Raw genomic sequence first — 142514 nt, 5'->3', positions numbered from 1 at the left:
TATTGTTCTTGGGAGTCCTGCATGCCCCGTGAGGGCTCTGAGGAGGGAACGAAGGCACAGAGGTGTGAAGTTTTTGTATACTACTGAGGTTCAGTTTCAATATGTGGAAATTCAATAACATGCTCTTACATAACCAATAGGTCAAAGGAGAAGTCACAGGGGAAATCACAGGGGAAAGGAGAAGATATTTGACATGAATGAACACAAAAACACAACATGCCAAAATTCATAGAATGCAAAAAAAAAAAAAGACAAAAAAAAAACAAACAGTGCTTATTTAAAAATAAGAAAGATCTGGGGCCCTGGGTGGCTCAGTCGTTAGGCGGCTGCCTTCGGTTCAGGTCATGATCCCAGGGTTCTGGGATCGAGCCCCGCATATGGCTCCCTGCTCAGCGGGAAGCCTGCTTCTCCCTCTCCCACTCCCCCTGCTTGTGTTCCCTCTCTCATGTCTCTCTCTGTCAAATAAATAAATAAAATCTTTAAAATAAATAAATAAATAAATAAATAAATAAATAAATAAAAATAAAAATAAGAAAGATCTCAAATCATCTCATTCACCTTAAGAAACTAGAAGCACTTGATTGAACCAGCTCAACTGTGGTAATCATTTTACAATGTATGCATATTATCAGAACATCGCATGGTACCCTTTAAACCTATACAATGTTTGTCAGTCACACTTCCATAAAGCTGAGAGAAAAGAAGTATTAGAGTTTTTAGTAAATGCATGTGGTCATATATTCTTTATTCTCTTAATGCATCTTTTAGTTCACTTATCCAGTTCACCAAAATTGTCAAAATTATTATAATAAAATTATTAAGACTATATCTTTACTGTGTGTTTTGATTTTTGCAGATTTAAGGGGACTAGCCTTGAAGAGAGAATCAAAGGGGACTTTTTCTTATCTGTATTGGTTCAATGTTTATAATAACTGTATTAATGGTCATTTGTATAACTAGAGAAAAATAAAGGGAAGTTATGAATGGCAGTAAAAGCACCTTCGGGTTTTCTGGTGTAATTGGGCCATCACTGTCAGCTTCCAGGCTCCTAATAGCGCTGATACTTGGTCACTGACTTACGCGTCAAGGCTAGCTCAAGGCGGAGAAAAACTTCTCAGGCAGCATCCACCAGCTGAATCTGGATCCCGCCTTGGGACTGCGCATGTGGCTTCCCAAGTGTCATCCCCAGCCCCAGGCTTTGAGCTACTGAGAATTCCCCGCCAGCTCTGCATTAGCTTGACGCTTCCCAGGAGGATACAAGAACTGTCAGTTATACAGAGCTACACTTTTCTCAGCTCAATTAAGCCAGAAGTAAACGTCTTGATCACTCTTCTTCCTCCCCCCACCCCTGCTGTGAGTCTCCAAGTTTGTTCCCCAGTTACTGGGAGCCACTCCTGGGTCCCTTTACCCCAAGAGGTCCTGGCTGGCTATGGCCCAACTAAGCCACAGCGGAGTTGCTCTGAAGTGAGAAGTCCTGGGGGGGCTTGTTAAATTCCGTGTCTAAGAATATGGAAGGAGCATCATTAAGAACTTCAGCTTGTTAGACAGCTGGGCAAACGGCAGCAGCTACTCAGGAAGATCACAAGTGACCCAGTGTCCCTCAGGGGCCTCAGAAGACACTTGCTTTCTTTTACCCGGCTTTACCCCAAGTGTGTACACCAGCATGTGCTTGCACCTTCACCTTCACCACCACCATCACCTGTCACGTCCATCAGACTTTACATCACCACAGCCACATCACCCTGCTGGTGTTCACCTTGCATTTATTTGCCATCGCTCCCAAATTATCACCCTTTCCCTAGTGCATTACTGCCCTCAGTATTATCACCCAACTCAGCATCTCTCCACCACCAACATCGGTATCATCATCATCCCGTTATCACGCTCCACCCTCACTAGCTCCACCAGTCCGTCAGTCCGTCAACGCCATGAGTTCCATGAGTTCCATGAGTTCTTGACGCTTTATGCTTCCCAGGAGGCCAGCGCTGTGATAGGGTATCTGCAGCTCGTGAGAAGAGAGCAGCATCCTGGAACTTCGGAGAATACACCTTTATTTGAAAAAAGAAGAAAAGAGAAATATTTTAAAATAGCTGTTCTGTGATTTCAGTCAAGTACAAGAGGACGAAGCAGGCCACGTGAAGATAACAGACTGAGATAAGAAGGCATTAAGTCCAATAAAATGAATTGAACACAGTAGTTAAATATAGTCTGAACTGGAAACAGTAAATGGAACGATGGACCTTGCACAAAAATGTAAATATTCACAGAATACAGGGGGAAAGAAACAAAATTACGATGATTACCGAATGAAGGTGAGTTGCAAAGATCCACTGCAAGTATTAAAGAATTTCTAAAGAAGAAAACACTAAATGGATCAGAGGCAATATCCGAAAGTATAATATCAGAAACCTTTCTGAATCTCAAAAGAAATACTCTGAAGATCAAAATGTCCCACTATATTCCAGGGAAAATTAATGAAAGAGGTCTACACCTGCACATATTCACCTGATGTTTTGTTCTCCACACTGTAGCCAGAATGATCCATTCAAAATATGAGTCTTGGGGGGGAAATCGGAGGGGTAGACGAACCATGAGAGACGATGGACTCTGAAAAACAAACAGGGTTCTAGAGGGGAGGGGGGTGGGAGGATGGGTTAGCCTGGTGGTGGGTATTGAGGAGGGCACATTCTGCATGGAGCACTGGGTGTTGTGCACAAACAATGAATCATGGAACACTTCATCTAAAACTAATGATGTAATGTATGGGGATTAACATAAGAATAAAAAAAAAAGACAAAAAAAAATATGAGTCTTGGAAGATCGTCGCCAGCTGTAAATAGTTTAATAGCTTTCCAGGGCTCTTAAGATAAAGAACGAATTCCAAGGCCCACGGTTTGTTTCTGCACCTCTCCACATGCTCCCCCTCACTTTCTGCCCAACTGGCCTTCCTTCTGTTGCTTGCACGCACCATGCTCCTGCTGCTGTTAGGAAGTTGGTGTATGTTGTTCTCTCCCCCTGGAAATGCCCTCAATCCTCCCCCTAAAGTTCCTCTAGTTAACTCCTACTTTGGGATCTCATACATCAATTCCTTGAGGAAACTTTCCCAGACCTCTCTAACTAGACTAATGTCCCTGTTAAGTGTTCTTGTAACACAATGTACCTTCCACGTTAGGACTTCTAACAACTAGATTTATATTTATGTGTATGATTCTTTGATTACTATCTGCTTGTCCCTCAGAGTATAACATCCACAAAGGCAGAGACCAAGGAGCAAGGTCAAGTTTTATAGCATTACCTCAACTGGCAGGATGTACATGCAGCATCCAACTGGCCCGTGGTAAACACACACATCCTTGCAACCCCAAATGGCAGTGCAGGCATTACTGCTGCCAGCTCCTCTTCCTGCCTTTAGGGGCCTCTCTGGTCTGCCTCTTGCCTTAAATACTCCCCAGGTGGGAAGTTGGCACCAGTCTCATTCATCCTCCAAACTCCAGGGACCCATGTCAATCTCCCAGTCGCTCATGGTGCACCTGTCCGACTGCAGTCTGGGGCCAGGGTAGGGAGGAGGCCTAGAGTTGCTACAGCTCAGCATAGATCTCTCTCTGTGGCCCCTCTGACCATTCTCTTAGAGCTTTCCCCACATGATCCGTGAGGGGCCAGGGAGTACCCACTCCCCTCGTACATTATTCTCCTCTAGCACAAAGCCTACATGTACTCTCCTATGTAATGAATCTCCCTTTCATGTTTCAAGTCTTTCCATATAGTCTACCGGTGCATGATGATGGGTGATGGTCACAGGACTGCTTTATGTCTAGCAACTCATTGAGGCTCTTTGAGAAAGTGGAACTTTAGCCAAACTTTTGATGTAACAGGAAAAGCCCCAGTCAACATCATGTTATGACTGCATTGCTGAAAGTTGGGAAGATAAAGAATAGGAATCAACCATAATCCCACTTCTCTAAAATCAATGGCATTTTCTTTTTCATGGTTTTCTTTTTTCCATTATCTTACCAAGTACAGGTTTTTTTTTTAATAAATCTGTATTCATTGTATGCTGGTCCTTTTGTAAATTGCTTCTTTTCCCACTTCATGTTATATCCCATGCATTGCTCTGAGTTGTGCCACATCCAACATATCTCAGGTGAATGCATGATAACATACACAGTTTGACAAAACTTTCTTTTATAAACAATACTGAAATGAACATCTTTACACATGCAGAATTCTTCATTCTTGGACTGATTCCTTAGGAGTGATTGCTAAAATTGGTGTCACTGAGTATGCTGGTCATCTGATTTTTCTGGCCAGTATCCGTTCTCGTTGCTTCTACTGATAGTGCCCTGAAAATTTTCTCCATAAAAGAGAAAATGTTGGTGTGTTGTGTTTTTATTTTCATCCAGTTCAAAATACTTTTAATTTTCCTTGTTTATTTCTTCTCCGGTCCATGGGTTATTTAGAAGTCTGTTATTTAGTTTCCAGATATTTGTAGATTCTCTAGAAATCTTTGTTACTGATTCCTAATTTAATTTCACTGTGGCCAGAGGACACACTCTCTATGACTTGAATACTTTTCAGTTTACTGAGACTTGTTTACTAGCCCAGAATATACACTGTATTGGTCAAATATCCCCTATGTGCTTGAAAGAAATATTTATTCTGCTGTTGTTGGATGGAGTGTTTTATAAATGTCAATTAGCTCAAATTGTTTGCTAATGTTGTTGAAGTCTGCTATATATCTGGATTTTGCATCTATTTGTCTTTCTGATGATTGAGAAAAGAATATTGAGATTTCAAAAAATGATTGTGGATTTGTCCATTTCTCCTTGGAGATCTCTCTGGTTTTGCTTCACTTGTGGTGAAGGTCCTGTTACCAGGATGGCTTTCTTGGGCCCCTCCCAGAACATCCTCACCACCAAAATCAACGGCTTTGAGGGAGAGCCAGGGTGCAGCAGACCCTAAGCGTGTACAGTTAGGAGCACCCCTAGACCAGCCTGCCACAATTCCTCTGCATCTCCCAAATTTGTTTCTTCTATTCTTATTAGTCACATGGTGCTTGTTTAGATTTGCCTATGTTTACCAGTTTCTTTGTTCCTTCATTGCCATGCCAGTTACCAGTGTATTGCCTGTTGGCTCAAACTCATTCCGCATTGTGTGCTCCTGGACCTGGACCCTGAGACATTTCTCCTTTACCTGCTGACAGGTTGTAATGTTAAACAGTGTCAGTAGATGACACCAAGAGGTTCACCCAGGAGGAAGGGGCTTTCCTTTCTGTTTCTAGTGTGCTTCTGTTCTTCTAACTCCTACATCCAGGGGGACTGCCAGCAATCTGCAAGCACGCTGCAACAAGTTTTGCAGTCACTAGTGGAAGGCTTCCTACTTACCAATCCTAGTTCATGGTCCCCTGCGCTAGCCTTACTTCTTGCATTTCCTACTTCCTGGGATCAAAATTTCTTATCCTTTGTTTTTTTTTTTTTTTCTTAAATAAGAGTTTATTTGTGGTAAATTCTCTTTATTCAGCACTTGGTGTTAAATGATGGACCTGTCTTTATTTAGCACTCAGTCTTGAATGATAATTTGGCTGGGTATAAAAGTCTAGATTAATAGTTATTTCCTCTTGGCACTTAGAAAATAACATTGCACTGTCTTCTGTTTTTCATTGTTTAAGATTTCTGCTTTGAGTTTAATTCCTTTATGGATAACCTGTCTATTCTCTCTTACTGCTTTTAAGATCTCTTTATCTTTAATGTTCACAGTTTCACTCAATGACTATATTTTTTCATTCTGGGGTTGGTTCTATTATTTGTTTGTTTTGCCATCTGTTCTTTAGTATCTTGCATTTTATTTTAGAAGATCAAGTCCTTATTTTATGCCTTTAATTACATGAAATTATTGGTGAAGTGTTTGTGTAACTATGCCCTTTGTTATTTCTGCTGACCATTCCTCATGTGAACTGTTTGCTCATGTGTTTTGTAATTTTGGATTGTGAACTCATCTTCAGTGGGACTTTCCTTGTGGCTTGGGCTATGGCAGTGTTCCTACAAAGTGATAAATTTTGTATCTAACACCTCAGAGGTAAGATTGACCTGAAACCAGTTTAATTTGTGGCTTTGGGTTTCTACATAGTTCACATTTTGGACTCAAAACCAGGGCAAGAGGTAGGAACCGGATTTCAATATCTCAAGAGAAATTTTTTTTTTTAATTCGGGTCCCAATCAAAGACCTTGCCATTTCTTTGTGATGATAGATAGTTGTTTTAGTTCCATCTAGATAAGCAGCAAAACCCAAGCCCCTTGCAGTTAACAAATTCAATAATCCACACCCCACACCATCCTGGACTGCCATTAGCATCACCTCAAGTACTTACCTCTCTTTATTTTTTACATCTGGACATTTCCTTTTCATATTCTATGGTGTGGCTGCACCATAATTTACCTAAGCCCTTATTTATAAGCATTGAAGTTGTTTCCATTTTTCTTTTACTCTAATAAACAATATCACCATGAATATTCTCATAGGTATTGAATATTATGGGTATTATTTAGTATCAATCTTCCAGGTTATATGAAAATTTTTTTCCAGCAGCATTCAACAACACAAGGAAGCCAAACTGTTGGAATTATCCAGATTGGGCTTTTTCCCCCCAGGAAAGCACAATAAAAAGATATGGCAAGAGAGTTTAGAACTATGGTAAGAAAATCATTGAAATTATGAATCATAGATTCTGAAGTGTGTAAGGAGAGAAATAAAGATAACAGGGAAATCAGAATTAATAAGAAGCAAGTAAGAGTCAGTGGTTATAGGCCCCAGTGAAGTGGAAACAAATGAATGATTACACTGTAAGTTCAGGAAGTAGTGGTCAGAAAATGGAATGTCTGAATACATGATTTCAGAAGTAGGATAATTCTTGGGTAATGGAAAAGACAAGGTAAGGCCATAAGCAACTGAAGTAGAATGTAGGTGGTGGACATTATTGGTAAAGAAATCAAAGAAAGGAGAAGCCAGATCATTGAATGGGATCATCTAGTTGGACACTGAGGTCACTCAAGATGATGGACTCAAGGGGCACCTGGGTGGCTCAGTTGGTTGAACATCTGCCTTCTGCTCAGGTCATGATCCCAGCGTTCTGGAATCGAGCACCACGTCAGACTCCACGCTGAGCAGGGAGTCTGCTTTTCCCTCTCCCTCTGCCCCTCCCCCCGCTTGTGTTCTCTCTTGCTCACTCTCTCTCTCAAATAAGTAAAATCTTAAAAAAAAAAAAAAAGACGATGGACTCAAGACTAAGACTTTGAGACAAGTGCAAAGTTTTCATAGAAAAAAAAAGAGTATCCAGGAGATCTGAAGGTGACAGTGCCCTGAAGTTGACAGTGCCAGGGAAATGGTGAGTAGCAAAACTTCTAAGGAGCAAGAGATTTTCTTATTTACTTATTTATTTATTTATTGAGATTTTCTAATTAGAAGAGAGAAATAATGGTTTGGAGGAGTCAGTTGTAAAAAATGTAATGTCCAGATGTAAAAAATAAGGAGAGGTAAGTACTTGAGGTGATGCTAATGGCACACCCTGAAGAACTGTAGAGTTTGGGAGGAACAGACCCTATCTGAGACATATGCAAGAGGAGCAATGTCTTCAAGGAGAATCCAGGTTACAGTTAAAGCCAGGAGATAAAAGGGACAGGAAATAGAGGAACAGTCTAAGGAAACAGGAAGTTTTCTGGTCATGTAGCTGGACTTCCAAAGAATACAACAGTTTTGTGAAGTACACAAGGATATGGGTGCTGGGCTAAGGAAGAAAAGTCAGAATATTATGGTGTTAAGAGCACAGGAGAGATTTGGGTGATGGTCAAAGAAACCAAGAATGATAAGCAGAGATAACTGCTACATCAGACAAGGGGAAGGGTACAGTAGTCTCCTGTATCACCTGACATGCAGATGGGCATCTCAGATAGTGAGCAAGGAAGTCCAAATCTAGTTACTTGGTACTCAGGACTGGCTTTGGTCCTATTTCTGCCTCCAGGTAAGGGTCAGGCAACAAACCAAGGGACCCCAGGGACCAAAGAAGAAAGCTACACTGTAAAGTCCTGTTCCTACCAGATCCTGTCCAGAAACATGGGAAAGGGTCATGCTGACAGTGCTCTGTGCCATCTTGTGCACCCTCCTGCATGCCCCCTAAGCCCTTATGTCACCCACTGCCTGTCTATCTAGTTCCCTGTCTGGCCTACAGTATCCTTATTGGTAAAATGGACGTACTATCTCTGATCACCTTATATTCATGGGGTTACATAAATGATGTAAAAGGCTTTGGAAAATGTAGTAAGTTAAATAGCTGGAGGCACGGACTTCTCCCCACTTTGCCCAAACCTGCTTCAGATCCATTCTCTTGGTCCAAAGCCTCTAACTGTATCACAGCCCTTTGATCAATCTTTGCCTAGTGAGGGGCAAAACTACATGTTATCCCAAGGAATAAGGATTAATATTACAGCCCCATTTCTTCTCTTTGCTATTTCCTGTGATCACTCTCCAACCTAGCACCTGGCGCCATTTCCCTGGCTGGCAGGCCGGCTGACTGCCCAGAATGGAAGGGCACACATATTTCATAATGGGCATTCAGCCATGGGATGATGCGAGGGCTGGTGTGGGAGATAAATGCTGGGGTAGGTCTGAGCTTATGTCCAGTTACTCCTTTTTGCCAAGATGAGTAACTAGAGAAATGCCATTTGGAAAAATGATAAGAAAGCTGCCCCAGACTTCCTCATCTCAGCCCCAGACTCCACCTGCCCACTCTGTCCCCTCATGCTCTCATTTTCCAACCCACCTTCCTCTCCTAACACTTGTGGCTCTCAGACTGCTCCCCAGCGCCGTCTACCTCTCTCAGCTTACTGCCCTACCTCTTTCCCTCCTCTGACTAGAGCTATCCCTTCTTGCCACCCTACCTTATGGGTTTCCCTGTCTAAATCTTCCTCTGTTCTTTCCAGACCATCCATTTGCCACTCTGTTCATCTCGCTTCTCTTTCCTATTGCTCCTTTGTCTTTGCTCCTACTCCCCCTTCCAGCCCTTCTTTCTAGATCTTTGGAGTCTGGTCCTCACCAACATTCCAGCCAACCCCAACCAGACCTCTGTGATTCACAAATCTTATCCTGGAGAGATTATTTCCCTCTGAGTGGGACAGTTCTGATGCCATCCAGAACTGCCAGAACTGTAGATCTCCAGGAGCCTGACCTGGGGAGCATTGGGAATTCAAAAGAATGCCAACCAACATTCAGGTTGGAAGGTAAGCTCTGTTACTTACAGGACCCCTTAACCATGATGGTGTTTTCAGCCATAACCTGGTTATCTATTATCTATATTTTGTCTTCATCCTTGTAAATCCACTTCAGATGCCAGAGACACCTTTAACAAGATCCTTTTTCTAGAGAATCTGTTTCTTTCCTCTCTTTCCCAATTAGCCAGCCTGAATGAGCTTCTACATTTATAACTGGCTTCTCCATGGAACTTGGTCTGTGACCACAGAGCAAACAGCAAGACCAGTGACACAAAGTAGAGAAGAGTGAGTGGAAAACATCTAATCTGATCTCTAGGCAAGTAAGTCCTATTGATCTTCCCTGGATTAAAGTGAGTGCAAGAATGGGTGACCCCTAAGAGCTCACACACAGAGCAGAAGGCCCCTATTATAGACATATGGGGATTCAAGATTTTTGGCCTGGTTCCTCCAAGACTCTATTTTTCTGCATCCTAGAATTGTAGAAACTTACCAGGGACTTTCTGCCTTTGAGAAATGCCTCTTGCAAGAAGATAGGGGGCTTTCCATTATGTTCTCATCAAAGCTCTGAAGGTTGAACTTCTGTACCCCAGAAAATGGCAGGTAGCTGAGCCTAGGAGGCAAGGACACATCCAGGTCCTACTCAGATGATAGCATCAGATGAACAGATGATATACTTTTTTTAAAAAACTGCTCTCCTCAAACCGATACATAGATTCAGTGGAATCGCAATCAAAATCCTAACAGAAATTTTTAGGAAACTTGACAAGCTCATTATAATTTGGGTGGACAGGCAAAAGGCCCAAGAATAGCCAAGACTCTCTTAAGAACTGGTGGGAACAATTTTCCTACCAGATAGCAGGACTTGTCACAAAAATTATAGTAATTAAGATAGTATAGCAGTAGTGCCAGCATAGACAAATAGACAAGTGGCATAGAAGGGTCCAGACACAGGTCCCCACATAGGTGGATACTTGACTTAAGACAAAAGTATCATAGCAGAACCATGGGGATGGGCTGTCTTTTCAATAAATTGGTTCTTGGTCCACTGGATACTCTGACGGAAAAAAATTAAGCTGGATTCCTAGCACATAACTACACTCAAAACTACATAACAATTCAAAACTCATAACTACACTCAGCTTCAAGTAAAACATACATCTGACTGTAAAGAGTAAAAACAAATCGTGTAGCATTGCTCTGGTCACGCATGGCTACTGAGCACTTGAGATGTGCTCTTCAGTATAAAATTTGCACTGGATTTTAAACACAGTATGAAAAAACAATGAAATATCTCAACAGCATTTATATTGAAATGTTGAAATGATAATTTAGACATATTGGATTAAATAAAACATCTTTTAAATTAACTGAATCTGTTTCTTTTTGCTCCTTTGATTAGATGCTAGAAAATTTTAAATTGTTTGTGTGGCTTGCTTCATATTTTTATTGGGCAGTACTGATTTGAAGGTAATACAGGAAAATATCGTCATGACATCAATTAGAAAAAATGTCTTCAGTGTCATTTAGAAAGCACTAATCATAAAGGGAAAAACTGATATATTTGACCACATTTAAATTTGAAGAAGATACTATAAAGTCTCTTTTAAGTTATCAAAACAATACCATTAATGGGCAAACCATACAGTGGGAAAATAAATTTGCAGGACATACAGCTCCCAAAGGGCTTATTATATCAATAATATATAAAGAGCTCCAACAAATTGATAAAGAGAAGACAAACAATACAAAAGAAAAATAGAAAAAGATTTGTAACAGGAACTTCACAAAAGAGGATATCCAAATGACCAATAAGCATACAAAAAAAGTTGGCCAACTTCATTAGTCAATAGAAAAATACAGATCAAAACCATAATGAGATGCACTCTCAAGCATATAGCCAACAAAATGTTTGTGCCTGGGCACCAAGAGACATCTACAAAAAATGTGCATACAGCATGATTTGTAATAGTCCATATTGAAACAGACCAGTGTCCATTAGTAGTAAAATGAATAAACAAAGTGTTATAGTCACAAAAGTGAACAGTACACAGGAATGAAACTACAACCACCCACAACAGCATAGATGAATTTCACAAACATAATGTTGAGCAAAAGAAGTCAAACACAAAAGCATGCATACTGTCTGATTCCATTTACATAAAGTGAAAAAAACGGGCAAAGTGATCTATGGTGTTAAGAGTCAGGATAGGGGTTACCTTTGAGGAGAAAGGGAAAGACAGGGTTTGGGTGGGGGTATGAGAGAGACCTCTTGGGGTGCTGTTAGTGTTCTAGTGTCTGCCTCTGTGATGGTTACACGTATGTTCTTGTGGTAAATCAGTATGAGCTACCCATTCTGCAGGAAAGCCCTTTTTTGTGTATGTGTGATGTTTTGCGATAAAAAGTTTCTGTTACGATTTTTAAACATGAGTGCTTATCAAGAATCCCTAACTTGTAACTGTGAGTTCTCACTGGTTATAGTGTCAGGCAGAGGGTGCAGGGGGCTCCCACAAAGGACCCAGCAGCTCTCCCCTTTTACCTTCCCTCCCCATCTACCAAACGTAGAGACGATCATATGGTCTTTCTCTTTATTTGTTAATATGGTGAATTGATATTTCCAAATACCAACCCAACCTTACATCTCTTGGACAAACCCCATTTGGCTATGGTATACTAATCTTTTTATATATTGCCAGATATAATTTTCTAATACTTAGTTAAGGATTTTTACATATATGTTCATGAGGGTTATTTATCTTTAGTTTTCTTTTTTGTAACCATTTGTCTGGTTTTAGAGTTGATGTAATGTTGACCTCAGAATGAGTTAGGAAATGGGGCACCTGGCTGGCTCAGTCAGCAGAGCATGTGACTCTTGATCTCAGGGTCATGAGTTCGAGCCCCCACATTGGTGGGTCTAGAGCTTACTTTTAAAAAACTTTTTTTTTAAATTAAAAAATAAAAATAACCAAAAAAAAAAATGAGTTGGGAAATGTTTCTTCCACTCCTGTTTTCTGAAAGAGTTTGGGTAGGAGCGGTATCTTCTTCATTATATGTTTGACAGATTGACCAGAGAAGCCATCTGGGCCTGGAGGGTATATTGTGGGAAGTTTTTCAATTACAAATTGAATTTTAAAAAATAGATATAAAGATATGCAGATTTTCTATTTCTTCTTCTTTTTTTTTCTTTTTTTGTCAGTTCTGGAAATCTATGCCTTCACAGAAGTTACCCATTTCATCTAAGTTTTCAAACTTCTTTTTTTTTTTTTAAAGATTTTATTTATTTATTTGACACAGAGAGAGAGATCATAAGTGGGGGGGAAGGGGGGCAGAAGGAGAGAGAGAAGCAGGCTCCTGGCCAAGCAGGGAGCCCGACCTGGGGCTCGATCCCAGGACCCTGGGATCATGACTTGAGCCGAAGGCAGACGCTTAACCGACTGAGCCACCCAGGCACCCCTAAGTTTTCAAACTTCTACATTGCTTTTTATCCTGGCAATGGGTCACATTTCCCTACTTCTCAAACTGTCTGCTTTTCTAATAGTTTTCAGTTGAGGCTGTCCTTTGTGAATGTTACATTGTTGAGTGCTGGATTTTGTTGTCTTTCTTTAAAAGGTGTTGGAAATTTTTCCGGGAGGCCGACTGGCCACTTGTGGATCCATCTGATACTTTCCGAGCCTTGTTTTGAAGCTTCATTAAGGAAAGGCTGGAGCAACCTTTTCTCTAAGGTTCGCTTAGTCCTATTACTAAGGTGTAAAATTTGGGGGCCTCAACCAAACTCCTTCAACGAGGACTCTCTATCTTGTCTGGTCAGAACTCACCTTTCTCTCAGCCCTGTATGAATTCTGGGTGTTGCTCAGCTCACAGCTTCCCAAGTCATTCCTTCACCGAGTTTTTCCCTTCATAGTATCAGGCAAGACTCGAGGGGTTTCCATGCACATTTCTGGTGCTCTCTCGCTCTCTCGCTCTCTCTCCCACCCCTCCCTCCAATTCTCGGGGCTCCACAAATTTTCAGCCGCCTCAACCAGGAGGTATCAGCTGCTTAGCTCGGGTTCCCCGTCCATGCATATTTCAGAAAGTGTCTCCAGGCAGAAATCCGGAACAACTGTAGGGCTCATCTCCTTCGTCCCCCTTCTCTCAAGGAATAACAGTCCAGCACTCTCGATACCCAGGCCCTGCAATGAAATGTCTGCAGCAGGAGGGCAAGCCCAGAAGGAAAAATCTTGTTTTATTTTTTTACTTTGTGTTTTGCCTCTCCAATCTCCTTACCCAAATAGACACTCACTCTGTACCATGCAGAATCGATCTTGAACCATATAGAGTTGGTCTGTTTGTAGTTTTAGGGAAGAGTATTATATTATAAACCTTAGACTTTTATAGTTTTTTCAATCACCACTGTTTTAAGACCCACCCTCACTGCTGTAGCGCATCTAGTTTGTGGCTCTAAGTTCTGCACAGCGGCTCACCAGCATACAATGCTGATCTCCTTATTAGTTAAGACCTTTTGTATGATATGGATAGTTTTAATTTTTTTCTCCATAAAATTTTCATGCATCCTTTGTTAGGTTAATTCTTAGATAAGTGTTTGTTGTTAACGTGAATGGTATTTTCTATTACATTTTTCTAGTTGATTTCCCTGTTAGCTGAGTCTCAGCAACTGCTCCAATTGAGAGGTAACGCAGATTTCAAGAAAAATCTGCAACCCCAGACACTGGCTGAGAAGCTGGAGGACCAGGCCATCATGTTTTTCAACTCTACGGTTTTTTCAGTACAGAGTCTCAGAGTTTAGAAGCATACTGATGACCTGGAATGTCCCCCAGGTAAGCAGAAGCTAGCCCCAGAGAGTCACTGGGTTGGCCTCTCCTGGGCTGGGCTGTGATGCTCAAAACCCATGTGAGGGCACCTGGGAAACATAATAATGTGGGGCTGGAGTGGAGAGAAGATGAAGCTGCAGTGACACCCACCTCCCTTCCTTCTGAGCCTCCTCCTAACCCTAGACCTGTATGGAGGGAGGGTTGCTGGACCACTGGGCCCAGGCTGAAGAAAGGTCAGTTAGGGGACCAACACAGCCTTTGCTAGTTGTCCCAGAGCTAACAAGGTGGCTCCTAAGCAGAATGATGGTTCATTTCTATTTAGGTTTAGGAAGATAGTGAAGACTTCAGAGGCTGTTTGAGCCTTGCTAGAGAAAGGGACCCAGGTATGGCTCACAATAAGTAACAAAGGTGCTTCTCTAGCTCAGTCCTGGCGTGATAAAATCTGTTTGCGTTTCTGAGTCATGTAAGGGTTTATGTAATGATGTAAGCAGGAGAAAATCACAGTACTAACTGAGCGGACATCCAATCAGCCAGCAAACATTTACCAAACACCCATATCTGTCCATACTATGCCAGGTACTGGTCATGCAGAGATGGACCCGATATATTTCTTGTTCTCAAGTAACTTACATATAAACAAAGAATTTTAGTAAAGTATTCCAGTAACTATAGATTTGGAGTAGAGCACGCCGCAGAGAAAAGTCAGACTAGAGGCTATAGAGTCCAGCAGCTTTTTGAAAGAAGCTCACGTGTACGTGAGCTCCTTATAAATGGGTGTTCCCCAGACAGACACAGGGAAAAGAGCCTTCCAGGCCAAGGAGAAGGAGCAGTAGGAGCTAAAACAAGGAAGCATTAAGTAGCTAGCTGGGTTCAGGCCTGTCCCAAACCTACCCACATCCTCGACTATGCTGTGTCCTGAATGAATGAACAGATAGGTGAATCAATGAAGTACTTAGTGGAAAAAAGCATGGGCTTTGGGGTCAAACTGTATTATATGAGGTATCCAGAGTGGTCAAATTCATAGAGAAGGTAAACCGGTAGTTGCCAGAGGCTATGGGGGAGGAGGGCCATGGGAAGTTGTTTAATGAATATCAAAAAATTCGGGAAATTGGTTTCACACAATGTGAATATACTGAACACTACTGAACTGTATCCTTAAAAATGCTTCTAATGGTAAATTTTATGCTGTGTGTATTTTACCAAAGTCCCCAAGTTACTTATATTAGGAAAGGGGTTCTTCTGTCTATATTATCCCACGGATGATAAGGGCCAGAATAACTTGTCAGATTTGAAACCTCCTCTGTTTTATGAGACGGACATTGAGAGTTTCGATTCTAGTCATCTGCTTTAAAATAGGAGAGGTTTCACTATCTCCAATGCTATTCAACATAGTACTAGAAGTCCCAGCCACAGCAATCAGACAACAAAAAGAAATGAAAGGCATCCAAATCGGCAAAGAAGAAGTCAAACTCTCACTCTTTGAAGATGATATGATACTTTATGTGGAAAACCCAAAAGACTCCACCCCTAAACTGCTAGAACTCATACAGGAATTCAGTCAAGTGGCAGGATATGAAATCAATGCACAGAATTCAGTGGCATTTCTATACACCAACAACAAGACAGAAGAAAGTGAAATTAAGGAGTCGATCCCATTTACAATTGCACCCAAAACCATAAGATACCTAGGAATAAATCTAACCAAAGAGGCAAAGAATCTATACTCAGAAAACTATAGAATACTCATGAAAGAAATTGAGAAAGACACAAAGAAATGGAAAAACGGTCCATGCTCATGGACTGGAAGAAAAAATACTGTGAAGATGTCAATGTTACCTAGAGCAATCTACACATTTAATGCAATCCCTATTAAAATACCATCCACTTTTTTCAAAGAAATGGAACAAATCATCCTAAAATTTGTATGGAACCAGAAAAGACCCCGAATAGCCAGAGGAATGTTGAAAAAGAAAAGCAAAGCTGGTGGCATCACAATTCCAGACTTCAAGTTCTATTACAAAGCTATAATCATCAAGACCGTATGGTACTGGCACAAAAACAGACACATAGATCAATGGAACAGAATAGAGAGCCCAGAAATGGACCCTCAACTCTATGGTCAACTAATCTTCGACAAAGCAGGAAAGAATGTCCAATGGAAAAAAGACAGTCTCTTCAACAAACGGTGTTGGGAAAATTGGACAGTCACATGCAGAAGAATGAAACTGGACCATTTCCTTACACCACCCACAAAAAGAGACTCAAAATGGATGAAAGACCTAAATGTGAGACAGGAGTTTCATCAAAATCCTAGAGGAGAACACAGGCAGCAACCTCTTCGACCTCAGCCGCAGCAACTTCTTCCTAGAAACATCGCCAAAGGCAAGGGAAGCAAGGGCAAAAATGAACTCTTGGGACCTCATCAAGATAAAAAGCTTTTGCACAGCAAAGGAAACAGTCAACAAAACCAAAAGACAACCGACAGAATGGGAGAAGATATTTGCAAATGACATATCAGATAAAGAGCTAGTATCCAAAATGTATAAAGAACTTATCAAACTCAACATCCAAAGAAAAATAATCCAATCAAGAAATGGGCAGAAGACATGAACAGATATTTTTCCAAAGAAGACCTCCAAATGGCCAACAGACACATGAAAAAGTGCTCAACATCCCTCTGCATCAGGAAAATCCAAATCAAAACCTTAATGAGATACCACCTCACACCAGTCAGAATGGCTAAAATTAACAAGTCAGGAAATGACAGATGTTGGTGAGGATGTGGAGAAAGGGGAACCCTCCTACACTGTTGGTGGGAATGCAAGCTGGTGCAGCCACTCTGGAAAACAGTATGGAGGTTCCTCAAAAAGTTGAAAATAGAGCTACTCTATGACCCAGCAATTGCACTAATGGATATTTACCCCAAAGATACAAATGTAGTGATCTGAAGGGGTAGGTGCACCCCAATGTTTATAGCAGCAATGTCCACAATAGCCAAACTATGGAAAGAGCCAAGATGTCCATCAACAGATGAATGGATAAAGAAGAGGTGGTATATATATACAATGGAATATTATGCAGCCATCAAAAAAACCCCAAATCTTGCCATTTGCAACAAAGTGGACAGAACTAGAGGGTATTATGCTAAGCGAAATAAGTCAATCAGAGAAAGACATGTATCATATGATCTCACTGATATGAGGAATTCTTAATCTCAGGAAAGAAACTGAGGGTTGCTGGAGTGGGAGCGGGTGGGAGGGATGGGGTGGCTGGGTGATAGACATTGGGGAGGGTATGTGCTATGGTGAATGCTGTGAATTGTGTAAGACCGATGAATCACAGACCTGTACCTCTGAAACAAATAATACATTATATGTTAAAAAAAAAAAAAAAAGTAAGAAGGGAAAAAATGAAGGAGGGGTGGAAAGTGGAGGGGGAGACAAACCATGAGAGACTATGGACTCTGAGAAACAAACTGAGGGTTCTAGAGGGGAGGGGGGTGGGGGGATGGGTTAGCCTGGTGATGGGTATTAAAGAGGGCACGTTCTGCATGGAGCACTGGGTGCTATACGCAAACAATGAATCATGGAACACTACATCAAAAGCTAATGATGTAATGTATGGTGGTTAACATAACATAATAAAATAAAATTAAAAAAAATAATAATTAAAAAAAAGATGAAATCAGAGGGAGAGATGAAAAATAAAATAAAATAAAATGGGAGAGGTTGCTGACTCCTTCCCAAATCTTTCTTAGGAAATGACTGTCCAAGGTGAGGTCCAATCCAGTCCATTACCTCCTGGGTCCGCTGCTGGACGTGTGCCCTCTCCTGGCCGTATGCAGGGGCCACCCCAGTAAGGAGGATCTTGAGGCTGGGGAAGGTGAGTCGTCGGGCTTCGGGCTTCGCGCTTCGGAAGGAAGCGGGGTAAGAACTAAGGTTCTGGAAGTGGGGGTGGGAGGGGCGGCGCGGAGGGAGTCGAAGGGAGGCTGTAATCCGGGACGCTGTTGCCGGGAGACAGCGTGGGACGCCGTTGCCTGGAGACGGCGCTCCGCCCTGTCCGCCCTGCCCCCAACCGGGCCGGCGTCCGGAGGGCAGTGAGAAGGAGCAGGACCGCACCGGGCACCGCCGAAGCCATGGCCGGACGCCAAAAGGAGAAGGTGATCCCGGATGAGGTCCATCAGAACCAGATCCTGCGGGAATTATACGTCAAAGAGCTTCGAACCCAGAAGCTCTACACACAGTATCACGTGAATCCCCTCCGCAAGGGTGAGGGGCGCCCCGGGGCGGAGGTAGGGGACAGGGTGGGCGCCCCCCGGGAAGGGGGGGCCGTGGGGGTGCGGGGCGGGGATGCGGGGCGGAGCACAGTAGGAGCCTTCTCTGACCTCGCCCCCCTCCCTAGGTTTTGGGACTCTGACTCGGCGGGCGGTGCGGAAGGTCTCGCTCCGCATCCCATCAAATACTTTAATATATTAAAATGCACACATATCGCGATTAAATAGTATTTTTGTCAAAAGTTTGAAAGGCTTTTTAAAATTCTGCTTTCGAAATAATTATATTTTGTAGGGTTTTGTGTTTCGTTTTGCTGTTTGTGTTTTGGTTTGTTGTTAATAAGCTAGTTGTGTTTGTTAATAAGCTAGTTGTTTGTTTGTTTTTCCAGGCTTCTCATATTGTCTTAGATGTTTGGGAAGTTCAGGGGTGGTGGACTCAGGGTTCATAGTGCCCCCCTGATAAAACGGCCCTGCCCCCACTCCTCACCTGGCACATTCCTTGGGCAGTTGCATCTGGTCCTGTAGCATGAGCTGCCCCTGAAGGCCACCGGGTCTCAAATCACCGGCCCCAGACCCACACCCCAACCACCACCCAGCTCTCTTCCCCTAGACAACACATGGATACCTTAAATTCACCAGTTGGAAAACTGGGGGCATCTTGCACCTCTCCCCCACCGGCTGCTATTCCAGAGTATCTTGTTTGAGCAGAAGGTACTGCAATTTTTTTCTCTCCCAAGTTAGAAGCCTAGAAGTCATCCTCAGTCTCTGCCTCATTGCACGTGTGGAAGTGGTCACAGTCCTGGTTATTCCTTAACATTTCTCTCACCTGACCCTTCCAGTGATGTGGCCTCAGTGAGAGGCTATGGTGCATGTGGAAGCATCTCCACCTCTCCTCACTTACTTCCCCCCCCACCCCAAATAGGGCCTGAGTCCACCTCTCTCTCCAGCATCCCTGCCAAGCCTCAGCAGGGCCCTCCTCACTTCAGTTTGCACTGATCTGATGGGCTCCTAACTACCCTCTTCCTCCAAGCCCACTCTCCCCTACACCACTGCTGGCTGGAGCTATGCTAAAAGTGAGTTCGATCTCCCCAGTCCCTCTGTAACCCTCGGTGGCCCACAGCTTCTGAACTGAGGTTTAACCTGCTCAGTGCATAAGACCCCCGTGGATCGGGCTCTGCCGCCCACCTGGCCTCATAGGGACTCCCCTCTCCAGCCACACACTGCTCCTTTAATAAATATTTTAGTGCCTACTCTGCGCCAGCCACGAGCTCCCTTCTCTCCCACCATGTCTAAATAAATGGATTTCCTAAATATATCGCACCTTTCCCCATCTTGTTACCTTCATAATCATTGTTTCTTCTTCCAGAACTTCTCTCCCAACTTCTGGGCCTAATTAACTATAGTCCACTGCAGCTCAGCTCTGTAGAGAAAATGTAATGTCCCTTTCTAGATAAAAATTGTATATATTTAAGATGTACAACATGATGTTTTGATATACATATACAGTGACATGCTTACAACAGTCAAGCTAAGTAGCATACCCATCTCACAGAATTACCCTGTGTGTATGTGTGTGTGCTTGTGTGTGTGGGGGGTGGGGGGTGGTGAGAGCACAGAAAATGTAATGTCTTCATTTTGCTCATAAGTAACCTGGTTTTCCTCTGGAGCTCCCAACCAATTTCAGGAAAACAAATTAAAGGTCAATTCTGTTTAAACTTGGTCCATTACCACAATTTAAATAATCCCTTCAGGCAACGTTCAGGCTTTCTAGGTCTCCCAGCTCATGTCCCTTGGGCACATGATTAGTGTGATCCATTGGGGTAAAGTGAGGAAGTATTAGAATTAGAACTCGTATTTCTGCTAGAATTTGAATTTATGTTTACTTTTAGGTATAAAGAAAGAAATTATACTACTCATAGTACATATAAATACACATGTACTAGGTGTGTGCTCAGTTTTTTACTGGTAGGAGTCTGAGGAAAAAAATCACTTTGGAGACCACTGGTTCCTTCTGGCCTCTGCTCATTTCCTACTAGCCTCCACCTAGCTCACTTCACGGAATTACTCTGGCCTTCTCGATGTTTCTCAAACCCACCAAGCTCATTCTTGGATTCCCTTACTTTATTTGGAGCTCTGCTCACACAGCACATTCCCTCACTTTATTTGGAACTCTGCTCTAATGCCCTTATAGGGACCTGTCACCCCCACTCCCACCCCACCATCAACTCTCTACCGATGTAACATGCTTTATTGTTCTACAGCTCACTTACTTTTGCCCAAGTATTTATTCGTTTATTGTCTGTCACCACAAATAGAAGCTCAGGGAGTACAGGAACCTCCTCTGTTTACAGCCCTGTCTCCTGGGCATCAGTAATTATGAGTTGAATGGATGTCTGTGGATTCTGCCCCTCTGTTATCACATAGCCTTCAGGGGATATATCACCATGTGTCTAACCTTGTTTGGCTGCCTGGTCTGTCTGCATCCTTGTAGACCAGCTGTTTGAGAGAACATTCTGCAACAATGAAATGTTTTGTATCTGTGCTGTCCAAAATGGGGGCCATTAGCCCCATGTGGCCACTGAGCACTTGAAATGTGGCTAGTGTGCCTATGGAATGGATTTCTAAGTGTATTTAATTTTAACTATTCAAATTCAAGTAGCCACATGTGGCTGGTGGTGACTGTCCTGGACAGTGCCACTCTGGATTGTGAGGTCCTTGAGAGCCTTATTCCCAACTGCCCAGCACAATACCTGACATGTGGCAGACACTCAGAAAATGCTCAGCAGGTGTCTGGCTAGGGTAAGTCTTCAAGAGGGTGGGGCGTTAATGTTTTAACGTGAACCTATGATGCTGTTTTTCTCTAGTTCACACAATCACCAGAAAGCCCATGTCTTGGCACGATAACCTAGAGGAACCCGCAGATGGTAAGTCCCAGGCTTTGTGAACACCACTGAGAGAGAGCACTGATAAGCAGGGGGCTGGAGAGAGCTGTCAGGGTAGTGTTACCTTGGGGCAACACTTTGATCATCTGAAAACTGGACTCACACTCGTGAAGCTCACAGGAGACTGACATATCCAACCATACGGCCAATTCATTGACTGTCAAGCCAAAAAAGGTACTCCTAATGGCCTTAACAGTGCATTCATATTCATTCATCAAACATTTTGCTGTTATAAGCAGAGGCTCTGAAGTCATTTTAATGGAGTTCAAATCCTGGTTCTACCACTCATTAACCGTGTGACTTCAGGCAAGTTTTAACCTCCCTGAGCCTATCTCTCACGTTGTTGTGAGGATTAAACAAAATAAAGCAGGTACTCAGAGTATAGAACAGTATCATACATGGTGAAATGCTATTACTTTCATTATTACATGAGACAGTCACTCTGATGGGGCGGGGAGGTGGGGGAGGTGCAGACCTCATACAGCAGTGAAGGAGACAGACGAGTAAATAGAGGGTAAAATTGGGATGGCAACAACAGAGAAAACAGGTGCCCTAGAGAGGCCGTGGAGTTCTGGGAAGTCTTCTTGGAGGAGGTGATAACAGGCTGAGGTGGAGTAGGTCAAGTACAGAAGACCAGAAGGACATTCTGAGTTATGTGGAAAGGCACAGAAATGAGAGACAGCAGTATGGCCCAGGAAGGCGGGTAGTGGGGATGGCTCTGGTATCCAAGTGGGTGAGCCACGCTCAGGACCGATGGAAGAGAGGTATTTGATGGAAGCCCTACCCTTCCTGGAAAGCTCGCCTCCCTCCCCCCTTTAGAGTAGAATTTGATGGAGGAAAGATGTAAGGTTTATATAGGACGACAGGGTAGGAAGGTGGGGTGGGCAGGAGGCGGGAGGATCTCAGAGCGTAGCGGAGACAGACAAGTGGATAGACTTATAGAGCATCGTCAGAGGAAGTAAGGATGTTATCTGTGGTGAGGCGACCAGCCCAGCTGGAGGAAAGGAGAGGAGCTGGGGCCTTGCAGTGATGAGGAGAGTAATAGGCAGCGAGGGACCTGAAAGCGAGCCAGGAGTGTATTGCTAACTGCTTATATTATAGATAAGCTCAGCCCGGGGCCAGGTCCTTCATTCTCAGTCATCTTGCTGAGGTGGATATGGTCACTTGGCAACTCTGGATATCTCCCCATTTTTCAGATGAGCAGAGTGAGGCCCAAAGAAGTTAAACTACCCGTCAGGCTAGTAGCAGAAGTGCCAGAAATGTCTGACTAGGAAGCCCAGGTTCTTCCCGTTGTCAAACTGCCTCTCTCACATTGAGACATGATAGGGTGGAAATTTAAAATGAAACCTTTGGAAGTCCTCGGACTATGCAGTTACAGAGAGGCGTGGGGTTGGCAGCCATACCTGTAGCAGTACGGAGGATCTGGCCTTCTGACAGCCCTCCTCCTCACTCCGCCGCAGCCACGCTGGCCCAGCTTGCTCGTGCCTCAGGGCCTTTGTTCTTGCTGCCTGTACTGTGCTTTTCCTCTGCCTCGGTCTCAGGGCTGGCTCCTGCTTGACATCCAGATCCTGGTCTCAGGTAGCCACCCCTGCCTCTTTGTGCCCCTTTGCGTCCTCCTCCTTCACAACTGGCATCGCTGTCGGATTTGTTTGTCCCCTTGGGTATGGTGCCCGCTGTCACCCCACCTAGACCACAAGCTCCAGGAGAGCAGGGACCATGTCCGTCACACGCTGTTCTACCTCTGGGGTCCGGAAGAACGCCTGGCACAGTTTGTGCTCAACCAGTATTTATTGAAAGATGAGGGTTGCAAGGCCTTGGCAGGCCCCCGAGGCCCAGGGCTGTGTCTCTGAGGCAGGCTGTGGCCTGAGTAAGGGGCACAGGAGCTGTTGGTCCAAGCCTGCCTCTTTCATAACTCATGCGTCATCTCCCAGCCAGGTTTCTAAATCTTATCCACCATGCTGCTCATGGGCCAAGGAAGAAATACACAGAGACACAGACTGAAAGCCAGGAAATCGGATGGGACTCAGAGCCCTTGGTAAGTGTGGCTCCTTTTACTTAGGAAGCACAGAGGAAACAGAGTGTGTGGTTAAGAGAACAGGGTATGAGGCCCGACTGCCTGGGTCTGAGCGCTGGCTGCCACTTATAAGCTGTGTGACCCTGGGTAAGTCACTGAGCTCTTCTGTGACTCTGTTTCCTCAGTGTAACATGGAGATAGTCCAGATATTACAGAATGAGGTGGTGTTTGTAAGGTGCTTCGAAGAGTGCCTAACACATAGCAGACGCTGTGTAGGTGTGGACCAAACAAAGCCCGCTGGTGACTGCCTGCCTGAGTTTGCTCTGCCAGTTACTAGGAGGGTGGTCTTGGGCACGTCACGTAGCCTCACAGAGTTCCATCCCCTTATCTGTAAAATGGGAACGCTGGTAACAACACGCCCCTCATTGGACTGGAAACGTACCAGTAGCTGCGAGGAGCCTGGGAAATGTGATCATCAGCACGTTATCACCCCCCAATGAGATAGGCTTCTGGTAGGAAGACAATTTGAAGGACTTCCTGCCACATTTGTCTTTTAACTTGCCCACGTCTTTTATCACATAGACTGTTTTAGTTTTTGAGTCAGATGTGCCAGCCTATTATATCACGGTTTCTGGGGTTTGTGCCTTGCTTAGGAAAACCTTCGATATCCAGAGTTGCCAAGTGACTAGCTTTCCTTTTAGATTTTTCTCCAAGTTGTCGTATCTTCTTAACACTTGGCTTTTAGTCCATCTGTGTATTTGGCACCTGATGTGAAGCTGGAGACGCTCTTCCTCAGCTATATCAGAACTTCCTGCATTCCCTCAAAGGCACCAAGGTCTTGCATGCCCTGTGTCCTTATGTAGACTTCTCCTGCAGCCTGCCTCCTGACCCTAGCCTATACTCCTTGGGGGGGGGGGGTCCTCCTCGTTCTTCAGGACTGCTCAGGAGTCACCTCTTTATAAAGCCCCAGGAAGGGACGTGCGCCCCGCACTCCCCACCAGGCAGAGCTGGGCACCTTCCCAGTGTGCTCCTGGAGCACCGCATGCCTCGGCTCCCGCACCATTCAGCTCAGTTCCGTGGATCAATGTCACGTGGTGGCTCTGGAGCCAGTCAGCCGAGTTCAAATCCCGGCTCCACCACCTTCTGGCTGTGGGACCTGAACCTGTCAACAATCATTTACCCACCTTAAAATGGGAACAATAATGCTGACACTTGAAGGTGTGTTGTGGGGATTAACTGAGACAATGTGTCTAAACTGCTTAGGGCAGTACCCAGCACATAGTAGGTGCTCAATAAATGCGGACTACTGTGATGTAAGTGAGGAGGAATAGGAAAGAGAGCTCGTAGCCCAACCAGGGAGCAAGCACCTGCTTCTCTTGGCCCCTTGTCTTGATCCCAGTTGTCCTTCTCTACTGAGCGTGCACCCTTCCCAAGAACTGCCCACATCCTGTAGTTCTTACCTTTCTACTGCGGGGCCTGGCCTTCTCACCCATTTATACAGCTCTAGGCTGGGGCATGGGGCTCTGCCGCAGGGCTACTGCAGGGAGATTGGAGTAAATAGCTCGTCATAAGGAGGGACGGAGGGAGGGAGGCTCAGAAAAAAGCTGCTCCTTTACAACAGCTCCTCTTCAGATGTGAGGCCTCACCCTGGAGAGCGGAGACTGGGAGACTGGGACACACGAAGTGGGTCCAGCGGGCGCACCCCACCCTCACAGGGTGACTGAGTCTAAAAAGAGCAATGCTCCAAGGGACAGAGGAGGAGGATGGGTGGGGGACTGACTTACAGTGAATAAGGGTGGGGCTGGAGGGTTGTGAAGGGAAAGATAAATTACCCGAATTAGATAATTAAGCAACTTCAAAAAATATTACAAAGCGCAAATAATTTAACTCACTATTCTTCATTTTCTTAAAGAGGAAAGGCCTGGCTCCCGTGGGTACAGAGTGTGCATGTGGAAATGCATCTGTGACCAGCATATCTCATGGCAGGCTCAGATGGCCATAACAGGAAGGGCCAGTGAGGGTGCCCTGGCCACCCTGCCCTGCTCCAACCCTCCTAGGCCTTGCAGATGAGGGACAGTGTGTGCCAGCGGATCAGCCATCGCTGTGGAGTTGCAAAGCGTCTACGAATACGCCAAGCCTGTTCATCGTCACAAATGTAGGGACAGTGCTGTCAGATGGCGCTGGTGGCAGAGTAAGAAAGTATACCCCCCAAAGTTAGATCCAGGTGTTATGCAACCATAACAGTTAATTAAGCCGGAGGTTCAGAGTGATATGATTGGGGGCAAAAGAGGCTTGATCAGCCCGAATTTAACTCAGGGCTCCCTGCCCCCTAGCAGAACCTCACCCTGGACAAGCAGACAACCCCAATCCCAATATTGGGACACGGGGGAAGCCGCATGCAAATACCTCTCAGCTTCTGCTCTCCTAGTAACATCTGCTGAAGATGTATCCTTTAATTGCATAAGTTCATCTTAGAGCTTCTATACAATTTATGTCAGAGTGCTTGCCCTTAGTTCTCTGTGTAACCACATCAACAGCATCCATTCTTTCATTCCACAAATGTGTCCTGAACCCCTAGGGTGTGCTGGATACTGTTCTAGGTGTTCGAGATAAGCAGCGACTGAAACACAGAACCGCCACCGTCCTGGAGCTTCCATTCCATGCGGACCAAGAGTCCAGAGGTGTGGCCTCCAAGGCAGGTGTGGGAAAGGGAAGTGCAGCAACTCTGCCTAGGTTACAACTGTTTTGATGTAAATGCTGTCATTTCCATTTCCCAAACGAGGTTGTGCAAGGAGACACACTGGAGGCCACACATTCGAGCCCAGGTCCATCCGATGTCGAACCCAGGTCGTCCCACCTCCGCTGAGGCTTCCTTCTGATGCCTGCGTTCTCCTCTCTAGGTCAACCCGGAACGTGATGACCGCAGGCTGAACCACTTCAGGGTCTACAATGATATCACGCTGTACAAGGCTAAAATGTGGAGCTTGGGAGAAGATGATCGCCACAAGTAGTCTTCTAGCGCGGATGGCGGCCCTGTCTTTAATACCCAACGTGTGTGCTGCTCGGATGAATAAAAATTACTTTCAAGCCTCGGTCTGACTCTTCCTAGCTGAGTCTCACATTTCTCCTTTCTGCCCACATCCACTGCTTCAAATCCTTGATCTTATAAACTAGTGGCAGAATTTCAGGTTAAGATGCATACAGTATTCCCTCTGCCTCCCCAGACCCCAATAAAGGACAATAAAGAGACAAAAACCTATGAGCGCACAACAGAGAGAATGGGAGAGGAACATCAGCATCCAAGAAGACTGAAGACATATTTCAAAGATGGAAAGTTGATGGAGGAAGGTGAGGAAACCACGGATAGGACACACTGAATGGGACACCTCGGAACACAGAGCCCTGGAGAGAGGTTCAGGACTTGGAGAGAGGGGGCTGTGAAGCAGGGAACCGAAAATGGACATTGGGAGGGAGATCCTCTCCCCACACACCAGCCAGGCATGGAGCATCTTCCACACTGGAGGTCTACTCTTAGAGAAACGGGGAAAGCCCAGGGCTCAGGGCCAGTGCATAAAACACAGGGTAGGAGTGAGGTGTGAGGCTACAAGCAATGAAAATCTGTCAAAGGAAGGCTGAACCCCTAGCCCACCCGTACATTGCGTTTCTACCCTGGGACCGAAGCTGGCAGGTTCCTCTCTGGAAAAATGAAATGGCTCTAAAGAAAAGGCCCCCACCTCCCCCAGCCCCGTGTAGTACCATTGGGAGGTCCCGTAGAGAAAGAGGCACGGAACTCAGGGCTGGTGAGCGCATAGAGGTGCTGGGGGGGGGGGGGAGCACCCCAGAGCACCCGGGAGCCCTGCGCCCACCCACACCTTGCTCCGTGTAGCTCTTGCATTGGGCTGTTGTGAGTTATGCCTGAGAGGGTGAAGTCATAGAGTGCTGTGATCACTCCTGCTTTTGGAACCTGACACGATCGAATGGAAGTCTGCAAATCTGAGTGACCTTGCCCCGGGAGACATTTTCATTCAATATGATGAATTATTAATCATTAATGACTACTTGGGCATCTAGAAATGTGCCCTTTTGCTATAAGGGATCTGTGGTCAAACGCCAGGAGGTGACTTGTGCTATCATAGATCTATGCCTTTGTCCCCCGTTCCTGACACAAAGCTCCTAAATCCCATGTCACTTCCTTAGAGGTGATAGGGGCACCTTTTATTCTAATGAGGCAACTCTTAGCAGCCTCTAGATAGCTTCAGAATGGGGGCTGCTCACCAGAAAGACCAAATCTTGATGAGAAACTTGGAAGTTTAGCCCCACCCCCCACCTCTGGGGAGGGAAGAGGGACAGAAGATGGACCATCAACAGTGGTCAGTGACTTAATCAATCATGCCTACATAGTGAAACCTCCATTAAGAACCCCTAAACGGGGTGCCTGGGTGGCTCAGTTGTTAAGCGCCTGCCTTCAGCCCAGGTCATGATCTCGGGGTCCTGGGATCGAGTCCTGCATCGGGCTTCCTACTCTGCGGGAAACCTGCTTCTCCCTCTCCCGCTCCTCCTGCTTGTGTTCCCTCTCTCGCTCTCTCTGTCAAATAAATAAATAAAATCTTTAAAAATAAATAAATAAATAAAACCCCCTAAACTCAGGGTTTGGAGAGTTTCTAGGCTAGTGAACACATCAAGGTGCTGGGAAGGTATCATACCCAAAAAAGGCATGGAAACTCTGAGCACCCTCTCTAGCCCCATACCTTTAAAACATTTTGTCAAAATTTATTAAGATCCCCTTGCATGATTTCAGCAAGCAGCTCATTTTTCTGGTCCTGAGCTACTGAGCAAAATGAGGACTGCCTTTGTACAGAGTAACACCTTACTCTCTCTCTTACGTTGAAGAAGTGAATGTGCTGTATTTAAAGGAACAGACCTAGCAGGGACGACTTTCAGAGCCAACAACTCTGTGATGAAAAAGAACCTGGGACCTGATCTATTTTATAATTTATACTAGAATCAGAATTAGACTCACATCTCTGCATATCAACTGTCTGCTTTCTATGCTCTCCTCGAAATACAGTATCCAAGATGATGAAGAGATTTTTTAAAGTTCATCAAAGTACTAAAAGCTCCTATTGTTAAATGCATCAAATGAAAAAAATAATAAAACTAGCATTTGGTAGACTAGAATTTAAAACATTAAACACATTGAGAATCAAGTGTTTTGCTTATAAAAAAACAGTGCTTGCCTTTTTCCTTGTGCAGGACATGGAGCAAGCTTCCTCTCTGCGTGTTGGCAAACTGTCTTCCTCCTAAGTTTGGATTCGCTTCCACCATTTTATCACCTGTACTTTCAACGTTACAAAATACCCCCGCAGGCCCCTTTAATGTGAACTTTCCTACCGGTGTCACCTCCTCAGGGACATCTTCAGCCTTTTTGTCATGTTCCTCATCACGTTGATAAGCTCGCTCTCACTCCCTTTGTGGCTGCGTATGGAGTCTCCAGAAAGCAAGTGTCGCCATTCCCTTGTCACCTCTTTTCTCCTCTGGCTCCACTTGTGTCCTATTCAAATTTTACTTCCAACCTTATCACCTGCATTTATTCGTCCTTTCATCTTTCTTGGTGGATTCTCTTTCAATTGTCTGCTTTTGTAAAATGTGGTTTATGGCTGGAAGACGAAGAGGCCACCCAAGGGCACTCTGCCATGTGCACGTGAACGGGGTAAGATGTGTAGTGACCCACCACCCACGCACCCGCAGTGATGGTTGCTCACTACTCATTACGCATGTTATTTAGGTAGAGATTTGTGGCCTGAAGAGCTAGCAGCAAAGTTTCTACTTTCTGCAATTACTCATGGTTAACAATACTTGGGTCACTGAAATGTGAAGTGTTGCCAAGAAACTGCTACCTTGAGAGCTGAAATCCACCCACAAGCAAGAACAGCCTGTATTTGGCGCTGGGACCTGCCCGGTCCCCACCTATGTCTCAATGCATGGGACTGCAATATAATGCAATGGGAGGGATAATTCTGCCTGCACCCTGGTGATACTTTGTGGGCTGATATGGTGACATAAAGGACTTCTCTGAAGTATATCTCTGAAATTGAGGAAAGTGAGTCCATTTGCTATCCAAGAAAAAAAAGAAAAGGAAGAAAGGTAGGTACAAGTTTTCAAATTCTTTAAAGGTACTAGCAGTAATGACTTACTTTTGGCCTTACCAGTGTGAACTGTTAACCTGTGTTCTCCTTTCTTAAAACTCTCAATATGTTCCACACATAATCCAAAGTCTTGAACTGATTCTGAGGCTCCTTATTTGAATTACTGTACATTACCCCATCCACTAATATTGTAGATTGTCAAAAATAGGTCAGGGTAAAACATTTTGGTCTTCTGAACACATGACCTGTTCACTCAGAATTTTGTTAACTGAAATTAGTTTACAAAAACTAAATTCATTCTTTTGGTACCAGAAAGAATTATATGGAACGAGAAATTTTATATACCAATGATGCTACAAGAAAGGAAACAATGTGAAAATAAATCATTTTTTCTGCTTAAAAATGTACAGTTCTAAGGTATTTCCAGCCTCCTTAAAGTATGGTTTCTAAACTGGTATGGTGAAAGGGAGGGAAAGAGTAAAACCCAACATGCAACGTGGCCTGCCCACCCATGTCCCACCTATGCCTAGCTTCCAGACAGCATTTGAGTACCTCTCAAATATGTACCACCAAGGCTCAGACATTATGAAAAGTCCCCAGGCAAAATAATTCCAAGCAGGTATAAGCTCTTACCATATGGCAGGCAATGTTCTAAGTATTTTACATATGTTAACTCACTTAACGCTGACAGAAACTGTATTTAGTAGACTCTGTATAGACTCATGTCTATACAGAGATGACATAGCACAAAAAAATTAACACAATGCCCAGGGTCAAACAGCAGGTAAGCAGTAGAAACAGGTGTTAAACCCAGCAGTCTGGCTCTTGACTTCCACACGGCTCAACATGAAAAAGGGGTATCATAGTGCACAGGGAGGGGCTGGGGGAAACCCAAGAAAACAGAATAAAAGGAACAGAAGAAAAGCTTTAAAAATCAAAATTATAATTCACATTCTAAGATAATAGAATAAAGAACTCTTAGGGGATAAAATGGAAGATGAAAACCAAAATAAGTATTCACTAGATGATTAGAAAAAAGAACAAAAGAAATCTTTTGCCTAAAGTGGAACTAAAATACAAACTTAGATCATCAGAAGGGATTCAAAATGTGACTAACAGAAACTCCAGAATTAGAACAAGGAAAATAGGGAGAAGCTATCCAATAAAATTTGCCAGAACTGAAGATCCAGCATCCTTCCAAATACCCTAACCAAAGAATAAAAACAGGCCCACACCAAGGCATGTCATCATGGAATTTCAGATTGCTGGAAGAAAAGCTTCCAGAGAGAAGAAAGAGAAGGAATGGCAGCAACTTCTCAGAGAGAAGGCAGTGCCTGCAACATTCTCAGGAAAACTCCCCCAGCCAAACTAAAGGCAATTGCAGAAATGTAGGAGTTCCCAAGTTCCCTTTCCTAGGAAGATACTAGAAGATGGTACACGGCAAAAGAAGGCATAAGCTAAGACGGGAATGGATTCCAGGAAATAGTGGGTCCAATCTAGATGGTCTAGAAGAGACAGGGTGAGAGCTGTATGACAGACCTAGGTTGGAGCAGGAAATTATAAGGTGGATAAAATGACATGTGTCTAAGGAAAAATAAGGATATAAAAGGAAAATTAGGCATACAGAAAAATACAAAGTAATAATTAACTCGAGGAAAACCCAAAACCTGTGCCACAAAGGAAATTTTATCATAGTACATCTAGCTGACAGTGATGGGTATTTAAACAATCATAATGATATAAACACTGACTCTTGAGTTATCTAAAATCGCAATACAATTACTTAGAAGGGTGAGGAAGGTGTAAGTTATATCTTCATCTATCATAGAGGAAAGGCAATTTGAATTCAAAGTCTAAGTTATCGTCAATAAATAGCAATCTTACTTAATACATAAAAGTAACTTCTCCATCTTTTATTCCTGAATTTTTAACCAAGATTATATGTTTCTTTGAAAATATTTTAGTTTATTAAAGAACTTTTTACAAAAAGAAATCAACAGAAGAAATCCAACCGGATGGTGAAATCCCAAGTCTACAACCCTTTTTCTCGGTACTTTGTATACAAAGATGCTGCTTAGTGTGTTCTGCTCTTCATTTTCTCTCTTGTCCGTTTTCCAGGTCTCTTCTACGGAAAAAGAAATACCACATGTGGTCACACAGCAGTTTGGCCTTCTGCCCCAAGGAAAAGAAGGGCATGGGTAGCTGTGGGATGGGACCCATGGCTCACTTACATTTGATCCTTTCTTTCCAGGCCTCTTGAGGCCCTTGCCATGAGCCGTCTTGGCCCGGAAGCTGGATACATCATCGTAGCTCTCACGCGTGTTCCACTTGGAGCCTTTCTTCTTTCCACCAAAACCAAACCTCTGGTTTTTATAGCGCCGCTTAGCATTGGGCCTGGAAAAAAAAGCAGGCTTACAGGTTACCCACAACACTACAAATCCTGATGGATCCCATGGCCCACCAATACCCTTAGTTTCCTGTCCTATAAGCAAAAGCTCTTAGATGTTACCGTTACCCATAATCTCATCCTTGGCCCTACATTCTTAACTCCAAAAACTCTCCAGGCAAGCTCATCTACTTATGGTTTTAACCACTAGAGCATGAAGACAAAGCAAGAACCAGGAAAGGATCCACATATATCTTGTGGCTCAACACTTATCCCTGGAAAGCTTCTTCTATTTTAACTAACTCTTGCTAGATCATCCTCAGTTGTTTCTATTCCTTTCAAAGACAGGACATGCAATTAACATTCAAATGTAATACATTTAAAAACTGGTCATCCCACAGGAATCTCAAATTCAGCATATCCAAAATCACATGCCATCTCCCTTCCTAGACTGGTTTCACCTCCTGTCTATGAACACTGACTCGAGGTTGGTAGTCCTACCATCTATTCCAGCCTCCTAGGCTAGAAACCTGGGCACCAGCCTTGATTCTTCCTTCTTTCACTCTCTATACCCAACACAATTACTGAGCGCTGCTAATTTAACTTCTTGATTATTTCTTCAACCCGTTTTCTCTTCTCTGCCTGTTACCACTTTCAGCTCATTATCATTGCTCTCTGGACTTAATCAGTTTCCCTGCCTCCCTCAGGTCCATCTTTTATACAAGTACCACTGTAATTTTTCAAACACATGACTATGACCTGGTCATTATTTTAAGCAGAGCCTATCAATGTCTCCCTCATTGCCTACTGGATAAAACCCAAGCTTCTTAACAAGGCAAACACTGCCTCTGTGACTCCGCCCAGGTGCCCCTCCAGCTACATCTCACCTCTCCTTGCCCCACACTGCACTCCCAGTGGTACCAAATGTTTGCTGTTCCTCATAGACAAACCTGCTGCTCTCATCTCTATGCTTTTGCTCATCTGTATTCTTCATTCTTGCTAAAATCTGTGTCTCTCCTATTCTCCTGGTTAATTCTTGTTCATCCTTCAGACTAAGCTCAGGTGGGACTCTCCTCCAGGGAGCCGTCCTCACACCCTGATCCCCAGACCGGGTCTGCTATTTCTAAAATATGCTTCCACACTACTTTGTAAATGCCTTTATCATGACATTAATACATTCTACAGAAATTATCATTTCCCCCAGGCCTGGTGTCCAGGGATACATAAAGGTAAACTAGGAAGAAAATAATAATATCCGCCATTAGCCCTTTTAAATCTGCATAATACTATGAGGGCACACAATTTTCTCATTTTCACAGATGAGGCAACTAATATTTAGAAAGGTCAAGTAACTTGCTCAAAGCTACCCAAAATGGCAGATTCTAGACCCGAACCCTAGGTCTGCACTCTTAACCATCATACTGTGAGATGAGGAAATCAACTTTTACTGAGTATTCACTTAAAATGTGCTAAATCCTTAAATCACCCTACTTTAGGTTTTTCTTTTTTTCACAAATTATTTTTTTTTAAGTAAGCTCTACATCCAACATGGGGCTTGAACTCATAACCCCAAGATCAAGAGTCAAATGCTCTACTGAGCCAGCCAAGTGCCCCCTAAATCACCCTACTTTAATCTTCCAAGACTGATAGGGCTAAAAGGACCCATCACATAGGCTTGTAAGCCTTGGTCACAGGCAGCACTGTGCCCTCTCAATTCTTAGGCCACTCCTGTGGAGGTCTTCATTGTGCTCATGGACTGCTTGCCCAGTACCCACCACAAAGCCAAAGCAAAACCCTTTATACCCCTTCTTCATCTGCTGGCCTTTTGCTCCTTCCTTCGTTCTCCGTGCAACAGGTTTCTGATCCCCCTCAAGGAAATCCAGTTTATCGGAAAAGCCTAGGAGTGAAGAGGTACTTTGATCAGCACCAACACATTTTAAGAAAAGCTGAAGTTTCAAAAAAAAGGTTGTTCCTTGCTAAATTAATTTTAAGAGGCACATCCTGCTCCCCACACTGTTCCCAAACCTTAGTTCCAATGCAATCAAGGCTCTAGAGCAGTAGGTGTTAAAATTAGCAGCTGCCCCTGCCCCCCTATATCCTACAAGGGAGATATACTGACCTTTCTGATATTTCTTAATGGCATTCATCATATGTGTTTTCTCTCGCTGCCTCTTCTGAAGAACCTCTGTTTGCACCTGGGACATAAACAAAGGGCTGTCACCCCCACTCCAGACCATCATCACTGCAAGTGTCTCCATCCTCTTGGTAAAAACGCTGTGCTACCACCACCACCGAACACTTACTATATGCCAGAACTATGCTAAGGCTCTAAGTATATTGTTAGTTTATCTTCTCAACTACCCTGTAAAGTAGAAATTCCTATCACCCCCTGAAACTGAAGCACAGAGAGGCTAAGTAACTTGCCTGAGTCACACAACGAGAAAGTGCACAGCTGAATTCACACCCCGGAGTCTGCACTCTTACCTCATTACACAATTGTGCCTACAAAACCATAGCAAATCATGCCTAGGTCTACATCCAATTCTCAGATTAAGTACCTAGCCCCTACCGTTAGTAGGCATGAAAAGTATCAACAGAAACAGTCTCCCAAAAAACCAAAAAGAAAAATAGCTGGAAGGACAAAAGCAGATGCTTACACTCAAAGGCAGGGTTTCTCAATCTCAATACTACTGATAGCTTGGACAGGATCACTCTTTATTGGGGCGTGGATGGCCTGTCCTGGGCATTGTAGGACATTCAACAGCCTCCCTGCCATCTACCCACTGATTCAAGTAGCACACTCCCCGTCGAGACGTGACACCAAAAATGTCTCCAGGCATTGCTGAATGTTCCCTGGTAAGCAAAATTCTCCCCAGTTGAGAACCACTGCCATGACATTTCCTCAAACCCAGGTCTTTGAGTTGACCTCAGCCATCAACCACCAGATCAACCCAATAAATGCACGGCTGCCCTCCCGCAGAGAACAGGATGCTGATCTACTCTTACTCCGCCGAGGACCCATCAGTGAAGTGACTCCAAATATGGACAGCAGCTCACCACCCCAGATCGTGAATGTTTATGTCCAAAATGTTGACAAAGTCTGAACACTCGTGCTGATCCTCCTCACGCTCACTTCTTCCCACAACCCTGACTTTAACTCCTGTCATCTTCTTTCCTAAATAACCATGAATTAAGAGGAAAAACCAAGAAGGGTTTCCCTAGATTTTACATTAGAACTCAGACAACCATAGTTCAAGCATACAGGTGCCATTTTTCCTCAGTTGGATGACAATCAACACTATGGTTCTTTCAAAGACTTTACAATCATCTAGGCCAGTGATTCTCCAGAGCAGGACGCATTTCAGAATCATGTGAAAAGTTTTTGGGGGAAGGGAAGATAATATACACAGATTCCCAGACATTCTGAAGCCTAGAAATCTGTTTTGAAAGATTTCCGTAGGTGATTTTGCTGTGAGGTCAGGTTTAGAGCCCACTGATCCAGACCCACCCCTTCACTGTCCAGATGTGCAAATGAAGTCCAGCAAAATGAATGACTCCTCGGCAGTTACCACGCCCCCCCCACTCCCCGCTCCGGTGAGACCCTGATGTCAAGGAAAGATGGTATTTATGGATCCGAGCACACATGCCCCTTCTGTGGGGAGATAATTAACACAAGACAGAACACACACAGGGTACGGAACCAGATCTGACCCCGGCACCCCAGGCTGACAAACACTCGGCCACATCCTATGCCCGCACACTTTCCTTCTCACCTTCTTCCCATATTTCCTAAGTGCTCGCAGTTGCTTCGCCTTTTCAGACTTCTCCATGGCCGCCTGTTTAGCCTGCAGCTTCTGTCGAATCTAAAACACAAAATGTGGTCAGCTTATGTGATTTCAATCTGGGCTGACCACTACTTAGGGTGCACTGGAACGGGAGCAGGTCTTCCCAGTTCTGCAAACTGGGGCTCAAAGAGAACTTGTACATCATGTTTTACACCTGAGGACAAGAGGCCCAAAGACTGAGCGCTCTGTCCAAGATACCAAAAGTATCAGGGACCTGAAAGGGCCTTCCCACTCCCAGTGTGCGGTTCCCTTATGCAGAATTGCCTGCTTGCCATTTTGCCCGGAGAAACGAACTTCTCCCCAACCCTACTGTCTGCAGACTGAGGTCAAACCACCTTGCAGCCTCAGTTCACTTCTCCAATATAGCACATACACGTTAAAAACTCCAACTGGTATCAGGTACCCAGCCTTTTCCATCAGACACACACGTTTCAGTCAAAGGGTAAGCACCTGTCAGGGTGAGTGTACAGAGATGGGCCGAGCTCATCTCTAGATTAGCTTTCCCAAGTACCACTGAGACAAGAACTCCCTAAAATCCAGCTTGAGACCCAACAGAACTACTGGAATAGATCTTAGATTAAATTTTGGCAATTCTCTTCCTCCCAAAGTTAAATGAGGACCAATTCTACCCAACTCTAAATTATACTACATCTGATATTAATTAGTCCCTCATCTTAAAGAAAACTAAGGCCCAGAAAAAAGGAATTGTTTACAAGTTATAGCCCCAGCCCTTGGCAATGGCAGGACAAGAAGTATGTTTCTTCTATACACCATGCCATGACCACACCAGCTAGGAAATGCAAAAGACCATCTTCATCTCTGGAACCACAGTTCTTACAGTACTTCTCCTCTCCTTAAATGTTTAAATTAGGAAAAAATCATCCTTATATTTATCTAATTGGTGGTGACTGGCAGCATGAGTCTGAAGTAGACAGTTAAGACAGTAATTGTCCTCTGACAACTACTTCCCTATTACTGGGCTTAGTCTTTTTAAAAATGTTATAGGAGATGGGGCGCCTAGGTGGCTCATCGGTTAAGCATCTGCCTTCAGCTCAGGTCATGATCCCGGGGTCCTGGGATTGAGCCCCGCACTGGGCTCCCTGCTCAGTGGGGAGTCTGCTTCTCCCTCTGCCTCTGCCTGCCGCTCCCCCTTCTTGTGCTCACTCTCTCTCTCCCTCTTTGTCAAATAAATAAATAAAATCTTAAAACATAAATTAAAAAATAAAAAAAATTAAAATGTTATAGGAGATAAGCCAGCTGACCACACTTGAGTGTAAAGCCTTCGCTTTCCAGAGAAAACCTTTATTTCTTACCTTCTGCATCTGCTGATCAGACTTGGCCATCTCAGCGAAATAGTCACTGGGCCTCTTGGTAGGGACTTTGAGCTGATGGAGGCGGGGTAATACTGCCAGCACCGCAGCCTGGGCCTGCCGGTAGCTGCGGATGGAGGACAGTGTGATGTGGGACACACTGGGAAATAAGCTAAGGGAGAGAGACCTTCTATTCCTTCTCACTTGCCTATCTGACAAGGACAACCTTGGAGTTATCTGTCCATGGTCAGAAAGACTCTCAACATCTGACCTCCACCAGCAAGAACACACACACAAATGAAAATGTAATAAAACCTCATTAACTTGGTATCTAGGAGAAATTTAGCCATACACTCTTTAAAGAGGAAGGGGAGTTCTGCTAAAAATAAGTTTAAGAGAGTGACCACACTAACAGTACCCATTAACTTACAAACTAATACATTATGAATTCTTACGTAGTCACTGGAAAAAGTTCATGTAAGAACCTTCCAGAAGCAAGTTTTTGTTTAAATAACTGAAAGTACAAAAAAACTTGAACACTGAATACTTCAAAATAAAATTTAAAAATAAACTGGACTTTGGATTATAACTGGTGGACCAAGGAGCTCTTCTCTCAAACAGGCACAATCTCCTTTAGCTCTTTTGAGTCTAAAGAAGCCCTCCTGGGTGCCTGGGTGGCTCAGTTGGTTGGGCGACTGCCTTCGGCTCAGGTCATGATCCTGGAGTCCCGGGATCGAGTCCCGCATCGGGCTCCCTGCTCGGCAGGGAGTCTGTTTCTCCCTCTGACCCTCCTCCCTCTCATGCTCTCTGTCTCTCATTCTCTCTCTCGCAAATAAATAAAATCTTAAAAAAAAAAAAGAAATTAAAGAAGCCCTCCTTCTTACTCTCAGGCTTATGACAACTTCTGAGGAGTACAGGCTCACTACTTCTCCCCCCCTTCCCACTGTCTAGCACAGGGACCCTTAACTCCCACACTTGAAAACAAACATACAAACTCATCTCGCGCTGGAAGTCATCTTCTGGATCAACAGTTTTCTGATCCTTGTTCTGAGGTGTTGACTGAGGTCCACTGACTTCCGGCACGGGACTCAGGGTCACATCAAGCCTTTCAACCCATTCAAGGTCCCGCTTGAATTCAGCCAAACACTGCTTCAGGCCACTCTAGGAAATTCAAACACTGAGCCAGCATGAAGGACACGGGTCAACGGACAAAAGCCCTAACCCCCAACAACCGGGTCGGTAATTGACCGTCCTAGCAATGAGCAGGCTGAGTCTTCCCCGGGACAAGAAGTCAGCACAACACACAAAATAACAAACAAAACAAAGCACAACAGTGTTTGTTGTGAGCATCTCGTGTCCTAGGACCCCCGGCCAGGCGCCTGAGCTCACCACGTCGTTCACAGCCTTCTTCGGCCCCTCTAGCACGACATTGAGGCCTGGCTTCAGGAGTCCTCGGGAAAACGCATCCTGCAACTGCAGGGCACAATCGGCAGTCAGCACCGGGGGAGTGTGGCCCCTCTCCCGCGCCCAGCCCCGCGAGCTCGGCTGACACTTACCTCTCGGTCTGTGACCAGAGAATCATCAGAATCCGAGTCCGAACCTGACAGCGGGGGAGTGTCCATGTCTCAGCGAGCGCGCGCGTCCACTCTAGTCGACAGAGCCGGGTGGCCAGGGGCCCGCGCGGCCGGAAAGGGGCGCCTCTCGTCGCGGCGGCCTGCCCCCAGCCCCTCGCTCTCACGCCGCGGCCCACGTGCACCCGAGCAGCACCAGCGCCCACTGCTCTGCGCCGCCGCTCAACTTTTCGACCGGGACTTCCGCTTCCGGCCGCAGAAGCACACTTCCGGTTTGCCGTTGCTATAGGAACCGCTCCGGCGTCGGAGAGAGTCAGGATTGCTTGGGACCCGTAGGAGTTCTACCGCTGGATACACGAGTAGTCTGGTATCCGGAGGGAAGAAGCGAAAGGTGGGAGCGCGTAGCTGGGGGTCGCCTGGAGAAACAGGCAGCCGTGAGGAGCGAAGGAGAGGGGAGAAGCAGGAGCCGCGGGCAAGAGGGGGTGAGGAGGGTGCTGGAGGGGCGGGGGGAGCGGAGGAGGGCTCCGGGGCGGGGTAGGGGCGGGGCCGGGCGGAGGGGCGGGGCGTGTCTCCAGCCTCACCAGCTGCGCTGGATGTTCTGCAGAGCTTTGTGGGGTACCATGTCGACCGTGGTGGCTCAGTCGCTGCATGTTTTTGGTCTTCGATCCCACGTGGCCAACAATATCTTCTTCTTCGATGAACAGATCATTATATTTCCTTCGGGAAATCACTGTGTGAAATACAATGTGGATCAGAAGTGGCAAAAATTCATTCCAGGTAAAAAGCCTTTCCATCCTGACACATAAATGAACCGTAGGTGCCAGATATAACCCCATAATCCCAGCAAGGTTACTGAAAGGAAAGTTTTTTTTTTTAAGATTTTATTTATTTGACAGAGAGAGAGACAGCCGGGGAGGGAACACAAGCAGGAGGAGTGGGCGAGGGAGAAGCAAGTTTCCCTCAGAGCAGGGAGCACGATGTGGGGCTTGATCCCAAGACCTGGGATCACGACCTGAGCCGAAGCCCGACGCCCAACGATTGAGCCACCCAGGCGCCCCTGAAAGGAAAGTTTTTTGGCCAAATTAAATATACGTGTTCCATCATATGAATCGAATGTCTCAAATATGTTTATCCATTGTAGTGTGGATGGACATTTGGGAAACAATAGTTTTTTTGCTATTACAAAGCATGCCACTATAAAGTTTCTTGCATTTGTGTATGCTCATCCACCTGTGCAGATTCTGCAGGGCACACAGCCAGGACTAAAATTACTGGGTAATATGGTAGTACCAATTTACACTTCCACCAGGATGCATGAGAGTTGCCGTCCCTTCCCAACCTCTCCAATCTTTGGCATTGTCCAACTTCCTAATTCTTTGCTAAGCTAGTGGTTGAGAAAGAGTATCTTGTTGTAGTTTTAGTGTGCATTTCTCTACTACTAATGAGGATGAATAGCTTTTCACATGTTTATGGGCTATTCCTATTTAGTCTTGTGTGAATGTCCTGTTCAAGTCTTTTACCCAATTTTTTTTCTTTCTTTCTTTGGTAATTTTCTTATTGATTTATGGGCACACTTTCTATATTCTCTGTAGAATTCCTCCCACTTTGCGGCTTGTGTTTTCTCCTTCTTTATAGTATCTTGATGAACAGAAATCCTTAGTCTTAATGAAGTAAAATTTATCAGCATTTTTCTTTTTGTGTCTTATTAAAGAACTCTTCCTACCTATTTCCTATTAATATATTCTCCTATATTGTCTCTTTTATACTTTATACTTTTGCCTTTCACCTTTTAGGCTCTGAGTTAGGAAGGTGCTTAGTGTGTTAGGGGAATAGCAAGGAGGCCAATGTGGCCAGACTGGAGTCAGTGGAGGAGTAGGGAGGGGGAGGCAAGATGGAGAAGTACCAGGGCTTTGTAGGTCAAAGACTCTTACTCTGATGAAGTAAGAAGCCATGGGGGCCTTCTGAGCAGAGTAACAGGATCTAACTTATGTTTCAGCAGGCTCTGTGGCTACTGTATAGAGATCAGATTTAAGGAGGGGCAAGGGAGGAAGCAGGAGACCAGGTGAGAGAAGACGCTGGCTTGGAGTGGAGTGGTGGCAGGCAGTAGGGATAGTGATAGAAAAGACTGAAGAAGGAGCAGGTTTTATGGAGAGTATGGGGAGGTTAGTTCTTGACATGGTAAGATTGGGATGCCCACTAGTGAGGCAATGGAGATCTTAAGTGAGCAGTTTGATTTTGGGTCTGGATACAAGGAAGAGAAGTCCAGGCTGGTGATAGAAATTTGAAGGTCATCCACACAGAGATGAAATATAAAGTCACTCAAATATCAGAGATTCTCTTAAGGAGTGAATGTATTTATAAAACAGTAGAACCCTAAAGAGTGCATTCTAGGACACTCCTACCTTTAGTGCTGGGGAACTGAGGAAGAGCCAGCAAAAGAGTCTTCGAAGGAGTAACCAAACAGATGGGAGGAGATCCATGCAAGAGGTGAAAATATTTCAAGGAGGAGTCCGTCATCAACTGGGTTAAAACAGTGTGAAAGCATTTTACAAGCTCTACAATCAGCCAACATATATTAAGCACCCATTTGGTGTCAGCACTGGCGATTGGATGGATGGATGGATGGATGGATGGATGGATGGATGGATGGATGGGTGACAGAAGGATGGATGGGCGGATGGATGAGCAAGAAAGCCATGGCCCCTGCCCTCTAGGAGCTCTCACTATTGTGGAGACATGTATGTATTCAAAGGAGCAGGACTTGAAGATGAGCAGGACATATGCTCTGCCAGGTACGGCCCTGGCGCGAAAGCACAAAAGGAAGGAGGGAGAAGTTTTCCTTTGCCTCCTCCAGGCAGTCTCATCTGTACTTACAGTTTCAGCTTCCCACTGTGACTCTTATCTCAAATCTGCCTTTACAGTCCCAACCAGTCCCTGAGCTTTAGAATCACATACAGCTAACACAGGGCCAGTGGCGCAATGGATAACGCGTCTGATTACGGATCAGAAGATTCTAGAATCACATACAGCTGTCGGCTAGACCTCTTTTCCTAAATATCCCGCAGTGTGTAGCTCCCACACCGACTATCCAGAACTGAATTTGTCCTTTCCTTTTTGCTCCCTCTCTTCCCTTAAGGCCCTCCTTTGCCAGATTGTCAAATACATGATAAAGCTATGATTACAAAAATAATGTAGTGCTGGTTTAAATATCCCAGAAACCCAGGTATATATATTTGTATATGTAAATGAATTTGATATATCATAAAGGTGGCATTGGGAATCTGTGCTGGGACAACTAGTGAGGTATTTGAGAAATGGGAATCACTTTAAATCCTCACTTCATGCCTTTTACCATCCCAAATCCAAGATGAAGTAAAGACTTTAGGGTTAAAAAAAAAAAAAAAGAAATCAGAAAAAAAAAAAAAACTAGAACCAAATAAACATAAATAAAAATAAAATCCTTGGATGGGCTGTTTTCAGCAAAAAACAGTGGACGTCATCTTCACCATGACCCCTAACTCCCCCCACCTATCTGTGTTCCTTCCCAGCTGTCACCCCTACTCCCCGTCACCAGATGTCAGTCATTGGCTCATTTCTCCCCTTCCCCCAGCCTCACCCAGGCAACTGGTTGGACTTAGCCTTTCTCTCATCTCCCATCCCAGCCTTGTCACTACCCTCCTATTTTTGAAATAATCTGCCCCCTGGTTTCCCTTCCTCCAGGACTATCTCCTGCACAGTTGCCAGAGGGATCTTTCTACGACACACATCTGACACTTCCAAAAATCTCTGTGGCATTTCATTTGCCTCCGTGGTAAAGTCCAAGCTCCGAGTGACCTAAAACCTGGGTTCTTTGCTGAGGCACAGTGACTTCCTGCAGCCCTTCCAGAGAGGTCCTGCTGCTGGCCAGACTTGCTACAGCTCCTTGTGAAGCACAGCACAGGGCACATGCGTCAGGGCTAGCGCATCTCCCCTGCCTCACTCACCCTCCCTGCCCTGGGCTTGAATCCGGGCCAGCTTATCCACACAGCACAGAAGGCACAGAGCCTTGGGCTGGTTCAGACACCCAAGAAAATGAACATAATAATAATAAATCCAGTCTGCATTACATTCTTCTTTATACCAATCCAGGCATAAAATATAATTTTTACCATTTTATTTTTTAAACCATTTTATTCATTTTTACCATTAATGGAAGAAGGGGTCCGTGAAAGTCATAACACGGGCCTGATTTCATCTCCCAAATAAAGTATTTGCCACTTGAATCTTGGCCTCAGCCTCTGCTTTCTAGACCACAACTTCTATTCTTGTGCCTGTTACCTCATGGTTGCAAGATGCCTGCGCTAGCTCCAGATATCACTGACATATTCCAGGAAAATTAGGGGTAGAATGCATCCATGTCTTGTTTCTGAGAAAGCATGAGCTTTACCATAAAGCCAGTCTAGCAGATTTCTGTGGCTGTCTCATGGCCAGAACATCACATAGATGACCAAACCGTGAAAGAGCCTGGGGACTCCAGCCTCAAAAGTAGAGGACTATCGAGTGCTGGTGGCTCCGAGCATAAAGGCCTACCCTATTCCACCCCTCCAGACCCACGTTTGGGTTCCCCTGGCTCGCATGCGATTCTCCAGCCATACCCCACTGTTTGTAGTTCTCCACCATGCTGTTCCCTTTCTCACATCCACACCTTTGCTCTTCCTGCCACCTGCTGCCACCTGGTCCTCCTGGCACTCTTCCCTGACTTCTCCTCCTACCTCAGCCTCAGTGAGGTACCCATCCTTGTCATTTTCCTAATACCCCAGACATAGTGGTACCAAGGGACTGCAGGGATTGACAATTACCATTTCTGTGCCTCTCTCCCATGTGTCAAACCTGCCACCACTGTGCCTGGTTCATGTTGAGTCATGGTGAAAGCACGATGGCCCTCATTATCCCCCTTTTCCTCTGTTCGCAGGCTCAGACAAGAGTCAGGGCATGCTGGCCTTGTCCATCAGTCCCAATCGGCGATACCTCGCTATCTCCGAGACTGTGCAAGAAAAACCCGTCATCACCATTTATGAACTGTCATCCATCCCTTGCCGGAAGCGCAAAATCCTTAATAATTTTGACTTTCCCGTTCAGAGATTTATTAGCATGGCTTTTTCTCCAGACTCCAAATACCTGTTGACTCAGACATCACCTCCAGAATCAAACCTTGTCTATTGGCTGTGGGAAAAACAGAAAATCATGGCTATTATTAGAACCGACTCTCAGAACAATGCTGTCTACCAGGTACCTCCCCGCATAACAAGTATTGTGCAAGTTACAAAAAATAGTAAGAGCTTGATGGAATGCTTTCTATGTGCCAGGAACAATGCTGATTTCATTTGCATTTTTAAATTTAGTCTCTCAACAACCACATGTGGTCTGCATAATTATTATCCTACTTTTATAGATGAGAGAACTGAGGCTTCTAGAGTTTAAGCCTCTCACCTAAGATCACATAGGTAGTGGGTGGCAGGGGCTGGATTCACTGTCTGCTGTGCCTGTCTTTCCTGTAGCCCAGAACTGCTTTCCCAGGTCGGCCCCCGAGATGGATTGAGAACTCACTTTGTCTTACGTCTGGCCTCTTCCTAGCAGCTTTGCTGGGCAGTGGAAAGATTTTAAGAATGTAATGTGAAGTGGTAGATCTTGAGGAACATGTCCATGAAATTGTAGTTACGTGGGGAGTGGAACTTGCCATCATGGTTTGAGGGCAAAACAAAGAGGACCCTTGGGAAGGCTGATTGACTGCTTAGGCAGTGGGTCCCAAAGAGGTTTTATCTTGGTGCAGTCACCCCAGGCTAGGATCTGGTACTCAGCTTTACAAGTTCAAGAACTCAGATCAGCTCATGTTCAGAGATATAGCCAGTCAGTGTCTCAGGAATGGACTCCATTTTTCTCACAAGATGCTGGTGGTTAACCCAGCATGTGACAACCAGAATGCTCCTGTCATTTACCTGGTGCAGTTCCTCCCTAACGATAGAGAACTCGGGAGGTGAAATTAGTTCTCAGAGGTTACTTGGTGACTACAGGATCAGACCAAAGACAGAGAGAGCCAGAAGATTATTTCATCTAGGTCTTGGTGAGGTCAGGTCCAGCATCCCTATTCAGAGTAGAGTACATCCTCCCCAGTAAACATTTATTAGATGCCCACTATGAACCCAGCATTGGGAATACAGAGATGAAGAAACTGTGGCCGGTCAGCTGCTCACCATCTAGTAGGGGTGTAGGTTGACTACTATTACTATATATCCCATTTGGTAGGAGACTGCATAGCTGTCGCTGACATGGTCCCTTTCCTCTTGGACAGGGCATGCAAACCAACCAGATCCCCCTTTTCCAGCTGAGCCTTTGTTCCATTTTGTCAAGACTTGCTTATCTTCTTTTTGGCCTTGGTAAAATGATTTCTGTAGGTTTCTTCGTTTAAGATGCATGGGCCCTACAAACATAATGAATCTGTGCTCTTATCAAATATGGTATCAAAATTTATCATGACTTCATGATGTTTAAAGGATACTCTGAGCTACCTGAGATAAATATTCATTCGTAAAATGAGAAGTAATTCCATCAAGATTAGTTTTATCCTTTCACATTTTACAGGTGAGCTTCAATCCTCAGGATAACACTCAGGTTTGTGTCACTGGAAATGGGATGTTTAAGCTCCTCCGTTTTGCTGAGGGAACCCTGAAGCAAACCAATTTTCAGAGGGGAGAACCCCAAAACTACCTAGCCCACACCTGGGTGTCTGATGACAAGATCATCGTTGGCACTGATACAGGCAGGCTCTTCCTCTTCGAATCCGGAGATCAACGCTGGGAGACAAGTATAATGGTCAAGGAGCCCACCAGTGAGACCAAGAACCTGGGCAAGATCCAGGAATCAGAGAGGTAATGGCACCCCTCTGGGTTGGTGCTCTTGTGAAAATATGCTCGTCATCCTAATAGCCTTATGCCAAAAATAGCCTTCTTTTAAAGTCACTCAGAACCCCCCCACCTTAAAATCGACTCTTTTCATCTTCCCTCTGCCTTTCTCATGTTTGTCTATATTCACGCACAAATTTGACAGTTATGACCACAGCCTAGATACAATTCTTTTTATTTTTTATACCTACTCTCATTTTATAAGCATTTCGACTAGTTTTCAAAACCACAGATTTTCAAACAGACATTTTCTAGTGGCTGCCTAATTTTCTGATTCAATTCAATAACTGGCCACCAAGCCCTTGCAGTGTGCAAGGCACCTTGCTAGGTGCTGGGGACATGGGTCCTCAAGGACCTCACAATTTGGAAGGAGCCAGCAGACCCACAAAGAAGTGCAGGGAAGTTGTTGGTAAATCTGACAAAAGCATATGGGGTAAAGTGGGGTCTCGGTCAAGTTTACCTCTACTACAGCCAATAATAATCATATCTCAAACATATTAGAATGTACCATTGTATGTACTAGACACTGTGTTAAGCACTTTATATGTATTCTCATTTGAGTCTTACCCTATATAGTGCAAATTATTATCATGCCCATTTTATAGACAGGACAATGAGGCTCAAACAGGTTAAGCGACTCACCCAAGATCATAACACTGTCTGCCTGGCTCTGGAGCCTGAGCCCTCCAACACATGGCATATGATAGATTCTTCTTCCTGGGTAACTTTCAGTCCACCATTTTTCACCATTCCCCACACACATGGGACCTCTCCTTTTTCCGTCATGATTTTATTAAGAGCTTCCTAATAAGTCCCTCTGTCCTCCAGTTTGCCATGTTCCTAATCCTGCAGTGGGTCTGGTGCTCTAAGAATAAAGCCCAGACTCCTGAACTTGGCCCACATGTCCCTGCTGCTCTGACCCATCTTTACATCTGGGGCATTAGCTCCTGCCTCTGTCCCCCCCACACATGTCTTGTGCACTCTTGCTTCTAGGCTCAGTCCAGTGTAGTTTCCCCTACACCACTCCTCGGGACATATTCACAGACTGACATAATCCTGTTCATTTGGCAGATCAGCTGGGAGTTCTCAGCCTCTGCTCATCTCAGATGTGTGTACCACTTCTGTAATTGTCCTCAGAAAACCCTTGTTCCCTGCTGACTGGCTGCTCCCATCCCAGCCATCAGCTCTCTAACAGTCCTTAGCACTTGTCCTCTAGACTCTAAGCTCCTGAGGGCAAGAACTATGTCAGTCTTACTGAGTTTCACAGAGTTGTTAACACAGTATAATTCCCATACATATTTGTTATGTGGAAGGAAGGAGGGAAAGAAGAACAGGAGGGAGGGAAGGAGGAAAGAGAGAGGGAGGGGGGAAGGGAGGAAGAAAATGGAACCCTGTATTCAAATCTCAGCCCTCCTATTTACTAATTGTGTATCTTGGAAAACTCTCTGAGCCACTTTTTCCTAAACGAAAGGAGGATAATAATGCACGCAACAACCCCAGTAATAATAGTGACCACACAGGGTGGTGAGGCTACCAAATAAATGTGTAACCTTCCAGTCTTTCTTTGGAGTTTGTGTAGCCGTCTGAGGCCAAAGGGTGGCATTTTGGCTATGGGGCTCACAATGGGTGATTTCTCCCACCCCCAAAGACAGCCCTTCCTTCTCATCCCTAGCTGAACTCACCTCGTGGGGACTGTCTCTGTAAACTTTACATGCTATTTTCTTTTTCTAGCCTGATCGAATTTCCAACCATCAGTTCCCCGGTCCCTTCCTATGAACAGGTCATGTTGGCCAGTAGCCACAGCCAGCTGGCCATGCCCCAGGTGTTCGCCCTTGCAGCCTATTCAAAGGGATTCGCCTGTTCTGCTGGGCCAGGCAGAGTTTTACTGTTTGAGAAGATGGAAGAGAAGGATTTTTACCGAGAGAGCAGGGAAATCCGGGTAAGGAGGGGAGGAAGAAGCAGAACTGGGGTTCTCCTGGCGCGTGTTCTCCATCAGCAGAGCACTGACAGGGAGTTTGCTGGGAGGAAAGGGCTGTAGGGTTGAGTGGAGATGGAGACTTGAGCCATTTGTCCCTGTGGGGAGTTTTCAGGATAGGGTGGACAGAGTGGGGCTTAAAATTGGGAGGATCTGGATTTGAATTCTGGAAGAGAACTTTGGCAAGTTATATTTTTTCTTTGAAGCTTAGTGTTCCAACAAAAATCATATTATGATATATACTGATACTTAACGTCTGGCACATAGGAAGCATTCGGTAAATGTTTGTGGAATAAGTGATACAGACCGCTATAGAGAGAGAACATCTGTGCTTGGGGAGGATCCAGGAAGGCTCTGGGTGTTTGTGGTCATCTCTGGGGAGGGTCCTAGAGGAAGGGTAACAATTGATGGGAGGGAACAGGTTAGGAATTGCAGGTGGAAGGAACAGGTGAGGCAGAGGCACCATGGACAGGGAGCAGGTGGTGTGTCTGGGAGATCTTCTGCTCCCCGGTGGAGAGGAACTGAAATCACTTGAAAGGCAAAGATGGGAGCTGAGCCTGGTGAAAGATCTCAAATGCCAGCCTGAGGAGTGTGCGTGAAATTCAGCAGACAGCCTGCTTTTGAGCGCAATCTGCCAATGGTGTATAGTTGGGGGGGATTTGGAGGCACTAGGTGTGGGGTGGCTACAAACGCACAGACTGAGCCAGACTTGACTCTGATGTTATCGGTGAAGTGACTCGAGACGAGTTGCTGAATCCAGCAAAACCTTGTTTCTTCCTGAGAAAGTAGCCCATCCCTGGTGGTTATCAAAAGGATGAGCCATCACCTGTGTAAATCATGTGTGCAGTGCTTGGTGCTCAACAAATGATAGCAATCACTATCGCCGTGCTTCGGAATCAGTTAAGAGGCTTTGTTACTTGAGCCAAGCAGTACTGAGGTCTAGTCACGGCAATGAATAGCAGGGAAAGTGGGAAGGAAAAGAGCCTTTGTGGAGGTTAAGCCTGCAGAACTTTCCCTGAGTAGACGTGGACAGCCAGAGATAAGGAGCTCCCAGAAATGATGCCTTGGCTTGGAGACTGGATGCCTGGGAAAAGATGCCAGTGGTAGGAAAATGGGAGTAGGAGCAAAGTGAGTGGGAACCATGGGGAATTATTAGGAGTTTACATTGCCTACTTCCAAAGCAATTCATTCTTGTTTGATTATTCACTTCACGAATATATGTTGAAGGTTTGCCATGTGCCAGGTTCTATGCTAGGGGCTGGGGTGCAGTAGGGAGAGCAAGCACACTAAGAGCCGGTCCAGAGAACACAGTCAACAGGCAACCAAACGAACATGAACTGATTGTCACATGCGGATCAACACTGTGAAGAAAATAAAGCCAGGAAAAGGACAGGGAGTGAGAAGGTTTCTGTTCTAGAGAGAGTAGCTTGGGGAGGCCTCGCTAAGGAAGCTGACATTTTACCAGGCCCCGGAATAAAGTGAGTCAGTTGGCAATGTGGGTTAGACTTGGGGAGTTAGATCAATATGTACACACAGACACACACACACACATAGACATACACACACACACAAACACACACAGCACAGAGTGCTTAGCTTGTGTCTGGTACAGAGCCAATGCTTTGTTTACTATTTTAAGGATTTATCATTGTGATTACTTTCACTACTGCTGCTTTCATTGAAACCCTCATATTAGGCAAAATCACTGACATAAAATATAGAGACGGAGAAGAAGAGGACTGAGGACAAAACTTAGCGTTTCCCAATTTAGAGCCTGAGACAGAATGAGAACCCCGCAGAGGACACTGAGAAGTAGTGGCCATTCACTCACTCATTGAACAGATGGCTGTGGCATACCCACCATGGCCCAGGCTCCGTGCCTGATGCCTGAGATAGATGCACCAGTCATGGCCGCTTCCCCCAAGGACCTCCCTGTCTCTAGAGGAGAGCAGCAAGGCAGCACCTACTCTTTCGTTGAGCACTGCTAGGCACTAGGTACAATGCTGGGCACTGGGACGCAGACAAGGTCCTCAGTCTGTGGGTTCCCATTCTGCTTTACACAGTGTGATAAATGCGGCAGCAGAGGACAGCTCCCTGGTGAGCACAGTGAGGTGAGACTAGGGCCCACCCAGCCCAAGGCAGGCAGGGCAGGATATTTCTCCCTCCCAGAGCCCTCACTGTGCTGGCAGAGCCGGGGGCATTGACTATGGGAAGAAGGAATAGGGGGTGTACAGGAGGACAGAACTCCAGGCAGGGGGAGGGAAACATGAGAGCCTGGTGTCCTGGCCCCCAGGGAGGCAGGTGCTGCCATCACTGCAACAGGATCTAGAAAAGTCAAGAAGATGAGGACGGAGCAGGAGTCTCTGGCTCTGGCAAGAAGGAAATTTCTAATATTGATGAGGACATTTCAATAAGTGATGCAGTGGGAGGAATTAAGAACTGAGTGTGTGGTAAGGATGTGGAGATGGTATATGCAGGCCAGCCTTTCAAGAAGTTTGATTGTTAGCAGACAAAAAGCAATGGCAGGGGGAAAGGAAATCTGAGATTATAATGTCTACTTGGGAACTCCAGGCCCTTTCAGGGATTGCTGGCTGGGCTGCTGTATGACCCCTTTTCTTTTCTCTGCCCTACATGGAAGAGGGGCTGTCACCTTCCCCTCTGCTGCCCCGAAGTACACATTGGTGTGCTTGACCACATGCACTGGGCTTCTGACAGATGGGCAAGAATGGGATTTAAACTAACCCTTGTTTTCAGAGGGGATCTCAAACTGAGATGTAGAGTGTGATCATTTTTATACATGCTACTGTCTCTTAAGTCAGCCACTCATCACGTTAGGGTGAATACAAAACCCACAGAAACAGAAGTGACTCAAACCCTCCCTTCTCCGCATCTGAGGAGGATCCTTGGAAGCATGCTGGTCCGGGAGTCTGTAAACTAAGAGTATCTGAGAGAACTCTGAAAGTCTAAGGACACACTTATTGATGATGTGGGAACATTACTAACAGTTATTTTGCATCTTGGGCAGATTCCTCTGGACCCACAGAGCAATGAGCCAAGTCAGTCTGACAAGCAGGACATCCTCTGCCTGTGCTTCAGTCCCTCAGAGGAAACCCTGGTTGCCAGCACCAGCAAGAACCAACTCTACAGCATCACCATGTCCCTGACAGAGATCAGCAAGGTGAGTCTTCCCCAGTAACACTTCCTTCCAGCCCAAGGACTGGTTACCATGTGGGCAGATTTTTAATCCAAATTTGCTGAGCATGGCTCATTCAGCCTCTTCATAAGAGCAAAAGAAACTCTAATCTTAAGATTTCACTGTAGACACACTCTGCTATCCTCAGTGGGATTGTGATTGCTGCAGGCTCCTTGGAGGACACATTGGAGTTGTCTGTTGCATTTAAATTGTACATCTCCTTTAACCCTGCAGTTGCACTTAAGAGAATTCAATGTACAACTATATCTGCTCATGTACACAAAGACATATGTATATAAAGAAGTTTATTTTTCCTTTTTTGTTTTTAAATAACAAAGAAAGCTAGCATAAATACACTGCAGACATTGCAACAAAAAAGCACTGTCAAAGATGAAAAGAATCACTTTGAACTTCCAAAAGGTTCACTTCATCAAGAAGATATTACAATTTTAAAACTGTATGCACCTGATAGCATGCACTCAAAATATATGAAGCCAAAATTGACAGAACAACAAGGAAAATAGACCATCTACAATCATAGTAGGAGATCTTAACATCTCTTTCTCAGTAATGGTGTTTTTTCTTAAATAATAGGTTTATTGAGTATTTATTGGTATTTATTCACATGCTATACAATTCACATATTTAAAGTATACAATTCAGTGGTCTTCAGTGTATTCAGAGAGTCATGCAACCATGACCACAGTCAATTTTAGAACATTTTCATTGCTTCTGGTTCTTTTTTGTTTGTCCCTGTGGATCTGAATTACCATCTGAAGTCACTTCCTTAGCATACAGATTTGCTCCCACCTACCATCTTTTTGCTGTTACTGGCAAATACATTTCCATGCACCCAACAATGCATAACATACATATTGTTTTATATAGTGGCTTTTGCAGTAAGGTTAAGGAAGAGTGGGGATAAAATATGTGTTTATGTTATCTTTTATAATGACATAATACCTTTACTGGTGTTCTTTGTGTTTTTTGGTGGATTCAAACTACTCTCTGGGGTCACTTGCTTTCAACCTGAAGAATCTCCTTTAGTATTTCATTTAAGGCAAGTCTGCAAGCAATAAACTCTTTTAGTTCGTGTTGGGAATGTTTTTATTTCACCTTCATTTTTAAGAGATAGCTTTGCTGGATATAGAATTCTTGATAGACAGTTTTTTCTTTGAATACTTTGAACATGTTATTCCACTCCCTTTTGGCTTCTATTATTTTTGCTGAGAAATCTGCTGTTATCTTGTTGGAGTTCCCTTGTAACTGATCAATCATTTTGCTCTTGGTGCTTTCAAGGTTTTTTTTTTTTCTTTTGTGTTTGGTTTTTGATATTTTTACTATCATATGTCTGTGGATCTCTTTGTGTTTATCTTTCTTGGAGTTCATTCAGCTTCCTAGATGTGTACATTAATATTTTACAATGAGTTTGGGAAGTTTTCAGCCATTATTTATCCAAATATTTTTCTGCTCCTTTCCTCTGGTACTCCCATTGTACATATGTTGGTGTGTTTAGTGGTGTTCCACATTTACCTGCAGTTCAGTTCATTTTTCTTCATTCTTTTTTCTGTTTTTCAGATTGTGTAATCTTTATTGATCTGTCTTTAACTTCACTAACTCTTTCTTCTGCTAGTTCAGATCTCTTTTGAGTCCCTCTAGTGGATTTTTCAGTCCTGTTATTGTACTTTTTACCTCCAGAATTTCTTGTTTTTGTTTCTGGGGGTTTTTTTTTGTTTTTTGTTTTTTTTTTTTTGAGAGAGAGAGCATATGCACAAGAGGGGGAGGGGCAGAGGGAGAGAATCTTAAGGAGGCTCCATGCCCAATGTGGAGCCTGACGCAGGGCTTGATCTCACAACCCTGAGATCATAACCTGAGCTGAAATCAAGAGTCAAATGCTTAACTGACTTGAGCCACCCAGGCGCCCCATGAATTTCTATTTTTTAAACAATTTTTATCCCTTTTTGATGTTCCCTATTTGATATGACATTGTTATCAGAAGTTTCTTTACTTCTTTAATCATGGTTTTCTTTAGTTCTCTGAACAGATCTATAATGGCCACTGTGAAATCTTCGTACCTTAAATCCAATATCTGGTCACTCTCACAAACAATTTCTGTTGCCTGTGTGCAGAAAAATGCAAATTAAAACAAGTCTGAGATCTTTTTTTTTTCCAGTGACACTTTTCCTTGCTTTAATATTATCTTTTTCTGTTTTTGAAATGAGCTTTCAATTACAAAATAGCAAACTACACTCAAAAATGCCAGCCATTGGCATGCTATGGAAAAGCTCACAAGTAAGGACAGATAACAGCGTCCCATGGGAGGAGGTGGGAAGTGATTGAAGCAGTGGTTACAAATGTTCACAGGAAGCTAAAACTATCCAAAAGGTTGTACCTTAATGTTAGCACAGGTTAGACTCATCACTACCTTGGGGGGTGGCCTCAGTGTGTTTGGGTTCAGATTCTACAGGGCAATGCAGTTTCTTCCAGTTAAGAGTTCTTGGCTTGCACCAATCACAGGGGAGCCAGATGGCACTGGACCAGTCTAGGCTATTAGCTTTTCAAAATGCTGTTGTAGATGTACGGAGAGACTTCAGGAGCTCTACACTTCAGTGACAGTGTGCAACTTGGGTTTCCTGGCTGGATACATAGCTCGGCCAAAATCCAAATGCCATCAGTGAGCTTTAGGGATTGGTACAGCATGTTCTGCCCTTCCACATTCCTCTTGGCAGTAGTATAAACGTTGTTTTGCAATTTGCTGGAAAATGTCAGCATTTAAATGACATTGTTTTCATTGGGAACATCCTTCCATGTTGCAAGGAAGACCTGGTGCTTCATTTTGCCATTTTCTACAGAAAGCACATTGAGTGGGATGAGGCAGCAGAAGTAGCCTCAGGGTGATATACTACACCTCTGGTTCCCTAGACAGCAAAGTGACAAGTGGAAGGGCCAACTTTTTCAGTAGCATATTATAGTAGTCAGAGTCCTTGGGTAACAACTCTAGAAACTTCATTAGCTAAAAGCACCAATGCTGAGTTGGCAGGAGATAGTCAGAGAATTACATGCTCACAGATGCTCTAACCTCCAAGGCATCTTTAGGATTGTAACTAGATAGTCCAAAATGAAAATCTGGCCCCATTCAGTGCACTCATTTGGGGGTGTCAGCAGCTTATTGATGTTCTGGGTTCAGATCGAGCAGGTTGCTGTTTAGGTGAGATTCACTGATTTCAGATAATGCTACTAGAGCATTAGCCACCACCACTGGATCTGAATCTGCTATCAGATCCCACACAAAATCCAGAAATCCCTAATCTTCCACCATCTGGGCATTGATATCATGGAATTTTGCCACACAAAACTGCTGCTGCTGTTTTCCAAACATAGGGATCTTCTTCCTTCAAGCACTTGCAGGGGGCACACAGTGATCTTGTGTAATCTTGTCCACCCAGATGCACCCCATAGTCCTGACTGCCAAGGCCCAAATTAGAGGATAGGGATCTTCACAATCCACATAGCTCTTGACAGCCATGATGGCCACATCTGGCTGACTCTTGGAGTAGTTCATCAAATAGAGGTACATGAGCTTCTTCAATTCCAGACTGTCGGTTTGCATACAGTTCACTACACCTGGAAAGAAAGAGCTGACATCCTTCCCTACAGTCATGGCAACAATCACTTTCTTCACAGCCTTCTTCCTCTTTTCTTTCTTTTCCTTATTGAGTTCAGCCTTCAACTCAAAGATTCTCCTTTTTTATTGATTGTGAAGTGCTTGGAGTCAGTCATGGTTTTGGATCTTTTTAATTTAAATTCAATTAATATATAGTGCATTATTAGTTTCAGAGGTAGAGTTCAGTGATTCATCAGTCTTATATAATACCCAGTGCTCATTACATCATGTGCTCTCCTTAATGTCCATCACCCAGTTACCCCATTCCCCCAACCCCCTCTCCTCCAGCAATCCTCAGTTTTTTTCCTGTGATTAAGAGTCTCTTATGGTTTGTCTCCCTCTCTGATTTCATCTTGTTTTATTTTTCCTTCCATTTCCCTATGATCCTCTGTTTTGTTTCTTAAATTCCACATGTGAGTGAGAGCATATGATAATGGTCTTTCTCTGACTGACTTATTTCGCTTAGAATGGTTTGGGATCTTTAATGTGTGCCAGAGGCAAGGGCAGGGGGTGGCCGCAGCAGCCAGAGAGCATGGCCTGAGTGGTGGGGTAATGGTTTCCTGCATGTCACAACTGAGAGGCTTCTTTATAAGAATTATTTTTATTATTTACCAAAAATTAGGAAGTCCAATCTCACCAGAGATTTCTGAGAATAAGGGAAAATGGGAATCCTTTTTTTTTTTTAAGATTTTATTTATTTATTAGGGAGGGAGAGAGAAACAGCATGAGAAGGGAGAGGGTCAGAGGGAGAAGCAGGCTCCCCGCTGAGCCAGGAGCCCGATGTGGGACTCGATCCCAGGACTCCGGGATCATGACCTGAGCTGAAGGCAGTTGCTTAACCAACTGAGCCACCCAGGCGCCCGAAAATGGGAATCCTAATGTGATGATGACACAGGTGTTCTAGAGAGCAGTCTGATAGTTCCTGGTCAAATAGAGAAGGCATACATCTTGTTACTCAGTGTTCTGCCCCTGGATGCCTACCAGGAACTATATCATGCTGGTCTGCTAAAGAACATGCCCAAAGGCATTCACCTTGATGTTCATAATAAGGAGAGTTGAAGACAACCCAGATGTCTATTCCTAGGAGTGATAGAGAAGTGAAGTGGCGGGATGCATACTACAGAATACCAAACCTAAGTTAGAAGCGATGATTATACATATGACAACATAGATGGTTGAGAGAAAAAAGTAAAACTACAGAATGCAATCTGAAGCACAATGCCATGTATGAAAATATCCAAGGACATAAATGAGACACATTAATTGGTGCCTTTGATAAGGGAGGAACAAGAGTGAAAATTAGAGAACAAAGGAATGAAATGAACACAAAATAAAAATTGACCATACATGAATTGATTATGACAGTCTACAGCTCTGTGCCGGAGATACAAAATAAAGAAAACAAAGATACAAAATCAAGGAAATAGGAGACAAGGTCATCAGATGAGCTTTGGGAATGGGGGAAAGACGAAGAGAGTTTGGAAGGCCTGGAAAGAGAATAAATGGCATGAAATCAGTATCTCTTGTAGATTCAGAAAGTGAACTTACTGAAAAACCTGGTGGAGTTACCGGGTCCATTGGAGGCTTGCAGTCATGAATTCTAAGTGAAACCAGTAAGCCTGCTTCCCTGATTCTCCATCATTGTACAGCTTCTCAGGCAGAGGTGCAGAAAAAAGACAAAAGAAAGAGAACTGCTGCTGTTTTTAAGAGAAGCGAGATTTGGGTGTGTTTAAAAGCTGATAGGAATGTACCAGTAGAGACAGGGAGGTTGAAGATATTGGAGAAAGAAGGGGTAAGACATGGAAAAGATTGGGAATAATTGTGCCTGCCCCCTGACCCCAGCACAGCACCTTTTCCTCCGAGGTAGTAGGGAAGGATGAGCGGATGGAGGTAAGCTGATAAGTGGGAAAGGGCCAGGATTTGAGGGAATCCCCACCCCAGCCTTCATCCTCCTTGTGAATGGACCTAAAATCCGTGCACCTCATTGAATTTCCCAGCCATCATTCCTCATTCGGGTGTCCCAGCGATAATGCCCCCAGTTACAGAACATGTGGAACCCACACAACCATTGTAGCAGAATACATTTTCATTTCAAATCATTCACCCAGCTCTCACTGCTGCCGGTGACAGAGCAACACCATCTCTCTGGAGAGAAATTTGGCATACCTATCAAGGTCTTTAGAATTTAGAAAGACCTTTCCCCCCAGTATTCTACTTGTAGAAATGTATCTGTTGTGTCAGTCCCAGCCTGCTGATAGTGATGCTATTGGCTAGGGATGCCGGAGGCACTTGCCCAGACCCATTCCACTCCTAGCAAACCCGCAGACGTTTCTCCCACCAGGGCCAGTGATGTGGCTGGACCGGACCTTTTGTTTCTTACTATGATACTTCGGCGAAAAACATCAGGGAACTTTGGGGGACATGATTTATTACTCACAGGCTCTGGAGGGTACACAGCGCACGTTAGGGCCACACTGTGAGGTCATGGCGGGGAGCATGGGGCGTTGCCTTTATGAGGCTGTCAGGGTGGATATCTAGGGTTTTGTGGGTTCACTCTTTATTGGCTAATTTAAAGCCTAAGAGTGGGATTGAGAGCACAGGAAGGGAGAAGTGGGAGCAATCAAGCAGTCATTATCTAAATTATCCAGGGCATTCTGAGAAAGGGACCTCCATGGGTGGGGGCAGTCTACTTCCTTACCTGGTGGTTTTGCCAGCAGCTGACAGTATGTTTATTCAAGATGGATGTCTTTTGAAATGGATGCCTACACATTCAAAAGCTTAGTGTTGTACACTCACACTGCAGGATCTAAGGAAGTAATCAGAGAGGTACACAGACGTACATGCAAGGATGTTTAGTCTAGTGTTACTCCTCAATAACAACAAAAAAATGGAGGGGCGCCTGGGTGGCTTGGTCATCGGCGTCTACCTTCGGCTCTGGTCGTGGTCCTAGGATCCTGGGATCGAGCCCCGCATCAGGCTTCCTGCTCGGCGGGAGGCCTGCTTCTCCCTCTCCTACTCCCCACTGCTTGTGTTCCCGCTCTCGCTGTGTCTTTCTCTGTCAAATAAACAAATAAAATCTTAAAAAAATAAATGGAATCCACTGAAATGTTCCCACAGTAGAAGAATGGTATATCTATATTAAATTCTGGTATATCTATAGAATAAAATATTTTATCGCCATTAAGATAATGTTTCAAAATAAGAGTAGCATTGGAAAACATGCATGATATTAAAGCAGTCTTCCTACATCCTGATTCCTGTGCACCCAGGCTAACTAATGTTCACGGTAGTACTGAGAGCTGAAGTACACAGCCAGCCTTCTGCTCACTCTGCCAGATCTCACTCTGTGATTTCTCCAGGGGGAGCCCGCTCACTTCGAGTATCTGATGTACCCCTTGCACTCGGCATCCATCACCGGTCTAGCTACGTGCATTCGTAAACCCCTCATTGCCACCTGTTCTCTGGATCGATCCATTCGCATCTGGAATTATGAATCAAAGTAAGGATGAAAGGCTTTGGTACTGTAGTATGCAAGATTTCGGTTGTTAAATTTGTTCATGTGAATTATTTTAATTAGAGAGTTTTAAAATGTACTTACTTAGAAGCTTTCAGTTGGAAAAGATTTTTTTTTAAGATTTTATTCATTTATTTGAGAGAGAGAGCACAAGTGGGAGGAGGGGCAGAGGCAGAGGGAGAAGCAGGCTCCACACTGAGCAGGGAGCCCAAAGCAGGGCTCAATCCCAGGACCCTGGGATCATGATTGGGGCTGAAAGCAGTTGCTCGACCAACTGAGCCATCTGGGCGCCCCGGAAAAGTGTTTTTTTTTTAAATCAAGCCAGGCAACTTACATGTTTCTCTTCTCTTTTTTGCTCATGCTTGGCCTAGAAAATTGCTTTGTGTTTCATTAAGTGCTTACCACATGCCAGACACCATGCTGGACTCTAGGGACATAAAGATAACACTGCAGTATCTCACCTTCTCATATAACCTCCTATGTTCTTCCAGTTTTCCCATCCCCTCACTCCCACTAGATGTGTTTTTCACCATACGGAGCTCTCCAGACCACTCATTCCATCTATTTCTCCTTCTCCCCAGCCACCCTTAACTCCCTAGTGAATTTATCCTCCTGGCATAGATTCCCTGAGAATCTCCAACCTAGTTTGGCCCCACACCGGAATATCTTTGGTCTTTGTATATAGCTGCTGGGCTGCTGAAAAGAAACTGTGTGATCCTTCTGATTTGGGGATTCTAAATGGAGCCGTGCCTTCAGCATCACTAGACAGCTCACTGATCACTTCCCCTATCTTCCATACTCATTGGTGGACACTCTCAAATAACCAAAGTCCAGAAAAAAAAGGAACCAATCATTTTAAGCAATAAAGTATCTCAAATGCTATGACAAAAGTATTTGCCAGATACAGTGGAGGGCTCAAGGGAATTAGCAGGCTGGACTTCTAATTCAGTAATCGATCTCTCTCACAGCACACTGGAGCTATTTAAGGAATACCAGGAAGAGGCATATACAATCAGCCTTCACCCGTCTGGACACTTCATTGTAGTAGGGTTTGCTGACAAACTACGCCTTATGAATCTACTCATTGATGACATACGTTCTTTCAAAGAATACTCTGTCAGAGGATGCAGGGAGGTAAGATGCTGGAGATAAAGGTCCAGTTTCTTAGAAAACCAGGGTTGAAATATCAAGAACTAACACACTCTGGCGAGGTGAGACCAAAGCCTATCTTAGAGAACTTCAGTGGCTTTAAAAGAAAAAGGAAGAAATCCAGGTCTTCTCTCACTTCTTGAGCATATGGCTCCATCTCATTTTTCTCATGCTCATCAAGATATTTCATTGAACCCCAAACCTTGTGAGATCCCAGGTGTGATTAATCCTCTCTGTGATTGCAGAGGAACAAAAAAGCATCAAAAAGGAAAGTTGTCTCAGACTCAGGGTCCCAGCTGGAAAGGTGAGGTTGGAGACTGAGAGGGGCCAAGGAATATGCACGTTAACAGGGAGAAGCAGGAAGCAGCCCATCACATTTCCCCCTGAGATGACTGCAGAAACCAAACAGTGACTGAAGGAATTGCTTCCCCACTCTGAAACCTCTACAGAGACGAGTGAGTGCTGTGCTCTACCATCTAAGCAGCTTCATGGTCAGTGCACCTGGCAGTGGCAGCATCTTGGCCAGTATGAGCTACAGGAATAGCGAAGATGTCAGCCAGTCCTCAGTCCTATCTGCGCCTTCCCCCAATTCCCACTTCCACACCTGTTTTAGCTGGAACTCTTTAGGAAAAGGAGCTCTTGACTGTAACCTCCAGACTGCTCATTTCTTTCTTTCATTCTTGCTGTCTTGTTTTGCTTCTTTATAGTGTTCCTTTAGCAATGGGGGTCACCTGTTTGCTGCAGTCAATGGAAATGTGATTCACATTTTTACCACCACAAGCCTGGAGAACATCTCAAACCTGAAAGGACACACAGGGAAGGTAAGTGAGTGAGCAGTGTCCAGGGAAATAAGGGCCACAGAGTCAAGCATTACACTCACCGAGTGAACAAAAGAGAAATGAGTCCTTTCTTCCTGGAGTTCACTGTTTACGTGGGGGAAAGAGACAATAAAACAAAAGCACAGACTAATTACTAATTGCAGTAAATGCAGTGAAAGAAAAACATGGGGTGTTAGAGTAAATAATGAAAGAGTTAGCATAATTTAGATTGGGGTGTTCACAAAGGCTGGGTCCTAAAGGAGTAGGAAGGAATTAACCAGACAGAGCTGGTGGAGATCATCATTGCAGATAAGAATCCCAAGACCCTGGGATGAGAGATTGCATGGCTGTCAGAGGAACTGAAAGTCTGTGGGACTGGAACATAGATACCAGGATGAAACTCAGGAGCGAGCTGAGATTGGTGAGGTTAGCAGGGGCCCAAGTGCATGGAAACTTGCAGGCCTTTTAAAGATAAAAAAGATAAAGATGGTCTTTCTCCTCCTTGTTTCTTGAAACCATTGAAGACTTTCAGGGCAGGAAATAATACGACCAGATTTGCATTTTAGATTACTTTGGCTGCAGAAAGAAGAATGTATTGAAAGGGACGGGATGGAAATGGTAAAGAGAATATTGTGGATATCTACACTATTTTGGACCACGATGGAGGTGGGACAGATGGGGAAAGGTAGGTGGATTCAAAAGATATTTAGGCAACAAAACCAATAGTTTTTAGACAGAGTGAAGGTGGGGCATGAAGCGAAGGGAGGGGCCAAAGGTTGAAAGACTGAGAAGAAGTCGGCAAAAGAATTTGGAGAGAAAAAGCACTTGAGAAAGAAAGGCATTTTAGGCAGAAGGACTTGTTAAAGATGATGGGAGTATAAAATAGGGTAGTGGTTTGGGATATACATGGCTGGAACATTGGGCACATTCCAGAAGTGGCAGAAGGAGCTGGTAAACAAAAAATAATGGAACTTCTCATTTTATTTATTAAAAATCTTATGCAAGATATTTAAGAAAACCTACAATAAACAGCCCACTTGATCATAAGATTATGAAAGCATTCCTTCTGAGATAGAGAATGAAACATGATGCCTTCTGTTAGCCTTATACTGAGTCCTAACCAATGCAATAAGGCAAGAAAAGGAAATACGTCTTAGTCCATGAGGCTCCTATAACAAAATAGCACAGACTGGGTAGCTCATAAACAGCAGAAATTTTCCCTCACAGTTTGGAGGGTGGGCAGCACAAGATCCAGGTGCCAGCATGGGTAGGTGAGGGCCTTCTTCCTGGTTGCAGATTTCTCATATCCTCACAGGGTGGAAGGGGTGACCTAGCTCTCTGGGGCCTCTTTCATAAGGGCACTAATCCCATTCATGAGGGCTCTACCCTCAATGATCTAATCACCTCCCAAAGGCCCTATACCTCCTAATACCATCATCTTCGGGGGTTAGGATTTCAACATATGAACCATAGGGGAGGTGGGATGGGAGGTAAAAGACATAAATATTCAGACCATAGCAAAATAAAAGGCATAAAGATTGGAAAGGAATAAATAAATCATCACAGATAACATGATTGAGTATGTAGGAAACTCAAAGAATTTTCAGATAAACTATTAAAAATAGTGAATCTAGGAATACTCCTGGAAATAATGTCACTATATTTTTTCACGTGTATTTTTACATAGTAAGAACAGACAATGCAATTTAAGTGGTGGAGAGGGAGCTGAGGAGGTGGGTAAGGATGTGCCTGACAGGGTTGGAGTCCTGGAAATACCAGAAGAGGTGGCCAGTGGGTCAAGAGGTTGGTTACTTATGAGGAGATTGAGAAAATAAGCAAATATACTAAAGATAATGGGAGGCAGGTCTCTCACTCCTGGAGAAGGGACTTACAAATATGACAAAGGGGAAAGCCTAGAAAGTTGTTTCTTTGTTTAGTGACCTGGCTGAACTAATTCTGAGAAGTCTTTCTTTCCCCTGCAGTGTGCAGCCTTGATGTCTCTGCTCAGATTTTTGCTCTTTTACTTTCCTTCTGGCTACCTGGGGGCTGCCCCTGGGTTGACCTGAGCCACTTATGAGTCACAGATTGTCCTTAGCCCCCCTGAGCCAGGTAGCCTTTCACCCTTTCCTGTTGGATTTGTGTGGCCGGGAGGCTGTTGTCACAGTGCATGGAGTTCACACTTTTTGTTCACTTGTTCAGCCAGAGATTGACTAGTAGTTTGGAGGTTCTCTCTCTGACTATACCCAAGAGAATGCAGCCTTAGTCATGCATACAGTCTTCCAGGCTGCCAGGAGTAAGTGTGATTTTTATCTCTAAACCTGGCTTCCTGGGAGATGCCCGTGCACCAGAGATTATTATTCTGTTAGCATTTGGTCAGATGTTATGTTTAAACCCCTTGTGCCAGTGAGGCTGTGTTAAGGGATCCCTGTGCAGCTTAGGAGATGTTTTCAGGTTCTCCCCATATCCTGCTGATTGCTCTTGAGTGGGTGTGGCTTAGCACATGCACACAGCCCTCCCGACCCCCAGAGTTGTCTCTGTGATTGTGGAAGGGCTCTTCCTGACCGTCTCTTTCCCTTGTTCTATAAAATTCTTACGCTCTTCTATTTTGCTTATATCGTGGACATACCAGCCTTCTCTTAATTGCTCTCCACCAATATCTCCATCATTTAGACAGTGCCCAGAGGATGGACTTCTTCATGCCGTGTTCCAAATAAAGTCAGTTTTGTGCTTGCTGAAGGGCATGCACCAGGAAAGGACATGCTGCCTCAGTCTAGTGGAACACGTGAGGAGTGCACCCTCCTTTCCCGAAGGAGGGGTGTGTGTGTGTGCGTGTGTGTGTGTGTGTGCACGTGCGCGTGCATGCATATTTTTACTGAGTATGTCTTCATCCCCTGTAGGTTCGTTCAGTTGTGTGGAATGCGGACGACAGCAAACTCATTTCTTGCGGCACAGATGGTGCCGTATATGAATGGAATCTGTCCTCTGGAAAGAGAGAGACAGAGTGCGTGCTGAAGTCCTGCAGCTACAACTGTGTTACTGTCTCCCCTGATGCCAAAATTATCTTTGCAGTTGGATCAGACCAGACCCTCAAGGAGATTGCAGACTCTTCGGTGAGTCGGCCGGGCCCCACCTCCCGGCTGCTGCCTGGGTCTGCAGAAGACAGCCTCCATGTGGGCCGCAGGAAGCGTGATGGGAAGAGGGCTCGTGAGAACAGGGCCCCTTCTTCTTGGGATAACATCCCGCCCCTCATGCCTTTTGGGTCAGCTCAGTCATTGTTACGCCTGGTATTTCCTGCCCAGCGTCCTACCTGACTGGTTTAAACTGTGGGGCCCCTTTCCACTTCCGTTTTGCTGGCGGGCCCTAAGGTCTCCTCCACCCTCCAGGCCCGTCGGTCAGCAGCATCTCTAAACTGCACGCTTACCCTGGGGTAGAAACAGAACTACAGTTCCTGCTATCATCTCGGCTTGCCACCATATTTGTTTGAAACCCTCAAACTCTGAAATTTAGGAACTACCTCATTTGGCTCCAAAGAGTTGAGGGAGGAGAGAAGAGATCAGCAAGGACACTTCTTCATACAAACGTGGCTGTGTCCTTCTCTGGGCACCCAGCGACAGCTGACCTACGTTGGCTTCTCCAGCTTCTCTTGGGTGCTTGTTACCATCCCGGCGCTGGTGCCTGGGAAAGGGCACAGATACCAAGGCAGCAAACTGACCTGAGACAGGTTTCCCCATGACTGGGACACAGTTGAGAGGAGGGCTTCTCTCCACTGTGCCCCTGAGTAGCTTAGTCCTAATTCTGTCGTGGCTTTTCCAGGGCTGGACCAGAACAAAGCTCCTTCAGGGCAGGCCTGCCGTTCAGCCTCTTGGTATCCCCACTAACTAGCCCGCAAACATTCAACAAGTGTTTAGTGGGAGGGGGGAGGTGCGGTTGGGTGGCTAGATGGGGAGGTGAGGGAGTTAGCAAGTGAAAAATCAAATGAGTTCCCTGCTGGTAAGGTTTTCTTTATGCAAGGGACACTGGTAACTGCCGAATAACTGTAGAACCCACATCCCCTTCTGAGTTTGAGATGCAAGGTGGCACAGCGGTCAAGAGCAGAGACACTGGGGCCTGACTGCCACGTACTCAGTGGGTGAGTTGAGGCAAATTACTCACTGTCCCTGGGGTTTGGGCAACAGTAACTACCTCAAAGGGTTTTTTGTGAGGATTGAATGAGTTACAACATGTGAAAGCCATAAAACGGTGCTACTTGAAGGCTTCCTTTTATTAGTGTTGCTCCTAACTCCTCGAGCTGTCTGTCCACCAATCAGGCAGCCACGAACGACTAATTCGTGTCTTTTCTGTGCTTGGCACTATGCCAGGTGCTGTAAGGAAGAGGAAAACATTTTTTTCAATAGAGAACTTGCCCCCATGTTGCTCTTAGAGGAGAGGAGGGAATGACGTGGGCACCCCGGGGGTACAGCTCAGCCCCTCAGCCTGAACAGAGCCGTCTGTGTCGCAGGTCCTTCGAGAGATTTCAGCATTTGATGTCATCTACACAGCCATTGTCATCTCGCATTCCGGGCGCATGATGTTTGTGGGTACCTCAGTGGGGACCATTCGCGCGATGAAGTACCCACTGCCTTTGCAGAAAGAATTCAATGAGTACCAGGCCCACGCAGGTCCTATCACCAAGGTAAGAAGGGACCCTCTGCTCGGGGGCCCATGCCCAGAACTAGCCTTTGCTGGGTCCATCTGATCTTGCCGTCCACATACCTTCTTCATCCCTTCAACCCCCCAGTGGCTTTTCTCCCCTTATTCCTCTCTCCCTCTTTATTCATCCAACCACCCATTCAATGACCATTGATTGGCTACTAATACTCTTTATTTAAACTGCTCCCAGGAATATATCCTCGGAGAGAATCAGAAATACACCTAAAGATTCTTGTACAAGGTTGCTCACCATAATATTATGCATGATAATGGGCCATTTAAGAGATGAGAGAGGCATCCCACCCAGATCTCCCATCCGCTGAGTGCTGTTCATGACACACAGGTCTCCTCCTCCAAGGAAGTGCCTTGGACTAAAAAGAGTCAAAGCCCAGGAGATGAGCCCCTGCCCCTCCCTGAAGGTACAAAAGGCCTTCCCTCACAGAATAGCATGAGTACACATTTGTAAATTGTCCCTCCAACAACTGCAACACCTAAGGCTTTGAAGGATGTTCCAAACTATACACTGGCTTGCCTGCAGACAATATCCTTATTAAGAAAGGATTTTTCATTACCAACTAGAACATTCCTGTACTGAGCTTGAGTCTTACACTCAAAGTAAATTTAAAAATCCCCCTCTTTTCTTCAAAGCTATGAAGTTTTATGGGTATGGTATTTATTTTTCTGATTACAAAAGCAATGCATGTCTATTTTAGAAATAAAAATCCTCGAGGTGCCTGTGTGGCTCAGGTGGTTGGGTGTCCGACTCTTGATGTCGGCTCAGGTCATGATGTCAGGGTCGTGAGGTCGAGCCCCGTGAGGGGCTCTGTGCTGGATGGGGAGCCTGCTTGAGATTCTTTCTCTCCCTCTGCCCATCCCCTACCCATTCTCACATGCCCATGCTCTCTTTCTCTCTCTCTAAAAAAAGAAAAAAATAAAAATCCTCTTAATAATATCATTAATATTTTGATGCATTTTTTCCTCTTTTGTGTACATTTTGTGTGCATTTTAAATAAATTGAGACTATACTCTATGTACTCTTTTGTAGTCTGCTTTTTTTTTACTTAATGCTATTATGAACTTTTTTTTTTTGTATAATTAAATATTCCTCAAAAACATGATGTTAGTAGCTACACAAATGTCCTATCAAATGATGGACCATAACTTATTTAATTCTTTTCTTACAACTGGGCATTTAATGATCTTCTGGATTCTAACCAGTATGCTGCTCTGCAGAGTCCCGTGGCCATCTCTGATCATCCCAAAGGCTGAGTTGCTAGACTGAGGTGAAATTCCTGCGTGGAAGAGCATTGCCATTTGTAAGGTTTTCGACACATATCGCTGATTATGAGAAGGCCTTTTTCATCATTGATTCTTTTGCCTTCACTTTTTATTTTGAGATAATTATGGAGTCACAGGAAACTCGAAGAGAGCACAGAGGTCCCGTGTGCCCTTCTCCCAGTTTCCCCCAGTAGGTACATCTGCTGATGTACCTATTGGTGCGATATTGTGGAATGGTATCATACCAGAAGAACTGATGTTGGTACAATATGTGTGTGTGTGTGTTTCCATGTCATTTTATCAGGTGCATAGATTCCTGTCACCAGCACTGCAGTCAGGATATATAAGTGCTCCATGGCCACAGAGAGCCCCCTCGTGCTGCCCTAGATAGTGACAGCCACCACCCTCCCCAGTCCTGCACAAACACTCATTGGTTCTCCATTTCCATATTTGTCATTTTGAGAATTTTATATAAATAGGATCATACACTATGTGACCTTTTGACAGTGGCTTTTCTCGCCCAGCACAATACCCCTGAGCTCCATCTGAGTTATTTCACGTATCAATATTTCATTTTTTCTTACTACTGAGTAGTATTCTATGGCATGGATGCACCATAATTTGTTTAACCATCTACCTGTTGTAGGATAGTTCATTTTTTCCCAGTTTTTGGCTATTACAAATAAAGCTGCTGTGACCCATCATCCACAGGCTTTCGTGTGGACCTTCATTTCTCCGTGACAAATGCCTAGAGGAATGATTGCTGGATCATAGGATAAGTTTATGTTTAGTTTTTTAAGAAACTGCTGAGCTGTTTTCCATTCCCACCAGCACTGCATGCAAGATCCAGTTGCCAGCATTTGGCATTGTCACTATTTTTTACTTTAGCTGTCCTAACAAGTATGTAGTAATATCTCCCCATAGTTTTTTCTTTTTTTTAAAGATTTTATTTATTTATTTTGAGAGAGAGAGAATGAGAGAGAACACATGAGAGGGGATAGGGTCAGAGGGCAAAGCAGACTCCCTGCCGAGCAGGGAGCCCGATGCGGGACTCGATCCCGGGACTCCAGGATCATGACCTGAGCCGAAGGCAGTCGCTTAACCAACTGAGCCACCCAGGCGCCCTCCCCATAGTTTTAATATGCATTTCCATAGTGGCTAATAATGTTGAACATCTTTTCATGTGCTTTTTGCCATCTGTATATCCCCTTTGGTAAAATGTCTCCATATTTTTTGCCCACCTTCTAGTTGGATTGTTTGGGTTTTTTACTGCTGAGTTTTGACAGTTCTTTTTATAATCCAGGTAATAGTTAACTCTTAAGATTCCAAATCCACAGAGGACATAAACACAGTCTTGCTTCCTCTATTCATTAACAGAAGCTTATGAGAGCTCCCTGTCTTAATCTTACCCAGGATCCAGTCTTCCTGCCTGTGAGGGTGTGCCCGCTCAGGGTTGCCTGAATGAAGACCTCGCACATAGCCAGATCAGTTCTGGTCATCCATGGCCTCTGAAAGCTTCCTCTCTAAGCTCTTTTTCTCCTCAGATGTTGCTCACCTTTGATGACCAATTCTTGCTGACCGTTGCCGAGGATGGCTGCCTGTTTACCTGGAAGGTCTTTGATAAGGATGGTCGGGGAATCAAGCGAGAGAGGGAAGTGGGCTTTGCCGAAGAGGTGCTTGTTACTAAAACAGACATGGAAGAGAAGGTAAGAATCAGATTGAATGAAGAGGGACGTGGAAGTCCCTTACCAGACTGTGTCCGAACCCTTGGGATTGGCATTCGAGGCCCTGTACGCCTGGCTGCACCCAGTGCCCCGCTCAGACTCCCATGCTCCCTACACATTTCCGGCCCACACCACCATGCCGCTCTCCTCCCTGTGGCTGGATCTCTTTCTACCCTCACCCCTGCCCGCCATCCTGCCCCTGGTCATCCTGACTCCTACTCTGCTCTACATTTAGCCTGTGAACTAGCTCTCCTCCTCCCCCTCTTGGAGGGCAGGAACCATGACAAGCTGTTCTCTTGTGTGACCAGCAGTTTCTAGCCCTTGCTAGACACATGGAAGACAGTCGATACGTATTTACAGAATGGAACTGACAAGCTGAATATGCCAGTTGTATCTGTGAAACTTAATAACTGCTTAGTGGGGCCTTATTTATTTAAAAAAATGAAGTATTTAGAAAACATCCCTGAAACCCAGTCTTCTTAATAATAAAACAATAAAAGTAATGATAACCAGCATTTTTTTTTTAGATTTTCCATGAACCAGGCACTGTACTAATTACAAGTATTTTCTTGTTTAAATGTGACATCATCTCTATGAAAAAGATACTTTTATTCTCCCCATGTTTCAAGAGGTGACTTTGGAGAAGTTAAGTGACATGTTTTAGGACTAGAGTTCTGCTCTAGATTCAATCTAGAGCCTACTCTCTTAATCACTACTCCAAAGGGCCCTCCCTCCTATGAATGCATCAAACACTCTGGGAAGATGTGTTTTGAGAGTTTTGAGTGGGCAGCTAGCTCTGCACCACGCTCCCTAAGGGAGACACCGAAGGGGTGGGAAACTCACAAGGCTTACAGAGAATGGCAGAGCTATGCATTCATTGCTGTTTATCCAGAATCTCGAGTGTGTTTATTGAATACCTGCGTTTGCTAGGTACTAGGGATGCATGTGTAAAAAGACAGGCCTGGGCCCTGTGATCAGGAAACTCATAGTCAAGTAGAGATGAGTAAAACCATCAGAACAGCCATGCAAAAATGGCCCCAAAGCAGGATGATAAGACCCAGGCATTTCCAGAGATCCCTGCTAGAGCTCCATGGAACTTTCTACAGGAAAGGCAAAGTGGGAGGAAAGGATGAGGGAGAGCCTATGAGAGTCAGGGTCTGACCTACGGCAGGCAGGCAAGTATGTCTCCTCTCTTCCTTCTTCTCTCTGTTTTCTCCCCCATTCCTCCCAGAGGGTAGGGGAAGAGAGCAACTGGGAGACTTCAGGATGTGCCAAAGGCCTGAGGTGTCCGGGCTGACTCCCAACCCAGCCCCCAGCTTGGCCTAGCAGAACTGCTGCCAAGCTGGAAGTGACTAGCATATGTTCTGCTCATTTCCTGGAGCCCCTTCTCTCTCTACATCTGTGAGACCACGCTCTTATTCCCTCTGAGCCTCTCTGTCCTTCCCAGCTCCCTCCCAGCTCTCTCTCACATTTCCAGGGACTCCTGGGTGGCTCGGTCAGTTAAGTGTCCAACTCTTGATTTCGGCTCAGGTCATGATCTCAGTGTTGTGAGATTGAGCCCCATGCCGGGCTCCACACTCAGTGGGAGTCTGCTTGGATGTTCTCTCCCTCTGCCCCTCCCTGCCTCCCACACTCGCGTGCGCTTGCTCTCTTTCTCTCTCTCAAATAAATAAATCTTTTTAAAAAAATTAAAAATAAAAGTCACATTTTCCAGAATTCCTGGCTCTCTTTTTCTCTTTATATTCTATGATTTTCTATGTAACTGTCTCTCAGGACATGATTTACCTACTCATTCATTCATTCATTCATTCATCCATCCATCCAACTAGTACTCACAGAGGGGTCTGTTATGTACCAGACACTGTACTAAGGTCTGGGATGACAGAAGTGAAAGATATGCAGGGGCCTTTAGCTTGTAGCCAGGAAGGAGGCACAGGTAAAATTAAAAAGGGAAATTAAGTGTGTTACAGGTGTTATGAAGGAACGATGCTCTGGGGTCACAGGGGAAGGGACACTGATCCAGGCCAGGTGGTGCCAGAGGAAGTGAGCCTTGGATGGAGCCTTCAGGAACAGATGGAAAAAGGTCTTCCACACCAAGGAATGAGCGTGCAGAAGGATGAGAGAGGTGCTCTGGGGAAGACGCTCCTGGCTAGGTGGGGCCAGAGAAGAGAGGGTATGTGGAGCTGGAGCTGGAGGGGGATTGTGAGGGCCTTTTACACCACGTTTTAGACTTCGGACATTGTTCCTAATGACCTGCTGAGAGATCTAAGTTAGGGAATGACTTGATGAGATTTGCATCATAGAAAGCCACCTCTGCAGCCAGGTGGAGAACAGACTGAGGGAGGGAGGGAGGAAGGATGATGAGCATGTGCCTGAAACCAGCACTCCCATCAATAAATGTATTCCACCAATCCAAGGCAGACCCCAGGGTGACCTCCTCATCTGATAAACATTCATTTAGTGCTATGTTGCTGGTTCTGCGCTAGGCACCCAGGATAAAGCATTGAAGCAAGATAGGCCAAGTGCAACCTGCAGGGAGCGCTCTTCCGAGGAGATGGTCTTCATCCACAGCCCTGTCCCCTTCACCCCACACCCAGTCAGGCACCACGTTCCCTAAAATCTTGCTCTTGAATCTCTCCATTCCACTCTCCTCCCCCAACCCCCACCTGGACTGTGCAGTACCCCCCCCACACACACACCTAATCCCTCTGCCTTAGTGCTTGAATCTAGCCTGAGCTGCACACTGCCACCAGAGAGGCCTTTCTGAGACCAAATCAGTTTAATCAGGTTGGACAGGACCTTCAGAGGCCCTGTAGAAGAAAATCCTAACTTCTTTTCATGGCTGGCAAGGACCTTGATGGCCTGACCCGGTCTAGGCTTCCTGTCCCTCTGCCTCCCACCCATACGACATCATACGCAATGCCCTGACCAAACATCCCCTCTCTCATCCCCACCTTTGCCCTTGCAACTTGTGTTCGTCCCTCATCTCAGTCTCCCCTCTGTGCCAGGCTCACACTTGTCCACTGGCCGGGAATGGGGAAATGTGCATAACACATTGTCAGTGTCGGGGGGGTGGGGGGAGAAGGGCCAAAAGAGATGAGATGGGGATATGCAGCATGGGGTGGGGGGTGATCGTGGATGAGCGAGAGGAAAACACCTGTGTTCTCCCCCTCTCTGTCATCAGCATTACCTTTTTCGGGAAATGAAGGTGTGTGTCTCACGGTATTTTTAAAAAACTTTGGCATCAGTGAATACAACAGATTGCAAGAAGTAGTCACTAGTCACAGGAGCCAGCAAGGCAGGAAGAGTTAGGACCCAAATTAAAGTAATGATAGTGAGGCCAGAAGAGGCATGACAGATGTTGAGTGGGACACACTGACAGTCTTGTGGAACCACCTGGCTCTGGGCATCTCTCGCAACTTGTAATGATATCATTTGACTCCCTCTGTAGTAAGTTCCATGGGGCAGGCATCATGGTTCAACACATGTTCTTCAGGTACCTACTGTGTGTTAGGCACGCTTCCGTATATCAGTATGCAAAGCCAACAAAGATCTCAGCCTTCCTCGAGCTTGAATTCTAATGGGGGAAGAAGACAAAAGGCAATAAACAAAATCATACATAAATTGTATTGGAAAGTGCCTAGATCTAAGAAAATAGTAAAAAGTAGAGCAGAGTGAGCAGGGTCATGAGTGCTGGGAATGGGAAGGGAAGGGTCACAAGATTAACTAGTTTGGCCCGAGTAGACTTCACTGAGCAGGTGGCATTTACGCATATTTGAAGATGAGAGAACTAGCGTCATGCCTGGTGCACAGCGGGGCTTACTGAATGGACGTCATGAGGGCAGAGGAAGAAGCTCATATGTCTCCTGGTTTTTAGTCCGGGTGTCTTGTGGGGAAGAGATGACAAGTTCTAGTGCAGACACATGAGTTTGAGGCTGGGCGGAGCCACAGATCTCTGAGAGCTCAAGGCTACCAGTTTAAATATTCTAATTCACCCACACTGTGAATGTTCTTGATTCTGGTGTCCTTCTCCCAAAGGCTCAGATTATGTTGGAGCTAAAGACTCGTGTGGAAGAATTAAAAATGGAAAATGAGTATCAGCTTCGACTGAAGGACATGAACTACTCTGAGAAGATTAAGGAGCTAACAGATAAGTTCCTCCAGGAAATGGAGTCCTTGAAAACGAAAAACCAGGTCTGTTTGAGAGACTCAGTCAACACCCACAAATAACAAGACGTTTTCAATTTACTCAGGATGGAACTGGCGTACACTATCCAAGCTACGCTCAAACAATGAACCATATGATAATGTGTGATTTTTCAGCATAGTTGATAACATCAGAAATGCTTACAGCAAAGTGCCAGGTGGAACAAAGCAGAATATAAAACTCTCTATAGTGAACGGTATTAATCAAGTAAAATAAATACACATAGATCAGTTCGTAAGAAAATAGCTAGCACTGTGATTACCTCTGGAAGTTGGGATTCTGGATCATTGCAATTTTGTTCTTTATACTTTTCTGTATTTTGCAAATCCTCTACAATGAGACTATATTATCTTTATGATCAAGAGAAACTTACTTAAAAACAGAATGAAAAGGTCACAGGAAAAACAGAGGATAGAAAAAGAGCTACCAGAATTTCAGGATCGTCGGCAGATTAAATAAAATTAGTCTAAATGGTCCTCCTGTAGTTAGATTTGATCCAGAACTCACCCAGAATAGTTCCTTATTCTCCACATATCTGTTTTGCCCTTCATCCAAAACCCCCAATTTTTGGCTCAGAGGGTATTTGTTTTTTATGTTATCTCCACAGGTCAGAGAGTTTGACCAAAAAAAAAAAAAGAAAGTCCCTGGCTGTTAGTTTTATTACCTTTAGTCAACAAACATTGCTGTGGGGCCCTCCATAAGCTAAACACAAAGTTATTCCTGGGGGCGGCCCCTCTGCCTGCAAAGAGCTTTCCTGCTGGATTAAAGAAAACACTCCTTAGAAGCTGACACATTAGCACATCCAAGAATTTAGTTGACAGCAACATGCAGACAACAGAGAATTCAAATGAATCTTTACTTTCTTCCACCCCAAAATCCATCTGCTACATGTCCAAAACCGAACTCATCATTGACAAGACCCATTTAGTAGAAAGGATATAAATAGAGAAAGTCTAGAACTTTCAGAGCAGAATATAATGTAAAGAAAAAGTGATAGCTTGCTTGTTGCTCATGGAACAACGCTTGGTGCAAAATAAGGGCTTGAGAAATATTTGTGAGTGAAGGAGGATGTCACTTATAAAATGTGTTCTTGCCCTAAGGCAGCTTTCAGCAGATGTATGGGAATGAGAATAGTCCATTCTGTGTTTTAGGTTTTAAGAACAGAAAAAGAAAAGCAGGATGTGTCCCATCGGGAACGCATTGAGGACCTGCTAGACAAACAGAACCGTGAACTGCAGGACCTGGGTGAGTACCCAGGTAGAGGCCATGGAGTTGGGTGGGGGCAAAAGTCTGAGAGTCCCCCGGATCCCACAGAAGTCCCAGGTAATCTGGCTTTATCTGTCCACACGCTGCATTTATGCCCTGGATCTCATTGTGGTTTTTACTCCTGTGTATTTGCTCATTCGTTAAACATGTACTAAACCCTTACTGCATGCCAACAGGAGATAGAGAAGAGTGGGGGTCTGGAGCCTGATAGGCTATCATGGGTCCCAGACTCACCAACCATATTAGGTGCTCTGGGGAGTCACCTAACCTCACTGAGCCTCAGTTTACTCTTCTGTAAAACAGGGCTGCTGATAACTATGTTGCATATTCAAGACATTCTTCTTGGCCCTGAACCCCCAAACATCCCTCTGCCCTTTCCTGGAAACCTTCTGCCTAGCCGACACTGTGGGGACGTTTGGCTGCCTGATGAGCTGGTGGGGTATGGGCAGGTGAGGAAGCTGGGCAGGCATTTGCCTCGTGGCTTTGAAGGCACCTGCCCTAGCTGCTGCTGGCCGCGAGTGGGAGAGCTCAAAGGCTCCTGTCCCACATGAAATAACCATCCTTGCTTCTCTCCAGAATGTTGCAACAACCAAAAGTTGCTTCTAGAATATGAGAAGTACCAGGAATTGCAGCTCAAATCCCAGAGGATGCAGGAAGAGTATGAAAAACAGCTTCGGGATAACGATGAGACCAAGAGCCAGGCCCTGGAGGAGCTGACTGAGTTTTACGAGGCCAAACTGCAGGAAAAAACCACCCTTCTGGAAGAGGTACTCACCAGAAGCTGACCTGCACCTCCCTTTCATGGTGCATCCTGCAGGCCTGGCCTGTGACCAGCCCGGAGAGCTGTGGGAAAGCCAGCCTCACTTTTGCCTTCCGTCCCCTCCCTTCAGCATGCGTGCATCTGGCCTTGGCATCTGCTCATTACCATTTCTTTCCCTCTAGACCAGGGAACCCAGTGAGCTGGGAGGTGCACAGCTTTAGGGACTGAAATTCTGTGGACAGGCTATGTTCATATCTGCTGTTCTATCCTAATTGTACCTTCAAGCCTTAAGGACTGGAGAGACCTTTTTAGGAGAAGTCGGTAGGACCTAGAGAGGAACCAGGGCCATGAACAATGGGGCAGGTGGTTGCCTGAAACCCTTTAGCCACTTTTTATGTCTTACGAGATGAAATCATTCCTTCACTGATTTAACAAACCCAGATGGTATCTTAATGGTTTACCAGCTTGAGTGTTGGGTGACCAAGAGAAATAACGACTGGGGGCCCAGTTTTCAGCTGTGTGAGGAAGGTGGTCACACAGATGGATCCTTGGAGAGGGGCACACAGGATAGCTGGGGGACGCAGACCACCTGGAGAGGGCAGGGCTGGCTTGCAGGAGCTAAGGAGGCCCAGGAAGAACTGAAGCTGGAATGAACAGGAGACGGGGGAAATGCAGGAGGGAAGGGCACGCAGGCAGAGCCAAGTTAGAGAACGTTCAAGCAGTTTGGGTTGCCAAAATATCTAGTTTCCCAAGATGAAGAGAAAACTGAGAAGAGCCAGATGGCCGCCTTTTCCACATGAAATTGCAGCAGATGGCACACTGTATGTGAGGGGCAGGAGAGCCAGGGAGCTGTGGAAGGGGTTTTGGAGGGAGGGAGGCAGGGGGCGACGGAGAAAAGGACCGGCAGGTGCGTAGCTGAACGCGCAGCCCAGGTTGTATACCTGAATTCTGGCAGCCTTCGTCCGCCGGGCCGCGTGCTTTTCCACAGCAGGGCTCAGCAAGCAGGACGGCGAGTGAGGAAGATGTGGAGCAGCCCTGCTGCCTGGCTGGGGTTTTACTGAGTGGTGCCACAGACAGACACAGGTCGTCTGTGAGAGCTGAGAGCCTGGAAGACAGTGAAGGAATTGGGACAGGGCCGGGGGACGTGGCAAGCTGGAGAGCTGTGCCGGATACCTGGGGTCCAACAGGGAGATCACCAGTGCTGAGGGCAGGGCCTGCATTTTCAGGTTTCAGATGTGGCCCCATTCCAGGACTGGACCTGAGCTTGGGTGGCTGAGGCCACGGTGAGACAGGGCTCAAAGCACCCTGGGACATTACAGGACCCTCTGTCCCCTCCCCCAGTTAACGGCAGGAGGACTAAGTCGGCGCCCAGAAGTCTTCAGGGAGCTGGGAAGGGAGTAAGCAGTGGGGGATAAAGGAGGTGGGAGGTGGAGGGTGGAGGGCTCCTCACAGCTTGAGCCTCTGCAGGCTGAGCTCTGACAGCCACACTGGGCATGTTCCCTGCCCCAGCCCTGCCTGGCCCTGCCAGCCTCCCAGCCCTCGTCTCAGGTCCCTGCCCACCTCCCAGCCCTGGTCCCCGCTGCTGCCATCCAGCTCCCTCCCATCCACCCACGTGGAGTAGCCAAGTTCCCCACACAACCTCTGAGCCTCTGCTCTGGATGATTCCTGGCCGCTGGTCCTCCCCCTTACAGACTCAGGATGAGAGCCAACTCCTGGAGGGATTCTTCACTGCCTGTCTCCCCTCCCACGGGGCTAAGCAGCCTTCCTCTGTGTCCTCAGGGCCCCTAGACTCCTTGCTCTTACATATCCTATGCAGTAGCATCCTGCCTTTACTTCTCCCCACCCCCCGGCCTGGGAGCTTCTCAAGGGCAGGGACTGTGTCTCACCCATCAGCGATTTTCAAAACCTGCAAGGGATGGGGGCGGGGGGGTACGTCCTACATGTTCCAGAAATGTTTGTCCACTTCCAGTAGACTGATCTAAGCTTTGCCTTTGGGGGCTTGAGGTTTGGGCAGGGGGATGAATCTGCCCTGAGGGGAGAGAGGCTGGCCTTCCTCCCAGGACCCCCATAGTGATTACAACCCGTTTCTTCTTTTGAGTCAAAGATTTCAACTCGGAACTTCCCTAGGGAGCTCCCACCTGGCAGGCCTCCTCGCCCACTTGGCTGGCCTACTTTCCTTTTTAGCCACATCTACCAGAGCCAGAGCGGTGGCTGACGGGTGACTTGGGATGTAGACGGAGCACACGGCCCCAGGCTTCTGTCTAGCAGACACGTGATGGGGAACGAGAGCAGCCTTCCTTGGGAGCCCAGTTTTAAAACCATCTTGTCTCTCTGAGCCCCCGAAGCGCTCACTCCAGGGATGGTACAGCTCGCGAGCATGCCAGGGTCGGTGTGAGGGGAAAACAGTGGACTCTGACTTAATCTATAACTCGCACCACTTGGGGGCAAAGAGGAGGAACGCCCAAGTCACCTCTCAGACACCGCCAGGCAGGCGGAGTTAGTTTTCCCAGCATCCGGGCTCCAGGCTTTCACTGTCTACGTACCAGCTGCTGGGCAGGGGGTCCCCAGAGGTGAGCAGAGGGATGTGACCCCGCCATTGAGGAGCTTCCGTGCCAGTGGAGGGTCCTGTCAAACAGGCATCAGTAACATAAAGTGCTGGGGGACGTGCAGGGGACTGGATTAAGGAGCAGGAGGGCAGAGTTCAAGATGCCCTCGTTCAGGTAGCGACTGAGTACCTACTGTGTGCCCGGGCAGGTTGTAGTCTGGGAACGCAGTGGTGGGCATGAGAGACCGGTGTCTGCCCATAAGGACCTCCTATCTAATGGGAAAGACAATCAAGTAGTTCCGCAAATATAAAACTACAACTGTCCCAAGTTCAGTGAGAGAAAGATAGAGGAAGCGTGGGTGTCGGGGTGAAGGAGACCAGCGGTGGGGCAGGTATGAGGATGTCAGGAAGGTGGTGGTTGAAGTGATGGAGCCTGCGGCCTCATCCGGCAGGGAGGGAAGGGAAGACAGAGGACAGACAGGAGGACAGTGGAAGGTCTGGGGGCCCGTGGCCTTGGTTCCCATGTCTGTAATAACACTTGCCCTCCCATTCCGCACGATAGGCCCCATGTGCACCTCTGCCGGGCCCGGGCAGCACGAAAGTGTCGTGTGTCCCTTCTCCCTTCTCTGAGCCAGGCACAGGAAGATGTCAGGCAGCAGCTGCGGGAGTTTGAAGAGACCAAGAAACAGATTGAAGAGGATGAAGACCGAGAAATCCAAGATATCAAAACCAAGTACGAGAAAAAGCTTCGGGATGAGAAGGAATCAAACCTGCGGCTCAAAGGAGAAACGGGCATCATGAGGAAGAAGGTATGGCGCCGTTCTGGACAGGCCTGGGCTCAGGCAAGGGCTGCATTGCCTAGAATACCTCCGCCCTGCCAGGCAGGCACACCCTTCCCACCCCTCCTCGGGGCTCTCCCTTCTCTGTCCTTTTCACAGCGTTAACAACATTCACCCTGACACTGATGGACGCCCCCGGCTTTCATTTATGGGCAAGTAGGATTTAGTCAGTTTTCAGAGTTAAACCTCTGGTAGAGGGGCGCCTGGGTGGCTCAGTCGTTAAGAGTCTGCCTTCGGCTCAGGTCATGACCCCAGGGTCCTGGGATCAAGTCCCGCATCAGGCTCCCTGCTCCGTGGGAAGCCTACTTCTCCCTCTCCCACTCCCCCTGCTTGTGTTCCCTCTCTCACAGTGTCTCTCTCTGTCAAATAAATAAAATCTTAAAAAAAAAAAAAAAAACCTCTGGTAGAAATGGAGATGAGGACTTCTGGAAGTTAGGTCAAGTCCTAGAGGTGTCCTTAGGCTCTCGGTGCAGGGAGTTCTGGGTGGGAGAAGGACTAAGGCATAGTATGCTTAGTTTACAAGGCGGGGCGAAGAGCTCACAGATCCTCGTAGAATTGCCAGTTTCCCCAAAACGTTTAGCCTTAGAGAAGCCAACTTCAAAGCAAACTCACGTTCCTTACCGTTAGAAATCACACTGCTTATCAATCAGGGACAATGTCATCTTCCCTTCTTAGACATGGCCAAGGTGGCTCATCCGTTACAATATCTATGACCTTGAAGGGGCACGGATCCCCACCTTTCAAGGTTGGTGTGGTCATGGAAAACTCTGGGTCCAGGGGAGTTGGTCTCTAAGCTTCTTGCCCTGGACAGTCCATCCTCACAGAGGGGAATGGGACTGGATCTTCCCAGGCAGGATGCTACATCATTCATGTGGCCTAGGAAATCCCCAGACCTGTCCCAAATCAAAAATTCACTCTTCAAAGCCCAGAAATGTTGAGTGCTAGGTGTGTTTTTCAGCTCACGAGGGTGGAGAGTCCGGGTCACAGGTTGGTGATGGGGAGTCTGTAAGCGTACAGACATTTGGGAGGCGGGGGGGGGGGGGGGGGTTGCAAAGACTTTGTTGTCTCTGTTGCTGCACTTGTATCCACAGTTCAGCAGCCTGCAGAAGGAGATCGAAGAGCGAACCAGTGACATTGAGAGCCTGAAGGGGGAGCAGGTGAAGCTGCAAGGGGTCATTAAGTCCCTGGAGAAGGACATCCTGGGCCTCAAGCGGGAAATCCAGGAAAGAGACGAGACGATTCAAGATAAGGTGAAGGCTCATCTCTGTCCTCCCTCAACCACCACCTAGATGGACCCAGGGGATGAGGAGAAAGCTCAGAACACAGGGCCCCTGGATGCTTGGAACACATTCATGGAACCTGATAGGGGATGAGTGGTCTGCGAAGTACCTGCTGTGCACTTGGTACTGGACTGATTGCTGCAAACACGCCACACTCCGTTTTCCCAGCGACCCCAGGGGCCACAAGGGCCCCAGCTGTAGAGCTCAGGAAACTGAATTCCAGGTGGTTTGGTATCTTGCCCAAGATCATATAGTCTATAGGCAGCAGACTTGGGCTAAGAACCTAAGTCAGCCGACTGCAGGGCCCGTGCTCTCCACTGCTCCAGGCATCCTCGGGTGACTGTGCCCATGGACGGGGGGCAGCCCACCCACGTCCTTGCCCCTCCCTGTGGTTGGCCTACAACTGCTGGGTGCCCCAGAAAGCTGGTATCCCTTTTCAGGATGCGTTTCTTACAAAACACTTAGAAGACAGACACGTCACATTTTGTGAGGCTTACCAAAATTTTGGATCCTCCTAAGCAAATCCAGGCTGTGTGCCCTCCTGCCCATCCCCTCACCATTCCCGCCTCAGGCAGGCAGAATTCTCCAGTGGTTGAGATCATGGGCTTCCACACTGGTTAATTGGGTTCCAGCACAGGTTTGCCATTTACTGGCCACAGGACCTTGTGCAACTTCTCCGAGCCTCATTTTCTCACCTGTGAAGTGGGGTCCTTCAGGGGGTCTGCTAAGGGGAATTGGATTGTGCCTGCGTGAAATTTCTGCATGTGAGTGTTTGTGTATGCATCTGGGTGTTGGTGTAGGGAAGGTCCAAAGCTCTCTTCAGATGCTCAAAGGGGAGTAAAGAGGGTAAGGCCTCCTGACCTAAAATTGCAACAGTCTCCTCTCCAGCCAACGGCCTTCCTTCCCGCTTCCTACCCCTGCTCCCCGCCAGCGTACTCTGTAACCGTGTCACTCTTCCACTTAAAATTCTGCCATAGCTCCCCATTGCCTGTGGCAGGGGCAGGAAAGGTTTTTCTATAAAGAGCTAGGTGGTAAATATTTCGTGTTCGCACACAGTGTGGCCTCTGTCACACTACTCAGTTCTGCCACTATGTTATAAAATCAGCCGTAGACCCCGCATAAATGAGTGGGCTTGGCCATGTTCCAATAAAACTTTATTGGAAACGGGTCAGATTTGACCCACGGGCCATAGTTTGCCAATTCCAGCCTCCTGGACACCTTCTGAACCCCCTTGAACCCAACAGGCAGGACCGTAGCCTCCTCCCCTCCTCCTCTCCAGCCCCATTTCTCACTTCCCTGTGAACCACTGCTTTACATACCCGCTGGTTATTCTTGGCGCCCTCGGTATATACCGTGCCTTCTGCGCTGTCCTCTTCTACAACACCTCTCACAGGGTAGGGCTACACTTGTTGACACGTCTGCTTTTCCAGCTGGTGCTTTCTCCGTAAGGGCAGGGACTGTGTCATAGTTCTATTTGGCATCTCAGCCAAAGGTCTTCATTCAGTAAACATTTGATGGATGGATAGATCTGCATTCCAATTACTATCGCTGTGTAACAAATCATCCCAACACCTAGTGGTGCAAAACAACAACTGTTTTATTATGCTCTCAGATTCTGTGGGTCTGGCATTCGGACAGGCTACAACAAGATGGCTTGTCTTTGTCCTCAGTGGCAGGGACCTTGCTGAGCCTCAACCAGGGGTGACTCAAATAGCTGGGGGCTGGAAAATCAGTATCCAACGTGGCTTCTTCATGCACCTGTCCAGCCCCTTGGCCGGGAGGGGGCTGGGAGGCTGGGTTCAGCTAGGACCGGCCACCAGAGTACCAGCATGCTCCTCAGCCTGATGGTCTCAGTGTAGTGGGACTCTTTCCAGGGCAGATGGCTTCCCTCAGAGCAAAAGTCCCAAGAGAACCAGGCGGAAGCTGCTTGGCCTTTTCTGAGCTAGCCTGGGAAGCCACACAGCATCCTTGAGCGCATTCTTCGGGTTACAAGCAAACCATAGATCAAGCCAGATGCAAGAGAACCGAATTAGATCTTAGCTCCTGACAGAGAAGCATACGGTCCCGTTGTAGATAGAAGAGACTCTGGGACGAGAGATGCTATGGAGGCCAGCTTTGGAAAATACAGTCATCTACAAGCTGTACTTGAATGAGTGAATGAATGAATGAATGAATGAATGCAGTCCTAGCACAGAAACCACAGAGGAAGGGCTGCAGCCTCATGGGGGAACCAGCCTTCATATCCCCGGCCAGGAGAGCAGTCTGTGGCCTCCTCGGCCAGGGCACAGAATTGATGTCCTTTGCCTAAAGGGGATGCCATATACTATGGCTTCCTGCTCTCTCTCTCACTTCTCTCTCATCTCACCCACAGGAGAAGCGCATCTATGATCTGAAAAAGAAAAACCAAGAACTAGAGAAATTCAAGTTTGTACTTGACTACAAAATAAAGGAGCTGAAGAAGCAAATAGAACCACGAGAGAATGAGATCAAGGTGATGAAGGAACAGATTCAGGAGGTGAGAGCCATCTGCGACACTCGGGCCTCTTGGACCGCTGTCTCCTCCCCGCCTATTCCTGACTGGCCTGGGGTGGGGCAAGGAGAGAAAGCTCTCCTCACAAGCCCTGCCGGCTCCCAAGGGGTGTGGGCCTCCACTCTGCAGGAGAAGCCACAGGAAAGGCCCAGCGGGGAGTTCAGTGGTGCAGAAGTGAAACGCTTCAAGGTTTGGCTTGCGGCAGGGGTTGGGGTGGGCCTGGGCCCTGCCCGCACCTCAGTGTGCGTGCTCTGGGGGGCCTTCGGCCACCAGGGGGCGGTGTGTACTCAGCCACCAGCCCGTTGCAAGAGAAAGCATACCCCTCCAACATTTTTTTCTCAGTCTGGAAATGGTGGGGGCATATGCGAAGCTGCAGTGTTTGGAATCCATCTGAGGAGGAACGGGAAGTCATGAAGGCTCTTGAGAGGAGAGTGGCAGCTTTAAGTGTGTGTTCTGGGAAGCAGACAGGATGAAGGTAGAGAGGAGAGATTAAAAGCAAGATCAACAATAGGACAAGGGCTCCTAAGAGTCCTGTGAGGTACAAGTGTCCCCTTTCAGCCCCTCTGCCCCATGCACGTTGCATCTCCTTAAGCAGATTGCAGCTGACAGTGGGGTCCATGGTTGATCTAAAATCAAATTCCTGGGGCACCTGGGTGGCCCAATTGGTTAAGTAGCCGACTCTGGATTTCTGATTTTGGTGGAGGTCATGATCTCAGGGTCAGGCTCTGTGCTCAGCGGGGAGTCCGCTCAAGGAGTCTCTCCCTCTCTCTCTTTCATTCTCTTCTCCTCCCCCTCCCTCTCCCCCACTCTTGTGCCCGTGCTTTCTCTCTCTCTCAAATAAATAAATCTTAAAAAACAAAACAAAACAAAACAAAACCTGAATTCCTGACTTCCCCTTCCTCCTGTTTCCTGTTTCTCAGTAAATGGTACCACAATCCACCCAGGTGCTTAAGGTATAAGGGTAGAGTCTTGTTGATTCTTCTCTTCCCCTAACTGCTGTATCCAAATGATTGCCAGTGCCTGTCTGATGGACTTCCCAGAGACAGCTCCAATCCAGGCCTCGTTCCTCTCTGCTGCCTCACCTGCATCCAAGCCTCAGTCATCTCTCATCTGGACTTGACTCCCGCCTCCAGTCTGGTCTCCACATAGAGGCCACAGCAAACCCCTAGTGGTGTCCTCTCCCACCTAGAATAAAATCCACACTCCCTACTGGGGCCCTGCATGATCCAGGTACTACCCCTCTCCAGCCTCGTCTCCAGGCTCCCTCCCCAGCGCCAGCCCAAAGGCTCTCCAACAGTTCTGCTCCCCATCCATTTTCGCTGATGGTGCCAGGCAAGGATACAAATGTGTCAGGGAGCACCCATGGTCTCAGTGGAACTGGATACCCAGGAGCTATGGTGGAGAAAAGCAAAGCCTTTTCTGTAGGAGACCCAGGAAAGAAGTCAGGTGGTGGGACCCGTCCAGGGCCAGAGTGTCCAGAGAGGGTATGTTCTCGTGGCAGTGACTTACTCCCTGGCCTCTGGGAAGAAGTAGGAGGTTCCCAGTTGACCACAGAGCCACCTCATCCGGGCCTCCTGCCATTCTTGAGTGACATCAGGGTCCAGAAATGGCAGTCCAAAAAAGAGCGGAGGCCCCACTTGCCTGGAAAGTGAATGTACTGCAGCCCCCCAAAATCACTGTCCTGTTTCCTCTCCTCATTCGTCGGGGAGATTTACAGCCAGGTCAGTTACTTTCCACCCCAGTACACCTGAAGGATTATTCACTTTCCCATCAGGAACTGGGCCACCCGTTCTCAGCAGGGCCTGTCTCTGCACCCTGAGGGTGAGTCCAACAGGGCTCACCCTCCTACCCCAACCCCCTGGTGCCAGTGGCCACCAGGGCTCATATCTGGGCCCGATTCCTTCCCCAGGCACCTCTGACTTTGGGGCTTCCCTCTGCGGGTCAGAGACCCATTTGGCCCACCCACTGCAGGTCTCCTGTGAAGTTCTTTTTCCTACAAGAAGGAAGCTGTAAGAAACTCTGGCTTGTTGCTGGAGCTGAGACCTCTGTGAATGAAAATCTAATACTTCCCTGATTTAGGTCCCTCCCTGAACATAGACTTTTCCAGAAGAGACAGGACCCCTTCCTAGGCAGAGAGTGTCCAGACCTTGTCGTTGTACTTCACACTCTTGTTTACTCATCTAGTGCAGGGTTCCTAAACCTCAGCAATTTCATGTTTTAGGGCGGATAATCCTTTGTTATGGGGAGTTGCCCCATGCATTGTAGGATATTTAGCAATATCCCTGGTGTCTACCCACTAGATGCCAGGGGCCACCCTCCTCTTCCCCCAGATGTAACAACCAAAAATGTCTCCAGACGTTGCCAGATGGCCCCTAGGGGGTAAAATGCCTCTTTCCTGCCTCCTCCCCCCATTGAGAGTCACTGAGTGTGAGGAGTAACACATGGAAAAGTAGATGGGATTTCCTCACCAGGAAAAGGATGCTTGTTCCCACATACTGGCTTGTATCCTAGCTGTCCAGCCAGTTATTCAAATTCAGCATATTTCACAATTTTTCTATGACATAGGTCATTTCTGTTCTCGGCATGCTTTCATGTTTTGCCTGTATTACTTCCTTTCTCACCTAATCGGTCGTTGCTGGCTTTAAGACTACAGAGGAAGACGCACAACCAGCTGTAGGCACTCAGCCATGACCTTGGAGAAGCAAGCCCCTTGCTCTCTTCCAGCCACCGTTCCCTTGGTCTCGCACCCTCGTGTCGCCTCCGGTCTTGCTCCCTTCAGTAGGACCTCGGCATCAGGCCACCTGACCCAGCTCAGCCAACCTCTCCGGCCCCCATCCTCCTCCCTCCCTCACCTGCAGACCCCCCAGACCACCTGTAGCCTGCAGAGCTGCACCAGGCGGCCCACGCCTCTGGCGCTCTCTCTCTGCCTGGAGTTCTCTTTCTCCACTCTGACCTCCCATATACCTATTTGTCTCGCAAAACCTGGCTGAGCCTCCCTGTTCTGGGTGCCACCCCTAGCTTCCTCCGTGCATGCAGAGGGCACTTTCTCCCTGGACCTTCCCTCCTAGCCCTCTAGACCTGCGGCTCTTGAAGACAGAAACCCCCTCTTCATCAGTTCCGTTTCCGCAGGCCTGCGAGCCCTGGCCAGCCCTCCCCAGTGGACACGTTCTTTCTTTAGCGGCGCACGTCCCCACACCTGCTGTGTCCTCCACCCGGTGGACACTGTGCCTTTATCTTTTCACTCTTCTTCCAGAAGGCAGGTTGCTTCAAGCACCCCTCTCCTCCCTCACAGAGGCTCCCCTTTGCCTTGGACATTTGCCGTGCACGCACTCATTCAGACGAATAGCTACTGAGCTCTGTCTTCCCGCCAGGCGCCGGGTCAAAGGGCTCTTCTGTCTGTACCGAACGCTTCCAGTAATGATAACGTTCTACGAGCTGCCCCTTCATGTCCAGGACGTGGATGTGGCTCACTCAGCCTTCCTGGTACCCCAGAAGTCAGGAGCTTTGAAATCTGACCAAAGGACCTGGAATAGACTAGAGGAGCTACTCCAGCCAGCCATGAAAAAACCCAGTGAACTAGCCCATCTCCCCCAAATAGCGAACCTCTCTATTAACAGGAATACTAGTGTGCATCAGATCTGGTGCATCAATCAAACATCACCCCTTTGCCTTTGGCAGAAATTAGATCAACTGAGAGCTCACATACACCTGGTCTCATCCTAATCTGAAGCTCCAATTGTCATTCACATGTCTCTGGTTAATACAAATGCAGTAATGAATAAAAAATCTTTCAGAAGCTCACTGGTGGTTTCTTCCTTTTCTTTTGAAGACGAGACATTCTCCTCAGTTGTACTTTTTTTTTTTTTTAAAGATTTTATTTATTTATTTGACACAGAGAGAGAGGGAGGGAGAGAGCAAGCACAAGCAGGGGGCGCGACAGGCAGGGGAGAAGCAAGCTCCCCACTGAGCAAGGAGCCCGACATGGGGCTCTATCCCAGGACCCTGGGATCATGACCTGAGCCAAAGGCAGCTGTTTAACCAACTGAGCCACCCAGGTGCCCTTCAGTTGTACTTCTAAAGACCTTTTCAACAGAATGATTGAGGTGGAGGGTCCTTAGACTGGGGATGCCTACCTGCTGGTCCCTTACAACTTTCTGCTTAGGGTGGGATTGACTCTGATGGCTTGTGGCCCCAAAAAGTCAAGATCCTCTCACAGGATTTCACAAAATAGGGAAGGAAGGTGCTTCTCTGCAGAACCCTGTTTCAGGTTCCAGGTTCCAGTAATTGAGAGTCACCAAGTAACAAAGAATTCAAGAAAAGAAGGCAATCGGCATGGCTGAAGGAACAGGGAAACTAAGAAAAATTCAGAGCCTGGTTATAGAAACATGTGGTCTGGCTTAATATATCCACCAAGGGGTGGGGGCTTTGGGGATGGCAAGGAGTTAAGAAGAAAGAGTCGGGGTGTCCGACTCTTGATTTCAATTCAGGTCTTGATCTCAGGGTCTTGAGATCCAGCCCTGCGTCAGGCTCTGCACCGGGCGTGGGGCCTGCTTGAGATTCTCTCTCTCTCTCTCTCCCTCTGCCCCTTCCCGCCACTCTCCTGTGTGGGCCCGCTCTCTCTCTCTCAATCTCAAAAAAAAGGAAGAAGAAAGGTTTCATTGCAGAGGACATAGGTGGGAGCTAGAAAAGAAATGCCCTGGTAGCCGGGGAAACATCCCCACTGAAAGGCTGCAGTTCCCAAATATAATTTTATTCCCTTACTTTCTTATTCTTGACTTTTCCCCCCGTGTTCTCTATAGATGGAAGCAGAACTGGAGCGTTTCCATAAGCAGAACATGCAGCTGGAGCTGAACATCATGGAACTGTGGCAGAAACTACGAGCCACTGATCAGGAGATGCAGAGAGAGAGACAGAAGGTGTGACGATTTCAGAGTCTGGCAGATCTTGGATTCAGGATCCGGCACCTGTCGGCCGCGGGTAGCTGGCTTCCAAGAGACAGCGCCAGCACATTGCTAAGATACATTCCCATTTTAACTCACTCTCCACTTGCTCACAGCCCTGCCTGGTTTCATGCCCATGCAAATGTACGTGACTGCCTCCATCTGAGACTGAGGACTTTGGATAAAGTGCTCTAGGGGATGGGAGGCCAGTTTCATAAGAATGCTTGCAGCATTGGCTTGTTTGGCCTGGAAAGGAATATGCTCAGAGAGGTCATTTATAGGCAGTGGCAAAAGGTTTTGACTATCAGAAACAAAGCAAAAACATACTGAAGCAAAGAGAGCCTTCAAAATTGTTTATTCCAGTCTCTGTAGGTAATTAAGTAAGGCCAGAGACATTAGAAGGTTAAGGCACCCAGAGCCAAGTAGCATACTCAGAACCAGCACTGGGAACTAGGTCTTCTGGTCCCAGGCCAGGACTTGGTTACACCCCCACCCCCTAGCACAGGGCCCCCCATGTTTGGTGAATCGGATTGATTTTTTCCATCCCCCACATTAAGCGTTGACTCCGCACTAGGTCAGAACAGAAGCTGCAGAGCCACCAATGTGAACTGACGCAGATCCTGCCCTTCACAGATGGAATGGGTGGCTAGGTGATTTGTGGTGCATGCACAGCAATCCTAAAGCAAGACAAAAGGTTATGATAGATGAACAAAGGGCTACGGGAGCAAAGAGAAAGGAGAGACCCTCCAGGTCTGGGGTACGGGAGGATGGGCATCAGAGAAAGCAGGATGGAAGAGCGAGCCTCTGGCCCAAGTGTGCGGATGAAACCAATCTGCCCAATTTGGCCATGTTTTCACTACCCACTCACAGCAGCCCTCCTGTCAGGAAGGATAAACCCTGGGTGAGCTCAGAGAGGGGACAGGGAAATGCTGGCCCAGGGACCTGCAAGAGAGAAGCGATACTATCCATCTTGGCTCAGAAAGGAACAGGGGGACCACTCGTGCTTCCTCTCATCTTTTAAGGCCTGTGGTCCTGAAAGGAATCCAGAGCCAATGGAGGAATCTTCTGGGTGGCCTTTTAAAGATGAAGCTATTTGGGCAGAAGCACAGGGGTGTTAGTACCTCTCTCTGCCTCTTGGCTGTGTGCCCAGCTAGGTCTCTGTGTCCACCATGGGCCCCAGCAGCCAACCATGAGCCCCAGAGGAAATGTCTCTCATCCTCCTGCTGCCATCTGCTTTCCCCCCCCCGGAGAGCCCCTGGGGTGCCAGAACTATATGCCTGTGGTTGCAGGAGCGGGACTTGGAGGCGTTGGTCAAACGGTTTAAGACAGACCTTCACAACTGTGTGGCGTACATTCAGGAACCCCGACTCCTGAAGGAGAAGGTCCGAGCTCTCTTTGAGAAGTACGTGCAGCGGGCAGACATGGTGAGCCCTGCTCCCCTTTCCCCGCACTCACCTGCTCTCCCAGGTCCCCCTCCCTCCCTGAGAAGCCCTTTCTGCCCCATCAGGTGGAGATTGCAGGGCTGAACACAGACCTGCAGCAGGAGTATGCCCGTCAGCGGGAGCACCTGGAGAGAAACCTGGCCACTCTCAAGAAGAAGGTGGTCAAGGACAGTGAGCTGCACCGCACTGATTATGTCCGCATCATGCAGGTACCTGCACACTCCTCAAATGTCTGGGGGGCCACTAGCTTTCTCTACAGCTTTCTCTTTGACTCCTCTCCTCTGCCTTCCCCGAGCTTGACCCGTGGCCCAGAGCCCCTCCAAGTTTTTCTAGGTGTGCCCTTGCCCACCCCTGCCCCGCCAGTGCCCATTCGTTTCTACCCCCACCCCTACTCCACAGGCACCCTTTCTTTTTTTCCTCTGGCCCTCCATCCACGTGATTCTAGCTCTCCTGAGTCACTCTCTCCTCTTTTCTGCGGTTTCCCACTCTTATTTCACCTGACTTTGTTTTGCTGCTTTTCAGTCTGCTACTTGAATCATGGGATCCCTGGTATCCAGTTCCCTCTGAACACACCCGTCTCCACCCGCCTCATCTGCCTTTTCTGGTGCCTCAGGTCCCTTCCCTTATCTCTCGGGTCCAGAGCCAACCACACCCACAATAGTGGTGGCCTTACTCTGATTTAATAAGCTGTCCACATCCACCTCCTAGGATCCTTCATTGGGCTGTGCGGAAAGCGTTGACCCCATTATGGCTGCCCCCACTTGCGCACATTATCAGGACTGCCAGTCAGGATTCTACTGCCAGATTTCTGTTTGAGTATCAGTATCGTCTGAGGCAATTAATGTGATTTAATATCAAAAGAAAACATCGGAATCACATTCATAAGGCACATACCTTTTTGTGTTTATATTTCTTTAATGCCATAATTAAAATACTGGAATGAGGATGGGCTGCAGTTGGATTGAAACAAACCAGTTCCCGACTCAGCCAGTCCCTACCTGGGCGAGCAGAGTGCACCGCGATTCAGGCCAGACCCAGGCAGGGCGGGTCTCGTGCCATCCTACAGCCAGCCCCTGCCTCAAACCACTGCCCTTCTCCTGGGCCACAAAAGCAGTCAGAAGCCCAGAGAGAGGCGTGCATTCCATTGGTGGGACCCTTTAGGCACCAGCAGTGGGGACACAGAGCCACAGCTAAGGGTCTCAGGATGCCCAGGCACAGAGAGCCCACCAGGCTTCTGGAATGCAGTGTGCTGGGCAGGGGGACCAGGACGACTATGGAAGCAGTTGGCAGCTGGTGACGTTGCTGAGCCTTCATCTGAGCCCTGCCACCAGAGCACAGGTCTGAAGTGTCCTCCAGGGGCGGGGTCCCTCTCTCCATGCCCAGCAGATTTGGGTAAAGCAATTGTCAGTCCTTGGAGAAGAAGGAAAAGGAAAGGAAAGCCCACAGGCTAGTCCGGGGTACATCCGCATGAGGCCCCTCAGGGCAGGCGTAGGTCTTCTTTTACTCTCAGGGACCCCAGAGGGCACATGCCCACTTCTGCTGGGCAGGGTGAGAGGGTGGAGGGAGCAAGGAGACACAAGCAGGGCTCCTGCCAAGCCCTGCCCCTCCCTGATGGCTGGCAGAGGGAGCCGTCAACCAGGGGGAGCCCCGGAAAGTGCCTTCTTGAGCAGCTTTTCTTGAGCAGCAAACCTGTGTGCTGTGGAACCGTGCGGATCCATAGGTGTTTCCCCAGACAACCGCAAGGAGCCAGAGGGGGGCCGGGAGGCAGGGTTCTGGGTCCTACCCTTTACCCAGGGAGACTCCTTGCTTATAGTAGCAGGCTCGGTGTCAGACTTTGTTTGGAAGAAAGGAAAGGAGGGAGGGAGAGGGAACGAAAAGAAAGGAAGCAAGAGAAAAAGGAAGAAAGAAAGAAAAACTTCCAAAGCCACTGTTCTCAATTATAAAAATGGTTTCCTTCTTTGATCTTCAGCTGAAGGAGAAGGGCCAGGCCAGGTGTCAGAGCAGCAGAAATGAGAGTAGGCACAGTCTGTCTAAACCCGGGTTATGCTGCCCCAGCCACTCTCACTGGGAGACCTGGGGGAACCTCCTTCGCTTCTCCAAGGGCCTCCTTTCCTATCTGTAAGGTGGGGAAGAAAGTACCCACTTCAGCGAGTTACCACGGAGATTGAATGAAATGAGTAACATGAAGCATGAGGCACTGGCTGGGACAGAGCAGGTGCTCCCAAATGCCCTCTCCCTTCCGGTCCTCCCACCGAAAGACCTACTTGAGAACCAAGGCGGAAGTCAGTGGGAGAACCTGGAAGGCCATCCCAGCAAGGACCAGGGCTGCCTGTGGACTGGGGACGTGGGAGCGGGGATGGCCCAAAGGCTCCCAGACTTCCCAGCGGGTGGCCAGCGCCCGCGCCCCCCCCCCCCCCCCCCCGCTTTGCTCTGCGTAGTTAAGAAGCTGCTTCTGCTGGCACCAAGGCCCTGGCACTTCAGTCCAAAAAGGCAAGGAAGGCCAGGGCAGAACCCCAGAAAATGAGGTCACTGTCTCATTTATTTGTTCAGACAGGAGCACAGGGCCTCCGCACTCGCTCTCCAGCATGCCTGCAGATAGGAAGGTCAGAATCGCTTTGCATACAAACAATGAGGACACACGTTTTATTCAGGACACAATTTGGAGGGCTTCTTACAAGCCAAGCTCCGTGCCAGGCCATGGAAGATTCCGAGATGAATGTGATAGTACGCCTACCCTCAACAGTTCCTGGTAGGAAACTTAAACCAGATACAGACCACCCCTGCTCAGTACAGTCTATCCAGGGCCATGGGCCCGTGGGAGAGGCAGGGAAGAGGCACTCGAGCTGGGCCTTGAAGGGGAGTAGAGGCGGTCAGGGAGCAAGTAGAGGAAGAGACTTCAGGGCAGAGAGAACACCTGAGAATGGGCAGGCAGGGAAGAGTGAGGCGTCTGGGGTGTTTGGGGATCCCAGAGTCCACAGACTTCCTTTAGCGCAGAATTCCAGGGGCAAGGAGAACAAAGCCGGCTGGAAAGTAAGCAGCTTGGAGTCACTTGCCAGAGCTTTCCTGGCCACACCAAGAAACATAACGTTTCTCTTAGAAGCAGGTGCCACCCAAGGTTGAAGCAGGTAGGGGTGTTCTCTGTTTTGAAACGATCTTCTCTGTTGGCAGGGTGGGAAGGCAGGTGGTGGGAAACCCCATGAAAAGACGGCTGCCCCTTGAGGGGAGACGAGAAGGCCTTGGAAGGGGCTAGGTTGTGGCATCAAAGGACAATTCAGAGTAGAAATGAGGAAACGTCAGGTCAGATGTGAGAGGCAGGTTGAAAGAGGACCAGAGAGATGCCTCTTCTGTGCAGTTAGGCAGGTGATGATCCCACCAACGGTGGGTTCCAGAAAGACGCCACCGATGCAGCCTTCCAAGTTCACGGAATAAACATGCTGCCTGCATTTTCCACGCTGCCAGGCACCGCAGTATTCTTAAAGGTGTCAACATAGGGAAGGCCAGTAGGGGGTGCTATAGGCATTCCCTTCCTTCTCCCTTCTGGGCTGAAGGCTCTGTCAGGGTCCGTTCCCGCGTCTCCACCCAAGGCAGTCCTGGACAGCTCAGTGTAGCCCCTTTGTTTAGAAGGTTTTCTATAGAAATGGACTTTAGCGTTCCCCCAGCCGGTCATACATATCTCAGGACCTGACACTTGATGGACCCCAGGTCACATTCTTCCTGCCGCAGAGGAGCTGCTGGAGGACTTGGGGGGGGGGGGGCTTTTGTAGGTGGTGCCGACCGAGGAGGGACCAGGAACAAAAGACTCAGCAAACCTGTCGCATCCACATTGTAAGCTCACACAGCTACCCAAAGGCATATACAGTTGACCTCAGTGTGACCTCTGGACTCCTCAGAACACAGACCATGCCAGAAAGCACTGTTTAAGGAGCCAAACTTGTACTTTTGGGGGGATTCCATGGCCATCCACATACTATGTGAGGTGTTGGAATGGAGTGACATCAATGAGAGGCGGAAAGTAGAGTCTGGGAGGCAACAGTCCTAGAGGCAGACACAACTAGATTCAAGTCCCAGCTCTGCCACGATGCGCTGCCTTGGCCTCAGTGTGCTCATATGGAAATGAGTCTAATAATACCTTCTTATGTCATCAGGTTGTCGTGGGGATTAAATGAGTTATTGTACGCAAAATGTTTGATGGGATGCAGGGATCCAATCAGTGCTTGAAATTATGATGACTCTTGTCGTTGTCATCATCATCAAGCATTTAGTGCCTCAAATCCTGTTTGCTCCCCCTTAGTTCCAGGCCTGAAACACTCTTCCCTGCCCCCCACCTCCCCAGGGAGCCTTTCTCACACTGGGTGAGCATGCCTCTTCAGACTCTCATGGCATCTCTAAGCACTGGATCCAAGCTGGGCCTCCCGTGTCCACCACAAAGACCAGTGCACAGTAGGCTTTCAGGAACAGGTTCTTAGGTGATTTTTATGCATGAGTGAGTGAATGAATGAATGAATGAACGAATGAATGAACAGAACCAAGAACCGGGCCGCATTAAGTCATGGGTCTCCATCACACTCTAATAGGGACTGAGTCACGTCCTGGAGGCCCATTTAGGTGGCAGTCATCATGGAGGTGTCTGAAGCAGGCAGTGGGGTTAGAAACAAGCATTCACACCAAAAAGTACCAGGAGCCAGAAGCCCCAGTCATGGTAGCAGAGTTGTCGAGGATGGAGGGCTGGGGAAACACTAGGGCAAGGGCTCTACTTGGGGCCATTACGGTAGTAGAGGGGAGAGATGATAAGAGCTGGCTACGACACTGACTTGAGGGGCGCCTGGGTGGCTCAGTCATTAAGCGTCTGCCTTCGGCTCAGGTCATGATCCCAGGGTCCTGGGATCGAGCCCCGCATTGGGCTCCCTGCTCAGTGGGAAGCCTGCTTCTCCCTCTCCCACTCCCCCTGCTTGTGTTCCCTCTCTCGCTGTGTCTCTCTCTGTCAAATAAATAAATAAAATCTTTTTAAAAAAATAAGAGCTGGCTACGAATCACAGCAGGAAGGGTGAACACAAGATCTGGTGAAGGCACAAAATTGATAGGACTTAGTGACAGAATGGCTGGAGATGACCAAGCTGTACTTCAAGATATAGCTGGAGAGGACTGGTCAAATGGTACCTTCAGCCGTCTCTAATCTTCATTCTGATTATTGTTACTTTACTGAACAAGGCAAGCAAAGGGAAGCTAAGTGATGCCCATGAAGAGGGGGAGTGGAGAGAGCCCCTGAGGTGGAGCAGGTTTGCCTGAGTTCCCTGCGGCCCTCCTAAATCTCCCTGCTGTCTGGTCTCCCCTGCCCGACCTTTACGCTCTGGGTTGTAATTTTCTTGTTAGTAAGAATCTCTTCTTCAGCTTGATATCTGCTGCATTAGTTATTCATTTGTTATCCACTCCATAAGTATTTATTGGGCGCCTCTTACATGCAAGGCAGAGTCCAAGGTCTTAGAACCAAATACAAACATACTTAATTGAGTACGTCATGTTAGAAAGTCAGCGTGGAGAGGTTCCAGGGGAGGAAACTGGCAGCGAGTTTTGCTGGAGAGCATCTGGAAAGGAAATGTGGGCGTTTCATCACTAAGGCCTGGGTTACTTAAAGAGTAAAAGATCAGATGGAGAAATCTGCTGACTTTATAGGAAAAAAAAAAAAGCAGAAAGCCCAGCCTGAAAACAAGGGATCAGCAATAATTGGGCATTTCATCCAAGAGAATTTTTTTTAATGAGGGATACTGAAATTAAGTGGTATACTGAAAATCTGAAGGTACATACATCTGATATGCTCAGATAAAGAGGCTCCAGAGGGAAAGAATATGTCAGGGTGTCTCCAGTTTGGGCACTGCTCCCATGTGGGCTCTGCAGGCATATCCCCCTAGCAGAGAAGCGGTTGTCATGGCTCATGGACAATAGTGCTTGGGATCACCCTGTTCTCTGGGCTGACTCCATGCTTCCCACTATGGAGAGTGTCCCAAGTGGTGGTAGTCCCTGGTCTGTTTTATGTAGATTTGGCCTGCATTTGCCTTTTTTGGCACCCCGACCCTCAAGGGCTTTGCTACCCACCAATGGTCTGGCCCTCAGGCTTGTGGCAGCATCTCTTAGGAGCTAGTTCAAAATGTAGAATCTCAGGACCAGCCCCAGGCCGACTGAGTCAGAAGCCACATTTAACAGGATCCTTTGTGCTGTCACATGAGAAGCAGTGCTGTGGACAAGCCAAGTACGGAATAGCCAGTCCTTTTCTGGACCCATGGGAATGGGGACACCTCCGTGGAGCCACCCTCAGTGCCCTCAGGCTGAGTGTGAAAAGGAAAGCAGAGATTTGAGGTGTGGGAAGGGAAGAGAGAAGCAACTGCTTGGTTCCAGGTGCAGAGCCCCCACCACGGGACCCCCAGCAGGCTCCTCATCCTCGCTCCTCTGTGTCTGCCTCTTACTTTGTGTCTGGGGATATAGAACAGCTGCATGTCCCCCACACACCAGCCAGGTCCTATTTCTGTGTCTTTCACTTGCTGTTCCAGTTGTGTGTGACCCCCTTTACCCTCTCCTTGGTAACTCCTTGCGGCCTCAGCCCAGGGAGCAGTTCCTAGGAATCCACCCTGGTCATTCAGGCAGGGCTAAGTACTTTTCCTCTGTGCCCCACCCCTCCATTGTTCCCTTGATCCCAGTGCTCATCCCCCTTGGCCACTGGTGACATTACCTGTCTCTGCAACATCCTGTGGTCGGAGTTTCTTGGTCAGTTTCAGAGCTGCTTCAAGGTCATAGACTTGGGAGCGGGTGAACTTCAGCTCCCTGCTGAGCTCATTTATCTCCTTGATCAGGGAGACATTTTCCTGTAGAGGAGAGGTGGCAAGGTGGCCACCACGCTTGGCTATACCCAGATCCCCCACTAAACCCAAACTCTTCAAGATCAGAGGCCAGGTCTTACTTTCTATATACCCCCAGGATCAGCACAGTGCCTGGTCCATAGTAAGTACTCAAGTAAATATTGGAATGGGTGGATGGGTGGATGGATGGATGGATGGATATTTGTCAAACACAAAAAGAGAAGTGAACTGTCAATGGATAGAGCAAATGTTCATTATTCATTTATTTTCTATGCTCCTCACTAAACAGTATGCTGCTGAGGGCAGAAACCATTTCTTATTTCTGTCTGTATCCCAGGGACATAGCAGATACCACATAAATGTAGATTCAACAAATGAATGGGGAAAAATGAATAAAGTATAGCATAGTACTTAAAAGCTCAGAGCTCTGGAGCCAGACTGTCAGAGTTAGAATCCTGACTTTGCCGATTCCTATCCATGTAATTTGGGCAAGTTACATAACCTCTCTATGCCTCAGTTTCCTCTTCTATAAAATTTTGATTATAATAGAATTTCCTCATAGGGTTATTATGATACTTCAATGCATTCAATTCATATAAAGTGCTTAGAAAAGCATTGTTGTTGATGCTGGAAAGGGTCTGGATGCTTGGGAATGGTATACTCTATCTGTATCTTATGTTGCCAGAGTCCACCTGAAGGTAAGTCAGCTGGTACCTCAAGAGGTTTATCCATGGGCTAGGATAAGGACTTGTACCCAGTAGAGGAATCTTTGGGTCTGTTCCACACACCCTCAGGCCCAATCCTGTCTGTTCCACACACCCTCAGCCCCAGGCCAGGACAGGCCCTGTGCCCACTGATCACTCATCCATCCATATTCATTCTCTCTTCTCCTCTACAGGAAAATGTCTCCCTGATCAAGGAGATTAACGAGCTCCGCAGGGAGCTGAAGTTCACCCGCTCCCAAGTCTATGACCTTGAAGCAGCTCTGAAACTGATGAAGAAACTCAGACCACAAGATGTTGCAGAGACAGGTAATGTCACCAGTGGCCAAGGGGGATGAGCATTGGGATCAAGGGACCAATGGCAGCCACAAGGAGGTCTCCCTTTGGCTTCCAAGGCTGCCTTTCCCCAGAGTCAGACCACATCTACCCCATGGCCTTCCGGGAACCTCTCCTGCTGTACACCTGCTATCCAAAGGATCTGTGAGGCACTTGCCACATTCAAACATGTGTGGGACCAAAATCCTTGGGGTTAGCTATAGTTTTAGAATTCAGAATCTTTCCGATTTTAGAAAGAGCGTACTATATACTGCATATTACATAACATCCCTAGGGGAGTCTGAGGCAGGGCCCTGAAATCAAACACATTCGTATTTCTTTAGTGAAACATGAATATTCACACTGAACTTCATAAATTTTAAAATGCTTTACATTTTTAGAGCTCTTGGCACTTTAGGATTGAGGATAAGGGATTGTGGGCCTGTGCAATTAAAATAAAGACAAAAAGAAAGATTAGAAATATTCAAATGGAAAGGAGGAAAGAATGACATTAGAAATATTAAATTATATCCTAAAGTCCCTCTGAATTTCTGACAGCCAAGGCAAAAAGAGAAACAGAGAAATATGATAGTTTAAATAGTCTTCATTTATGGCAAAAGGAAAGTTTAGAGTTTTTTTTCCTGGGGAAACAAACCTTTCCTTGGCACTAAATTTCGTAAGAAACTTAACACACAGATCCTTATGAAAGGGATGTTGAATAACACAGTAGACAGCCTTTAACTGTATGTCTTCAGACAATTAAAAAACATGCATCAGGTATCCATTTCTTATCTGGACAGTCAATAAAGACAGAGAGTATAAGGCATTTCCATGGAAAATTAAGTCAGTGTGATTCAAGTATATTGTTTTCTGGTGGTTTATGCCCAGGAATAGAGCTTAGAAGCCTCGATGAATGGGAACCTGCCATGGCCATAGATTGAGGCTTTCCAATATCAGTCATCTCATGTACTATGGTCACGTGAGAGGTTATCATTGGGAGAAGGTGACTGAAGTATACACAGGAACTCTCTACTATTTTCGTAATTTCTTGGGACTCTTAACCTATTACAAAATTATATGTATAATTGTGTTGTCTTATCTGCCCTTTTTATTAGCGTCGAGGAGAAGTTGAGACAAGAGTAGAGTCTCTGAGTAGTACCTGAAGTGACAATATTAGGTCTAAAGAACTGACACAAGAGCACAGTATGTGTTACGAAGATTGAGATGCTTGACCTCTTTGAGATGAGGTGGAAGCATAGATGTGCCTGCGAACAATTGCAAAGCCTCTCTTTAAAAAATATTTCAAATATGCCCAAATGTCCTAGCAAATAATCAACTGAGACCTCCTCAGGATACTGTCTGATATAGCCAATTTCTTCTTATTACTATTGTTGAAATTTTCAGACATATACAAAAAATGAGAGAAAAGCCTAAGGAATTCCCATGAATCCATTCCCCGACTTCAGCAAGTATCAGTTCCTGTCACTCTTGCTTCATTGGTATCCACAGTCCCCAGTTATTTTTCTCTCATCACAGTGGATTATTTTGAAACAAACCCAACATCGGATCATTTGTGTGCTATAGTTTTACTCAAGGAAGATTTCATTTGTAACAGTTGAAGACAGGGATTACCAACTGTCTGCTTTGATCATGAAGAACCTAAGTCTGACTTCTAATTTTGAACATGGGGCCACCAAGACAAGTTAGCTCAAAATATATAACCTCAAGTTTTGTAAGATTGACCAATTCAGTTGGTTTTTATCTGGGGGCCTGCCTGGGTGGTTCAGTCAGTTAAGTGTCCAACTCTTGATTTCAGCTCAGGTCTTGATCTCAGAGTCATGAGATAGAGCCCTGTGTTGGGCTCCATGCTCAGCAGGGAGTCTGCTTGAGATTCTTTTCCCTCTGCCCCCCAACCGCGCTGTAAAATAAATACATACATACATACATACATACATACATACATACATACTTTTTTTTTTAAAGAATTCTTTATCCAAACAGGACAGGTTGCCATCCCCAAACCACCATTTTAGTTTTAGCAGCATTTGTGTTAAGTTTTCATTCACAAAACAATTAACTACCAGGTCTAATAGACACCTGCATGTTTTTCAATTATTAAAACCATATAATTAGACTTCTAAATAAAGATGGCTAATTAGAAACCTACTAAAATGGCATAAATAAACCATATGATCAAAGGAAACACAAAAGGAAAGAGATACAAAATTTTGAAAGCTGGAAAATGGATAGATGAGTGGTAAATGACTTCATAGACTCCTAAGCCAGAAGTAGGAACCTAGAAGAAACTTAATGTACATCACAAAACCTCCCCAAGGCTCAGGAATTAGCAGAAGCAGATATCTCAGGAAGTAGGGATGAAGGTGGGGCTGAAAACAAGGAAAAGTCTTCAAGAAGCTGTTAGATCTACCTAGTATCCAATACAATGGCTAAAAATAGATGGATCAGGTCCATCATCGTGAAATTCCTAAAGACCAGAAAACAAAGGAAAAATCCTTCAAATTTCTATAGAGGATAGGGGGAGGCTTCATGCAAAAGATCAGAAATCCCAATTGCAGGATACAAAATCAACAGACAAAAATTAGTTGCATTTTTATACACTAACAATGAACAATCCAAAAATGAAATTAAGAAAACAATTGCATTTATAAAAACATCAAAAACAACAAATGCTCAGGAATAAACTTAACCAAGCTGGCAAAAGACTTGTACATTAAAAACTACAAAACATTGCTGAAAAAAAAATTAAGACACCAATAAATAGAAAAATATCTTATGTTTGGAAGACTTAATACTGTTAAGATGTCAATACTACCCAAAGCAATCTACTAATAGTACAATCCCTGTCAAAATCTCAATGATTTCTTTTGTAGAAATAGAAAATCCATTCCAAAATTCATATGGAATCTCAAGGTATCTCAAACAGCCAAAACAATCTTGGAAAAGAAGAACAAAATTGGGGGTCTCACACTTCCTGATTTCAAAACTTACTGCAAAGCTATAGTAATCAAAACAGTGTGGTACTGGCATAAAGACAGACATACAGACCAATGGAATAGAGTAAAGAGCCCAGAAATAAACCTTCACATATATGGTCAAATGATTTTCAACATGGGTGCCAAGACCACTCAATGGGGAAAGGACAATCTTTTCAGCAAATGGTGCTGGGAAAACAGGATACCCACATGCAAAAGAATGAAGTTGGACCCTTAACCTTACATCATATACAAAAATTAACTCAAAATGGACCAAGGACCTAAAATTTCAGAACTAAAACTATAAAACGCAAAGAAGAAATATAGGAGAAAAGCTTTATGACATTGGATATGGCAATGATTTCCTAGATATAACATCAAAAGCACAGGCAACAAAAGGAAAAATAAATAAACTGGACTACATCAAAATTTAAAACTTTCATGCATCAAAGAACACTTTCAGCAAGAGTGAAAAAACAATCCATACAATAGGAGAAAAATATTTGCAAGTCATATATCTGATAAAGACTGAGACCCAGAATAAATAAAAAACTCCTACAACTCAACAACAACCAAAAAAAAATTTTGATGAGCAAAAGACTTGCACAGACATTTATCCAAAGAAATTACAAAAATGTCTAATAAGCATATGAAAAGATGCTCAACAGAAATCATTAAAAATATGCAATTTTTGTTTGTTTTGAGAGAGAGAGAATGCACATGCAGGTGCACACATGTGTACAAGCGGAGGGGGAGGAGCAGAGGGAAAAGGGAGAGAATCTTAAGTAGGCTCCATGCCCAGCACAGAGTCCAGCACAGGGCTTGATCTCATGATCCTGAGATCATGACCTGGAGCTGAAATCAAGTCAGATGCTTAACTGACTGCCAGATGCCCCAGAAATATGCAAATTGAAACCACAGTGAGATACTACTTCATGTCCATTATGATCACTATTATCAAACAACAAAACAAACAAACAAACAAAAACCCTGCAAGTGTTGGTAAGGATGTAGACAGGGAGGGAAGGAAGGAAGAAGGAAGAAATGGTGTTAGATCAATATAGAATGAATTGGGAAACTATAAGCTAACTAGAGAGGGAAACTTACCTTACAGAGGGAGATAGGTGAGATAAGTATCTGTCAGTCTTGGCTCTGGATGAAGGAAAGAAAAAACAAGAGAAAAGATCTCTCCCTGAGAACTCCTAACCAAACGTCCAACTCAGGCAGGTTTAAGTCCAGAATTTACACTTAATTTGTGGCTCAAAGCAACGTTGGCTGAAGATTTAGTTTAACTGGTAGTGTCTCCAGGTCCCAAGCAGAACCAGATACAAATTTTCTATGGAAGAATACATTTTAAAACCAGTTGTCAAAGAATTCCTATAGATAACATTCTAAGGAACATGAACTCACAATCAAAAATCACTAAATACAGGAGGAAATAAATCACCATGAGTGAAAAACAACAAAAGTATCAAACTACAGAATAAAATCAACAAAGACCGTGGATAATAGAATTATGAAAATAAAAATATTTAATATATTTAAAGAAATAGAAATTTGAAAATAAGACAAAATAAGAGTTTCCCAAAATTGGCTAGGTAGATTAGAAAAAAGAACCAAAAATACTCCTAGAAATGAAAACTATAGGTTGCAATTAGACTCAATGGACAGACTGAACAATGGGTTAGAGGTATCTGAAAGGAGACTTCGTGAACTAAAAGAATGAAGAAATTACCCAGACTGTAGCCCGGTGGGACAAAGGTATAATAAAAGACAAATAAGACGGGTTGGGATAACCCAACGTATGTCAGTTTGAGAAAGAGAATGAGGAGAGGCGACATTATGATAAAGAATAGCTGGAAGTTTTTCAGAATTGGTGAAAGATGCCAATCATCAGGTCCAGGAAGCCCGGTGGATCTCAAGCTGGATAAATAAAAAGAAATCTATATCTAAACTGCAGAAAAGCAAAGACAGAGATGTTAAAAGCAGCCAGAGAACAGATAGATTGCATATAAAGGAATAACAATTCAACAGATACCTGACTTCCCCAGAGCAACAGTATAAACCATGTAGAAATTGTGAAATAGTGTCTTCAAAGTGCTAAGAGGTAATAACTGTCCCCTGGAGTTATGTAACTGGTGAAACACAAGAAAAAAATTTTTTTACAAACAACTGAGAGAATTTGTCACCAACAAAGCCTCATTAAAGGAACTTTTTTTTTTTTTAAAGATTTTTATTTATTTATTTGAGAGAGAGAATGAGAGACAGAGAGCACGAGAGGGAAGAGGGCAGAGGGGGAAGCAGACCCCCCGCTGAGCAGGGAGCCCGATGCAGGACTCGATCCAGGGACTCCAGGATCATGACCTGAGCTGAAGGCAGTCGCTTAACCAACTGAGCCACCCAGGCGCCCCTTAAAGGAACTTTTAAAGAATATATGTCAGGAAGAAAAATTACTCCAGAGGGAAGTCTGACAACTGTATAAAACAATACTAACAATGTCTAAATTGTGGATTAAAATACCAAGACAGAAATAAAACACTGAGCATTTAACCAGGGGAATCAAAGCTAAAGCATTCTAAGTCTTGTATTGTTTTGCAAGAGGGTAAAGATACTGATTTACTTTGGACTCTAAGTTAAATATACTTCTTAAACTTTTTAGGATAACTATTAAGAAAGAAAGAGTGTATATACCTTCCAAACCAGTAAAGGGGAAAACCCCCTAAATTTTGAAAAGGCCAAAAAAGAAAAGGAAAAAGTGACATCAACATAAAATGCAAATAAAACAGTAGAAATAAATGCAAATGTATTAGTAGTCACATTCTTATTTCCCATCATGTAAAATCAGAACTTAATCTCCCAAAGGAAGCTTGCAGGCAGGATGCGGAGAGGAGACTGCCCAGCTCTGGTAGAAGGCAGGATCAAAGCAGAGCACGGACCAAGAGGACACGGGGAATATGAGGAGCAAGATGGGGACAGGGGCCATGAGGAGAGCACTGACATGGCCCAACCATGGAGGAAAAGGACAGGAGGGTTTACACACCACAGTGCATGGAAGAAGACCATCAAAGGGGAACTCTGTAAGACTGAACCAAACAAACTGATGAGCAGGCAGGTCATTATCAAAGGGATGAGAAAGAATTGGGGCAGTGAAGAGAAGAAACAGGAAAAGCCCAGCCCATGCCCTCAAGATGTTCACAGACCAAGGAAGGAGACAGAGGGGGAAACAAGGGCCAAAGCCCCACATTCAGCCCACTGGACCATCTTCCATGTGAACTGGTCTCAGGAGGCCCAGTTGCACTCCTGGGAACATTCATGGACAGTGTCACCCAGGCCAGGGATGTTTCAGGAGACAACTGCTTCTGGAGGCCAGCCACCAGCCAGCAGTTGTGTCAACCCTGAGCTGTCTCATAGCTCTGCAGTGTCTGATTTCCCTATCCCTTGCCTGTTAGGATACTCCTCATCCAGTACATCCCAGTGCCCAACCTCTGAGGTCCATTGACCTCACTCAGTGATTGCAGAGCCTGGAGGAGCTTAAAGCTACAATCTGCATCAAGATCCTTATGGCACCTGGTGAAGCACTGGGACAAAGAGAGGATGGTATGGCTAGTGGTAGGGCAGAGTAAGAAAAATTCCAAGTGCTGGATTATTTCTAGGCTCAGTCTAGTCCGTACCTCCAGGACTGTGGCCTCACAAACACAGGTTGGATCTCTCTGGGCAGCAAGACAATAATTGAGTAAGTGTAAAAGCCAATGGAGAGGGCAAAGATCAGTCCAAAGACTACACTGGTAACCAGGAAAGAGGAAGTAGCTAAGGGAGCAGGTGGAGAGGCAAACAGAAACTAGGCAGAGGCAAGTGTTACAGGTGGATGGGCTTGTAGGCTTGGGTGTGCTGTACCTTCCCAGGGTGCTGCTCTCCCCAGGGCCAGGCCACAGCTTGACCAAAAGGATGGTTATCAGGGGCAACCCGTAGCAGCAGGAGGATGACGAGTCAAGAGCTAGAAAAAGAAGAAATAATAAAAGATCAAGAGCCTAGAAATTGCCAAAAAGAAGAAGAGTTGAGAAGCAAAGGCAAGAAGAGAAGGGTCTAGACTTCTCTTAGGAAGAGTGGGATGAGTCAAGCACTCTTAATGCTGGCCCCATCTTCAGACCAATTAGAAGCCCAAGGCAAGGCTGGCCACTGGGCTTTGCTGACACTTGCTCCTTGCAATATTCTCTTCTTTGGCTTCCAACATGTATTCTTCTCTAGAGTTAACTTCTGATGTACAGGAAAGAGGTTGGCAGTGGGTAGGAAAGAGACCGCTCTTCTACTGAGAGAAGCTTGACTGGGAGTTGGAGACACACATTGTCGGCGAAGTAGGTGTCAGTGTCATCTGTGAAGAGTGGAGGAGAGGATGGATTTGGCAATAATTTCTTGGATGGGACACCAAAAACACAGGCCACAAAAGAAAAAATAGACTACATAAAAACTGAAAACTCACATGCATCAAAGGACACAATCAACAGAGTAAAAGGGCAGCCTGTGGGATGGGAGAAAATATTTGCAAATCATGTATGTGATAAGGAGTTAGGGTCCAGAATATGTAATTAACACCTGCAGCTCAACAGTAATAACAAAACAACCAGATAGAAACATGGGCAAAGGACTTGAATAGACATTTCTCCAAAGAAAATACACAAATGGCCAACCAGCACATGAAAAGATGCTCAACATCATCCATCATCAGGGAAATGAAATCAAAACCACGAGGAGATGCCCCCTCACATGCGTTAGGATGGCCACTCTCAAAACAAACCAACAGAGAAGTGTTGGCGAGGATCTGGAGAAATTGGAACCTTAGTGCACCACTGGTGGGCATGTAAAATGGTGCAGCCACACTACATGGCAGTTTCTCAAACGTTGAAAATAGAATTATCATATGATCTAGAAACCACTCGTAGGTATATACCCAAAAAAACTGAAAGCAGGGTCTCAAAGAGTTATTTGTACCTCTCTGTTGATAGCAACATGATTCACAGCAGCCAAAAGGCAGAAGCAACCCAACGTCTATCACTGGATGAAGGGACAAACAAAACTAGTATGTACATGCAATAAAATATTCTTCAGCCTTAAAGAGAAAGGATTTTGACACATGTTGCAACACAGAGGAACCCTGAGGACGTCATGCTAAGTGAAATAAGCCAGACACACAAAAAAGAAAAATACCGTGTCATACTACTTGCCTGAAGTTCCTAGAGCATCATGTTCTTAGAGACAGAAAGCAGAGTGATGGCATGAGTGTTCTTGCAAGAGTTCTGGGGAATGATTGCACAACAATGTAAATGCACTTAATGCTACTAAACTCTGTACTTAGAAGGGGTAAGTGTTATGTTTGACCATCCTTTTCTTTAAAGAGTTGGAGTGAGGAGTTAGAGTACAGGCCAAAGTTCAGAAGCGCAGCCGGAGCGGGGGAAGGAGAGTTTGCTAACCACAGGCAGGAAGTTCGTCTGGGGCTGGAAACTGAGAATTTGAATCGCACAGGTAGCAACAACAGGCCAGGTGTGAATGGAGAAACTGGGTGGTTGGATAATCTCAGGTTCGGGCTGTGCGGGGCACATGGGGCCGGAGGACAAGGCATCTAGAATGTCAAGGGTGCTGTCAAGAAAATGGCAGAAGAAACCCACGGTGGGTCTGACTGGACAGAAAAGGGAGTGGATCTAAAAGGAACCCCTTTGGTAGGTAAAAAATGGAATAGTCCAGATAGAAGAGATATACACTCAGTCAAAGAACAGAAATCTTGAAGGCAGTGAGAGAGGTGGTAATGGGAGGATGGGCTACTACAGTAGAGATTTAAAGGTGTGGGGTCCTGGGCCTGCTGAGGGAGGGGAAGCCACAGAGCAGGTGCCCACATGGCATGGAGGCCAAGGACATCAATGCTGAGAGTTCAGTCTGTGGGGCCAGGGAACAGGATGAGCCATGGACCCTCGTGGATACCGGCATCGTGTGGGGTGATGGCAGCACCCGAGACAGGAAGGTGGAGTCGGGGCAAAGTCTTCAAGGAGCATGAGTGAGTGGCCAGCCCAGGAGGGGTAGAGAGGGGTCTGCCTCCTGGAACAGGGGTCTTATGTGTGGAGGAGGACTGGGGGATTTGGAAGCCAACCTAGGTCAGCAGGAGAGCGCCACCCTGCTTGGGGAATGGGCCACAGGGGGAATGAGCAGAGTCCGCTGGAGGGGCCTGGGGCAGGCAGACTTGGGGGCGGGGCTCGGGAGACAGTGGAAGGGCCTGTCTCTATCCCTAGCATCTGGGACTGAGTGTCTGTCCCTCAGTAAGTGCTCAATAAATCAGAGGACAGAAGGGAAGAAGAGGGATAAGCTGGTTTCAAAAAAGCTTCGCAGCAGTCCAGTAACAGGCCCACAGTAGACCTGCTCTGTGCCTTTCAGTGTCCAGCGAGGACGTGTCCGGCATCGCACCCACCATGAGACTGAATGAGCAAGAAGAAACTGGGAGAATCATCGAAATGCAACGCCTAGAAATCCAGCGCCTCAGAGACCAGATCCAAGAGCAAGAGCAGGTGCCGGGCTTCCACCCCGTTGGTGGAATTCGGCTTCCTTCCCTTGTCCAGTCAGAAGTGGACTATGAGGTGCAGATCAACTGATCCCCTCTGGTAAGCCATCTGCAGGTGCCCCTGTGCCTCTGCCCCTAGGCCAACTCTGTGCTGTCCCTGCAGGCCCTGTGGCACTGGCCCCGCCAACCTCTTCTTCTTGCCCCAGGGAACTTGAGACCTGGGCAGAATAAAGATGTTTGCCCACAACCGTGTCCAACTCTCTGTTTAGCCAGGGAGTCCGGGAGGGGTAGGGGAAGAGGGGACCCTGAGGACTGGGGGGCTCCAGTTCGTCCAAAGCCGTTGCTGCTTGTCCCTGTCCAGGCACAGGGCTGCCTGTCACTGTGGAGACCACACGGTGGACTTGGGCCCGGCTTCCTGCTGCCTCCTACTCTCTCTGGGCCCCTAGGGTGTGGCTGCCTACACCCTGTCACAGTGACCAGCTCATCCCCCTCAGACCAGTGTGTGCCCAGCATGTCCTCTGCCCTCTAGGTGAGCAGGCCCAGGGAGGAGGAAAAAATTCAGGCCCCTCTGATTGATTCCACCACAGAGACAACAACCCATGACATCATCATGCCCGGCAGGTGGGATGGAACAGACTTCATTCCAAGCTAGCATCTTGGCTTTACCTTTGCAGAAGAAACTGACTTGAAATGGGGTCAGGGAGGTCAGCGGAGCCAGATGCTTTAGGGTCTTGAAGGCACATTACAGAGATGACACTGTCCAGAGGCCAGCACAAAGCCCCGAGAGTCCCTGCCCTCCGCTCCCAGGCTCTTGCCACACTGGCTTCCTTTCAATTCCTCCAAAAAGTCAAGTGCTTCCCTGCCTCCGGGTCATTCCACATACTTAGCTTCTCTGCCTGAAATGCTCTTGTCCCCACACCTCACTCAGTGAACTTCATCCTTCAGATGGTAGTTGAAATGCCGCTTTCTCAGAAAGACAGTCCCTGATCCCTCCCTCCCCCATCTAGATTACACGCGCCATACTGTTTCCCTTCACAACCCTCACTGTAACATATCCATTTGATGGTGTGATGCCTCTCCCACTGGGTTCTCAGCTCTGTGGGCGCAAGGTCCGTGTCTGTTTTTAAAGTCCCTTGCACGTTCGGGTGGAGCATTGATGGAGGGACCCGAGAGTGGAGGCGGGGGGCTGTGGGAAGGATGCTGTGGCCAACCATGAGTAAGAGGACAGCTTCCGCGACCCAGATGGTGGCAGTGGAGATGCAGGGATGTGAATTCTTCTGACTTTGGGACCGAGGGAGTTAGCCCAGCACAGGGAGAGGGCCTCGGGAAGAAGGCACGCACAGAGCAAATGGGGCTCTTGAGCAAACTGGGGCTCTTCTGTGGCCAGAAGGATATTCACTGGGGCTAGGATGCAGCAACATTCAAGCGACAGGGTTTTCAACCTAAAAATGCCCTAGAATCAAATACCTCACATTTTACCTCCGAGATGGGCCACAGGTTACAGGTGAGGAAATCAAAACCCAGAAGGGTGAAATCGTTAGCACAGGCTCGTCTTGGTGGGGCCAAGACTGCGGCCCTGGGGCTGCCAGTGGTGTCCACGTTCCAGCCCTGGGCCAGGTGGTGGAGGTGATAGGAGTATGAATGGTCTCAACCAGAAGGAGAGGGAGCTGACAACTCCCAAGCTAAGCTCCCCTAAGCTGCTGGCTGGCGGTAGTCCAGCTGCTGGGAGGGAAGCGGAAGCAGAAGCCCCAGCCGAGGGAGAGCGTGGCACTTGGGCCAGCAAGGAACAGGGTGTTTGCTCAGCTGCCCAGGGGGGCAGGGGGACGGCCTCTGGCTGGCAAACCTGGAGCCGGAAGTCTTGCTGTTTTGTGCAGGGCTCTGCCTCTCAACGATCCATGTTGTGGCTAGACTGGCCCTTGTGGTTCTGATTATGATTCCAAGACGTTCTGCAGCAACCACCATCAGGAAACTTCGAAAGAAAGGTTTATTACTTAAGGAACCTGGAAATTACACTTGGGCCACACAGCAAGGCCAGGGGAGGCAGCAGGAAGAGAGGGAGGGAGAGAAAGCAATCTCACAGGCCTGGGGTTCTGCCCTATTGGGGTCAGGTGTGGAGGCCTACGGTCTCTGGGCTCACTATTTAAAATTTAAGAGTGGGAATTTAAAGGGTAGGAAGGGGGAGAGGGCCTCAACGGGTCAGTTACTGAAATCAACCAAGATCTCTGCAACAGAGAAGCCTGGGTGGCTGGCAATGGGTTTTTTGAGATAGTCCTCTTTGAAGCAGAGGTCAGGCACTTGCATTACAAAAAGAAAAGTCACTGTCGGGGCTCAGCAATGCCAGTTCACCGCTCCATTTTTCTCTGGGGTTCCTACAACCAGCTGTTGGGTGGCATTGACTGGGTGGTTGATACATAGGAGACCTCGCTTCCGCTTTGCCTATCCCGACTCCATGGGGAGCTTCTCACCCCACTGGGGAACCTCCCCCTTCACGACCTCCCTCTTCACTGGCCTACAGCCTGTTGACCAACCCCCCGCCATTGACAGAGTGAGCCTGGCAGTCACCTCCTCCTGCAGGACCCCACTGGTCACCCAAGTGGCTAGGCATTTGGCATACGGACTCCACTCTCGTTCTTCTGGTTGTGGTCCGTTATTAAGCTCCGGGGACTCATTCATTTATGGTGGGACAGCTGGTGCTCTGGGAGACTGCCCTCTCTCTGGGCCTTCGGACATCCATTGGCTCCCTTGCCCTTCGTCTAGAGTCTTAGCATCAGCTACGGCCAGACAGTGTGAGCTGCCTAGCAGAGTCTCCTCTGCCCTCCTGTTCTCCTGCGCTGAAGACCCTGCCCCACAGGAGATGGAGCATTCGCATCTACCTTTCCCCACTGCTTTTTACACAAAGCATGACCAGCCGTTACCAAACAGCTGCTCCTAGGAAGTGCCTGAGGGGCCCTGGTGGGCCTGGGAATATCCGCGTGTCCAGGGAGGACTCCCTTACAATCACTGTTCTGGATTCGGAGAGGTTAGAGAGAAGGATGTCAGGCCCAGGAGTGGGGTCCATTCTTCCTGAGCTCTGTTGGGATAAGCTCCCCTAGACCATTGGACGTTCAAGGGCCTGCTTATGCTTTGAGCTGAGCTGGACGGGAGAGCAGACTTGCAAGGAAGTAACCCTGCTGTGTGCCAGGCAGTGGGAAGAACTAACATTCCCCATCACCTACGATGACCAATCATGCACGAGAATTGGTATTTATTGGTCATCTAGTGTGTGTCACATGGTGGGATTTGGCAGGGGTGGCAGGTGTCGACTAGGACTCACCTAGCACCTCCTCTGTGTACCGAAGCAGTAAATATATTAAAATTGGGACTATGAGAGTCTAGTTCTGAGCAGAAGAACTATGGATGCCTTTCTTTGGCTCCAAGTAACAAAACCCAACTCTAGCCAGTTTAAGCCCAAAGGGGAAGTTTATCATCTGGCGGGGCCGGGGGGTGGGGGTGAGGGGTGGGGGGCTGGTCTCAGGATTCTCGGGGCAGAGATAGAACCAGGCCTCAAGAGAAACTTGAACCAGCGGCTGGCTGAAACCACCCCTCCCTCTCTTGTCCCCGCGCCTCTCTGCAGACCAGTTTCCGTGCCCAGCTCAGCTGGCAGAATGTGCCTCAGCATCTCGTTAGTCCCCGCTCCAAAGCTGAAATGGAATCTCTAGTCCGATTTTAAAATGCCAAAAGAGAAGTATTTTTGGCCTCACTTGAGTCTGGGGCTCGTCTCTAGCCATAGCCAGGCAGATGGGTCATGGGACGTGATCCTGGTTGCTGGGGTTCATCCCTGGGGTGAAGGCGGTCATTGTGAGCAGGGCAGACACTCCCAAAGATGTCCCTCTGAGGGAACTGTCACTCATGGAGCACGGGGGTGGTGACGGGCGGTGGCTTGAGCTGCACTGCCTCTTGCCCTCCATGCTGCCCTTCAGGAGGGCGGGGACAGCACCTCTTCTGCTCGTCACCTGTCTGCAGCACCTGACACAGCAGCTGGTGGGAACACAGAGAAAGGAAACGGTAAATGTTTGCTGGAATTAATCAGGAATATAATTATAGCATTTAATCACACACACACACAACTATTTAGCCTAAGTACTGTTGTCCCCATTTTACAAATGGAGGACCTAAAACACATAGAGTTTAAGCAGTTTTTCTCTGGTTACACAGCTGGAGCTGGGGGTTGACACTTCAAGGTCAATCTAGCTCCCAAACCAGTGGGCTTTCCACCATTCATTCAACATGCGTTCACCCCGCACCTATTTTACACCAAGCCGATTTTAGGAGCTGGGGAGACACCATGAATCAGACTCAAATCCCTTCCGTCATGAAGCTTACATTTTAGGAGAGTAGGGAGACAATATTCCAGACAGATAAGAAAAATATATAGCATGCTGAGCCGTGATAATTGCTACAGAGAAGCATAAGAGAATAAGGGAATAAAATAGGGCAGGGGGACAGGAAGTATGGGGAAGGTTGTGATTTCAGGGTGGCCGGGAAGGCCTTCTTGCTGAGAAGGTGATGTTTGAGCACACACCTGACAGAGGTGCAAGAGGGAGTCATGTGGGAGAAAAGCATTCCAGGCAGAGGGAACGGCCCATGCAAAGGCTCTGAGCAAGAGCAAGCCAGGGAGGGTAACTGCGATGAAATCAGAGAGGGCCTTAGAGATCCAGGAGGACTTCGGCTGTTTGCAGAAGGTAGGCCAGTGGAGACACGTAGCACGGCTCTGCCTTAGGACAGGGTCATCCCAGCTACCAGGGTGACAGTAGGCTGCGGGCTGGTGGGAATGCAGCAGAAGCCGGGAGACTGGGCCACAGGGCCTCTCTTTTGAGAGGTGGACCTCTCAGAACTCCCACTAATGGACCAGTTAGAATCCACACTTTGCACTCTGTGCCCACTGCCACCTCCTACTCCTGGCTTTCCCGGCTGCCCACCTGAGCTGCCCCCACAGCTTCTGCTTTGGGGACAGAGTTCAAAAAGCCCTGCAAGGAGCCTGCCTGTCCACTTGGACTCCAAAGTTATTTGATAAGACCCAGACCGAGACCAAGGACTCATGCAATCAATGTGTGAGCTGAGGAACCTTTTAGGCTGTGTTACCCATCACCCAAAAAGGTCTTTTCAAACCGCTCAGGGGAAAGGGAGAGAAAAATCTCATGAGTTCTGCTGCCCCAGCTCCATCCAGGACAGCTGGACCATGGGTCTGGCTGCGCTGACTTCTTGGGACCAGGAAGATAAATACTTGCTAGAAATCAGCACGTCAACCTGAGGAGGACACAGCCTGGAGCCCTGACCCTCCCTGCCCCCTCACCCCGCCCGCCCCAGGGCAGGGGGTACCTTTATAAAGTTTTGCAAAGTGGCACACCCACGTGGTCCTCCCTGAGATCCAGCCCGCCCCACAGCAGTCAGCTTGCCGTCACTTTTCCTTGAGGGGAAGAATCATCTAGATCTGCACTGATCAATCAGGGAGCTGAGGGCCACATGTGGCAATTGAGCATTTGCAACAAGGCTAGTCTGAACTGAGATGCACAGAATAAAAGACTGAAGTAGCTTATTACTCATTTGTAATCATTCACTACCTGGAAATCATAATCATAAATCATAATCATTCACTAACATGAAAATATTTGGGGGTTAAATAAAAATTGTCGTTTATTATTTTCACCTTTTTTTAACCTTTTTAATGTGGCTACTAGGAGATTTTATTATTTGTTTAAAGATTTTATTTATTCATTTGCCAGAGAGAGAGCACAAGCAGGGGCAGCGGCAGAGGGAGAGGGAGAAGCAGGCTCCCCGCCGAGCAGGGAGCCCAATGCGGGGCTCGATCCCAGGACCCTGAGATCATGGCCTGAGCCGAACAGGCAGACGCTTAACCGACTGAGCCACCCAGGCGCCCCTACTAGAAGATTTTAAATTACATCTGTGGCTCACATTATAATGCTATTTGACAATACTGCTCTCAAGTTACGACTGGCTCCCCCATCCTCTCCACAGAACAAAGCTAAGAGAGGTCAAGCATGATTATTTTGTGAGCCGATAATGGGAAGAAAACTCCGACTTTTTCTTACCTATTTCACACATACCAGAAGGAGAGAGAGGAAGAGGCATTGCAAGGGGCCCAATCCAGGAGATGGGTGACAGCCTGCAACCACCTCCAAGCGGGCCCCGTTCACCCACCCGAAGTGCGTGCGGTGTTAGAAGCAGAGCGCTGGCCACATCCCTGGTGCACTTCAGAATCCTCCAAGGGCACCTCAGAGGAGTCCAGACGCCTTGCCATGGCAGGCGAGTCCCTGTGCAACCTGCCAAACTTGTCCTTCCAGCCTTATCTCACATGCTGCCTGCCCCTGTCTCTTCACACATTCATTCATTCGACAAATATTTACTGTTACTTCCCACGTGCCAGGCAAAGTGCTGGCTACTAAGGTCAGGTGGTTAGCAAAACAGACACTAAGACCCCCCTGTCGTGGGGGATGACAAGTAAGTAAATAGAGGCAATTACAGCACATGCTTAGGTAAGAGCAGCTGTGGGGCAAAGCACTAGGGGCCGTGGGTGTACCAGAGGCACCTAAACCAACCTGGAAGTCCAAGAGGGCTTCCTGGAGGAGGTGACATCCCAGTTGAAGAATATGAGTTGGCCAGACTGAGGCTGGATGGTGGTAAATACCCCGTGCAGGGGAACTCTGAGTTCAAAAACCAACCGGAAGGGCAAAGCAGTGGACGGAGCATGCAGAACTGAAGGACATGCCATCTGGTTGGAGGGCAGGGGCCAGGGGCAAATGACTGGCCTGGGGTAGATGGCAGGGGCTGTGTGAGCCCTGCAAAAGAGTGTGGCATATACCCTAAAGGGTTTATTCTGCAACAGTTTTAAGCAAAGGAGCTCCCATTTCACACCTGAAAAGCCTTTCCCCTCCTCTGGGTGAGCTCAAGTCCCACCTCCCCCAGCAGGAGCCACATCCAGGGGGCCAACCTCCTGCGTCAGGCCCTTGGGGCTTTAAGGGAGACAGAGCAAGGGGCTTGTAGGGGCTCCACTCCAGGGATGAGGGTACGGGGCCTGGGTTTGGGGATCAGCTGGTGTTGGGATTTGGGGCTGAGGCAGGATTTGAGTTTGGGGCTGGGACTTGGGGGCTGAATTCAGGAACAAGAGTCAAAGTCGTGGTCTAGGGTCTAATTCCAGAATTTGGAGCCTGGGGTTGGGGTGAGGAGTTGGAGCTGAGGTTTCAAGCCAGATTTGGGGTTGGGATTTGAAGCTGGGGCTGGAATTGGATTTGGAAATGGGGCTGGGGGTTGGGGCTAAGATGTGGGGTAGGGGTTGCAGTCGGAGCTAGGAAATCTAGTTAGGGTTTGAAAGTGCAGCTGGGGTTGGGGGTTAGGCTTAGGCTGGCACTAAAACTAAGCTGGGCTTGGAGCGGGGGGGGGGGGGGGGGGATGGGTCAGGGTCCAGGCTCTGGGGCAGATAGACAACATTCCTCCTGCTGCCCAGATCTGAGAATTGTGTTCGAGCCCTAACAGCAGCGGACAGAAGCCCCTCCTCCCTTCCTAGAAATGCCTCAGCCCGGCAGAAGGAGCTGTGCCACGTCAGCCAATCGACTCAAGCCCTGCCTAGGAAACACCTGCTGATCCTCCTCCTTCCCCACGCACACCCCCAGGGCTTACCTGGATGCAGGTTAGGCAGGTGAAGCACCTCCCCGGAAATGGAGCTGGAGTGCCGCATCTGCCTGGCCCTGCCTGCTCTGATCGGATCCAGCACTTCCAGGCTTCTTGTGAGTGCCCCATGGTCCCCTGACCCCCAACGCCCCCACATTCTCCTACTGACTCGGCCTGAGAACTTCCACCCACCCCCAGCCTGGCCCCACTGGCCCAGCACACCTGTGCAAGCACTTTCAGACCAGTGAAGGCACAGTCCTGAGGAATGCTGGGATTGACTCCAGGTCCCCTCCTAAGGCCCCTCCCCCACCTCCCTTGGGAGCATCTGCACCTGCTCCTCCCACCCTGTGCTAGGCTGCCCCTTCAGAGGGGTTGTGAAGGACAGACTCATGGGGGGTGTATAGCGTGGAGGGCCATGTTCATCATATTCCTGGAACGACCCAGGACCTGCATCCTATGTGTAAAGCAGGGGTCCTATCCTGAATTGGAGGGGAGAACATTGTATTCTTTTATTTAAAAAAGCATTCTTTAGGCATCTCTGCAGGCCCTGGAATTCCCATTGGAATTTTGAAGTGGAGATGTCAAATGACTCGCCCCCATCCTTCAAGATAAATGTTATTGTCCTCACTTTTCCAATAGGGAGACTGAGGCTCTAAGAGGAGAACTCATCTGGGGCTTCTCTGACCCTCCCTTAAGCCCCTGTTCTGACTCACCCACACACCGGGCATTTATCACATATATGCACCTGCTGTAAGCTGGGTTTCCTTGAGGGCAGGGTCCACACTGCTTTATTTTGCCCAGTTTGAGTCATGTTGGCTGGCTGTTAAACGAGTAACCACTGTCAGGTCCCTCGCCCAAGTCCCATGGCTGGTAAGGACAGCAGCTGGGGTTCAAGGACAGAGCCCTCCTCCCTTTGCTCCACTTTAGAGAAATCCTAGAGGAGGAGAATGGCATGAGGGGGTTGGTGAGAGGGAGAATGGAGAAAGGAGCAGGAAGAGGGGGGTGAGTGGGGGTGATGAGGCAGGAGGCGTGGGGATGGAAGCAGGGACTATGTGGAGAGAGGTTTACAGGTGGCCTCCCTGGGACGTGCACTTCACAAGGAAGTAGGAAACATGAGAGGAGGAGTTCTGGGCTAAGATGACGAGCTTGGGTCGGGAAGTGTTGCATCAGAGATGACTAGGGAACATCAAGGTAACAATTGGCTTTGGGTCTGGAGCTTAGGAGGGAGATCCAGGTTTGGGGGAGAGAGGGATTGGGGCACCAGCAGCTGTGGATAGGAAATCAGATGAGACGTTGGGGAAGGAGAGAGTTAGGGATTAGATCCTAACCCACAGAGAAGTAGCTGCAGTCCCAAGAGAGAAGGTTCAGGGTCAGGCTGCTGGTTCCAGAAGGGTTAAGTCATAAGCCCCCTCCCTCCCCGCAACCCTCCCCCCAGGAGCCAGCGGTGACAGCTGAGGCCATGTGAGTCTGATCCTGAATGAGGCTTTATCTCTGCTCTCGGTCCCACCATCCACTGTGGCATCAGCTTCTTCGGCCAGCCGGGATGGGACAGGCAACTGAGAGAGCCAGAGAGGTCAGGGGCTGGGCCAGGGGCTTCCCCGGAGGGGTGGGGGAATGTGTTCTGTGGGGGAACTCTCCTGGGGCCATTGGAGAGGCATTCCCAAGTGGCAGTGCTGGGGAGGGGTCTGTCGGGGGACACTGGGGCGGATTCCCAGGGATCATCCCCCAGGCTCCCAGGAGAGACCATCAAGGGCGAGTGGGCTGGGGAGGTAACAAGTGTGATCCCCCCTGCAGGTGATGGTGACCATACCCTGGACTGGGAGAGGAACGGGACTCTGGGCCTCTAGCTGCCAAGCAGGTGGTGGGGGGCTCTAGGCCATGACCCGCAGCCTGTAGCCCCGACGCTGCGCTCGCCCTCTACCCCGCCCGCCGCCATGTCTGAAGGAGAGGCTCCGGCCCCGCCGGCCGGGGGGCTGCCCCCAGACATGCTGGCAGAGCAGGTAGAGCTGTGGTGGTCCCAGCAGCCGCGGCGCTCCGCGCTCTGCTTCACTGTGGCCGTGGTCCTGGTGGCGGGCTGTGGGGCGGGGGGCGTGGCACTGCTGTCCTCCACCAGCGGCCGCTCGGGCGAGTGGCGGCTGGCGACGGGCACTGTGCTCTGCCTGCTGGCCCTGCTGGTTCTGGTCAAGCAGCTGATGAGCTCGGCCGTGCAGGACATGAACTGCATCCGCCAGCCCCAGCACGTGGCCCTGCTGCGGAGCGGGGGAGGGGCCGATGCCCTCGTGGTGCTGCTCAGCGGCCTGGTGGTGCTGGTCACCGGCCTGACCCTGGCTGGGCTGGCGGCCGCCCCTGCCCCGGCGCGGCCACTGGCCGCTATGCTGTCGGTGGGCATCGGCCTGGCTGCCTCGGGCTCGCTTTTGCTGCTGGGCTTGCTGCTCTATCAGGTGGGCGTGCATGGACACTGTCCCCCTCGCCCTGCGGCCGCCCCCTCCAGCCACGGCGACCACAGGGGCAACGGCGGCATCTTCAGCATCTCAGGCCAGCTGTCTGCCGGCCAGCGTCACGAGACCACATCCAGCATCGCCAGCCTCATCTGACCGAATTCCCCTTTTCGGCCACCTGCCTCTGCGGCCACAGAGCTGCGCCGGGGTGTGAGCGGGCGTGAGCGGGTGTGTGCTTGCACGTACATGTGCAGAAGAGTGTGTGTGAGTATGTACGTCTCCCCAGGACTTGTGCTGTGGGACCATGTGTCCCCATGCCACAGGAAGGCGTGGGGTGTCTCCTCAGAACTGGGGGTCTGTGACCATGGAATGGTCAGTCTACCTGTCCCTCTCGAGTCCCTGAAGATTCTTGACCCCTATTCCCAACACCCCTCAGATGCCACCCTGCCTTGTGACACCTATCAGGGACTTCCCAGGAGTGACTGTTACCTGCCTAGCCCGGAGACCATCCCAGTGGCTCTTCACTGAGGAGAGTAACTGGTGACAAAGTGGACAAAGTGACAAAAAACATCGACGGGCTCCACAATGTGCCAGGACTGGACTGGAACCCCCTCCGCCCATCTACCACTCACCAGCTGGGGGCCTGGGGCAAGTGACTTAACTTCGCTGAGCTTCAGTTTCTGGAGAGTCACAGTCGTGGTCATGGAAATCGGTCGTGAGGGCCACATGCCATCGAGTATGGAAGGACCAGGCACATGGCAGGTGTGCAATAAAAGTGGTGGCCGCTGTCATTGTGATTGTCTGTCCCTCGCCATCTCACCTAGAGACCTTCCCTCCCCCTCCCCTTGCCCACCCCCAACAACTACCCTTCTCCAGGGAACACTGTGCCTCTCACAAGCTGACAAAAGGTGCTGTGTCCCCAGTCAGGCCTGTGGTTTCTCCTCATAGGTACTGCGGAGGTGAGCTGGGGTGAGTGGATGCTTCCCTTCAGGAAGGTGGTGGGTTTCTGGTCCCAGGGAGCAGGCTGTAGAGAGGAGTGTGGCCCGAGTACTTCACATTTGCTCCTGCACTGGTTCAAGATAAAGCCTGAAGCACTGGGGTTTTATCAGCTGGTTTCTCTGGAGGCTGCAGCTCCCTACCCCACCTCTAGGACCAGAACATCTTGACCCCTGTAGTTGCTGCACCGGGGGCCTTCCTCTGCACGCCACCCCCGCCCGCCCCCCAGGCAAGGGAGGGTTGTGTGAAACCCCCGTGGGCTGTAAGAGTCACTTCCTGCTTGGGGTCAGCCCTGGAAGGGATCGCCCTTCTGCAGCGCAGAACTTCCTGGGTGGCAAAGATCACCTCCCAACATTAGTTTCATCACTCCTGCTTCTCAGGGTCAGATGCCGCGCAGCCGGGCCAGGGCCCCAAGAGAGGCAGGGACACCAGACGGGCCTCCAGGGGGCGCTAAGCATAGAGCTACATGTGCTCTGATGGGAGAAAATTGCTTTCAGGGGCCAAGATCTAGGGGCCCTCCTGGAGAAAACGCTGAGCTGATGGATGAGGGAAGGGCGTTGCCAGCCGAGGAGGAAGCCAGGTGAGCGGAAACAAGAGGCCATGTCCGGGAGCACGGGGACAGCAGAACCTTTCCCCGGGAACTATGGCATCTCAGACCCCACATATTCAACATCCCATCCCCCTCATCCTCATCCTGAACCATCTCCTCGTCTCACCTGGGGGCTGTGGCCTTCACCCAGCACCCAGGTTAGAAAGCTCGGCGTGGTCCCAGACAGCACCCTCGCTCCCTCCTTATCCGGTGTCCAGTGACCACATCACCACCTGTGGACTCCCCCACACATGTGCATGGGGTGCTCAGCTCTCCAGGCTCACTCCCAGTGCCCTCCCCATCTCTGCCAGATTTGTGCAGCCTCCCCTCGGCCTCCCTGCTTTTGCTCTTTTCTTCTTCAGTTTACCTCCCTCCCAACCCCAACACACACACTTGAGCCACAGTGACTATTAGGGGAGGTGATGGGGTTGGGGGAATGTAACCGCCAGGTGACCCGTGAGCTGGACCCAGGCGATGGGAGGCTCCTCACCCCTTCTCCTGTCCTTGAAATGCGTGTCCCGCTTGCCTCTCTGGCTCCTAGAAGCTGCCCCAAGGATACAGCCTTGAGACAGTGGTGTCGTGGTGAGACCATCTGGATGGTACAAGAGACTGAACCCAGTGAAGGCCTCTGTATAAACTCTTACAGTCTGACAGGCAGGTGCAGAGATCTTGTCTTGTAGCCACCCAGGAAAAGCCCCATAAGTAAGTTCCCTTGCCCATTACACCTGCCAGCCACCAATCTGGAGTGGCCTGTCTCCGTCCCTGGTCTCTTCCTGCCCTCCACGTACGAGGTCCAGTTTCAGACTATACCTGGGAAGCTCCAGGTGGCAACCCAGTGCTGTCCTAAAACGGACTTACGTTCAGGTCCTTCCCTGATCCCCCACGGCATGCAGACTAATGTGCAGGCTCCCTGACATAATTTGGCCTCCCTCACACCTCAAAGCAGCCCATGAGCCAGCCCCACGGAACTGCTGTGACCTCCCCATGTTCTCTCACTTCTCCCAGCGTTTGTTTCTCCTCCTTGCCTTCATACCCTTCGAGACCCAATTCTCTAGGCATCTTCCCCAACCCTGTCCCCCCAAACTAATGAGTTGCCCATTTTCTATGCCGGGCCCCACAACTGTAGACACCAGTCTGCAGTTCTTTCCCTGTGTGCCTGTCTCCTGAATCAGGATTGGGGTGTTGCTCATCTGCATATCCTTTGTTCCCAAGGTGGGCCTGACACATAGTAGGAGCTTTACTGGATGAATGAATTACTCAGCTTGGTCAGATGGCAATAGGTATGCGAGGATCAGGGAGAGACCTACCCAGAACGGGATGGGTCGGGAACTTGGGCCACTGTCCACTGTTGGCCCAGAATCTTTCTGCCCCCAAATTCTCACTCTTCCAGGGCTCCCATTCTCAACAACTCCAGGGCCATCAGAGGACCATAGACTGCCTCTCCATCCTGTAATATGGGGAGAAATCCTGTTTCTTTTCATCTGAGACAGGGTAGACTCTTTCACGATATTTCTTTTAAAAAACTAAAGGAAGGGTGCCTGGCTGGCTCAGTTGGTGGACCCTGCGACTCTTGATCTTGGGGTCATGAGTTTGAGGCCCACGTTGAGCCTAGAGATTACTTTTAAAAACCCAAACAAGGGGCAGAAGGTTTGTTTGAGAAAAACAAACAAATAAAATGCTACAACAAAAACAAAAAAACGAAAGGAAAATAGAAACACAGGCCTAGAGAAAGGGGAGGGGATGAGTCCTATCGCACAAATGTCCGAATAAGCAGCCATTGCCGACAAGGCCCATGTTGAGCTCTCCTGGGAAGGATGCCAGATGAAGAATATGGCCCTTGCCCCCGAGGGCCGTTCTAAAGGGCAATGGAAACCTCCACACCCAGCTATAATGTGGGTCTGAGCAGGAGCTGGGTCGAGGCACAGGCAGGGCAGAAATGCTTCTGCAATCACTAAAGCTGACTTCCCACAACCTCCCACCTCCAGCTTGTTTGCTCAAAGCATCTCTCTAAATCCCATCTCGGTCCATGCTGCAACCAGACATCCACTGGCCCCTCCTGTCTTCCCTCCCCCTACTGTCTTCATCTCCCTTCTGGTTAAGATCCCATGGCCCATCATTTCACCCACTCCTTGACAGAGTCCTCAACTCCTTAGCCCCCCTCTCCCCGTCCTTTGGTCCCACTGCCCCAGCAAATCCCCCTCCTTGGATGAATCCACCCACGGTGGATTATTATGCTCACGGTGAGCGGTTATTAGAGAAATCCGCACGGCCAGGCCGCCTGGTGTCACCATGAATTCCTCGTCACCCATCTCAGCTGGGCTGCCATTCTACTCATCAGTTCCACTGTGCTTCCCTGGTCAGCTCCTGCTTCCACAGCGGCGGCCCCTAAGTTCTCTCCATGGCCTTCAACCCCAGCAACCCCCCCCCCCGCCCCCCGCAGGCTTGGCCTCCCTGTCCCGAGAAAATGAGTCATGTAGCGGGAAGCCTTCACCTTGCTCCTACCAAATAGCTCCACTTTTACTCGCATCTGTGGAATGGCCTTGTCGGCCCAGCTGAGGAATTTGGACTTTGTCCTCAGGACAATGAGAAGCATGGAAAGCTTTTAATGAGGAAAGTACTCTGGCCAGAACAGGATTTGGGACCAGCTGGCTGCAGAGCCAGGAATTGACTTTAGGAGTAAACGAATCCGAAGAAACGTCCAATCAATCCCAGAAGGGCCATTTCCGCTGGCCCCTGAGGGATGAGAAGCAGATGGCCAAACTAGAGAGATGGAGAAGAAAGACTACCCCAGAAAGAAGGAAGAGCAGACGGAGGGTCCAGAGATGAGAGAACTTGGCTCCTTCAAGGAAACAGAGGGTTTGTGTGGCCGGAACTGGAGCATTCACCGGCAAGAGGCAAGGGGTGCAGCCAGGGAGGAGCCCTGGGCCAGTCCCAGGCTTCAGAGGCTCCATAGTAGGTGGCACCATTTCTTAAGGTGAAGAGGAAGCCGGTGAAGGATTCTCAGCAGGGGAATGGCCTGGTCCGAATTGTGTTTTAGGACAATCATTCTGCCTGCAGCATAGAGAATTAACTGGGAGGGGCAAAAATAGGGAGAGAGGAATCCTTCGGTTGATGAGAGCATCTCCAGATGCGAAATGATGGCCGCCCAGACAAAGGGGTGGCTGTCAGGACAGAGCCAAACACAACAGAGCTGATGGACGTTCGGAGGGTGGGACCAACCTGTCTTGGCGACTGAGGAGCTTTTTAAGCTGGGAGAGATGTGATGGGTTGATAGAATGTTGATAGAACAAGAGGGTTAAGACAGAAGGCAGAGAAGAGGCTGTTCTTAAAGTCCCCAAGTGGAGAGGCAGGGAGGGCGGCTGCAGGGCACGCACCGGAGGCCTTGGGCTTAGGATGCCACTGTGATAGGAGAAAAGAAAGAATGCAGACCAGGGAAGTTTGGAGCAGGGAGTGGAGGGAGGCCCTGGCCAACAGCTACTCTCCCTGCGACGCAGAGGCCGTTTTAAAGAGCTGCTGTGGAGGAGAGGTGAATCTAGCCAAGGAAACAGCAAGGTTGCCGGAAGCCTGGAGAGCCCCTGGGAGGCTGGGCACCAGGCATTAACACAGGCTTTTCGCAACAGCATACAGAGGCCAAGATGCAGGCCTGGGGGACAATGGGGCAGGTAAGGGGAGGATGTTAGCGAAACGTTGACCTAATGGACCCTGAAATCTAAGCTGGTATTGGGTAAAAAGCAAAGCTAAGCAAGAGCTGATGGAGAGACCGGGGAGGTCCCCATTGGGCAGCAGGGGAGGTAGAGAGAGGCACTTGCCACAGGTTCCTCCTGGGCTCAAGAGTCACATTCCAGGTTCGCAGCCGTGTCACCTGGACAGATACTGGAAGAACATGTTCCAGAAACTTATGATCTGTTCCAATCTGGGTGGTTCTTACATTATATCCAGTTACATCCCACGTGAGACCTCAGGCCTTCTGGGGACACTCAGTTGTCTAGAGGAGCTTCCTCCAGGCCTCAGGGGACCAACACATGCCCCCTCAAGCTCAGCTGTCTACACGCCGATGGGGGCTGCCTTCTCGACTGTTGCCCAGGACCTGTGAGGCTCCTCTGGGCATAGCCATGCAAGTCAGCCCCAGGGACTGGCTTGCAGCATACCACTTCTGCCCTCGCAGCCTGCCCTTCCAAACCTGGAGCTTGCGCCCTGAGACTTCTCAGCTCCCATTCACTCGGGGGAGGGGGGTGCCAATCCCGGGCAGGATGGGGGTAAGTCCAAATACCAAGAGGTTCCTTCTCTAGATCTGTTTTATCGGTACTCTGGGGTGAGATCACGGCATTGTTGCTGAGTGAAGCAGGCAAGCTGCAGTTAACTTGTTTGTGCCTCAACTTCTCAGTCTATAAAATGGGGGTGCCTGCCCAGCAGGGCAGTTGATCTTACTGTTATTTTATTCTACACTATCAGAGATTCTAATTCAAGTCCTTTGCTGTCCTCACTGGATTTTCTTTTCTTTCTTTCTTTTTTTCCCTTAAGATTTTATTTATGGGGCTCCTGGGTGGCTCACTCAGTTAAGCATCTGCCTTCGGCTCAGGTCATGATCCCAGGGTCCTGGGATCAAGCCCCGCTTCGGGGTCCCTGCTCAGCAGTGAGTCTGTTTCTCCCTCTCCCTCTGCCGCTCCCCCTGTTTATGCGCACTCTCTCTCTCTCAAATAAATAAAATATTTTTTAAAAAAAAGAATTTATTTATTTATTTATTTGAGAGAGTATGTATGTGTGTGCATGGCGGGGGGGGGGGTAGGGGGAGGGGGAGGAGCAGAGGGGGAGAGAGGGTGGGAGGGGAAAGAATGTTAAGGAAACTCCGCACTGAACACAGAGCCTGAGGTGGGGCTCAATCTCACAACCCTGAGAGCATGACCTGAGCCAAAATCAAGAGTCGGAGGCCCAACCAACTGAGCCACCCAGGTGCCCCAGATCTTCTGACCTGAGTCCTGGGAAACAGACACAGTCAAATCTCCAGCCCAGAGTGAATGAGGAGGAAGGAAGCTTGGCAAGCTTCCGCCCTCAGGATGAAGACTGCCCCCCTGCTGTAGGGAGCTAGCCCTGAGGGTACCCAGAGGGGTTTGGCTAACACTTGCTGTATTCTACAGGCTAGGGTACAGAGGGCTGGGGGCAGAGGCAGGCTGGGGCCAGGGCCTGAAGCCAGGGGAGGGAGGACAGAGAGAGGTCTGGCTGAGTCCCAGGCCTCCCACGATTCTAGCATCACTGGGCCTTTGAACCTGTGGACCCAAATCACACTCCCTCTTTGTGCATGGGGCCAAGCGTGCAGAGCACAGTGGAAACCCCTCCTCAGAGGAATCCAGGAAAGCCTCTCAGGACAGGGTCCAAGGTTCCTACGACCTTAGGGGCCTGCTCAGCCAGGCATAACACCCACAGCAGGTTCTGGGAGGAAGCTCTCCCTGCTGCCCCTTGCTGGGCGCTGGGCTCAGGAAAAACAAGCCCTTACCTTCCCTGGATCCTTCAGAGGTTCTGACTCAGGTCCCGAAGAATATGTGACCATGGGGACAGCTGAGCTGCTCTCTGGCCCAGAACTCAGGCAGGACAGCCCCTCTAGGTAGGCACTGAGGGGACATAAGGGCAGGGAACAGGCCCTGCTGCGTTCCCAGCGGCTTTTCGCTTGCTCAGGACGTACCCTCAGCCCCTTAGTTCTGCTACTCAAGGTCCTTCTCAAGGTCTTGGGCTGGGGCAGCCTACACTGCTGTTCCAGACACAGGGACTTTCCAGGCCTGCGAGGGTCAGACTGTCTCTGGACTCGGGAAGGACGGCCAGGGTTGGGGACAAGTGCACTGGGCTCCCCTGTCATGTCCTCCTCTGCTGATAAGCCTTTAGATGTCAGTGTTCCCCTAGTTAGTCCTCTGTACCTCCTCCACTCCACACAGGCCCCCTGATCTTATTCACTCCTGGGTCTCAGGGACCCCACTGCAGACTAGTCCCAAACCCACACCTGCAGGCCGGACTTCTCCCAGGTGAATCCAGCTGTCCCCGGGCACCTCCCCCTGGAAATCGCGCATCAAACATTGAATCCTTGTTCCCTCAAAGCCGGCCCCTCCCCAGGTTGCCCAGCCACCCAACCAGAAACCAGGGCGACTTCATTGCCTCCTTCCTACTCCCCACATCTGGCAGCAGCAAGCCTGCCACCCCTTCCTTCCCTGTGTCTCTGGAATCTCTCTGTTCCCTGCCATACCTTAGGCAGATCGTATCACCTCCCTCTGGGTCTCTCCCTTCCGACCCATTGCACAGCATCCAGAATGACTTTTCTATCATGATTACATCATTCCTTGACCAAAAGAGTCCACAGATGAGCCTCAGCTGCTCTCATATTGAAATGAGAGCAAAGCCCTAGCTGATCTGGTCCACCCTTCAGCTTCACCCCCGCCTAGGGCACCCCTCGACCCTACACTACAGCCCAACTTGACCTGCCTTTTTCTCAAGCTCCTCCCTATATCAGTCCTGCCCTCACCTTCCTTCTGTGCTGGCTCTTTTCTCAAAGGCTAGCACTGCATCCAATGGGCATATGCAGGGTGGCCACCTGATTCATGATGACTTCCCCTTGTCTGGGAATGACCTGCAACAAATAGGCAGGCTCCCCAAATCACATTTGCACTACAGGAGCCTGCCACCATTCATAGCTGGTTGGACTAGTGGTGGATACTTGACCCAAACTGGGCTGATGACATTCTGTCACCTGAGTACTTAAAACTTGGAATCAAGAACTCGGGGGTCTCAGGTATGGAGTCTCATTAATGCCCACAAGTGACATAAGAGTACGTTCCTGTCCTCAGGCTGCTGGAGCCACCTGCTTCCTGCCCTCCTGAGTCAGCTGTCCCTTTAATTCTCTTCCCATTGCTTTCGACCAAAAGCTTAACTTTCTCCCTTCTTAAAACTGCCTCCCTTGCTTAGATTATTTGGTTTTTTTGGTATTGAGTTGTATAAGTTCTTTTTTTTAAAGATTTTATTTATTTATTTGAGAGAGAGAATGACATAGAGATAGCATGAGAGGGGGGAGGGTCAGAGGGAGAAGCAGACTCCCTGCCGAGCAGGGAGCCCGATGCGGGACTCGATCCCGGGACTCCAGGACCATGACCTGAGCCGAAGGCAGTCGCTTAACCAACTGAGCCACCCAGGTGCCCCTATTTATTTTCTTTTTTAAAAAATTTTTTATTTATTTACTTGAGAGAGAGAGAGGGAGAGAGCACAAGCAGGAGGAGAGGCAGAGAGAGAGAAGCAGACACACCGCTGAGCGGGGAGCCTGAAGTGGAGGCTTGAGCCCAGGACCCTGGGATCGTGACCTGAGCCGAAGGCAGTCGCTTAACCAACTGAGCCACCAGGTGCCCGAGTTGTATAAGTTCTTTATACATTTTGGATACAAACCCTTTATGGGATATGTCATTTGCAAATCTCTTTTCCCACTCAGCAGGTTGTCTTTTAGTTTTACAGAAGACACGAACAGACATTTCTCCAAAGAAGACATACAGATGGCCAATAGACGCATGAAAAGATGCTCAACAGGGGCGCCTGGGTGGCTCAGTTGTTAAGCATCTGCCTTCGGCTCAGGTCATGATCCCAGGGTCCTGGGATCGAGTCCCACATTGGGCTCCCTGCTCGGCAGGAAGCCTGCTTCTCGCTCTCCCACTCCCCCTGCTTGTGTTCCTGCTCTCGCTGTCTCTCTGTCAAATAAATAAATAAAATCTTTAAAAAAAAACAAAAAAAAAAAACTGGCTTCTAAAAAAAAAAAAGAAAAGAAAAAGATGCTCAACATCACTCAATATCAGGAAAATGCAAATCAAAGCCACAATGAGCTATCACCTCACACCGGTCAGAATGGCTAAAATCAATGACACAAGAGGATATGGAGGATGGGAGAAAGAGAAACCCTTGTGCACTGTTGGTGAGAACACAAATTGATGCAGCCACTCTGGAAAACAGTATGGAGGTTCCTGAAAAAATGTAAAAAAGAACTAGCCTACAACCCAGTATTCACACTACTGGGTGTTTATTTACCCAACGAATTCAAAAGGGTACGTGTACCCCTATGTTTATTGCAGCATTATTTACAATAGACAAATTATGGAAGCAGCCTGAGTGTCCATCAGTAGATGAATGGATAAAGAAGAAGTGACACACACACACATATAATGGAATATTATTCAGCTGATTATTCAGTTCTAAAAAAGAAATCTTGCCATTTGCAATGACAAGGAGAGATCTAGAGAGCATAATGCTAAGCAAAATAAGTCAGTCAGATAAAGACAAATAGCATATGATTTCACTCATACACAAAATTTAAGAAACAAATGAACAAAGGGAGAAAAAAGAGAAACCAAAAGACAACTCTTAACTACAGAGAACAAACTGATGGTGACCAGAGGGGAGGGGGGCAGGGGGATGGGTGAAATAGGGGATGGGGATTAAGAGGACACTTGTCATGATGAGCACCAAGTAACGTATGGAATTGTTGAATCACACATACACCCCAAAACAGCATCCCTTGCCCCAGTCTCCCCACCAGCAAGGATGAGCCTGCCCTCCCCCTCTTCATCAAACTCTTGAGAAAGTCTCCCACATTCAACTCACTCCCTCACCTTTCAACTCCTCACTACTCAGCCTGCAGTAATGAAACAAATGTGACAAATATTTATTTAGCATCCACCTTGCACAAGAATGAGGACACAGAATGAGACACGGCCTGTGGCTTCAGAGAGTTCACAGTCTAGCCCTGAAGATAGGCACAGTAAGGGGGCTGTGCAAACTCCAATACAGATTAAAATCCACCGCCATGGCCAGAGAAGGGAAGAGGAACTCACAGGGTGCAGTGAGAGGGAGGGCTCACGAGAGGCGTCCTGGGGGAAGGGATGCATGAGCCGTGTCTTCCAGCTAGGAGTGACAAGGAACATTTTTTTTTTAAGATTTTATCTATTTATTTGAGAGAGAGAAAGCGAGAGAGATAACAGAGGGAGAAGGAGAAGCAGACTCGCTGCTGACTGAGCAGGGAGCCCGATGCGGGCCTCGATCCCAGGACCCTGAGATCATGACCTGAGCCAAAGGCAAATGCTTAACCGACTGAGCCACCCAGGCGCCCCGACAAGGAACACTTTAATGCACAAGTCCCAATTCAGGAAAATAAAAATGAGTGACTCCTTTTTACTTTCATTTAAAATGAAAATAGATTTATTACTACCTGTGACAAATGTCATATAACCATTTAGATTACTTACTTTATTGAAAAAATTTCAATAAGAAACTTGGCACACTGGTTTTCACCAGCTCAACTGTTATCATCCTGGCACACCAGAAATGCCGGCAGGTAGGCAGGCCAGAGGGACTCTATTGGCCAGGGATTTTCATCACTGTCGTAGAGGATTTTTTTTTTAAGATTTATGTATTTATTTGAGAGAGAGAGAGTGTGTGCGTGTGCATGAGCAGGGGGAGGAGCAGACAGACAAAGAGAAACCTCAGCGGGGAGCCCGATGCAGGGCTCAGTCCCAGGACCCTGAGATCATGACCTGAGCAGAAATCAAGAGCCAGCCGCCCGACCAAGTGAGTCCCCTCCCCCACCACCGGGGGACAGAGGATTTGAGAGAACAGAAGGGCAGTGTAGGCCGGGTTGAGAGTGTGAGCAAAAAGGGCATGGAGAAACACCATGAGGGAGAAGAGGAATAACAAATAATTCGTTTAGTAGGGAGTGAGGTTGGGAAAGTGAACCAAGAGGCTGAAAGAGGCCTTATTCCCCTAGCCAGGCCCTTGGTAGTTGTCCTGAGAACAGCAGGGAGCCATTGAGGGTTACCCAGCGAGAGAGGGTTTGTCCCTTTAGTACCTAGCGTCAGGGAAGGGAGGGTTGCTCTACCCCTGGTTAGCCCTGAAGCCCTAGATCCCTCTCTCCCTGAGGCTTGTGGCCCCTCTGTAGTATCCACTATCCTTAAGTTGTCAGGTATGGGCGGGGGGTGGAGGGGGTCTAAAGACTGGGGCTCAGAAGGAAAAGTTGTCCCTGCTACCCTCAGTCCCCAGCCCGCCAGTGCCAGGCTGAATGTAATTGTCCTCGATGAAGCCGTCGTCGTCGTCCTCGTCACCCACCTCCGGGCAGACCACCTTGGCCGTCCTGGGCAGCGGGCGGTGCCGGTAGCTGGCCCGGTACTTGCGGCAGAGGTGGCATTTGGCAGCAAGAGCAATGAGGAGGGAGAGGACCACAGCCCCCAGGATGACCCCTACCAGCGCAGGCCATGCCCGGGCCCCAGTGCCCGGTCCAGGGGACACAGCTGATGCTGCTGGGAGCTCTGAGGGCCCCGGCCCCACGGTGGCTGCAGAGGGAGGGACAGCATTATGGATGGGGGCCCCAGATGGGTTCCCTGGGGAAACCAAAAGGTGTGGAGACAGGGTCCTTCCCCCAACCCCCCTCCTCGGCCTCCTTCCCAAACTCACTTTGGTTTGCCTCACTCATGGAGGGGCCTGAAGACACCGGTGAGCCTCGGCTTCTGCCAGAAGAGCCTGAGCGCCACAGAAACCCCCAGATGCCAGGCAGCCCTGGAGGCCAGAGTCCTAGAAGATACACACACAAGTGGGTGTCCAGGGAGCACAGGTGCACATTCCCCGGGGCACACGCACGGCCACATTCGGGCGCTGCACAAACTCTGGACACTGGACGACTGACCATAACCAGTTGTGCACAAAAGAGAAATGAGCTGTGTACCTGGAAATTGGCTATTTGTAAGGGAACACCGTGGGGTCCGGCTCTGCAAGCCCCTGAAAAAAATGCAGGAACTTACTCAACACTGTGTCTGATTTAGGCACCAGGCAATGGGCTCACAGACCCCTCTAATGTGGGTATCAACATTATCCCCTCTCTGTAGATGAGGAGTCTGAGGCCCAGAGGGTGAACTAACTCAGCCCAAGTCCCAGGACTTGAACCCAGGTCTCTGAAACCAGGGCCCAGAGCCCAGTCTGCTACACTGCTTGGTAGGCTGAGGATGGGAAGGGGGGCAGAGGCGGTTCTGGTTCCCAGGGGTTGGACAACAGCAATCGCTCAGAGCTAATGAACCAAAGTAGAGACCACATGTGGAGGAGAGTGCCAGTCCCTACCCAGGCAGGGGGCCCCACTCCTCCTCAGTCAGGAGCTCCTGCCACCCCACCTTGACCCTCAGCTCTTCAGACACATGGCTTGTCCATCGACCTCCGTCTGCCCCCAGAGGGAGGCAGTATTCAGGGAGTAGCCAAATGCAGATCACCTCGATCAGGAAATTATCTGGATAAGAATCCCTAGGGCTAGGGAGGAGCAAGAGGGAGCACCTGAATTAAGGGAGTATCTGGAGGAAGATCATCTAGGCTTGGGAATACCAGGAGGAGGAACGCCTGAGTCAGAGGAAGGCCTGGGGGAGCAACACTGAATCTGAAGAGTATCTAGAGGAAGAGCACCTAGGTTAGGGAAGTACCTGTCAGAGGGACGCCTAGGACTGGAGATAATGTGCAGGTGGAGCACCTGAATCAGAGGAGTACTGCGGAGGAGTATCCAGGCTGGGAAAGCACCTAGGAGAGAAGCATCTAGTTTAGGGGAGTACCTCCCATATTCTTTAATACTAATATCTTCATGAAACCCTCCCTCCTCTCCTCCAACCCGTCACTAAGCCCCATCAGTTCTTCCTGGAACTAAATATCTCTGCAATGGCTCTGCCCCTCCCCTGCACCCACTGGCCACTGCCCCATCCAAGCCACCTTCATCCTATTCCTCGACTCCTACATGACCTCCTAATCCATCTTTCCCCACCTCCAGTCCATTCCCCAGAGTGATGGGCCTAAAGCCCAAATCTGACCCCATTACTCCTAAAAATTCTTCCAGAGCTCCCCAGGCCCTAAGGGCTGCACATAGATTCCTCAGCATGTTCTTCCAGTCCCCACAGCCCAGCACAGGGGCCTCGGGCCAAACTAGGCCTCTTGTCCACAGTTCCCTCCCCGTGCTACACACACACACACACACACACACACACACACACACACACCCCTCCCAGCTCACCTTCCCTCTTGTTTCCCAGCCACCCTCTCCTCGGGATTTTGAGTTCCCTATCCCTCCAGGTGAAATCAGACCATATCTGCCTGTGAGGTTGTCCCAGGACCCCCTTGGAGGACCCCTTCCCTGGCCTACACAGGCAACTATCCAGCAGAAGTGGCCAGGTACTAGATGGGCAGCTGCCTGGGGCCAACGCCTGGGCTGGTTAATGTGTGCCCTGGTGCTGGCAGAGAGCTTGGTGCTCAGCTGCTCAGGACAGGTAACAGAGGAGGATGGGGGAGCTGGAGAGTGAAGGGGGGGCGTCAGAAAGGAGAGCTCAATCACTCATTCACTCACTGGGTGCCTACTCCAGGCCCCAATAGGCACTGGATCCTCAGAAAAATCAGATTTTAAATGGAAATGAATTGTATTCAAATTGATGTCTCTAAGATTTTACTCCTACTCCTTTCCTGCCTGCCCTGTCCCTGTGAATTCTTGTCAAGGACACACACCCCCACAGGCTGTCACCCTACCCCCACAGGTCACATCTCTTCCACCGACAAACACACACCCTCTGATCTCACAGACATACGCACCCCACCCTGATTTGGGGCTCCTTTTAAAGCTCCCAGGAGCCCTCAGGGATCTGTGGGATCCCCCTCCCAGGCCCCCCAATGTCTTCCCCTCTGCTCCCCACCTGCAGGAACTGTGCACAGTCCAAGGAGGAAGCTTCCGGCTGGGGCGGGCAGAACCTGGACAGGTGGGTGGGCCGGAGCTGCCGCTTGACTCACCTGGGGACGCCGCAGGCAGGCGGGGCCTAATCCGCAGGTGAGGGCGGAGGGCCGGGCAGCAGGCAACACCTCCAATCAGGAGAACTAAGAACACTTCTTGCCAAGCTTTTGCGGTGACCTTCTGGCGCAGGCCCCACCCCCACCCCCAGCGCCGTGTGGGAAGTTGGTGGGGGGGGTGGCCTTGCGGCTGGGATCCAGAGAGGAGTTCAGGAAGCCCTAGAAGGGACAGGCAGACATCTCAACACGCAACTGCTCGGGCTGAGGGCCCTGATAAGCTAGTGAATTTCCTATGACAGGTACAAAGTCCAGAGTTGAAGCGGAGTTTTGCAGGCCCTGGAAGGCGGTGGGCCAGAACTGGAGGGGAGGAAGAGAGAGTTCTTCCCGGGCAAAGCCACAGGGACCAAGAACACTCAAAATTGCCTGCAAAAATGTTTGTGAGCCCTCGCGGGGTGGGGGGTGGGGGGCGGATGTGGAGGTCAATGGGGAGTGTATCTGTGCCCTTGGGGGTTTATTGTGTGCCTAGGTGTCTACCAGGATAGAGGCTTCTAGCCTTTATCTGGATCTCAAGGATCCTGGGAGCCCACAGAGCTAAGCTCTGAACCTTTCCCTATTGCCTTACTCCTCTTCCCCAAGCCTAGTGCCTCCTTGCTCTTTAAGACCCAGCTCAGGAGTCACCTTCCAAGAGCATTTGGTCCTCCCGGACTAGCCCCGCCTTCCCCCTGCAAGCTCCACCTTCTAGCCCAGAGCACCCTCCGGGCAGACCTCCCACCTTCCCACTGCAGTTTTACAGTGGAGCCAGGTGGAAGGAGTTTCACAGTGGGGCCGGGTTCTGACAGCAGGCCCCTGACATAGGGCAGGTTCTCAGTAAATATTGAAAGGAGGAAGTGTTATGAACTAAGCCATGCAGGCACAAGAATTCACAGGGAGCCACAGGGTACAGCCTGAGCAAGGGCTGCCCCCAGGGCTTGTCAGTGCGGGGGGGGGGGGGGGGGGGCCGGGAGAACCTGCAGGACCTTGACTATCTTAGCATGGAGTTGAACTCCTACTGTCAATGGCCCCTTCCGAACTCTCCTGCCTTGTCCGTCACCTACCCCGCACACTGCGCCAGCCACGCCAGACGGCTCTCTATTCCTAGGACCCAGCATGCTTGCCCCTCCCAGGCTTTGCATGTGCCCTTCCTGGGACCCCAACCCTTCCCTCCAGCCCCGCCCCCCACCTGTCCATCTCCCACCCGGCTGATTATTCCTCCCAGGCCAATTCATCACTCAGGCCCCAGCTCCAGTGCCTCTTTATCTTGCAGGCCCTGGAAGGCGGGTCCCTCCTCCCCTCCTCTGGGCCCCGAAGACCCTGGCCCTTCTCCCAGCTAGCACTGACCGCACAGTTTTGTGATTTTATCTTGATTTGGCACAGTCCCCTATGAGCCAGTAAACTCTGGGGCAAGGGTCTATGTCTGTCTTGTTCCTCTCCATATCCCCAATATCTAAAATGGCAGTAATAAATGCTTCTGAAATAAATGAATGAGAGGAAAGTGAATAGTATCCCAGATGGGGCAGTGGGGAACCAAGGAAGGTTTGGGATCTTGCTTTGATTTTGAATCAAGGACATGATCATAGGATTCAAAAGCTATTCATTGAACACCTAACAGTTCCAGGAGCTGTGCTGGTTCTTTTTTTAATTGAGGTATTCATATAACATAACCTGATTCATGCAATTCACCATTTTAGCCATTTTCAGTGCACAGTTCAGGGGCATTTAGTACATTCGGAACGTTGTGCAAACATCCCTCTATCTAGTCTAAAACACTAGCATCACACCGCCTGGGTACCCCAACCCTTTAAGTAGTCACTCCCCCTTTCCTCCTCCCTCCAGCCCCCAGCAACCACTAATCTGCTTTCTGTCTCTGTGGATTTGCCTATTCTGGGTATTTCATACAAATCTAATCATATTTGTGCTAGATTTTTAATGAACTATTTCATTTAAACCTCATAACTACATTATGAAATAGATGTTAATTATCCCTTTAACAGATGACGAAAATAAGGCCCTGAGAAGGTAATGTGCATGAAGTTCCACAGAAGAAAACAAGGTCTGCACATCCATCAGGCATTTATTCAGTGAATACTTATTGAACACCCATCACAGAGCCACTACCAGCCCATACAACACGCATTGCAAAACAGCAGAAGGCAACCTGCTGGATGCCCCCAGTGCATGTAGAGCAGAGAACAGGCTGTATGTCAGCACCTGCCCCTCAGCCAGGAGCTCTGATGCAGTGAACAACCATTACAACCTTCCATGGCAGCCCTGGCAACCATGTGGTAAGCTCAGTGCTAGCTAGCTAGCACTGGGGACAGAGTTCCCCTGACATACAGCTTTCGTTCTGGTTGGGAAGGCAGACAACACACAAGTAAAGAAATTAATAAGATTAGTTCAGATAATGAGTGTTATGAAAAGTAAAGTAGCTTCATGGGATAGGGAGTTGTAGAGGTGGCTGCTACTCTACATCAAAAAAAGAGGGGACTCACGGAAGAGGGAATGTTTGAGCTGAGATCTGACTAAGGGTAGGATAGCAATCATGCCAATATCTGGGGGAAGAGCATTCCAGAAAGAGGGAACAACACGAATAAAGACCAAGGGATGAGAAGCACGCTGGCTCATCCAAGCAACAGAAAAGAGGCCGGCTGGAGGGAGACAAGTCAGTGGGGAGGGTTGGGAGGGGCTATGTGAGGGGCCTGTGGGACCAGCTCACGTGGCTCTATCCTTCCCTCCCTCGGTGAGAGGGGCTGACCTTCTTTCACTCTGTGTGAAGGATGGACTAGAGGAGGCCAGGGTAGAAGCAGGGAGACCAGTTGGGAGGCTGTTGCTATCATCCACGAGAGAGGGAATGTGGCATCCATCAGTCAGGTGGAAATGGGAAGAAGTGCTCAGACTCTAGACATATTCTGAAGGTAAAGCCAACATGATTTTCTGACTGGATGTGGGGTTTGAGAAAACAAAAAAAGGAACCAAGAATCACTCCAGAGTTTTGAGCGAGCAACTAGTAGGCGAGAGTTGTCATTTACTGAAATGAGAAGACTCTGAAAGGGGCAGATTTGGGAGGGCAGTCAGGACCCCAGTTGTGGACATGTTAGTTGTGAGATGCTGTGGGGCATCCAGGTAGCATCCTAAGTACGCAGTACCTTAAACTAGCCTGAATGCAGCAGGAAGGGAAGAGCTAGACATCCAAGTTTGAGAACCAGCAAAATGTGGATGACTTTTAAAGCCAATCATCTAGATGAGATGCCCCAAAGGAAATGTAGAAAGAGAAGAGGGCCGAGCCTTGGAGCTTGCCAGAAGCAGAAGTTGGGGAGGGGAGGAGAAGCAGAGGAAAGGAGGCTAGGACTAGGCAGCGTGGTAGGAGGCAGACACACCAGAGAGATGTTCGGGAGGCCAGGGAAGCAAGTGTTTGAAGGGCGAGGGCTTGGTTAGCTATGGCAGATGCCGATGATAGGTCAGCTAAGCTACGGACTGAAAGTTGACTTCGAAGTAGGCCATGTGAAGGTCCCTGGCAACCTTGACAAGAGCACTTTCACGTGTGGTGGGGACAAATGTCCGACGGGGCACGGTGTATGATGCATGAGCGATGCACGAACGAGCATGGGAACAGAGGTAGTGAAGGCAACTCCATCAAGAAATTGTGTTGTAAAAGGAAGAGAGAAGCAGGGCAGACTTTTGGAGAAAGGTGTGGGATCCAGGGAGGATTTTTTTTTAAGGCTAGGAGCTTTTAGACCATCTGTGTCTGCTGATAGGAACAATCCAGGAGAGAGAGGAAATTGATGACACAGAGAGAAGAGACAATGGGAGTGTGAGTCCTTAAGGCATCAAGGGGCATGGGGTCAAGTGCACAGGTGGGGGGTTGGCATTGGACAGGAGCAGGGAGACTCCCTCTGACGAAAGTGGAGAGTACAGGTGAAATGATGGGAGCCTTAGGGAGTTTTCTTCTGGTGGCTTCTGTTTTTCCAGAGAAACAGGAAGCAATGGCATCAGCCCGTGGTGAAGAGTGGGGGAGGGGGGTGTTGGTACTGGGATTCTAGAAGATGTGAACTCTTCATCCTGGGGTTTGGGAGAGAGAATGGTCCGGCCAGGTTTGGGGATTTGCCTGGCAAATCGAATAAAACCAGAGAGGGGCAAGGGAGCCGAGCTGTGGGCAAGGGATTGTTTGCCATGCTGGCCCATGCACTCTGGGTGGGGTAAAGAGGATGTGAGGACCAGGTGCAGGAAGTGTGAGGGACCCAAAAAAGTGGATTTTAGGAGCCATTGCTGGTGGTGCCAGAGAGAGTAGGTTGAAAGAATAAGAGGTGGTCAGCAGATGGTGGCATATGGAAATGGAGGTTACCCAGCGGATACAGTTCTTGATACAGACATGCCCTACGAGATGAACCGTGGGGTGGTCCTGAGATGGGGGTCTACAGACCAATGATGGTCTTACTATGCCCTGAAGCATGTTAACTCCACCTGCTCATCAGAGGACTAAAGAAAACGTGCTAATAGCTCTATTAGAGACAGGATTCGAACCCAGGTCTTCTGACTCTAAGTCGAGCACCTTTCCAGTTATATCCCACCTAGATCCCTCTTCTGTGAGTAAAACTTACCATCAAGGGGTTCGGTTTCTCACAATCGTTTGCAGTGACAGACAGCAGTCACTTCAAAGATTTGATTTTACCTCCCAAAAGAAATGGAGGGCACTGCTAATAGAAGAACAGGGAATGGATGCTGAGCAAGCAAAGAACAAGGTGTCCTGGACACCTGGGTGGCTCAGTCGGTTAAATGTCTGCCTTCAGCTCGGGTCATGATCCCAGCGTCCTGGGATCGAGTCCCACATCGGGCTCCCTGCTCAGCGAGGAGTCTGCTTCTCCCTCTCCCTCTGCCTGCCACTCCCCCTGCTTGTGCTCTCTCTCTGACAAATAAATAAATAAAATCTTAAAAAAAAAAACAAACATGGTATCCTGCTCCCCACCTTGCACCCACTCCCTTCTCCATCTGGCCCAACCCCTCCCTGGGGCAGCCCTGGGGGTCTTAGCCTCGGGTGGTTGCGGTCCCCTTTTGAGAAGCTGATGAGAGCAGGAAAATGCTTGTGAACACAGTCACAAATATGCTCACAGGTCAGCATGGAGTAGGTGCTCAGTAAAAACTTATCAGATGGATGATAGGTTTTTATCAGTTAGAATTCCAGGGGGCTCACCTGCTCTTTCCAGGTTAAGAACTGGTGTTAACCCTTTGCACTCTCTATGCAGGAAGCTCTGTTCTGTTGTAAACAGATGGCCCCTTGAAATAGGTAGAGGACCCCTCCTTCTTGCAAGCCACTGGAGGGTGGTTGCCTGCTTCCAGGTCCCAGTCATGGGCAGCCTCCCAGAGGTGGAGTCAACACCTCCTTAGGACCACCGGACATTCTTCCTCCACCATTCAACCCCCACGGTCCCTGGAGGCTGGCCTGTCCCTGCTCCTGGTCTGCCAGCGCTGACCTCCTGGACATGCCCCAGCATTCAGACAGTGACTGACGTAGCCCCAGTGGGGAGTGGGATTGAAGCTCAGTGAAACAAATCTCCTGATCTGCTCATCACCAAAAAGTCACACTTCACTGAGGTAAGCTCAAGGGATATATCCTGGTGGAGCTTCCCAGACCCAGACCTGAGACTAGGGAAACACGGGAGATGGAAGCTTCCAGTGTTTCCTCACTTCCTCAAGGAGGACAAACCTGTCCAGGGCCACAGTATTCCACAAAGCCATGAAAGAAATGCTTACCAAGCTTCTTCTAGCCCCAACCACACCACCCGGAAACTCCAGTATAATTTCCTCTGATGGTTGCCACATCAGTCCAACAGCCGGGTTCATGGGACAACTTCTTCCCAAGCTGCCATCTCCATCTTGCCACATTGGATATATAATTAGAGCTCACATGTGCCCAGTGTCATGAGGTAGCAGTCTGTAGCCCCCCATGATCAGCTATCTCTGGAGTAACTGGGTCCAGGAGGACAGAGCTCAGCAGACCTGGCAGAGGATGACCCCACTCTCTCCTGAGGGATGACATGCCCAGGCAAGTGGCCAAGGGGGCAGACCAGCTGGACAGAGTGGCCCCATCATGCTGCCCCCACCCAGCCCTGCCTCCCCACTTCCCAGGCAATGGGAGCAATCATCTCTCCCGCATCCTTGCTTTCTCGTGGGGCTCTGGTAAGAAAGGGGAAAGGGGGGAAGTTGGTGCCCACCTGTGAGTCCCCGGGAGTGCTGGGGCCGTTCCCATGTGGAAATGCTCTGGTGGCAGGTGCCACTTACGGCTGAAAGGAGGCATGTCTCCGCCCGGGGGCAGGGAGCCCTCACCCTGGTGGTGGGCTAGCAACCCGTCCTCAGAGAGGTGGCAAGGATGGAGCTGGCAGAGCACCAGCGTGCCTCCAGGGGAAAAGGGTCTCAAGAAGAGAGTGGGAGTTGGGGCCCTGTCTTCAGACACTTCCGTGTCATCTCCGTGTCACCAGCAATGGATCACAGGAGCTCATGGACTTGTGCTGTCATTACTTCTTCTCCTCAAACAATATTTCCCGTGAGATGGAACAAGTAGGAAGCACCCCCTTCGTTCCCCCGGGGTTGTGGATTCTGCCCGAAGTGTGGCTGTGGTCCCTGGTGGCAGCTTGCTCTCATCAAATGTGCTTTGTATTCTGAGGAGGCCTGCTATTGTTTGAGGCAGAAGGACAATGAGTCATTTGTGTGGTGTGCTGTTGGCCCTAGGATTTCTGGGTGGCACGGGTGAAGCAAGGTCCTGGTGGATCTTCAAGGCCCCACCTCTGCTGGGCCTCCCCACGACCGTAACCCAGCACGGCAGGCAGGCACGGAACTCATTTTCCCAGAGGAAAACCTCTAATGCTTCCAGAGCGCATGCGGGTCGGCTTCCTTAAATCGTTTTTAAGAGTTTGGGGGATGATACATGCTGACGGTAGCTGCCCCCCAGCGACTGCGGGCGGAGACTTGAAGCTGCTTGCCATCCAGAAGGACGGTGTAGCCCGCCTCGTTCACAGTGAAGCTCTCTGGCGGGGAAGCAGATGGTCTGGGGTCCGAGCTGAGCTCCAGCACTTAGCTGCCTTTAAGAAGCATGCATGTTCTCACCTGTACCATGAGGAAAATAATAATGAAACCTCAAAGGCAGAGAGCCCTCGAGAAGGCATCAGCACCCTTTCCCGGCACCTGTAAATGTTCAGTAACTGTTAGTCATGGTGATGGAGGTTTGTTCCTAAGGCTCCTGCTTGTGTTACTGGGTCATTTTCATTTGGACCAAGGTCAATAAACACCTGTTATGTTTGAAGTGAGTCCTGAGCTTTGAACTGTCTGAACCCTCCTGTGGGGTGTTCATTCCAGCTTCTGGCCTCATAGGGTTTCTCGGGGCCAAATGGCCTTTGTCAAGCAGTTTGCATGAAAGGGACTTCATTCAAAGCCTTATCGGATTAACGGGGGCTTCCTTTAAATAAGGGCTTGTTTTCAGAAGCTTTCTTTCTCCAACAAGGAGAAAGAATACAATGGATTCCAAGTAATCTGCAGTCCTCATCACAGCTTGTCACAAACACTGGGCACATCTTCTTAGCCCAGGGCGAAAACACACACACTCACTGGCTAACTCCAGGAACACAGCCTCAGCCTGATGTTCCAGAAGCATCTGCTGACAGACTTCCTCTCAAATATAGTTATTTCCTGGAAGAATAGCAAAAACTGGTTTTGAATCAACAGTATGGCTTTAGTTGCTAGGGAAGTTAAGCTTTGTTACCAACAGCTGACCTAAAAAAATCTTAAAAGAATTACTTTCTTTTTTTTTTTTTTCTTCTTTGCTTATCAGAATGATTTATTGGTAAAGTCAATTTCAGGCAAAGACAGGGACTTAGGAATTGGGTGAACGTGTTGCTTATTTCAACCAAAAGAAAACTTCATCAGTTGCGTAGGCAACATTTTATTTGGTTTTTCAAAAAGCAATTGTGACCAAGAGGAGAGAGAGATAAAGCACTTGTGGAATATATAAAGACACCAGCATTTGGGGTTGCACATAACAAAGAAATATCTTAAATACTTTTCAAAATATTCTAGGAGCCAATACACAAGGGCAGGCTTTAGGAGAAGACAGGAATGTAATGGGGAGGGGCATATTGGGACCACCCATCTCCTTAACATCAGTGGGGAAAACAAAGCAGCATTCAACTCCACATACTGACTTTACACAGTTTGTATATAATAGCTTGACTGAAATCCAAGAAGCAAAGATGGAACTCTCACTCTGTTTATTTTGAAAAATAATTGCATGGACACCCAGGTAATCCACCCTTGTCTGGCAGGTTTCCTTGGGAGGAGTCTCTGTGACTTAGCAGAGGACTGATCTGACACATTCCTATGGCCTTGATGTCAATTTTGAGGGGCAACTTGGAGAGATTCATGTTCTTCACCCTCCATGGACCCAGCCCTAAGTTTTGCCAATAGTTTTTTGTGCATAATTTGCATAACAGTTTCACCCACATGGGTCTCAATTCCACCACCATTTCTGCAAGAAGACTGGGAACTTGTTCACATAAAAAATTAAGTCGAATTCATGGGCATTTTCAAAGGAACCTGTAGCATGTTTCCACACACATTTACATGCAATCTAAAACCCTCAGGGCAGTTTAAGAAGCCACGTGGAACACGATGGAAGACCATGGGAGACCATGGAAGGGGCATAAATTAGTGTGTGGTCTGAGTGACCTGTTAGGGGAGGGGACGCTGGTGGGCCTTGGAGGGTTGGGCTTTTCTGTCCCCCTTGAACATGAGGGTCACTTGGACAACAGTGGACCCAACCCATTGGGGTGACCATAGGAAATGGGCCCTTGCTTTCCTAAGCTAAAAGTCAAGAAAATAATGCTTCGATTGGTGAGCAGCTGAGCACTCCCTCCAAAGTGGTACTTAAGACCACAGCCAGACCTTCGCACTCCTGAGTTGTCTCATGTATAGCAGAATGTTTTTTGCCTTTTCTCAAATCAAGGAAATAAATGTGAAGTATTGGACTCCCTTTATGTCACATGAATTTTATTTTACTCTCAAATGGGTCAGAGGTCAAAAAAATAGAAAAGGTAGACAGTGACAGTTCTCACTCCCAACCCCCTGCTCCCAGCTGCCTTATTCCTCTCACCCCAAGTACTTACTCTTATAAATTTCTGGTATGTCTTTCCAGTTCCTCTATGCAAATACAAGCACTATGAATATACATACATATTTTCTCCTTTCGTACCCAAAAGCCAACATACTGCACACACTGTTCTGCAACTTATTTTTTCACTAATTAGTGTGTCTTGGAGAGCCTTATATAGACGTAGAGAGTTTCTTACAACCATTTTTACAGCCGCAGAATATTCCATCATATGGCTACCTCAAAACTTATTTGACCAGTCCCGTGTTGACTAACACTTCGGTCTTTCCCAATCTTCTGCCATTACATATAGTGTTGCAAGGATAAGTTCCCAAGAATGTGAGTCAGAGAGTCAATGTATTTGTGGTTTTGACAGATATTCCCAAATCACCCTCCTTGGGAGCTACACCAACATGCATTATATGCAAACATACCTATTTCCCCACAGCCTCATCAAGACTGTGTTTCTGCCAAGTCGGTAGATGAAAATGGTACTCAGGAAGAGTTTTACTTTGAATTATTCTTACTATAAGTAAGACCAAGCACATTTTCATATTTTAAAGGACCATTTGTATTTACTTTCCTATAAACTGTTCATAATCATGGAATTGTGTGTTAACATGTTATCTTTTTTATAGTCTTTGCCCATTTATCTATTGGATTTTATGTGTTTTTATTGATTTCTAATCAGTAATACGAGTTACAAATTTTTTTAAGATTTATTTATTTATTTCAGAGAGAGAAAGAGCATGAGCGGGGGTGGGGGGGGAGGGGCAGAGAGAGAGAGGGAGACAAGCAGACTTCCCTCTGAGCGGGGAGCCCAACCTGGGGCTTGATTCCACAGCCCTGAGATCATGACCTGAGCTGAAACCAAGAATCAGACACTTAACCAACTGAGCTATCAGGCACCCTGAGTTACAAATATTTTTGACATTTACCTCTTATTTTTGCCTTTCAGGTTTTTCTTACATACACTAAATTTGATTAACCTTTTCGTTTAAAGTGTGTGGGTTTTGAGGCCTAGTTAGAAAGGCTACCCAATCCAAAGTTAGAAGGAATGGGGCACCTGGGTGGCTCAGTTGTTAAGCATCTGCCTTCAGCTCAGATCATGATCCCAGGGTCCTGGGATCAGGCCCCGCATCGGGCTCCCTGCAGGAAGCCTGCTTCTCCCTCTCCCACTCCCCCTGCTTGTGTTCCCTCTCTCTCTGTCTCTCTCTGTCAAATAAATAAATTCGTTTAAAAAAAATGTTAGAAGGGAATTCACCCACGTTTTCTTCTAGTTCTTTTGTGGGCTTGATTTTTAATGTTTAAATCTTAGACTCATTTGGCATTTATCTTTTTTTTTTTTTTTTTTTTAAGATTTTACTGTTTATTTGAGAGGGAGAGAGAGAGCGCGCGCACCAGCGGTGCGGAGGGGCAGAGAGAAAGGGAGAGGGAAAAGCAGACTCCCTGCTGAGCAGGGAGATTGACCCGGGGCCCTGGATCATGACCTGAGCCGAAGGCAGAAGCTTAACCGACTGAGCCACCCAGGCGCCCCCGGCATTTATCTTGATATATGATGTATAGACCCAACTTCATTTTTTACAGACAGCTGCCATTTGTTGCAACACCATTTATTAAGAAGACCAACTTTTCCTACTGATTTGAAATACCACTTTTTATTTATGCTAAGTTCCTGTATGTATTTGGGTCCATTTCTGGATGTTGTCTTCCATTGGTCTATGTGTGGGCCAGTTCCATGTTGTTTTAATTACTGAGACTTTATATGTAATATGTTTAATGTTCTGGCAAATATTGCTGTGAAGTAAACCATCCCCAAAATTTAGTCATTTCAAATAAAATTCTTGTATTCTATCTCCCAGTCTCTGTAAGTCAGGAATTCCAGAAAGTCTTGGCTGGGTGGTTTTGGCTCATTGGGTTATCAGACAGTAACTATGACTGGAAAAATGTTGGAGGGGAAGAGCTGGAGCAGCTGGGGGGCTGGCCTGTCATCTCTTTGTCATCACGTAGCTTCAAGGTTTCTTTATGTGCTGTCTCTACGTGAGCTACTTTGGGCTTCCTCACAGCATGGCAGCTTCAGCAAGGTGGGACTGTTTACATGGCAGCTCAGAGTGATGGTGTGGGCGCTTCTAGGAACTAGAAGCTGCCTAGCCTTTCTCACCCACAGAGCATCACATCCTCTGCATTTGTTTGACTGCAAACGACTCAGTCCTCTCCAAAGCCAAGAAGAGGAAACATGACCCCACCTCCCAGTGGGGCAAATGTCAAGGTCACATTGTAAGGAAAACACGTGGAATGGGAGATACTGTTGCGGCCAATTTGGAAAATACAATCTGATAGGGCTGGAACACCCTTCATCAATCTTCTATTTCAGAGTTTTCCTGACTATTCTTACCAGGAGAAGTCTTTCAAGTAACCTTTTTAGAAATCGGATACTTGAGGTGAATTCACTGATAATCATGTGTTAACCTTTTATCATTTTCATAAAGTACATTTAGTTCTATTTATGGTCAAGCTCTCACTATCAGATATGATCCGTTTCTGAAAAATATGCTTTAAAAAAAAAATCAAACAATTGGGATGAATGTTGGGTTTGGCAAGGGAGAGGGTGGTTCTAAGATAAAAAGCATTGCCCTTGACCCATGTAGTAATGGATTAAAGTTGGAGACATCCTATGAACTCATGTTTAGCTTAATATAAATACAAATTATTAAATATAGAAATACTTATGCACCAGTTGGCATAAACACATATATTTCCTTGCTCTGTCTGCTGGGAGGGCCTAGGAGTAATACCCCAGCAGCAATGAACATACCTGGCACCCATCTTCTGGTTTCTAATGCCATTCTCAAATAAAAGAAGGCACAGTTCCTCAGAAATGGCTGATTCTAGGACTAAACCAGGGAATATACACGATGAACCTGGAGCATCTTTTTTGTACCAGGAAATAAGGAAGTGCTGAAGCACAAACAAACAGCAACAACAACAAGACCCTTTGGTGGGGATATGTCAAAGGAATGGAGGAGTCAACTGAAAGATCTCCCAATGACCGAAGATAGAACAATCCAAGCAATATAATAAAGTAGCATTGGATTATAACCCAAAGCATGAAAGAAATACACATGAGTCCATAGTGATATACATAAATGCTTAACTAGATAAATGAGTGGAGGAGAAGAGAGACATATCTCCCTTTCAGAAGAATTCTGAATAATTTATGTGAAGTTTCAAGGAGGGGGAGCATAAATCCCCCCCTCCTTAAGTGTAGGCTATGCATAGGGACTTCAGAGGGAACAGTGAAGAAAGGCAGGAAAAGAATAGTGACGTTACAGTGGAAAAACCTGACCACTACCACCTCAGCTAGGTGATCAGGGTCAATATCAACAGTGATAAACATGTTGATAGGATGTAGCTGTGATATGAAAGGATGAGAATAGCACTTTACCTCTGTGGCCTTGTTCCCCAAAACCTGCAACCCCAGCCTAATCATGAGAAAAACATTTATAGACAAATTCCTATAAAGGAACATCCTACAAAATACTTGATCAGTACTCCTCAAAATTGTCAAGGTCATCAAAAATGGGAAGTCGGAGAAACTGTCTTGCCAGAGAAACTGACAGGCCAAGAAGAGGCTAAGGAGACATGGCAACTAAATGTAATGTGATATTGTGGATGGGATCCTGGAACAGAAAAAAGGCATAGGAAAAAACTGAGGAGACCCAAATAGACCACGGACTTTAGTTAATACTAATGTATTGATACTGGTTCATTACTTATGGAAAATATACTAATGTAAGATGTTAACAGGGGAAAGAAGGTGTGGCATATATGGGAACTCAGTACTATCTTCTCCATTTTTCCATACATCTAAAACCGTTCTAAAAAATAAAATCTATTAAAAAAAAAAAAAAAAGCACTGCTCCTCCTTCTCAGGAGAATGAGATTCATAGGAGCCTATTGGCTGTGGCTGTAGACAGTGCCAGCACTGCCCATCATTCTGATACTGAGGAAACCCGGTCAGGCACCACCAGCCCCATCCCTGACTTCTTCACAGGGTCAGGTGAAAGGTCAGGTAGTCCCTTGATGTAAACCTAGGATGAGGGAAAGGATATTTTCCCCAGGACCACCACTATC

General features: G+C 47.7%; 5 protein-coding genes and 1 long non-coding RNA gene across 6 annotated transcripts; 3 read left to right on the top strand and 3 right to left on the bottom strand.

The window, feature by feature from the left end:
• The first annotated feature begins 18197 nt into the window (after positions 1–18197).
• Positions 18198–26299, top strand: FAM183A (family with sequence similarity 183 member A). Its single transcript, XM_035020176.1, has 4 exons — positions 18198–18330; positions 21197–21256; positions 23206–23309; positions 26189–26299. The coding sequence occupies exons 1-4, from the start codon at positions 18198–18200 to the stop codon at positions 26297–26299; spliced, it is 408 nt and encodes a 135-aa protein (XP_034876067.1).
• A 4803-nt stretch (positions 26300–31102) lies between these two features.
• On the bottom strand, positions 31103–38781 carry EBNA1BP2 (EBNA1 binding protein 2). Its single transcript, XM_035018816.1, has 9 exons — positions 38532–38781; positions 38365–38448; positions 37967–38136; positions 36979–37102; positions 35594–35683; positions 33940–34015; positions 33624–33717; positions 31666–31828; positions 31103–31559 (listed from the first exon to the last, which is right to left on the bottom strand). The coding sequence occupies exons 1-9, from the start codon at positions 38595–38597 to the stop codon at positions 31509–31511; spliced, it is 918 nt and encodes a 305-aa protein (XP_034874707.1). The 5' UTR covers positions 38598–38781; the 3' UTR covers positions 31103–31508.
• Positions 38782–39166: 385 nt separating this feature from the next.
• On the top strand, positions 39167–104909 carry CFAP57 (cilia and flagella associated protein 57). Its single transcript, XM_035020175.1, has 22 exons — positions 39167–39323; positions 43498–43814; positions 45165–45451; positions 47216–47423; positions 50485–50637; positions 57676–57815; positions 58799–58964; positions 59687–59800; positions 62695–62907; positions 64296–64469; positions 67309–67470; positions 71527–71682; positions 72847–72940; positions 73538–73728; positions 76902–77075; positions 78197–78355; positions 80757–80900; positions 85715–85831; positions 87145–87279; positions 87363–87506; positions 95044–95176; positions 104593–104909. Exons 1-22 carry the CDS (start codon positions 39167–39169, stop codon positions 104805–104807), a joined length of 3753 nt encoding a protein of 1250 aa, XP_034876066.1. The 3' UTR covers positions 104808–104909.
• Positions 104910–114315: 9406 nt separating this feature from the next.
• TMEM125 (transmembrane protein 125) lies at positions 114316–114975 on the top strand. Its single transcript, XM_035020174.1, has one exon. The coding sequence runs from the start codon at positions 114316–114318 to the stop codon at positions 114973–114975; it is 660 nt and encodes a 219-aa protein (XP_034876065.1).
• Positions 114976–126415: 11440 nt separating this feature from the next.
• On the bottom strand, positions 126416–126884 carry CUNH1orf210 (chromosome unknown C1orf210 homolog). Its single transcript, XM_035018994.1, has 2 exons — positions 126866–126884; positions 126416–126744 (listed from the first exon to the last, which is right to left on the bottom strand). Exons 1-2 carry the CDS (start codon positions 126882–126884, stop codon positions 126416–126418), a joined length of 348 nt encoding a protein of 115 aa, XP_034874885.1.
• Positions 126885–126956: 72 nt separating this feature from the next.
• Positions 126957–129484, bottom strand: LOC118020239. Its single transcript, XR_004681841.1, has 4 exons — positions 129121–129484; positions 127873–127966; positions 127134–127186; positions 126957–126982 (listed from the first exon to the last, which is right to left on the bottom strand). It is a non-coding gene; the product is annotated as an uncharacterized LOC118020239 (long non-coding RNA).
• Positions 129485–142514: the final 13030 nt, after the last annotated feature.

The sequence above is a fragment of the Mirounga leonina genome, unplaced genomic scaffold (genome assembly GCF_011800145.1).
Source record: "Mirounga leonina isolate KUSES-001 unplaced genomic scaffold, KU_Mleo_1.0 Mir_173, whole genome shotgun sequence".
Lineage (NCBI taxonomy): Eukaryota > Metazoa > Chordata > Mammalia > Carnivora > Phocidae > Mirounga > Mirounga leonina.
The sequence above is the reverse complement of the archived record's forward strand: the minus strand, read 5'-3'. Positions and strand labels throughout refer to the sequence as shown.

Bases quoted from the DNA above. Each gene is read 5' to 3' on its own strand.
- FAM183A (XM_035020176.1), top strand. From the start codon at position 18,198: ATGGCCGGACGCCAAAAGGAGAAGGTGATCCCGGATGAGGTCCATCAG. The intron at 21,257-23,205 runs GTAAGTCCCAGG...GTCATCTCCCAG, and splicing joins CCTAGAGGAACCCGCAGATG to CCAGGTTTCTAAATCTTATC. The intron at 23,310-26,188 runs GTAAGTGTGGCT...TCTCCTCTCTAG, and splicing joins GATGGGACTCAGAGCCCTTG to GTCAACCCGGAACGTGATGA.
- EBNA1BP2 (XM_035018816.1), bottom strand. From the start codon at position 38,597: ATGGACACTCCCCCGCTGTCAGGTTCGGACTCGGATTCTGATGATTCT. The intron at 38,449-38,531 runs GTAAGTGTCAGC...TGTGCCCTGCAG, and splicing joins CTCTGGTCACAGACCGAGAG to TTGCAGGATGCGTTTTCCCG. The intron at 31,829-33,623 runs GTATAAAGGGTT...TTTTTTTTCCAG, and splicing joins GGCCAGCAGATGAAGAAGGG to GCCCAATGCTAAGCGGCGCT.
- CFAP57 (XM_035020175.1), top strand. From the start codon at position 39,167: ATGTCGACCGTGGTGGCTCAGTCGCTGCATGTTTTTGGTCTTCGATCC. The intron at 59,801-62,694 runs GTAAGTGAGTGA...CATCCCCTGTAG, and splicing joins TGAAAGGACACACAGGGAAG to GTTCGTTCAGTTGTGTGGAA. The intron at 71,683-72,846 runs GTCTGTTTGAGA...TCTGTGTTTTAG, and splicing joins CCTTGAAAACGAAAAACCAG to GTTTTAAGAACAGAAAAAGA.
- TMEM125 (XM_035020174.1), top strand. From the start codon at position 114,316: ATGTCTGAAGGAGAGGCTCCGGCCCCGCCGGCCGGGGGGCTGCCCCCA.